At 47.5% G+C, this 130,012-nt stretch overlaps 1 protein-coding gene across 2 annotated transcripts; it reads left to right on the top strand.

Moving 5' to 3' along the window:
• Window positions 1–23,068: 23,068 nt before the first annotated feature.
• Window positions 23,069–82,125, top strand: LOC144729058 (fidgetin-like). Of its 2 annotated transcripts, XM_078608918.1 has the most exons (4): window positions 23,069–23,398; window positions 76,587–77,699; window positions 79,812–79,900; window positions 80,544–80,666. In XM_078608918.1, exons 2-3 carry the CDS (start codon window positions 76,599–76,601, stop codon window positions 79,869–79,871), a joined length of 1,161 nt encoding a protein of 386 aa, XP_078465044.1. In that variant the 5' UTR covers window positions 23,069–23,398; window positions 76,587–76,598; the 3' UTR covers window positions 79,872–79,900; window positions 80,544–80,666. The 2 variants fall into 2 exon arrangements, with proteins under 2 accessions (XP_078465044.1, XP_078465042.1); XM_078608916.1 differs by lacking the exon at window positions 79,812–79,900 and having other exon boundaries at window positions 80,544–82,125.
• Window positions 82,126–130,012: the final 47,887 nt, after the last annotated feature.

Genomic DNA, 130,012 nt, shown 5'->3' with positions numbered 1-130,012 from the left:
CACTGAGCTATACAGCTCTTTTAGAAGCGACCTGGCCACACACAATCGCCCAACGAAGAGGCTTATCACGTGGAAATGTATAGCAGCCGAATACTCTAAACGCGTGTTGATTCCAAATGTGGAGGGGAAACCCAGAGGAACCGGGGGGAAATCCACGTGACCACGGGGAGAGAGACACGCAGACTTCAACCCACGACCTCCTGTAGACCAGGCGAGGTAGTTAACATCTCGTCACCGCGACGCCCTGACACAAACTCAAGGTTGTTGTTTTTTTAGTTTGCCATCTGAAGATAAATGATGATGAAAAAGGGCCATTGCTCAAAACGTTGCCGATGATGTTTTATTCCTTTTAAGGCCCCAGTGTTATTGACCAATGTGAGTTTGTTGTTATAAGAACTGGATTGGTTACTCAGTTGGCTATTGCAGATATTGGACGCCATTTGTTTTGTTATTTCCACATCGATTGGAATTTAGATCTAATCCGATCACGCAAGTCAAGTCAACGCCGCAATTACAGTCGTGTGAACGGTGTTATGATTGCATTGAGTTGCAAGCGCTGTACGTCGCCAGTGATGCATTTCAGCTGCATGTTCCCATAAGATAAATGAAGCTGCTTACGTCGGTGATGTATGAAGTGAATGAACACTTGCATACAATTCTTACCAGATCTCACAGTTTAACATATGTTGTGTGGTGTAGCGTGTGTGTGTGTGAATCTACGTGTGCGTATGTGCGCGCGCGCGCGCGTGTCTTTGTTAGTATATGTGTGCGTGTTTATATATTTTTCAAACTATGCGTGCAGACAAAGTCCCCGACGGATAATTTACGGCGCAATTACCATTCGTCACGCCTGCTGGCTGGTATTTAAGCATGCCAAGATGGCTCGTTAATATTCATGATAATACGCATCGTTAATATTCATTATGGCAGTAATTCGCTCCGCAACACGGACAAATTGATCAGTGGCGTACGGAGTGAGTCTCGCGCGAGCTCGCCTGCGGGCTAAAGGGGCACTGCATGCGTGCCGTGTGGTGGTGTGGCGGCAGCGGTGGTGGCGGTACGAGGCTTCAGTCGTTGAAGTTAAGCAGAGGGCCCCCAGAGCAGCTCGAGGGAAACCCAGAATAATGAAATAGAAATAATTGCGACAAATATCAGCTCGTATTCAGATCCTAAAAAAAACATTAAAAGCCAATTAACATAAGTGCATAATTATGTTTCGATTTAAAGCTTTCGTGACTGCAGGGATTCAGAATTATGCCTTATCTGCCTCTTTCTGTAGCTCTCTAATATCTTGACAACTGTCTTTTGTTCACACTTCTCTCTGCTGGTTACACCTGTTTCTCATCTTTTTCTCTTCTGTCATCTCACGAGAAGTTTACAAATTGAAACAAGTGGAGGTGGGGGAGGGGGATGGTTTTTGGACCCCCCTCCAATTATTTCCGCACCACCATTTGTGGATGCGGAGTCTGCGTTGGCAGAAGCGAAGCTGTGAACATCGGCACACCTGTGACCACATCGCCCGGAGGGAGTGCAGCCCCATCTCGTCAGATCTCGGGAGCTGGGCACGCTCTAGCCTGGGTAGTGCTTGCATGGTTGACTGGACATCTGTGAAGACAAATAACTTCGTATCTAATCGGATTGATCTTGCAGTCTCAATAAAGATTATGATAAAGACTGCCATATGCGATTTGGGGTTTTCGGCTATAAGCCATCATGGCCCCCCAATGAAGTGAAAACGATGATGGGGATATTGATGAAGAGGCTCGTGAGGACGATGTAGCTACTGCTGGTGATTGGCGATGATGGAGTTGAGTTTAACCCCGCCTCAATTGCATAGCAAAAGACAGAAGCCTCGTTGAACTGATCCGCAGGCACAATCTCTGTAGGCAGCATCTACCTGTGCCAATATCCGACGCGATGCGACGAAGGAGTTCCCCGTAACGGAGACATCTTCACCTGACTCGCGGCTCCTCTGGGACAACAAACGTTGATGCCACTTTCTCTGCGGGGTCACGCGACCCGCTTTTTGACCGGCCGGCGAGTGCCCAAGCCGGGGTTTGGCGCGGCCTCAGAGCGGAGCAAACTCGGCCAGCACGCAGAGAGGTCCAGCGGTTCCGCGGGGCGCGCTCAAAGTTGATTATGAACGTGACCTAAGCTAAGCCTCCCCCTGGCAACGCGCTTTATTTTTCACCCGCTGTTCCCGCTCGTCACTTAGGTGATATTGGCAGATGTCCACCGTTTAATGTCAAGTTCCACTCACTCCGCTTCAAATTATAACCACTCGCCACCGGCTGCACACTGCTGCCTCCGTGAAAGGCATTGCCCTTTAAGCCGGCGGAGGATAATCTGTTAACCACTGCGCACGTGCACTAATAATAATTCCTGCGTGCGTGTTGGTTGGTGGACTTTGAGACAAATCAAATGGTGGGGAAATCGGACATCAAAGTGTAGCCAATTATTATTTGGGCGATGCGATAACATTACTCTCTGCCCGACTGAATAACAGTGGATAATAATTAGAGCGGGCATTTTTTAATTTCGACCTCCCGTAAAAATCCATGGGTGTGCACGCGTGTGTCATTACAGGCGCACGTGTGTGTGTGTGCGGCCACCACGGAGAACGGTGGCGTGGCGGTCAGCGCTGCGCTGCGCTACGAACCCAGCGACCCGAGTTCGATTCCCGCTCACGGCCAACACCGATGACAATTATCTGAACCGGTTCTGGGCCTCCCCTAGGTCCACTCAGCCTCAAATGCTACCTGGTGCGATGTGTAAACATCGCCACGAGGGAGACAAATGCGGCCGTGCGTGGTGTTAGCCACCCACCGCTTTGTGTACCGTGCCGGCCTTCATAGGTGCTCACTAACAGCACTTGTCCCAGCAGTCTGTTAAGGCTATACGGGGGGATCTTTGCCTTTGTTTTGTGGCCACCAGGAATGTGTGCGTGCGTCCGTATTTTGAGCAACGGCGTGGGTTCGTTCATCTCGTTCGTACGGGTCACGCTCCGTTTTGTTGACTTAAAAGGCCGTGGTTTTATTTTTTCAATTGTAATTCGTGCGTAATTTTAATTTTCTCGTGAAATATCGACGGTTTCATTTGACCGCCAGCTAATTGGCATTTCGTGCAGTCGGGGGGGGACAATGCGAGCCTCGACGACGAAGACGCGGCCGTGATGCAGATGAAGGGTCTGAGAGTGGGCGGGTGAGGAGCGGCTTGAGACCAGGCAGGCCTCGTTGGACGCGAGGCTGCACTCGCGGTTCAAGCTCGCGCGCTGGTCACAAGCTCGCTCTCAGGCCGCTTGCACACCTGACATTTTCATCTCAAACTAATTTATGCTGCGTACATGCGCGGAGACAGTCCTCGCTTCCAGCGGTTGCGCGGCCTTTCGCTGCACAAGGAGCTTTCAATCCCAAATTGCGGCCATCAACGAAGATAATTTTTTTTCAATTCGGAAATGATTGAACGGTAGCACCCAAGGCCTCGTCTCCCAAAAAAATAATTACTGAGTTTTTAGTGGCGACTTTGTGGTCGATTGCTGGAGCAGTTGGCCTGCAACTCAACCACGGAACACAACAACAACAACAATAGAGCATGTTCGCACCCTCGCAGCCGCGCACATACGCACACGCCAACGTACACGCGTGCGCGTTTTTCAGGGAAGGTGCCGCAAAGACGGCGTCCTGAGAGTCCTTGAGAGTGAAAGAGACATTGTCGACTTCGAGAGGCTACGCCGCGCGCGCTTGTGCAGAAGGACGGTCGCCAATTTGAACAATAAATATGTTTCAACGTCCACCCTGCTGTTTGTGGCAATTGTGATGTCTTGTGGAGCATTGCATCCTGAGTTATTTAATTTCCAAGTGCCGTCTAGGCCTCACAAGGACACCTTGTGTATCCCCACACAATGTTGATGCCCCGGATTTTTACTTCCCAATTGTTTTTCTTTCCGTGCGGAGACCAGGTTTGCAATGTCTCTTTCCAAACGCGAAGGATACAATTTTTTTTTCCTCCTGTTTTTTTTATTTTGACTTCATGTGAAACGGAAACAAACTAAATAATGAAATATACGTACGTGTATTTGAATGCGACAGTTGGAGATTACGTGCAACGCTTTCTAGTGCTCTTGACATTACAGTATTAAATGTGCTTGCTGTCTGTCCCCTTGGGCCAGCCTTTCATCATACCAAGTAGGTGTCCACCTTCATTCGTCTGCTGCAGTTGCCAAGCCATGCAATGTTAACATAATTACCTCTCTCGGTTTACGTAGGAAAATCTGCAGCACCTTGCATTGGGATGTTTCAAGCAATTCCTTAACGGAGATTTTCTTTGCGCTCGGGCGGAACAAAAACACACCTGGGAGCTCTGCAAGGGGGTGCGCATTAACCATGTCCTGCGTGTTGATACATTGATGGATACGGCGGCCCTTGGCCAATCCACTGCTGGATGAAAAGCGAGCCGTACTTTGACAGCCATGTGGGGAATTATTTGACCGTACCTCGCCACCCTGGTCAGCGCAGCTTGGTGGTGAAAGGGGGGCCCAGGAACGAACCGGTTCAGACATCTCACGAGCCACTGATACCATCATTCGTCATGTAAAATCTCTGTATGGATCTTAGTCCATGGGCCAACACAGTAACTGGTAACACCTTCAAGTGGCAACATTGCTGTGGTGTCGATGCTTGGTTGACAGCAGTGTCCGCGCAGTGGTGCATGCCTGCAACCCAGCGCTGTCGACTCGAGGGGGTGGGTGGAGCACGCGAATCTCGTGAAACTACCTTCCTGTGGGTGTCGAGGCGCAATACGCTGGCTTTCCAGGAAGAGGCAGTGCAGCAGATGAGGACTCCCATCTGTTCCACCTGTATGGGTGGTTCGTGTTTCACTCACATGTGTGGATTTTTTCCGGTCCTCCGGTTTCCTTCCCGGAGCATTAATTGGCAAATAACACCTTAATATACAGAGGACTGCAAAGCTTGGGGGTAGGGCTGGTGGGATTTGGCACAGGGTGACCGCGTGGCTGCCTTCCCACGTGCCTGTGGGTTCTCGCACCTCTCAGTCGTTCTGTCTTCGCGAGCGAGCGAATACTGTGCACGTTACAAGTTGAAATTCTATGAATTATGAGATTACTGTACGATTGATATCTAATGACCTCATTGTAGCGTTCATATTTAATTTACAGTGATTAATATTTGCAACAACAACAACAAAAAAGCACATTTATATTTTGATTGATAGATTTTATTCTACCAGGAGAGAACCGAATTAGACGTCAAGTGCCCTATTCAAGCGTGACGTGGGTCAGCAAGAGACGAGGCCTAACGGGCGAAGATAAAACCCCAGGCGTTACCAACAAGTGAAATGTGTGGCCACAACTTGTGCAATTGGGTGTTTCGCATTACTACTCATTTAAAAACAACAGCAGTGCCACCACTGGGCCACCCAGCTCTCGAAGAGGGCTCGAGGTCTGAGGGAGCTGCGTGAGAAAGGCTCTGGACGTGAGGCCTAAGCGTCCGCGGGCCCTGCCCCCGGTACTGGCGTGTTCACAGGCTGGCTGCGTCCGCTCATTTCCCCTCGATTTACAGCGGCCGCCTTCAAGGTGTCTCCTCCCGCCAAAAACTCGGCGGAGTGGAGAGCGAGGCGTGTTCGGGGGGTGGATGGGTGGGTGGGCCTGATGCCCCTCCAAATTAAGTGGCGTCCCTGGGCACCGCCATCGGCCTGCCCCGTCCGCCCGCCCCCCCCCCCCTCCATAACCCCCCCCCCCATCATTTTCAAATCCCCCGGCAGGCCACCGTAAAGCCGGTCGTGACCGTGGATCTTGCCAAACAGCAACGATGCATAGAATTAAATTACGGATGTTTTAAATGCATTCATGCGGCTGGTGAAGTTATTGGTGTTGACATTAGAGTTTTTATTTAACTTGGCCTTTTGCATCAGGGGAGGGCTAGGGGGGGGGGGGGCACTGTGTGCTGTTTGAGGGCCACGCAGGGCTGCGGGTGACAATGGAAAAACACAGCCGGACGTGTTCACGTGCCGCGCCTTGGCCGCCGCGCGTGGCGTTTCAGCCGAGGCACTCACGAACGCCTCCACCCCCCCCTCTCCACCCCCCTCCCCTGCAGTTCCCACAGACGCCTTCGCATTTAAATTTCCTTTAATTTGCCGCGGAGAAAATTAAACTTGCTTAAGGACTTGGAAGTGTCTGCAAATATTGAACTGCGCGTAGTTCAATAACGCTGTGCGCTCTTCTCCCTTTGTGTGTCAGAGTGACTGCGAGCAATGTCGAAGCGAAGCCTTTCATGGAGACGCGGGCGAATTGAATCACGCAGAGCTGATAACACAGAGGGCAGGGGCACATTCAAAAATTAAGTGTAAACCAAGAACTGGCGTTCCTTTATTCATTTACTCTGTGAGCATATCAATAAGTTGGCACTGGGAGCGGAGGCACACGCCTGAACCACAGATCAGGAGATGGTTGGTGGACCATGCAGGGAGGGGTGGCGCTACAACGACAAGGAGACAGAAGAGCAAGTGGGTTCCTGGCACGTTCGTGTTGAATTTGAATATCACCCCCCCCCCCCATACATGTGCGTTTTATTCACGGATACTCAAAGGGGAATTGGTCAAACATTCTAATCAGGGGCCATCCTGAAAATAAATCTTCAGACTCACTGAGGTTCTACTGAGAAAAAAAAAAATCGCAGTCATATGATTTGCATGGATAAATCATCCCTCTGAGTGTTACAGATCTAACGGAGGAATGCCACGTTGTAGCGTCTTCCCTGAACTGTGCGTGAATGTTTAATGCAATTGTTTTTAAATGCTTATTGATTTTTCGCCCTCGAAATCGCTGGGGCACGCGAATGGCACGGCAGCGTTGACGACGACCGTGTGAAACCTCGCAGGGCCATGGCACAACATTATCACACGAGACTAATAAAACACCGCCCCGGAGTGGCACTGCGAATGTTCCTGGGTTACATTTCGATTTAAAGCTTTCGTGACTGCAGGGATTCATCTTCTTGGTTCTTTCGGTAAAGTCAAGTAGAAAGAAATTAATATAGTAATACAAATAAAACATTATAAAATAATTCTCACGACGTTTCGGCCACAAGAAGACGGTTCCACCTGAAGACGGAAGCTTGTGTTGCCTCCGAAACGTCGTGATTTTTTTTATTTCACTTTTATTAATTTTTATTTTTTTACCTACGTGACTTTGCCGAAAAAACCTAAGAATAAGAAGACGGCTACTTGCGTTGTGGCCGAAACGTCGTGAGAATTATTTTATTATGTTTTATTTTTATTATTTTTTATTATTTTATTAATTTCTTTCTACGTGATTTAACCGAAAGAACCGAAAGAACCAAGAAGATGTTCCTGGGTTATTCCGGTTAAGGAGGCAGTCCTGCTATAGGCCCCAGTGCGTAAGTGCACCCTGCGTCACGTCACGCACTACGCTTAGCAAATAGCACACGCGTCAGAGTTAACGCTGATGAATTACACAGATTAGTCCGGCCAATCAAAAACAATGGGCACGGCTATCATAGAACAAGTAAACACACACATATATATGTACAACCAGAGTAACAAACACATCTAAATTGGCAATAGACATTGCTTAAACCAAGTTTGCGCGAGTCTTTAGAATATGTTGTCTCGAAACCTGCAAACAGCTTGTGATATTAGACGAGGGTGGTAGTTATTTTTACCGTGCCTTGGGTGTATATATATAAAAAAAAGTTTAACAGTTTTTGATGAGCGCGTGCAGAATTGTTGTTTTTCTTTCGTCTCCGCTTGCCAGCCACGTCTCTCGGGCGTTACAGGTGTTCGGTGGCATGTTCCTGGCACTTTGTCAACAATATATATACACCATTAAAACAATAATACTTTCCCCACTATTTTGACCTTGAATCTGGTCCAAAAAATAATTGGCTTCGCTCGTCATTAAAGTCACGGATCGTCGAAAGTTTTACCGCAATCCATTTCGGTCGTCTGTGAATTCTTGCCGTTATGACATTGTGCGGCACAGATGGACAGGCATGCCAGCAATGTCATACCTTACTAGTAATAATAAAAACTACGCCGTAAATCTACTGTTGCTTTAAGCATTTCACAATTACTTGTGTTGTGTTTGCGTTCACAAACATATTCAGAGCCATCGCACGGACACCGAGGTGTTTATTTTGGGCAAAACTGTGCAGTGAATCGGCTTGGCGATAGGGGGCAACAAGAGGCTGTTTCCTTGGTCAGCGAGGCAGGAGACCCTCCTGGGTCTTCTTCCATCAGACCCAGCAAACAATGCTAATACAGCAGCCTAATGCAGTGCTTCTCAAACCCCATTCCTCACACCCTCCATCTCGCCCTCGGCTCAGTTTTCCACGCACGCCAATCTTCTCCATTACAGGGCTACTCATCAAGTCGGTGCACCTTGCGTGCACCTGACGGTTGGTAGGAGCGGAAAGCTGCCCCGTGGTGGCCATGGGGGGGGATGGAGTTTGAGAAATCCCTGTCCTGATGTGACCTTATGGCGAATCAAGCAGAGCTCCTGAACGGACGCGAGCCCAATCCCACCGCTGGTGGTGTAATCGCCACTTTTAAGGGGCGAGCGCGTGTCGGAAAAGTTGCGCGTAGGAAAAAAACCCAAATAACTTTTAATAACTATAAAAAACAACTATAAACTTTTTTTTATTGTACCTGGTAAGCCCTCACTAAGCTGTATAGCTCTTTTCCGAAGCGATCTGTCCACGAATGATAGATCAATGAAGTGGCTCATTACGTGGAAATTTATAGAAGCCAAATACTCTAAGTGCATGTTGATTCTAAATGTGGAGGGTAAAACTGGAGGATGCTGAGAAAAATCCACGCGACCACGGGGGGAGAGACATGCAAACTCGAAATACACAGGCGTTAGGAGTTGGGATCAAACCCATGACGTCCTGAATACCAGGCGTGGTGGTTAACATCTCTCTGCAATGATTGAATGTAAAACTGAGATGGTTCTGCATGGCTCTGTCCCACGGGACAGAACTCGGAAATGCCAGGAGAGTCTGAATTCCTCGAGCATGTATGGAAAGCGGATCGGGATCAAAAATAAAAATAAATGGGCAAGAGCAGGGAGAAGTGAAAACCAAATGAGGAGCAGTAATAGCAATGAGCCTGAAGCTTTCAGTCGGTGCATATTACTGTCGATGACATGGGTTATAAGCGTGCTGAATGGAGAAGAAATGGAGCAAAAGCTGAGATGTGCACACAGAAGCAAGGAGAGTGCACGCTTGGAATGGCACAGTGAGTCTGAGAGAGGAACGCGTGGATCGGGGATATGTCATATCGACTGTGAGAGACGGCTTGGGTAGAATACAACCCTATATGGGAGGATTTGCCGATGGACAAGGCCGGTGAACGAATGGCAGTCAAAGGAGATGACGTGCCCAAGAGGATGATGACCGCAGAGATTGATGCGATAAGCTCGCGTGCAGCAGGGAGATTGGTTGTGGCATCGCAAGACTGCGAGATAGCAATGACATGGGGAAGGCCGTCACGTAACGGTGGACACACAGTGGTAGATGATTGTGAATAGATTGCAATGTCAGTGGTTTATTTTGGAGCAAATCAATTGTAAACTTTTGCTATTATCAGGAAATGATTGCGATCGCTGCACGTTCTCCATCCCTTTCATGTTGGCCATCATATCAATGTGCAGACTTTTGCAGTTGACATATCAGTGGTATCTTCATCCCAAAAAAAGAGACGGCTCCAGCCTCAGATTTATTTATTATAATAATTGTAGCCAATGGCTTCTTGTGATCTGTGGGCTCTTAATGTCTGGCTTAATGAGACGTGCGGCTTTTTAACAATTTCCCACTATGGTTAAAAGCGTTAATGGCATTGGCTCTGTCCGCCTGTCTGCAACACGGGGTCAGAATAACATTCGTAAAAGATGACCCAATACAAACCAACATTTATATGAAGGTGTGGTTACTATTTGCGACTTGTGTAGAAAAATTGACAAATCGATACAAAAATTTGGCCCAAAACTTGAAAACGGAAACTCGTGCTCAAATAACTATTTGCCGATCTGCAAATGTGTGTTTGCCTTGAACGCTTCCTTACCGCTAATGATTCCTTTTGGGGACAAACACGTGTCGGAAAGCATTACAGCATCCATGCACGTGCACGATTTGCCTTCCCTCGTTTTCCGTTTGCTTCCTGTGCACAGTGTCTCGAAGCAGGGCGCGTATTTAGGTGTCGTATAAAATCCAAAATTATATTAATGAGACGGCGCTGGGCGGGCTCCGCACCGCTCGTAGCGCGAGGCTAATTGCGCCTCGCATTCGCGGAGCGCGAGGCGTGTGCGTGACGAGCTCCCAAGACGATCCTCACACACCATATTTTCCTGTTTGCGCCCCCACCCTCACCCTCCCAAAAGAAACCGTATCGCATCAACAATCGTTTTTCACACGATGCATACGAAAATTGTCTTATGGTTGTTATTGTTTGACTTGCCATCCCACTGGGATTTTTACACTCAGCGTTGATATTCGGTGCTTGTTTTCTGGCAGACTTTGCTGGTTTTTTCCTGGATTTTTCTGTTGCGCGTCGCCACTTTAAGATGTTCTTTGTTCATGTTTTTGTTTGTTGCGTTTGCACCCGAGACAAAAGCCGCATGGCTCACATGGCTCTACCTAATACATTAAACTGAAATGTGTATATGCTGTAGGCTTTCACGAGCAATATTACGATTTATAATTGGTTTATTTTGGGTGAGGTCGTGTGTAACTAAACAAATGTGTGTCGTAAACCCTCCTCCACCCGACGCGGTCAGTTAATAAAATAGTCACGTGAATCAAAGGAGACGGATGTCTTACTGCTTCGGCAGCGCCACCTGTGTTGTTGTTGTTGTTGGGGAGCGGTCTCACAACATCTACACTGGGTCCTTCTCGAGATGTGAGCTCCCGTTAACAACCTGATGGTGCTGAATGCGGTCTCCAACGAAACGTCTGCAGCCACTTCAACGTCGTTGACATTCCCCTCCAAGGCCAACAACAACAACAAAACATCAACAACGCCGGTGGTGTGCTGCTGAAGCAGTACGACATTTGGCAGCTTTGATTCGCGTGACACTTTTATTTAGTGGCCGTGTCGGGTGGAGGACGGGTTTAACGACACACATTTTTACACGACGACCGAATCCAGAAAAAAAGGCAATTATGTTACAATCTTTCGATGGGAGTGGCGTGCTCACAAGATCATCTCCCGTCGCGCCCTCATCCCATTCCGTGGGCTCTCGACAATTGTTCCCGTAAATTATGTTCCCAATGCAATAATGCTCTTTTATACTTTTTGTTTTTCATAGAATTTTATTTATTTATTTGCGAATCGGGCCCGTGCTATTATGCCACCATTGTGTTCTTCTACGCCACTGTCTTGTTTTTTTGTTAATCGCGAGCGCAATTGTTATTTGTAAAATTGCCTGCGATGTATAGCAAAATCACGCTGTGTAAGAGATGCACTGACTAAACTTTGCTCTGGTCTGCGTCGAGTTAAATTGATCGTTGCTTCCTCATACGTTTGGTGGGAGATTAACGCAGTGTTACGTTAGCTTCACACCCGCGCGGTCGGTTTTGCAGAACCACAACCTCCGATCTGAGCGACGCTTGGAGAGAGCGTCTGTCTCTATCGCGAGCAAACCTCGTCGCGCAACTGCTCACAACCGGTTGCACAGACGTCCACATCCCAGCGATTCAGTTGCATGCAGCCAAAGTTCAACACCTGATGGCTCATTCCAGGGACCTTGCTCCAGACACCCAGAGCTCAGCTCTAAGTCGCATCCAAACGCATGGCTGCATAAAACAACAAACGGAGCATTCTCGACTGCACGGTTAATGTGTCGCTGCGGAAATGTGTTATGAATTTAAATAGAGCTCTTGTGCACCAAAAGACACAATGAGGAGCCTTTCTCATCACAACTGTAAATTAAACACCACACCTTCATGTGAAGTTGTTGCATCCCCAAAAGTATGAATGATTAAACACAACGGCCATACCCTATAGCAACAACAAAATAATCCCATAATGATCAAACTGGAAAATATATTGTTTATTTTTTACGACTCAATGTGACATTACCGAAGCTCTGCAAGTGCACATTTCTGAGTTTGTCCATCGTCACGTGGTAAGAGTTTGTAGATTGTCACGTGGGAGGAGTTTGTAGATTGTCACGTGGTAAGAGTGTGTAGATTGTCACGTGGTAAGAGTTTGTAGATTGTCACGTGGGAGGAGTTTGTAGATTGTCACGTGGTAAGAGTGTGTAGATTGTCACGTGGGAGGAGTTTGTAGATTGTCACGTGGTAAGAGTTTCTGGATTGTCACGTGGGAGGAGTTTGTAGATTGTCACGTGGTAAGAGTTTGTAGATTGTCACGTGGTAAGAGTTTGTAGATTGTCACGTGGGAGGAGTTTGTAGATTGTCACGTGGTAAGAGTTTGTAGATTGTCACGTGGGAGGAGTTTGTAGATTGTCACGTGGTAAGAGTGTGTAGATTGTCACGTGGTAAGAGTTTGTAGATTGTCACGTGGGAGGAGTTTGTAGATTGTCACGTGGTAAGAGTGTGTAGATTGTCACGTGGGAGGAGTTTGTAGATTGTCACGTGGTAAGAGTTTGTAGATTGTCACGTGGGAGGAGTTTGTAGATTGTCACGTGGTAAGAGTTTGTAGATTGTCACGTGGTAAGAGTTTGTAGATTGTCACGTGGTAAGAGTTTGTATATTGTCACGTGGGAGGAGTTTGTAGATTGTCACGTGGTAAGAGTTTGTAGATTGTCACGTGGGAGGAGTTTGTAGATTGTCACGTGGGAGGAGTTTGTAGATTGTCACGTGGTAAGAGTTTGTAGATTGTCACGTGGTAAGAGTTTGTAGATTGTCACGTGGGAGGAGTTTGTAGATTGTCACGTGGTAAGAGTTTGTAGATTGTCACGTGGTAAGAGTGTGTAGATTGTCACGTGGGAGGAGTTTGTAGATTGTCACGTGGTAAGAGTTTGTAGATTGTCACGTGGTAAGAGTTTGTAGATTGTCACGTGGGAGGAGTTTGTAGATTGTCACGTGGTAAGAGTTTGTAGATTGTCACGTGGGAGGAGTTTGCAGATTGTCAGGTGGGAGGAGGTTGTATATTGTCACGTGGTAAGAGTTTGTAGATTGTCACGTGGGAGGAGTTTGTATATTGTCACGTGGTAAGAGTTTGTATATTGTCACGTGGTAAGAGTTTGTATATTGTCACGTGGTAAGAGTTTGTATATTGTCACGTGGTAAGAGTTTGTATATTGTCACGTGGTAAGAGTGTGTAGATTGTCACGTGGGAGGAGTTTGTAGATTGTCACGTGGGAGGAGTTTTAGGGGTTTATTTGGGGGGGAGGAGGGTGCAGGGGTGGGAGGGATAAAGATATTCTGGCAAGGCTACGATGCTGCGAGTGTGATGTAGCTTGATATGTCATGAGCACGCTGCAGTGCAATCCATTTTTCCTGCCCAGACAAGAGTGCATTCCTGGTTGTGATAGATACGTAGCTTCTGAATGGAATCGGTCAAGTCCAGTTTGCATTTCACGATTATTTCTATTATAAATGTTTTTTTACGAATTTACGTCTTTTAGATGTACAAGGCACTCGGTGAGTAGTTACGTGTGTCTGGCGTGCATCAGCGAAATTAAAATGATACCGGGCCAAATAAACGAACAGACATTTTTCAACTGACGAGTTCAAGCCGGTCATAACAACTAACTGCGGGCCAAGCGAGTGGCCCCATTGCATTTAACTTCATCCTGACACTTGTGTTTAAGTGGCACTGACTCAGCAACTATTGACATTAACGTGCGTTGTGTCAGGTCGGATTTCATGCCAGCGAAGGTTTAAGCATTGACAGTTATCAGTCGAGCCACATCCATTCCTGAATAGCCACGAGTCGACTAAACTTGAGACCGTGGCTTAGCGGACGCCTTTTCAATGTTTATCTCATCAAACATTCCTGGGTTCATTTAGCGAGGCACCTCCTCAAATCCCGCATTGAATAATAATAATGAGTACTTATGCAGAATGCAAAGTGGCATATAATTGTATATTAAACAGCTCATTTGTTGAACATTATAATGGTTGCTGTGTCTAGCTAATGTTAAGCATGCTTTTGGAGTACTGGACATTTTATCGTCATATTTGTAAAAAAAATTATTATTTTAACAAACAAAATATTAAAATGAGCCTTACTTTTTAAATAGCCTAACTACGTTCTAATTGATAAGGTGGATAATGTTTCATGAATGTCCCATCGATCATAACCGTATTGCAACCCAGAAAAAATATTTGAACAAGCCCTGTGTTTAGAGAGAACTCCGAGCTATCACGTGCCCTAAAAACAATATTCAAAAATACAAATATTCACAAACTCTTACAATTCTCCACTGGGTTTTCAGATTGACAGGTAGGGGAAACAAAAATAACGGGGTCTCATTGTGACAAAATGCTTTATTTTTCGGCGGTTTCGAGCCACAGAGTTTTAAAAAGGAGCGGGAGATAAGGGTGCAAGCGAATGCTTTGTTCGTCCAAATCCTGGCGTTTATGGAAGATTGACACGGAGGCTGTGATCCAGCTTTGCTCAAGATTGATGCGGTGCAATAATCCGAAATCATTGAGCCGCTGATGTATCGCGGCATGTATTTGTCATCGCCGTGCAGCGTGGAAAAAAGGGCAAAAAAAAAGCAATTACATAATACCCCGGCAAAGCCGCTGGGGGACGGCTGTCACCACTGCATGCCTTGATAAAGACGTGGATAAGGGCTGCGATTCTCCCTGCTGTCATGTTGAAGTGGTATGAGGCAAGCCTCCCCCCCGCCCACCCAGCCAGCAACCCTGTGTTTAATACACACAATTTGCCTGGGCACGCGACAGACACGCGGCATCCCCGACTCGATGGAGAGAGGGGCGCTTCTTGAAAGAACGGCGGAGGAGCGACGGTAGCGGTGCCCGATGCACCCCTGGGGTGCGTCTGCTCGCCGCTGGAGGGATTTCTTCTTTGGAACGGGATGTCGGTTCGTTTAAGTAGAAAACGGCGACGATTGTCACCGGACGAGTGGACGTGACGGCCGGAGACACGCGCAAGATTTGCGGTGGCACGCGGCCCTCCACCACGGCCGATGGTGCGACCTGCAGAGATATTCCACAGCGGCCAAAATGCTCTGACAAGGAATTCGAGCGAAGGTTGCGTGTCACAATTAGTCAACCTCTGCAGTCATTATATTCGTAAAATGTCAGCCGTCATAACTGTACAGAGACCACTTGAAATGGCTGCGGCCGAAGGTCCGTCCGCATCATCGCGGGATGAATCGGCCTGTGTTTGGGAGGATTCTATCTGAAGGCGTGCGCTGTGCATTGCCACGCCAGCCAGAAGCCCCCTTTTAGCTGAAACGTTACATTCCTCAATGCACACCTCCTCCCCCACCCTCCCCACCCTTACTTTTTTTTACAGACATACAATCAATTAATTTTCACGCAACATTATTAAACATCCACAGTGACGGATCGCTCCCCGCTGGAGGTGTGGGAACAAATGAAGGGAGGTGTGACCGTGTCTCGTGCCAACGACACAAAGCACCCCCCCCCCCCGACGTCGCTGTCGCACGCTGACCACACGAGAGTGAACTTCGTCGGAAGGCGAGTGCCGAGCTTGACTGTTTTAAATGGTAAAGAAATTGTTTGACCTTTCGCTCTGCCAAAACAGTAGTTAATTCTCTGGTTATATCTCAGCTTGAATGCTGTGACCTCATTTGGCTTCAAAGGCGCCTTCGCAGTCCCCGGGCTACTGTGTGTGGCACCTTGTATCGCAGCTGCGAGGCTGATTTCGCGTGAGGATATTTCACCCACTGCCGTGTGACTTTAACTCCACAGTTTACTGCCTCTCACCTGCCCGCTAGTCCTCGAGTTCACTCGGTCGTATTCGTAGGCGCGCGTGTGTGCGATGTGTGTGCATGGGATGTGTGCGTGTGTGCGATGTGTGTGCGTGCGTGTGTGTGCGTGTGTGCTTGTGTGTGTGTGTGTGCGATGTGTGTGATGTGTGTGCGTGTGTGTGCGATGTGTGTGCGTGTGTGGGTGTGTGGGATGTGTGTGCGTGCGCGTGTGTGTGCGTGTGTGCTTGTGTGTGTGCGTGTGCGATGTGTGTGCGATGTGTGTGCGTGTGTGTGCTTGTGTGTGTGTGGGATGTGTGCGTGTGTGGGATGTGTGCGTGTGTGGGATGTGTGCGTGTGTGGGTGTGCGTGCTTGTGTGTGTACGATGTGTGTAATGTGTGTGCGTGTGTGTGATCTTTGTCTTTGGCGGGGAGCGGTGGCGTAGCGGTTAGCAGCGCTGCACTACGAACCTGGCGACCCGGGTTCAATTCCCGCTCACGGCCAACACCAGTGACGATTACCTGAACCGGTTCTGGGCCTCCCCTAGGTCGACTCAGTCTCAAAATGAGTACCTGCTGCGATTTGTAAACAATGCCACTGGGGAGACAAAGGCGGCCGGGCGTGGTGCTGGCCACCCACCCCCTCGTGTGCCGTGCCGGCCTTCATAGGTGCTCGCTAACAGCACTTGTCCCAACAATATGTTACAGGCTATACCTTTGTGTAGGGGGCAGCACGGGAACAGGCTCAGCTGCGACGTGCCACTGACGATGTGCACTACTGGTAATTGAATCCAGGTAGCTAGGATCGTTTCAGTCAAGTGAAGAAGAAAGCACCACATTGCTCCGAGTGGATGGGGGTTGAGCCAGAGATCTGTCGTTGGACAAATTATTAAAAGGGAGAAGATGCAATTGTTGCACTGTGTGCTAACCACTTTGGCACTGCTCGTGTCCTGTGGCGTCTCAACGTAAGCTCAGTCTTCAACGAGCACCAGGTGTGGTGTTGAAATAGTAAGGAGACAAAGGTGGCTATGCATGCTGCTTGGTCACACAACCCAGCCGTGTGCCATGCCGGCCTCAATGATTGCTTGCCAACAGTAATTGCTTCTACAAAGTATAAGGATGATCTGTGGGTCTGTGTGTGTGTGTGTGGACTCATATGGCTTGCCTCCATCTACCAGGTCAGCAAAACTGCCAATGCCTTCATATTAATTGCACCATATTGATGATTAAATATTTTCACAGCGTTCAAGTTTTTTTTGCCACATCACTGCTAAAATAATATTTCAGGAATTGAATTGGCAGTCGTGTAGAAACAATCACTGAAACTATTGTTATCAGCACAATCAACATAACAACACTGCCTTCTACTGTAGTGGGATAGTTTCTTATATAAGCGAATATATGTACTGTATCGAGGGTCTTTGTTTATAACCAGGAGAGAACACATTTAGACAACAGGATATATTTCAAGGGCGACCTCGGTAAAAAAAAGATAATATACAGAAGAATAAAAGAATGCAGGTGCAATGTATGGAGTGGTGGCGCAGTGATTAGCACACTACTACGAGCCCAGCAACCTGGGATAGATTCCTGGCTACAGCTAACATCAGTGGTGAGGGATACTTACATTGGTCCTGCCCCCCCCCAGCCTTTCCCATATTTGACCTGCATGGTGTAGTAAAAACAAAAACAACCTCCATGGCTGAGAGGTTTGGGGAGGCCTTCAGCAGTGGATTGACAAAAAGGGCTCATGTTTTTTATTTTTACATGTCAGAGGAAAAAAAATATAAATGATGTGCAATTTAAAATTACAAACGTCAAGGATTAAACAACATGATTCAAATTGACACAACAAAACATTACATTCAAATTAAATCAAAATAGTAGATTGGAGATGACACATTCAAAAGCACAGGCATTCAAAGGTTAATTAAAAAACACTCACGTTCACAACATCTGGGTACTGAATAAAATCGCTTAAGTTTGACTCATGTTTATTCAATGGTGTTTCTTCAGCTCAGAGTGATGACGAGGGAAGCGTACTATTGAAGAGGGATGCAGCATTTTACAATTCGGTCCTTTGATAAGGCTGCTGAATTCTTGGAGAGCGGTTTGTGTACAAGTGGTCTTTGGACAAAGATTCCTGTAACCAAGTCATCTATTGTTGAGTTCAGTTTAAAAGAGCTGTCCTCAAAATCGCTTCGGAGAAAGGCTGAGCACAAATAATGATTCCCCCCCCCGTCCACCCGCCCTAACGAGGTGAAATCCTTCACATCCATAATGCACCATTTATCCTAACGCAAACTATTGACTACGTTATGTCATTTTTATGTAACGCATCTTTGAATATTTACTGTCCGTTCTGTATCTAATGGAACGTAAAACCCTCAACCTCTACTCAATCGCCACCATTCACAAGCATTGCATAGCATGGGATGTTGCTGAATTTTTGGGAAATCTTTATTGCAATCGTTAACGACACACAAGCTAATAGGATTGTCTGACAGCGAAACCCAAACATTGTTCTCAATTAGTTCGCGCATTGCATATCGTTGCGTTTTCTTTTCTGTACATTTTGGCGTTTGTTGTTCAACAAGTTCAAGGCACTGCAGGCGTATATCACGACGGCAAATCCTCAATAATGATGGTTTGAATGAACCAAAATGCTCTAGTAAATGTCAGCCTATTTATTCAGTTAATTTAGAGCACCTTTGCATACTCCCCTCTTGGCCTAATCTTCAAGACTGCTGTAAGCCTATTTTGCGAACATAAAATGTATATATGAATATTGGATTTCCATAAAACATATTAATATATAGCATATATTATTGTAGGTTTCGTGTTGAAGAATATTTTCAACGGTTTTGTAGGAGTAAGACTTTCAAGCGTAATTAATTTCGATAAGGTTGGTTTCGTTGCTTAGTATTTCCAATAAAATCCCTTGTCTTGATATTATCACAGATAATTTATGGAAATAGTACTTTAAAGAATTAGTATATTGACACGATACAAATCTCACTGAGGTGGTTGTCCACATGGTTTTTTGTCAACCGAAACATCCCATTTAAAAAAGAAAATGTATTAAAAATCCGCAGCACTCAAACTCCGAGAAAATAATTATTGTAGAATATTAGGAAATATCGGTAAATGCCAGGAAACAACAGGACATGTTAGGCAGGCCTAGTAAGACGACTCAAGTACATGCAGTCACCCTCGATTTCCCAATTTCTGGCATTCTAATGGACAAATTCCAGATGACACTTCCATGCAGTCACGGTGTGGCTTGCCAAAAAACTTTCAAAAACTTTCCAAACTGCGCGAGCCGTGGCATCGAAATCAATTTCATAGCAAGGTTATAAGCCATTTAGTGTCCCTGTGCAATATTTTAACTTTTATCAATTGGGGATTTAATTTGTAATCGTTTACGCGCTCATTAGGCTCGCAATTTAAAATCGTTGGCAGCGCGAGCACGAACCCGCTTACGTAGCATCGCCCGGCTGAAGGTCCCATCAGGTGTGAGCGAGGCCCTGGCATGGACAACACGTTCCCTCCCGTGTGTGACAGCTCAATCCGTTTAGCGCCGACGCGAGGCGCCGCCTTCAATAAGCGTGGTTTTGTTTACGTTGCTGCGTTGCCGTTCACGCATTGTGAACCCACATTGCAAACAATGAAAACAAAACTGGTTCAAGCAAAGCCCATTACCCAAATTCTGCACCGCGCGTCTTGGATGGCCACACGAGTGCTGACTTAGATGTTTTCTAAACGCAATGTATAATGGTTTCAGTAATAGTAATAATAACAATTTACTGTCCTTTCATCAATGCCCTAGATGAAGAACTTTTCACGCCGAGGCATTAGTTGTGGTTGGTTCACCATACTTCACCGGGTTTATCAGCGCAGACTTGCGAAGGGGTCTCTCCCAGGACTTGTTCAGATATCACTCACTTCTGATGTTAGCCGTGGACAGGAAATGAACACAGGTCGCTAGGTTTATATATTTGTAAATGTAGGGTGTAACATTACTTTCGAAAAATGAACTACATGAATTATAAAGTAGCCTTGCATCTGAACAGTGGCTGGGTTTTCATATAAAATAAGTATTGTCATGGAGGCTTTTTTTGCATCATGATTTGGAAAACCATTTTTTGTGACTTTGGGATGAGACTTTTCTCTGGAGCAAATGTTCTATAAACTTTACAAACATTTTAAATAAACACCAGAAGCTCAAACGACCGAAATAAACACACTGACAAGACATTGATACATTGCACAAAATATAAGACTCTAATACGGTACAGTGCCATTGTCTATCTCTTACCGTGATGTTTGTGTTTGGGCTTTCAACGAGCACTTACACAAAATATATCTGCCACGGCACACGTAGAGGTTTAGTCAACATTGTCAATAGAATGCATGGCTAAGAATCCAAGTTAGATTTTTTTTTAAATATACAGTATGTGGATGGCCGAGCAGTACGCAAACTGCCATGTACGCCAATCATTATCATAATTATTATAGCAGTGGCCTAAACACGGTGGACCTGGTCCCCGGTGCAATGTGGTTTACCTGTTTAATATCCATCCCTCCTCTTGTGTGGGCTCCCTGGCGCAGTTGCACCGTCTGTATACTCGGAGAGATATGCCACTGCATCATCACCGGCGAACGGATGAAACGCAGTATATCTCGAACCACCCTTTTTGCAATGACCTCTCAAAATATTCGACCACAGCTGGGGTGAGGCTGTTAAGGAAACGAAGGTAACAGCATGGACGCACGCAAACCACCGCATACCTGGAAGGGGTACAATTTGTAATTTGGTTGCGGTAATTTAGAATTTAGACCGTGACATTGACACACAAATGGCTTATTCTTGAGCACCACACTCACTCACAAGCCAACCACTCACGCTAACCATATAACCACACATCCATACCGACGCTCACACGCAAACCATCCACACAAGAACACAATCCATCCAGGGAAACCCATACAAACCAATCGTACACCCACCCAGCCATAACCTACTCACCAACAAACCAACCCCAAGCGCTCACTCCCACCCACACACCTCAACATACGCACACCCTGACACACACTCTCTTCAAAGATACACACCCCGACTAAAGATGCACACTTCTTATGAACATCATCACGTATCAATCCAAATGTCACACACAGACCCCTGTCCACACACACACCTCTTCACAACCCAATCCACACGCTCCCTCCACACTCCCCAACACACATATACAAAGCCACACACGCACAAATACATCCTTGCTCCACACACCCGTACACATCCCATATAACATCGACACATACTCTTCCACGCTACCCTCCATCAACGGATACACACACACGACCATCAACACACGCTTCATCCACGCAAAAACACCCCCATTCATACACCCCATTACACACCATTCCACATATCAACACACACGCGCATACATACACAATCCCTCCATCCACACATACCCCTCGAATTCACACGCAACACCACACACGCACAATATGCCTATCAGCACATGTTCCACATCCCTGTACATGTTCCACACGACCAACCCTTGCACACCCTTACACACACACACGGACCCTCCGTATCACTCGCACACTCCAAATGTGCACACGCGTCTTCGCACGCTTGCACACTCTTGCCAACATACACACGTACTACATAGACACGCAACCCAACACATCACGGGTACATCCATCCCGTACACCAACATCCGCATATGCACTCTCGGCACAAACACACCCCTTCACACACACGACGAACAAACGACGGTCCCCATGTAGCCTCGAACAGACTGTTGGGGCAAGTGCTGTTAGTGAGCATCTATGAAAGGGGTGGGTGGCCAGCCCCATGCCCGGCCGCCTTTGTCTCCCTAGTGATTATGTTGACACCCCGCACCAAGCACTTATTCGAGGCTGAATCGACCCAGGACCGGTTCAGATAATCGTCACCGGCGTTGGCCGTGAGCGGGAATTGAACTCGGTTCCCCAGGTTCGCAGCGCAGCGCTAACCACTCCACCACCGCTCCCAACACACTGCCAAACACACACCCCTCGTACACACCGAACCACGCACAGCCCCCTCCACACACACACACACACACCCTCACACACCCGACCCACATACCCCGTTCACACACACACAGCTCTACCCACACGCATAAACATACACACGCCTCGTACACTCCAATCCACAGACACCCCCACACACACACACTACACCCCCTGCACACACACTCACACACACTACACCCCCTGCACACACACTCACGCACACTACACCCTGCACACACGCACACTACACCCCCTGCACACACACACTCACACACATTACACCCTGCACACACTACACCCTGCACACACACTACACCCCTGCACACACACACACACTACACCCTGCACACACACTACACCCTCTGCACACACACTCACACACACTACACCCCCTGCACACACACTCACACACACTACACCCTGCACACACTCATATACACTACACCCTGCACACACACTACACCCCCTGCACACACACTACACCCCCTGCACACACACTCACACACACTACACCCTGCACACACACTACACCCCCTGCACACACACTACACCCTCTGCACACACACTCACACACACTACACCCTGCACACACACATTACACCCCGCACTCACACACACACCCCACACACACTCACGTACACTACACCCCCTGCACACACACACACTACACCCTGCACACACTCACTACACCCTGCACACACACTCACACACACTACACCCTGCACACACACATTGCACCCCGCACTCACACACACACCCCACACACACTCACGCACACTACACCCCCTGCACACACACACACACTACACCCTGCACACACACACACTACACCCTGCACACACACACTACACCCTGCACACACACACACTACACCCTGCACACACACACTACACCCTGCACACACACACACACTACACCCTGCACACACACACTCTACACCCTGCATACACACTCACGCACACCCGTCGCACACCCGCCCACCACGGACCGCGCGCATGCGCCCGGGGCGTGATGAGGAGGAGGTGGAGGGGGGTGCCGGTGGGGGTGGTGGAGGAGGAGGAGGCGGCTCGGTGCGGCGCCGAGTGGGGGTGGTGTGGGTGGGTGGCTGAGCGTGCGGGGAGGCGCTCTCTACCCCCCCCACCACCACCACCTCGCTCCCTCCTCTCGCCGCTCCTCGCTCCCTCCTCCTCCTCGCTCGCTCGTTCGCTCCGCGGACATGGCAGGCCGAGCGGGCGGACAGCTTTGAAAAACTTGGCCCGCGTTCAAGACTCTCTCTCTCTCTGTGTGCGTGTGTTCGTGCGTGTTCGTGGTCGCGTCCCCTCTCGTGCACGAGGAGCCGAGAGCCGTCGTCGTCGTCGTCCTCACGTGGAGCCGCCCGCTCCGGGGCCAGGGGAAGACGGAGGCTGGGACTCGGGAGGCGACGTGAGTTCAACCACTGTACCACCACCACAAACACTGCTGCTACCACCACCACCACCATCATCATCACCGCTCCATTCGTGATGATCACTTCTCTCCTCCTGCTCCATCATCATTATGTGGGTCCAGGAGGTCGACCTGAGTTCACCACTCACTCAACCATCACGCGTTGCCGTCACCACGAGCGGTATACTCTTAACCATCACCGCCTTCTTCCTCCATCGTTACCATCACCAGGAGAGGAGACTGGGACCACAAGCATCGCTTGAGTGCAGGGTTAAAGGAGGCTCGGTAACGACGCGAGTTCCACTATCTTGAGTTAGACTTCGTCATGTCCACCTTCTCCATCGTTATCACGATCTGTGGCGAGGTGAGGAGATACCTGGGGAATTCTGTGGACGCGGGTTCAACCACCTCGAGACTCGATCATTATCGTCACGAGCCGCCTCCAACGCCATCTGAGTCCAGGTGGAGATGCCTGCGTCTTGGAGATGTTGTTGAGTATCACCTCCAAGCTAGCAACCCCAACCTTCCCCCTACCATCACCCACCACCATCACCCACCACCATCACCAGTAACCACCACCAGTAACCACCACCATCACCCACCACCATCACCCACCACCATCACCCACCACCATCACCCACCACCATCACCCACCACCATCACCCACCACCATCACCCACCACCACCACCACCACTAACCACCACCACTAACCACCACCATCACCCACCACCACCATCACCCACCACCATCAAACACCACCATCAACCATCACCCACCACCCACCACCACTAGCCACCACCACTAACCACCACCAGTAACCACCACCATCACCCACCACCACCATCACCCACCACCATCACCAGTAACCACCACCAGTAACCACTACCATCACCCACCACCATCACCCACCACCATCACGCACCACCACTAACCACCATCAAACACCACCATCACCCACCACCCACCACCACTAGCCACCACCACTAACCACCACCATCACCCACCACCATCACCCACCACCATCACCCACTACCATCACCCACCACCACCACTAACCACCACCACTAACCACCACCATCAAACACCACCATCACCCACCACCATCACCCACCACCATCACCCACCACCATCACCCACCAACATTAGCCACCACCACCATCAACCACCACCATTAGCCACCACCACCATCAACCACCACCATTAGCCACCACCACCATCAACCACCACCATCAACCACCACCATCACCCACCACCACCATCACCCACCACCACCATCACCCACCACCATCACCACCCACCACCATCACCCACCACCACTAGCCACCACCACTAACCACCACCATCAACCACCACCCACCACCATCACCCACCACCACCACCATCACCCACCACCACCACCATCACCCACCACCACCATCACCCACCACCATCACCCACCACCACCACCATCACCCACCACCACCCACCTTCACCCACCACCCATCACCACCTACCACCACCCACCACTACCACCATCGTCGCCGTCGTCACGCGCATGAGTTGAAGGCTGCAGGCGACGTTCGTGGCATCACCACCACCCCGAGTGAGACCTCCATCTCCATCCGCCATCCTCATCGTCTTCACTCCTCATCTTCGTCGGCTGAGGTCGCGTCGCGAGTTCCACCTCGACACGGGGCGACAGTCGCCCGTCACCATCACCGCCACCATCACCGCCGTCACCACCGTCACCGTCACCATCACCGCCACCATCACCGTCGTCACCCGGGGGGGAGGCAATGGAGACGGATGCTGACACTCACTAAAGCACGCGAGTTTGAACTCGTGAACTCCTCTCATCGTCCTCGTCAACATCATTACCATCACCCGCATCATCCCGGAGAGACGCGAGTTCCACCATGGAACGAGAGGACAACTTTAACACTCCGTTATCCAAACATTCTCAATCATCATTAACTCTGGTGCCATACGCTACGTAGTCTTCGACTCGATTTGGACGACGACGCACTTCAACACTCCCCACAAAGCACAACTTGCACGATCTCCCTCCTCCAGCACGACATCTCTAGCGCCAGGGGACGATCCATGAGTGACAATTCGATTATCTCCCTTCTCGAAATCATCAATAGCCCCTCAACATCATCGCGAGCGTCGTGACCGTCATCACCGGTGTCACCTGTATCGTCACAATGCATCAAGTCATCAACAGCAGCGTCAGATCTCACCTTTATCATCATCATCAGTGGGTATCAATATCGCCGTCATTTAAAGCCTCTTCACGTTCTTTTCATCATATGTCGCCTTCACTCGTTTCGCATCTCGTCCCAACGAGAAGTTATTTAAATCGTGACCATTTAAAACTAAATACACAAAACTGTTGAGGACGTTTGTGTGCCTCGTTCGCGGTTCTTTTTGCGGTGTTTTGTGGAGCTAAAACGTCCACGGAAAGCGAAAGGAGGAGGGGGGCTTCAGCCTGGCTTCTCGGTGACGGGGGGGGGGGGTCCCCGGCCAGGGTCCTGTACACGGGCGGCGTCGGCCAATGTTGGAAAGGAAAGTCCGTAGGCTTTTAGTTTTGAGTAGGCCGCGGTTCTCAATGCTTTGGGCACCCGCCTGGCAGATGAAAACATTTTTTTATAAATTCTGCAAATGTCAAAAACCATTGTGTGAAACATTGCTTTTGTTTCGTGAAATGTTATCTACGTGTGCTGGTTGTTGTTGTTGTACAGTGTTCGCGTTGTCTGTGGTGTGTATTAATACAATGTTGTAATGTTTGTTGTGGTGTCTAAATTATTGTACTTTCATTTAATTTTCATATTAGCCTTCGCCTAACATTGTCAATGTTGATTTTATACACAGTAGCAATTTACCATCTTCAAAATATCGTCAACAGTCTGTTTAAAATGAATATAAATACCGTATCTTGGCATTGTGACAATCACGGGAATATTTCCTATATTAAGCGCTGTCAGTACAGCCTTGTGAATTGGTTTATAATTATTAGATGTGTATACGTAATTTCAGTATTTTCCTAATGTAAGCGCAGTGTAATATTTAAACCTATTAAGCTGTTTAATATTGTACGATTCGGCGTAGATCGGATAACCATCCGACTCGTATTTTGATGCTGTTGGCTATTTTTGACAAGTTCCATTTCACAAAGCTGCCGTGGACTCGAGACTAAACAGAAACAAGTTGTTGGTGGTACAATAACCACAGACTACTCTTCAGATATTCGTTTCTCTCACGACACACAAAGCCGTGGCACTTGTACATTGTGTACATTGCGATACAAATCGGAAACAACGCGTTCCCAACATAACACGTGGTTGAGGTTTCTGGACACAACAACATCAACAGCAGCATTAGAACATTGATATATCACTGTGCGTATAAAATATTGGGAAATACGATGGTAAGAAGTGTAAGTATACCCTTAAAAGCAAAAGGCGCTTCGAGTAATGCCTGTTAAAAAAAAGTTTGCAAAGTGAAAAGGTGATTAAGGGGGGAGTAAAGGAGTGGAATGTTATTCATCTGAAGGAAAGCAGATGGTTTTTATTGACGGTGAGCCGTCCCTGCGTGCAATCAATGGGGCCAAACAACGAAGGATAAACCCAAGTCCTTCACGTGAACCCGGCCCAGAACAACCTTTGTGGGCACATGGTATATTCAATACCTCATAACGCCGAACCTTTTCCCCCCGGCGTGGGGGCGAAGCAATGCGTGGCCGCTATTGGTATACAATAATAATAACGATGATGGATGGATAGGTAGAGAGCGAGAGTTCCTTTATTTAAACCAGGTGAGAGCACGTTGAGACAGCTCAATCTCCCGTGCAAGGGAGATCTGAGTACATTGGGATGGTGTACGGCAGCGCGCGTTTTCTATTTAGTGTTATCAATCATAAGACGGTTAACTCTGTGATGGCGATAATGATAAAGCTTAAACCAGTCAACCATTCGCATAATTTGCCCACTTTCTCAGATGATGGAGATGGTATTTTGTGTTTTTGCAGGAGACTTGTAATAATATCAAAGTTAAGATTGACCATTGCAATATGAGTGAAACCAATCTATGTAATTTTGAGAGATGGGAAATATGGAAATTTGAATTTTTTTAATGTTTCTATTTGTAAGCATGGACTCCAAGTACATTAGTGAACATTTTAAGCGTTTTAGCCGTTCACAAACATGGTCAGAATTTACATCTGTCTTGATCGTTTTTACGTGTTGGATGTTTCGTGTAAAACTGAGTATTTTCATTGCATTTAAGATCTACTTGTTTTGCGATTTGGTCATACACAAATATTTTCTGCCTTTATTAATGTAGATGTACTGCTATCTTAAGCAAACTTAATGTTTCCACAGTTTTGTGAACGTTTGCACTAGGGGCATTTTCCATTTAAGTTGCTGCAACATTTTTGCGTGATACTGTATTAAATGTCCAATGAAATAATAATGTATACTATCTGCAGTGTTTGTATGCACACTGTATGTCATCATCATAATCACCTTCATAATGAGCAATTCAGAACAGATCTCAATAGGCAATCATCACAAGCACGATTCAATGATATGCTTTTACAAAGGAAAACATGCATTGCATATTAAACCCATGAAAGTAAATATTGTAAAACAAGGTAATGCTACAACGTTTTGATAAAATATTACACACGTGAAATTAAAAGTCAGAATACCCATAAAACAATGATATTACATTAAAGACAATTAATGCCTAAGAAATTGACCATGAATATATATGCTCACTTCCATCATCTGCAACATACATTCTACAATAATTGATATACCAGCAGATAATATATGTTAAGTAGTACACACCTGCACACGTGTAATGCGGTATAATACTGTGTATGATGGAAAGTCTTGGCGTTGGACAGTGTGTATACACTCGTCAATAGAATTGGTTGTGGTTTGTCTAAATGTTTACATTACAATATTTAAAATTATTTGAGATCTTAGTCAAAAGTGCTTTATGTAATTATATCTGTTAAAGTATCAAATGTTTAAGTACTTAAGGATGTGAGAGAAATTATAATTCCCCATGTAAAATTAAATGCAGCATTGATGCCATCAATGTTTCTTTCGTGGACTGCGATGCGTGCAATTTTTCTGTGTATATGATAGAAGACACTGAAATAATAATTGCGTACTATGATCAGTACTTTCACGTGCAGTCGGTGAATATCTGATCTCTGCTCTAAATAAGGGCCGTTGCCCAAAACATCAGCCTTTTTAAATACTTTTACCTTATAACGCAGTTTCAATTATTGTATGTGTGTACTACTGCCGAAGCTGTTTTTTTTATTTGTGTTTTTAAAGTTGCATAAATCCCTCTGCTAATGATGTTGTCAGTGTGTTTTCACATACTTCACTTAATCACTTGTAATGCTATGCTAAACCTACTAAACCAGGACTAGGATATATGAGGCCAGTGTTAATTCACTGCTCATTGCACTACACTTTTGCATTATGTTTGAGATAATGACAATATGTTGATGGTGATTGATGGCGATTCATATCGCTGTTGATGGCGCTATTTTATAATGGTGATGACATTCACGTAAATGTGTTTTGTACAAAATTTTACGCTTCCAGAATAATAATACAAAGCATCTGTTTTGTTGTATTTTGGTTTACATATTTATTTTCGAATTGTATCACCGTGTGCATTTTTTACTGTGTGCATGGTTGGAAGCATCGTGATGCCTTATATTTGGACTTGAAGATAAACTGTTATTTTTGCCATGAGACTAATTTGTAATGTCACTACTTATAGTGTGACATAAATATTTCGAGTTTATAAGTTTGTTTAAATTACTGGCACACGGCACATACACATCTGTATTTTTTCTTATTGCGCTTACCTTATCTGTACACTTCAAAAGACAATCTAATATTTTAAGGCACTGCAGTGTTTCAAATGAATGTTTAATAGCAATAAGAAATATATGCGCTAAATAAATAACTGTGTTTGCCCTTGCACACACATGACTCACTCACACTATTTGTCATTAACATTGCCTTGTGAAGGAAACATATATAATGTAGTTGGTTGACGTTTCGGCCAATGACCCTAATTCAGACAAGAGCCCCAGAGCTATTGACTTGAAACATCATCCCTCTATATATAGTTCAGTTATCGGGCAGTAGTCGTGATGAATGTCGTTTTTTGAGTTATGCCTGCGCACCAGGTCTACCAATGCAGCCCGTGATTTTTTATGTTTTTATTTTGCATCAATGTATGGCTCTGCGCTTGCTGCTGTTAATAACTTCTTATACAGTAACGTTAGGCTGCCTCAACACCCGCTGAAAGGAACCTGTCTTCAGAAGGATAAATCATAGGTGAGCAGCCGTCACCTTTAAAAACGCGTGGGATTTTTGTTCGCACTTTATAAATCGAATCACATGTAGCGCCGTTAAGTGGTAATTTTTTTTTACCAAAAATGCTACCAATAATTGAGAGAGATATTCTTGTGTAAAAGATCAGGGTGTTTTTTTCTCCTCCCCTAATAATTGTTACTGATATATATAGTACACGGAAGAGCACACGCATACCTTCACTCGCAGAATGATGCTTAAACGTTTGCTCTGGCAGCACTTACACGCGTCAATTAAAAGGGTGGGATAGAATACACTCCTTGAGAGGAGGGAGAAGGCCACCACTGTAAGTGCCTGGGATGGGTGCGCGATGTGGTGGTGGTGGGGGGGGGTGCTAGTGGTGGTGTGCTGGTGGGGGGGGTCTCAGTCAAGCCAATCGATGGAACAGACACGTGTAAAATCGACATCCCTATTCAGCCCGCGGTGGGGGGGCGCTTTAATTAATCGTGCACGTGTGCGTTAATTGTCGAATTGATCGCGATGCCGCCGCCGCACGCTGGCACGCCGCTCCACTACTCCGCCGCAGCGGTTGGCAGCGTTTGAGAGCTTCTCGGCCGTTTCTTCTTCGTCTTCGTTTAAAAAAAAATCTACACACACACGTCTCTTCTTCAGTAGTTTCAACCCCACGGCGATATTAGCTCGCATGAGGCGGTGCCGCATTAGCCACCGCCTGCCAAGGAGAGGGGTGGAGGAAGGCTTCCCGCTGTCCTGTCTGTGCGGGTGTGGACGGACGTGTTGATGACAGTTTCTGATTTTAAAAATCTGCAGCGTTGGCTCCAACACTCCGTTCTGGGAAAACCTTGTCCTTTAGGTCAGGTAATATGTGCGCGTGTGCGGTTGTGATCGTATGTTTATGTGGAACGCGCGTTCTATATGTGCCTTTGTTATTGCGCCGAAGTTACATTGTCAACGACTAAGTTGAAATGCTTTCATGTTCTGTGACTATTCTCTTTCGTGAGACAGAGTTTTTTCAGGATATATAAGATAAGTGCTTGATTTGCAATCTCATCCACCCTTATTGCATTGAAGCATTTTATGACCCAGTGCAAAAAACTGCTTTCAAAGCCTTTGAAATACGATGAATGCGTGCGTATCTTAATCATGAGCTCTTCATCACATGCGCGGCACTTGCAAACTATGCATTTTAGAAAGTGGATTCCTCGATTTGCCTTTCGCAAAATTAATTTGACCGTATTTTGCCAACAGATCATTCACAGTTTTTTTTGCTGATTAATATTTCACTTTGCTTGACGGTGCTTTGAGAAGTCTGTTGGGACCACACACACGCGGAATGCGATAAATATGAGCGATTGTTGGCCCTGCCGTCAGGGGCCCCTTACTCGGTTTCCCAGAGACTGATGGATCTTTAATAACAGACTGGCTTCAGTTTAAAAAAAACAATGCATTTTAACCGCTGCCTACTTTACTGTCAATTGCAGTTACGGCTGATAATTCTGATCGCTGAAGTACATCGGTCACGATTGTTGTTGGGTCAGTTTACATTTTACTTTATATCAATTTTGTTTGTGTTATTGCACTTTTGTGCATTGAAATACTTTCAAATTTGATTGGCAAGTGTTCTCCGTTCGTTGATGTTTGTCACAGAATCTGCCTGACTTTAGTTGTTTCCCACTGGCTCTATTATTGAACTAAATGTAAGTTGGCAATATTCAGCACAGTTATTCCCACTATATTTATTTTGTAAGTGCGCTATTGATTTTTTTATTGCTTATAAGATGTCGTTAAGCTGCAGTGAGTCACGGCGAGTTTGCCCCGCTTTGAGTGAGGACGTCGTGCGTATGACGGATGCTGAGAAACGGCTCATTCTTTGAGTGCAAATGAAAATGTAATGTAACCCGTCAGTTTTTTTGGGGGTAGCTGTGTTGGTATTGACCTCTCTGCCTGCGTTGAACTGAATGTTGTTAAAACAGCATTCCCCTATTTATAGGACGCGTGTCGTACCAAGTGTGCTCAAATTCCTTCCACGTGATGGGAGCCATATGCAGCTACAGTGGAGTCAACACGCCGAGCATAACTTAGAAAAGAGAATTCCAAGATCGTGTTGCATTTCGCCTGGTAAATATGCATCTGTAATTTCTTCAACGGATTTTCTACTTTCTTAAATTATTTTGTTGTATTCCTTTGTTGTTCCATGTACTAATGGCAGATGTACGCTTGAAAAGTGCCACAGATTAATACAAAAAGATACAACCCGACTATCTTTAGATGAGCCCAAACTAAAGCGCTCATAATGACATTCAAAATCTGTTAATAAATATTTCTGTCCGGAGCTTTGGGTGACCTTTTTGGTAAAATAAAACCGCCGCACGGCTCTGCCACACGAGACGCACGTATGCCCTGCGTTGCATTCACTGGCGTGGCGTGCGTGCAATCCCACCAGGTGCAGCAGCCACTGGGCAGCTAAGTACATACAGCGCTTGGGATGACACTTTTCAGTTTTCAACTATAAGTGAATCATAAGGTTAAACAACAAAGAAGGAATGTCAATCTAGGCCTAACTTGATGATCAATTCCTCGTGCTGTTGTGCCGCTTGTGCGCCCCGGGCCGCCGCTGAGAGATGTGTTCGCGCCTGGAATTTTGGAGAGCGCGCTCGTGGCAGAAATTCCTTTTCTCCCAACCACTCCGAGTTTAAAGCTGCCATGGGGTTGGGTTCCGATCGGCATGACAGACCATGGCAGCTGAATAATTACGCACGAGCACGCATGAGGTTATTCACCCCCCCCCCCTCTTTATAATTCAACCTTTTTTGTTATTATTTCCCGACTTCCGTGTTGCAGTGGTCGTTGCGAGGGTGATGGAAGAAAAAAAAATCAAATGAGAATTTACATAATTCGCTGATTTGATGCAAGGAGTTGTGCCTGCACTAATGCTGTAAGCGATTCTAATGGCGCAGCGTGCACGCTAACTCGGGATTGCGAATGCAGCGGTGTACGCGTGGGCCAGCGATTTATAGGTGCACAAACCTTGGCCGGTCGGATGCATCAGCATTCCCGCACTGTCCGTGAAGGTTCCTGAAGAACGTCTATGAGTCATTGAATCTGTGTCGCTGCTGCAAGCTGGCCTTTTCAATAACTGGCGCATTTGAAATAGAGGACGGTGGAAGCGAATGTTCACGATCGAACAGAAAATGTTTCTAAAATGTTGCCTTCACATCGGGCAACTAAGTCCACATTTGTGCATTTAGGTGGTATTATTGCTAAAATTTCTGTTATGACATTGGTGAATTAAAAAAACCGTGTCAGGTTTTATAGCATATGTTTGTTGGGTGTGCATTGTATATGGCAATGCGGGTGTGCAATGTGGGGAGCTGTAGTGCAACGGTTAGCGTGTTGCGCTACGTACCCGGCGACTTGAGTTTGATTCCCGTTCATGGCCAACACCAGTAACAATTATCTGAATCGGTCCTGGGCCTCCCTTAGGTCGACTCAGTCTCAAATGAGTACCTGGTGCGATGTGTAAACATCGCCACTGGGGAGACAAAGGCGGCCGAACGTGGTACTGACCACCAACCCTCTCGTGCGCTGTGCCGGCCTTCAGAGGTGCTCGCTAACAGCACTTGCCCCAACAGTCTCCTAAGGCTATACGGGGGATCTTTGTCTTTTTTTATACAGCCAATAGGAACATTTGTAGACGAAACATTTCAGAAATTGTCAAGTGAAGGGTTCTCTTTTTCGTTTGAATCATGTGCATTGCAGTATTTAATAACCACTGATGTTAAACTGTGATGCAATTTGCGAAGGAGCAAATGCATATTTAAGGACATGCGTGCCGACCGTTTATTTAATCACATTACGTCAGCGTGGAGGAAGTGCTAAGAACTTATAATGTAACCGAAATTGCTGAACATACATTGCCTGCTCAGCCGAGATGCATGTTCAGCGTGCAAGGCCAAATGTGACCTGTTTTATATTGCGCTTCATGGGAAGGTGGCTGGGTTATTGTGTGTTTTTGAGGTTCATATGGAGGTTGGTGAGGTTTGTTTAAGGTGTATCCACAGTGCATGAAAAGTGTGTTCACGCGGCCATGCCTTGTGGTGCACCTTTTGCACATTTTTATGCATTCGCCTGTGTGTGCTGGTCACTCAGCTCAAAGATTAACGCAGTATATACACGCGTGTGTGTTTTAAATGTGTGGGGAGCGGTAGTGTAGCGGTTAGCGCGCTGCGCTATGACCCTGGCGACCCAGGTTCGATTCCCGCTCACGGTCAACACCAGTGACGATTATCTGAACCAGTCCTTGGCCTCCCCTAGGTCGACTCAGCCTCAAATGAGTACCTGGTGCAGTGTGTAAACATCTCCACTAGGGAGACAAAGGCGGTCGGGCGTGGTGCTGGCCACCCACCCCCTCGTGTACTGCTCTGGCCTTCATAGGTGCTCGCTAACAGCACTTGCCCCTACAGTGTTTTAAGGCTATAAGGGGGATCTTTGTCTTTTGTTTTAAACGTGCACCGATGCACGCATGCTCCTCGCATTCTTAGTTGGCACGTGTGCGTACCCCTAGTGTGCATGCGCGCTTGTACACATTTGTATTTGGATGGTATTTTGTGTGTGTGTGTATATATATTCGGTCCATTAAATAACATTGTATGGTCGGTCGTGATGTGTGCTTGCATTGGGTATGTGTCTGTGCTCGTGTGCACATGCCTCGTTCTATTTCTGTGCGGACACATGTGTCTGCGTGTGCTGTTACGGCGCGTGCATGCACACGTGTGTCTTCGAGGTGTGCGTACGCATGAGTGCGTGCGCACGCGCGCACAATTTGTCGTCCGTGTGCACGCGCCTGTGTCTGCTCGTGTGCTCATGTTTGCGTGTGTGTGTGTACGCGTAATATCCTTCTTCCCTTCTGACATATGCTGGCCGGTCTCCTGGGAAATCGGTGGGGCGAGTGCCCGCTGGATTTTTTTACGCGGCTTTGTGATTGCGTGCGCACGGCCTGCTATTGGTTTCAGGGCCTGTGCTCTGGTTTCTGTGCTCCCCCACCCCTTCAAATCTAACAAAGCCTCCTGATTCACCACGCTACAGCAATGCAGTCAGTGTGCTCTCTGGCATGTGAAAACACCAATACTTTTGGGAGCCAGATCATAAATACGTTAGGTGCTGCTGCATTCTGTTTAAGGTCTGTGTTGGGGACACTTCCTAAACGTAAAACCATCGCTGCTCAAATAATCGTCCTGATTGCATTAAGAATCGTAGGTTTGTCCATTTTCAATTTGTTGAGGCTCCAGGCTACTCTATAATCAACCACTGATGCAGTTTAATGCAAAGTTACCACAAAATCAATGCTCAAATAAACTGCTTGTGATATCACTCTTTTTATTTTTGCTGCAATTTGTATGAAGAACTTGTCACTGACAAAAGTGTGCGGTGTTTAGAATGCAAATCGCAACTGAGCGTGGCCTCCCATGGCTGTTTTTTAAGTTGCCTCCTATCGCCCGATGATTGGGACTCAGCTTGCTATTGAAGCGTACGGCTATTTCATTGACTTGTTGGTCAGGTTCATTGGACAATTCGGACAATTTAAAACCTGTCTTATTGTGAATGATTGTGTGTGGGGGGGAAAAAGCTGTACACTACTAATATAATAAAATAACTAAACCCATTCTTTTTTGTTATTTAAAATTAGACGTGCTCTCATCATAACTGTTTCGGTTATATTGAATGTTGGTGAAATAAATTGTGTTATTGTAAAATGCAAGTACAGTATTAATTGTTTAACTTAATATATCATTGTTTTTATTATTTTTAATATATAAATGAATGAGGTTAAGTCAAACGGTTTTGGAACATTATGTTAAGTTCAGACATTCACAAGTTTTATTCTATATCTATCAGAGGTGTGGACTCGAGTCATGTGACTTGGACTCGAGTCAGACTCGAGTCATGAATTTGATGACTTGCGACTCGACTTGGACTTGCATAACAATGACTTTGTCCCACCTATGAGATGTGGACTCGAGTCATGTGACTTGGACTCGAGTCAGACTCGAGTCATGAATTTGATGACTTGCGACTCGACTTGGACTTGCATAACAATGACTTTGTCCCACCTCTGATATCTATGGTAGTTTCCCAATGGAATGTACTCTGCCACCATGCCAAAGGTGTGGGGCCTAAATTAAACCTAACCCATGCTTGATATGACACTTAGTTTTGTACGCATAAAGCTTTCTTTAAAATTCCTGACCATACCTCTTATGTATAGTTTAATATGGGTGAGCGCTCGGTCAATTTAAAAGGCTAAAATAATAATTATGAACCAGGAATTTAAAACTTGCCACCCATATCCACATGATGAACTATGGACATTTGGATTGAATCTCAACTGGTGACCAATTAGGGCGTAAAATCCGTTTCCTTTTCATTATTTAAGCACAAGTAACTGCGCAGTCATTAAGGCTTGGCTATCGCACTTTCAGAAGAAAAGCGCACATTGCGTGCGGTAACTTTCGCTGTCTGCACTTGGCAGCGGAGACGCGGCGTAAGAGGAAGGAGAGTGCATCTAATACTCTTGGTTGGCAGCCAAAGGATCTCATGCAAGACGCAACCTCGTAATACCACAAATACCAGCGTCTGCTCAGCTGTGCAGCTCTGCCTTGCCAAAAAGTAATGTAGTCAGGATCTCCAAAAGCTGGAGTGCAGATGCACACTTAAAAAACAAACCAAGACACCCGAACAAAAGAGGGAGATGGCGATGATGCGTGGCAGGCCCCGCGGTGTGCAGCGTGCTGGCCAAAACGTGCGGTACGAGGGAGCGACGTTTTGCGGGCTCCCCGTTATTGTGTAAACATGCCTTGATGGCGATTGGCTAATCCCAACGGAGTCCAGCTATTCCCCTTTGAATCATTAGCCACAGCCATTTGGGGGGCTTGGCCATTAAGGAGCGGACAAAAGATGAATGAGGTAATGTAATACCCAGGGAGGGCGCTGCTGTTGTTTTTTTCTCTTTTTTTAGTCAAAATACTTCTTTGTTTGCTCTTGCTAGCATTCTAATTTTAAATTTTCTTTGTTTTTAAACAGACAGGCTGCCGTTTAAGACATCTGGCGGAACGGTAATGAGCAAAGCAGACTTCTTGCGTGCTCTTGTTTCTGGCGAAGGTTTTCAGAATCTTTTTGACCGCTGCACCGCTTTAACTAAATGGTACACGATATGAGTAAAATATAGCTCGTTATGGACCGGTAATGCATCTCTCCAGGAGTACGATTGGCATGCAGGGAAAATAATGATGTGTCAGTGTTATAAACTAATGCAAGCTTTCATACTGCGAGTGCAATAATGAAATAGGGTTCCATGCCTCTAGCCTTTTATGTTAATAACATATCTTCCCCGCGGAGTGAGCGTTTACTTTGGATTACTAATATTGATGCACATTTGTGCAAGTGTTTATAAATGCATGTGTGCGAGTACACATATATAGTGTTACACTGTGCACTTAGATGGATTTTTATCAAATAATCTATAACGATGGTTCACCGTGACTTCTGGGAAAGTTATTTATTAAATCATTAATACTGTATTGATACATAACCATTAACAGATATGTGCCCGAAGTTCTGTTAACCATTAACCTGCGTCATTTTTCACTCATTGTAAATGTCCATCTTTTTTCACTTTTTCTAAACAAAATCAAATATATGCTGGCAAGCCCTTGAAAGGGATTTGAATAAATCTGTCAACAAACCACCACGGAAACTTCATTTTTGTCACCGCCTTCACTGTCTTTTTTTGACATATAAATTACAGGAATATGAACGATTGTAACCTGCCACTTCTTCCCATAGATTAGATCACAAAAACAACAAAAATGTTCCCAACACCCAAATGGCAACTGATGACACTGTAACACAATGTTTGTTCCTGGGTAGTAGATGTTATTTCGTAATTGCTTATGCCTAAAAAGTATAGAAAATGCCTTCATATTCTGTTATTCCCCACAAACTTTGCTTTTGTGACCAGGACAGTGATATTTTGAAATCTACCTATTTTCAATGATAAAACGGGCGAATTTGTGTCTTTTCGTTCACATAAAGTCAGAAAAAACAACATGAATCAAAATTAACGTGTATTTATACTAAAGTAATACAAAAATGACTAGAAAATATTTAGAAATTAGTAGTTTTTCGAGATTTACGATTATATTGTAAATCACTTTCACGAATCAGCCCCCAAATGTAGTCTCCCATCATGTTCTCGTTGTACTGTCCTTGGTAGCGGCGTTCAAAGTCCAGTATATCCTAGTGGAAGCGCTCGCCTTGCTCCTCCGAGTACGCTCCCATGTTCTCCTTGAATTTATCAAGATGAGCATCAAGTAAATGGACTTTGAGGGACATCCTACAGCCCATTGTGTCGTAGTTCTTCACCAGAGTCTCAACCAGCTCCACATAGTTTCGTGATTGCACAGGAAGCCACGAACCACTGCGACAAAGCTGTCCCAAGCCGCTTTCTCCTTACTAGTCAGCTTTTTGGGGAATTCATTGCACTCCAGGATCTTCTTTATCTGTGGTCCGACGAAGACACCGCCTTTGACCTTTGCCTCAGACAGCTTAGAGAAGAAGTCTTGAAGGTACTTGAAGGCTGCCGACTCCTTATCTACACCTCTGACAAATTGTTTCATAAGGCCCAATTTGATGTGCAGTGGTGGCATCAGCACCTTCCGGGGGTCCACCAGTGGCTCCCACTTGACGTTGTTCCTCTCCACAGAGAACTCGGTCCGCTGTGGCAAGCCCCACCTGTGGTAGTGCGCCTTGGTGTCCCTGCTGTCCCAAAGGCAAATATATCAGGGAAACTTGGTAAAACCGCCTTGGAGACCCATCAGGAATGCCACCATTTTGAAGTCTCCGATGACCTCCCAGCCATACTCATCATACTTCAAGGCGTCCAGCAAGGTCTGGATGCTGTTGTAATCCTCTTTGAGGTGCATCGAGTAAGCCAGGGGAAGAGATGGATCCTTGTTACCATTTTGGAGCAGCACGGCTTTGAGGCTCCTGGAGGAACTGTCAATGAAGAGGCGCCACTCATTCTGGTTACAGGCGATTCCGATTGCCTCGAACAGACTGGTCACATTGTGGCAGAAGCAGAGCCCATCTTGACGGGTGAAGAAGCTGCAAAAAGGTTGGTGACGCTTCCTCTGATCTGCGACTTGCATGCTTTCATCCAACAAGTTCCACTGCTTGAGCCGAGACGTCAAACGCTCGGCATTGGACTTAGTGAGACCAAGATCTCTGATCAAGTCGTTGAGGTCTTTTTGGTTGGGGTAGTATGGGTTTCTCTCCTCAGCTCCACCTCTGAAATTGTCATCTGGATCTACATCTTCCTCGCTCTCTGACTTGCTGCTCTCTTCTAAAGACGGCTGCTCTCTCTCCGGAGGAGTGGGTACGGGGAGCTCATGGCAGTGTGGCACCGGGGCGATGGATGAAGGAAGGTCTAGATAAGTGATAGCTGGTGCATTCTTGCGAGTCCGACGTTTGGAAGGGTCCACCATGCAGAAGTAGCAGTTGCTTGAGTGCTCAGTGGGTTCCCGCCAAATTCTTGGGATAGCGAACTTCATGCCTCTCTTTTCCCGTCTGTACCATCCTACAAAAATACATTCATTTAAGCCATGACTAATGTGTAAGAGATTCTCGCAACATTTTTCATGTATGATATATGTTTTCAATAACATTGAAAACTGTAAATTAAAAGCTTGTACAATTTTACAAATTTTTACAAATTTTTTCACGTAAAATTTCAAGTAATTGTCCATCTTACCTTCCAGAGTTTTTTTGCATTGCTCGCAGGTGAAATGAGGTTCCCAGGGTTTGTCTTGATCCCTGACAGGCATGCCGAAATATGCCTTGTAGGCCTCACACATCTTAGCAGATGCTTCCACAGAGTACTTTTTCGCTCTTGTCTTGATAAATTGGCCGCAGACCTCGCAAAATGCGTCTGCCGCATGCTTGCAGCCTCTTGATGCCATCTCAGGAAAATGCAGATATGTGTCCACTTAGGCAGCTGGAACTAAACTGAACTGGTGGGCTTAAGGCACCTGTATTTATACTACTATTACATTACTGGAAAGTTCTAGAATGTTCTAGAAGTTACTCCTAGTTTACTCAGCACTGAATCTATCTGGAATGTTCTGGAAAATAGGTCAATTTCAAAATATCACTGTCCTGGTCACAAAAGCAAAGTTTGTGGGGAATAATAGCCATTTTCTCTACTTTTGAGGCATAAGCAATTAGGAAATAATACTTACCACCCAGGGAAAAAAAAAGTGTTACACTGTGATCAATCTAGGCTTGCGCGTGGAACGCCTTGTGCGGCCCGTTTCTCGAACTGGGAGCAAAATGGGATTAAAATATTTATGCGGGGATTCGGGGGCGGCGCTGGGTGGTGCACACACTCCCTGCGGTTGATGCAGGAAGGGGGATTTGGTTGGGTACCCAGCTACTTGTGCCAGTGGTTGTGTGTGTGCGTATGTGTTCCTTGCCTACGTGTGTGTGTGCGCGCGTATGTGTCTACGCGGAGCCGGGACCCCGCGGTCTTGTCACGCACAGTGGTTCGGCCACGCACGATGCGTTGCGGACCCGGTGACCTGGGTTCGATTCCAGCTCGTGGATGATAACAGCAGTGGCAAGTGGTGTATTGCAGCCTTTCCTGGGCCTCTCCTTGGTCTACTCGGCCTTAAATGAACGATACCTTGTGCGGTGGATAAACATTGGCACCGATGAGACAAAAGTTGTCAGGTGTGTTGCAAGAGGCATCTCGCTCGCAGCACTTTCACCGACAATCTGGGTGGCTGTACCGGATCTTTGTGTGTGTGAGCGTGTGTGTGCATCTGTGTGTGTTTTACCTATTTGATTATTTCTTAATTTTTTTTGTTTTGCGGAGGAGTGGCACGGGTGGGTTGAGGGGAGGTGGAGTGTGGGAGGCGAGTCGGAGAGTACGAAACGAAACCCAAGTCTTCGTCCTCTCTCCTGGTAGCAATTTATTTGCCCTTTGAAGTGGGCCAGCGGCCGTGCTGTGTGTGGGGAAATTATTTTAGCATGTTGGGTGGGAGGCCCCTCTGTAATTCTGCTTTGGGCGGTTTGGCCTGAAAATAGCTTTTTAACCTGCCGACTGCCTTGATAAGAGGATAAAAAAAATTGCCGCTCACGAAAATGCAATTGCAACTTATAGTTCTATTGCACAATGTTGTTTGGAACTCTCAACAAATAGGCATTCTATAGTATTTTGCAATGTAGATAACACAAAGTGGATTTCTTTTCCAGATGTAGGATTAGGCATTTTGTTACAGTTTTTGTTATTTATATTAAGACACCAAACTAACCCAAGAGAAACCACAACTGTCATTGTTTTGATCTTGTGAATAATGGGAACAAAAAGATATACGTTGGTAATGAAGTGTTACAGTCGAATAATCTCTTATACAATTTATAGACAATTGTGACTGAGTCTCTGTTGTAAATTCTCATGATCTTATAAAATGGCCAGGATGTTGAAAATGCATACAAGTACAGTAGGGACCATCCTTGTAGCAAAAACAATCCCACAACCTGCATCTTCAAATTTGGGCCCCCAAAATTGATCACCAAAAAACTGATTGATTTTATTCATAGGACAGGATAACTACAGTCTTCTGCTAAACACTTACAAATATATGACCCCCATAATCAGCAAACCAAGTAATTCGCCTCCAGTGGAGTGTGACACGAATGCTGATAGAAAGTGGACGAACCCAGCTACCGGTTGCTATTATACTTTCTAGTTAAAGTATAATATATTATTTTTGCTCCCAACCATTTATTATTAATTTGGCAATCAATGTGTCCTGGCTACAGATAACACGCTGTGTCCAGAGCTTGGGCAAGAGTGGTCTTTAGTGGTGCTGCCCTGTCTCGACGGACATTTATTGCTTGACTGCCTCGCAGCCATCATCATCATCATCGTGCTTGCTCGCTTGCCTGGCGGTGGGGAGTTTGCCTCCCGAGTCTCCGCCTGCCTTTGTGTATTTCTGTAAATATTGTTTTGATTCATTTGCTCATCATGCCGTTTTGTGCCTATTAAGATGCCAGCCAGCATCCTGGTTGGCTAGCAGGTTGTGCTGGTGGCTGTTGTTGTGTCGCATGCTTTTATACTGAGAGTACAGAGCAAACCGTGTTCCTGCTAAAATTGATTTTTTTTCTGTCTCCAAAATAACATGTGTACAGCCGGATACATAAAAAAGACTGACATTCCCCCATTTAGTTTTATATACTGTTGAGACAAGTGATGTCCGTGAGCACCTATTGAGGCAGGAGAAGCATGAGGGCATGGTGTGGCTAGAACCACGCCCAGTGCCCTTTGTCTCCTGCGTGCTGATGTGAACGCATCGGTGAAAGTGCTCATCTTAGGCCAAGACTATGGAGAAGATGCTCACTCTGTTCGCGTGCCACTTTTCATTGATGTGCACGGTCAGGAATTGAGCTTAGACTGCCGGGAACACAGCGCAGCATGCGTGAACCTCATTGCTTCTTCGCCATATACACGTATATGCAGTACCAGCACATACGTTCGCACAGTTTTGTCTCCAAGGCAATTGACATTGCAGATCTTCTCAGGACGTTTCAAGTTGTGATGGCAACATCATATTACATGCAGACAGTCTCGTTTTATAATTAACACTTTTTTAAATTGATTCTGAAAGTCCTATCGCCGAGAAAGATCGCTTCCAGATCAGGGTGCCGATGTGTTGGCAGGGGGCCTTTTACGTAAAGATAATTTGCAGCACCAAAATTATTTTTTGAAAGGCAGTAATGTCACTTTTAAAAATACTTGGGTCAGGCTATGGTATTTCAACAATTTTCTCAACAATGTGGTAACGGCTATTACCTGTATTTATCTCAGCAAATTATAAAATAAATGCTACCTGCAATAAGGATAATATAATTTTAGTTGTATGCATGTCAGTTTCAAATGCATTTCTAACTTTAAAAAATTACAATAATTAAAAACAATGACAGCTATGCGAATCTCATTCTTTCCTCATCAAACGTATCGGACAATGTCATTCAGGTAAACCCTTCCCATTTTGTTTTAGAAAATTGATTTACCGCGCCGAACGGCATATTAATGAAGGCAATTATGCAAAGCAAAATGCCAGTTTCAGTATTCTTTTTGTATGCCCGAATGCCACTGGGTAACCCTTGTTGCAAGCGTGCCGATACACCTGTACGGAATGTAAATGCGTCCTGCTGCTGTGTGCGGCTTGCCCCTGCGTACGGGAACGCCGCCGCTCCACCGAGGAAGACGGCCGCACGGAGGACATGTGAAAGCCGGTGCAGCCACGGCGAGTGTACTTGTGGTGGCAAGGGGTGACGTCAATACAGTTTGCGCTCCCCAAGCACTCTTCCGTATGTCGATGGTGAACATTTGTGCCGGAGCATTGTGAAACTTCTCGGCAAAAAAAAAAAATTGTGAAAATAATCCGCTTGGGGATGCAGCGTCGTTGTGTATATATGTTCCCCAAACGTAAACTACGTTGTGGAGTGTGGTGGCTGCCTTGTCCACGGTGCTCGTAATGCCATCGGATTCTGTTCACGATCCACCACTGTGTATTCTACTTGAGTAAACTCCATATGCGGTATTGGTTGGGAGGCACATACTATATGTTGTGGTAGTCTTCTCATTTTGGTTCAATGTGTTTGTGAAATTTGCCGAGTGTTACAACTTTGCATTCAACATGACAGCTTTAACAATTAAAAGTGACATTGTCATTTGATCTTGATGTCTTTGATATGACTAGGCATGTAAAAATTCACTCTCGCAGAAATTCCTTGAATTGTTGTGGTTCAGGGTACGGATTCGACCAATGAATCAAATATTTATTTGGCCATTACGGTGACTGTAGAATGTCTAGTGACTGCATGGTTTACGTGAACAAACCACGTGTAGTGTAGTAAAGTATGTGAATATCAAATAATTCATTCACAATTCAGTGCAGCGTGAGTATAAGAATTGCTTTCAACCGACGAATCATTGCATGCTTGGGAATAACCATCTGTGCAGTAATTCAAAATATACCCTCATGTAGTGGTACACTTAGATATAGCGCTCACAGGTAATCGTGATAGTTTTTCTGCCCTAGAGGGGAGGGTACGCTAAACACCTTGTTTGTCATCGGGGAGGGGTTTTATGTGCACTAATGAGGCTGCAATTGAAGTTATAATTCGTAAGTCATTTTTACAATCAATTAATATCAATAGACACTGTGGTGTGGAGAAGGCTGGTTAATTTTGGCAAACATTTATTGTACCTCTAAATCAATTGCAATGATCATAACCTGCCTCGCGGTTTATAATATAATGTGTAACGTAAATCGGTGCTATTGTACGATTTCGTATGGAAGAATATAAATGGAGGTTTCCTTGTGAGCGTGTCATCAATGCCACAGCGTGCATGTCTGCATGCGTGTTTATTTGGAGACAATTTTGGAAAGGCAGTTTCTCTTAGTTGCGAACGTCCTCATTAAAAGTCTGACTTCGACCAGCCCAAGTGCAAAAGATGAATGATAACATTTTTGGCATGGTTGAGTAAAAAAAAGACTATTTTCTATATATTTTTTTCCCCTTCAAATATTTCAAATGTGGTCCACAACCCTATCTCTTGAATTGCACTTTAGCCGAGCGCTTGCAGTCCCTGCTGGCTTCTGCAATACCACCATGTTGCTGGGCTGATAGCAGATTTGAACGTGCGGTGCTTTTTTTCTGGCCCTATTCCAAAAAAAAGGACCGCCAGACCGCAGTCTCTAGCCAGTTGTATACGCCGCCCATGGGGGAGGTTATCAACCCCACGATTGTGGACATTTAATTGCCGGTGTAAAACTGGTAAGCTTTTGGCGGCCCAATCGGAGAATTGTATCTCCTGTCCAATTCTGGCTTTGATTGGCAGGCTTAATAACAACAATGGCACTCGTAATTGCAGTCGTACTCGTGTTTTATTGAACTATGTAATGTACTATTGCGGTGCATTATACATCGCAATAGTTGGATGGCCATGCATATATCCTGCGACCCAAACCTGCTTTCCACGCTCCTTATACCTGTTGTAAAAAAACGGCATGTGCTGCATCAGGCAGATTTCGAATACCTCTGGTGACGATATACCTATTGCACACTTTAATGGATGTTTTAAAAAAAATGCTGAAAATGCACTGAACGTACTAGACGTGCAACAAGTCAGGACAGGATCAAGCAGCTAATGAGAAACCAGTGAGCTACTGGAGTGTCTTGAGAACACGGTTTGTGTATTTTAGTGCTTTGTCCGTGTGCTTGTGTGCGCGCGCACGTGTGAGTGAGCCCGTGTCATTGTGCCTGCGTGTGTTTCCTGGCCAGATTTCTGGAGATTTTTTTTACTGTTCCTTTTTGGCAGCAAATACGAAGTACAATTTGCAACAAAATGTGTGTGTGTTGTCGCATGTTCTAACTTATATGAAAACAAATTAAGCAGGTGTGCTCCCCCCCACCACGCCTTTCCCAGTTTCAAGGGTATACGTTGTGTTATTAAATTTGCGTTTATTTCTTTACGGTGTCACAGCCACCTTTTGGAGGTCAGTGTGGTTTTACTGCTTTTAACAGAAGACAGGCTCCCAGATGTATATTTGAAGAGAATGGATGGACACATCACGAGCCAATTTAAGCACATTTTCCAGCTGACGTTAAGTACACCTATACCGATGCGTGCATATACTCCGTACGCTCGTGGATTTACACTGGCCTCAGGGATTCTTTTTATGTTTGCGTGGCTGTCTTCAGTGTTTAAAAGGCAGAGGAATTGCATGTGAAATGAGCCGGCTGCTCATCGGAGAGATCCTGCGATGTCCCCAAGGACTGCCTGTGTCTGTGACTGCCCCCTTAAAACCAGATTAGAGGAAGATCCACTGTAATGTGTGTCAGAGTTAGCCCGCATGCTGCTTGGGTTTTATACAAAAGCGGTGCTGGAGCGTTTTGGTTTTTGATGCGTTTGACATTCGTACAGTGATGTTTTTTGGTTAAAGCACAAGTGCAACAAAATGTGATCACTTTACACCGCTGGGTGTAATGCACTGGGAATTACCATGACGGGATAACTCGTATCCGCTATGATATGGGGGGGGGGGGGCTTTTTCGCAGATCCTATTTTTTCCGTGGGGTAATAAGCGATTTTATTATTACCCGCATAGTAAAACATAGCGGATAACCTGTGGTTAATAGGATACACTTTCCCTGTGATTCCTCTTATCCTCAGAAAAATTGCAAGTATTACGAATAATAGGAAAATATGGCCGTGGGTAATAAGAGTTTTCAGGACCCTACAGCTGCCACGGATAATTATAAGAGTCACAGGTAATAGGGCCGCAGATAAGAGGCATTCTCCTGTTCTGTATTATTACTTGCGATAATGCGTTGTTGTGTATTTTGTGTTGTAATGTAAAAATGTTCGTATGAATCCAGGCTGATGGGTTGTACACACAGACTACGGAGGCAAGTGCTGTTAGTGATTGCCTATTAAGATCAGCATAGTACCACGCACAGAGAGGTGGATTGTCCAGCATCACACAGGCAGGCCACGGCGCTGGTGTTCGCACAAGGCACCAGATACTGAATCCAAGATGGGTTGACCTAGGCCAGGCCATGTTCGCATGCTAACACACACACACATCCATATGTACACTGTGCGCACTACACATTTTACACTACAAATTGTGTTTGCAGATACGTGTCACCATATCTAACTTAGTGTAGCCGGCTATGCGTGTGTCCGGGTATATGTGTATATGTAAAATGAAACATTTATTTAACGCGGAACTAATTATATTGAATATTACATAATTTACATTTGGAATTGCAAGTGACATGAAGGCCACTTGGAAGTGGTGTCTAGAATTTATTTTTCAATTTAGTAGAAAATAATCATTATCTTTGATTAAAAACAGATATTGTATATCACCATTTCCACAGAAAACATTGGTCTTATATAGACTCAGCCCTACATATTTTTGTACATAATGGTTAATGCTTGGTATGGGTTTTTCTTCACGTCCCAAAATGTATAACCTTTGCATCGTATAACATTCTCCTTGTAGAAATACTCGACTGAATGCGATGTTCGTCACGACCTGGCAGCAGTTCTTGCAGTGATGCCACAGCTGGTGCTCACGGCACTGTACCATGGACCCTAAATAAATGTGAAACATCAGACCAAGCAGATTCCTTCGCTGTCGTGAGCTGTTGGTTAATTATGGCACGTACAAACAGGAAATAGGAAGTGTGGCACCGATGACTCGCATGTTTATGGGGGAGGGAGGGGGGGGTTGCGAACAGAAAGCCGGGTAATTTCAAGCGAGCATTGTGCAGTTAATGGGGGTTTGCGTACAACAGGAAGTGTTGTCACTGTGACATTGCTGACGAGGTCCATTTTCACCCTCACTGGGTGTATCATTCCCCTTGACGCAGAGACCCAATATAGTAAACATAGGGAGGAGGAGACCGTGTTCCTCAATAGCCTATATTTAGCCGAATAAGCGTGGTACATGGCCATTGCTATATTGCCTATATGCAATTTTTGACTTTCAATAAAATGTAAAAAATGAGCTGATGTACCAATGCGTCACAATGGCAGTTTTAATAATAATAATAATGCTGGCATTAAGATATACCTTGTGGAATTTCCCATTGCCGACTTTGCAAGTTGTTGGAAGAAAATGCTAAATACAATAATTGCTCAAGTAACAAAAGTCCCATCATTGCCCAAGAATGATCTAATAATTTCCGAGTGACTGAAAGGCTATGTAAGAATAGTCTTCCAAACGTAGCCTTTTCACCATAAACACAGTATCGAAATCCCTCACTCGCTCCTTTACCCATTCTAAATTATCACACGTTGGTTGTGCTTCTAATTTGAAAGCAGGAATATACCATATGCGAAACATAAACGTCGATTTGCAGTGCATGGGTTGATATAAATGTCCACCACGTACATGCGTATGAGCTTGCATTGGGTGCGGTAAGCGCAGCCCCCGATGTGGGGAAGCTGGAAAACGCAACCGCGTTAAATGAGCAGAAATTGGCAGAAATGGGTTAATCCCAATGACTGTGCCAGTGAGCACCTTTCCGCAGCGTGGCAGTCACAGGGCGCGAGGGAGTGTAACTAATAGTGTTACAGACTCGCGTAATCAAACCAGTGTCTGCATCGATACTTTTGATGGCTGACTGGAGACTGGACGGCCTTCTCAAGTACGTCCGAACAAACTACGCTCACTTGTAGAGAAGAGGGGTATTGATTTCTCCCCCCCTCGCCACCATTCTTTTCCCCCCTCTCGCCGTATGCTCGGCTTGCCCCGTTTGTAAAGTGTGAACCCCCTGGTGAAAAACAACTCTTCGTTCCCGGTTTTAAGTGAGACGGTAAAAGGTACATTTCTGTTCTGTTGAACGATTGCGAGTGTTTTTTAGTTTATTCATCATTGTGTCGGCGGCCTGCTATGCTCGAGTCGATGGCATCGATTGTCATTTATGGTTATAGGAAAATTGATGTGAAACTCAGCATCATTTAAACAATAGGCATCTTGGTTCGGTTAAGGGAAAAAAATTTTCTCCCTTCCCTGCTCCCTTTTCATGGTTTTCAAAAGCGGCACGGTCGGTAACTGAGATGGTGTTTATGTTAGAGCGGTGTTTGTTTTCTGTGAGACTTACGCTGCCTTGGGTACTAGTAACGTTGGAAGAACTGACAGCCGAACTGAGCACATCTAATCATCCAAACGCAACGAGCAGATGACTTTTACATGAGGTGTACCACACTTCCAGACCGGGCATTTGAATCGCTGCTCACCCCCCCCACACCTCTTTTCCACCCCTGCTATTTTTTTGCGATTTCACGCACCACCCGTGAGCGTTGATCTCGGTCGTAGGTTTGTCAAGAAGCTGACGGGAAGTCTGATTTAACGACTTGTTTGGTCGTCTCCCTATGACGGATACTGTTTCACTTTTAGATATCTTACTACCTAAGGCTGTACGCTGTGTCAAAAATGACTTTTTTTTTATTAAGTCATTTGGGTGCGTGTGCACTTGAACTAAAAAGACAGCTCTGTAGGACAAAGTTTATTTTTGGAGATCTGCCTGCCGCACTGTGTACCTGTTTCTTTATCCCTCACGAAGACTTGTTGTTGTAGCATCGACAGCGCACTGAGGCGGGTGGTTGAGAGACGAGGCTCGGGGTCTGAGACCGCAAGTGGTCACCGCCGATTGACCACATTCTCGTCCTGTGTCTGCGTCAGCCTCAATTGAAAATTAAGATTCATCTTCAGATCGCAGTGCTCAAGTCTCTTTACCATCATTGGTCCATATGAGCACTTCCACTGGCTTATTGGTTTCATTTTGAACCCTTTGTGAATTTACTGCTGGATGAAGGTCTTCCCACCCCCATGTCAGTCGTGCACGTGCTGTTTAGCTGTACTCTACCGCGCTGGTCAATGTCGATGTGTTATCACCATTTCCTACGGATTTTAGCCGTGGCCTGGAATACAACTCAGGCAGTCAGGTTAATAGGGCCTAATAGGGCCATGCACTAACCATTAAGGTGTATTAGCTTAGTGTAATAATTTGTTCATAGTAAACAATAGTGCTTATTTCTTATCCAAGAAAGCCTCACTGAGTCACTCGACGCTCTGCATTGGAATGTTTGTCCAATTTCATCAATTAATGTTTAGCATGTGGGAGAAATCCAGAGTATGCAGAGACAACCAATGCATATGGGGTCGTGGAACTCAGCACTGCCATCTCCTGGCTGTCCTGCAGCCCTGTACCTGCAACACCTGGCAAACCCGAGTGGTCACCCATTCAAATAATACTCAATCTCAACCCTGCTTAGTTTCCAAGATCTGACAAGATTGGACACACTTGTGGTGATTTGGTCGTAAGCTATATTTGTACAAATATTTTGATTTCCTTCTATTTCCACTTCCTTTGGTGGCCCCTTTCCAGAGAAAACAAAATGTAATTCCTTGGACTAAGGAAAACCATTACGTCTTGTCCTAACAGAGTCAGGTGTCAAAATATCTCAAGTAATGAACAGTTGCTGGTGCGGAGTCGTTTTCAATGGGAAGCGTTGCAAATCTCTGCGCAATCTCCTGGGAGGGGCAACTGACCAAGAGGGCTCAAGACGACCATCTCGCGCACATCGATTTTTGTTCCCCCCCCCCCCCCCTTTTTTTTAAACACTTTAACATTCCACCTATGCGAGTGCCGGTTCGTTGGGCCAAGGGGACTTGCGTCTTCTGGGGACGAGGGCACCTTTCGGTCGACATGCGGCATATTTTGTTCTAGCTTTTCGATTGGAACACGGTCAGTACCCAGACGTGGCAGTCGAGATTCTGGCCAATCGGCGGAGCTGTTGTTTCGTGCCTGAAACGCCGCTCCCCCCCACTCCCTGCCTCTTCATCTCTTGCCATTTTTTTCTCATCTCACCTGAAAAGCACTTGTGTACAATATTTCTGCGACGCAGCCATGTGCCAAACCCCGGCGTACGTACATCCACTTTGCGATGAATGCATAGCTATACCTACTTACATATTATACATATTATAACAACAATAATATTGACCAATAGCCGATGCATCAGCACAGCCGTGCCCGTTGAGCGAGTCGAACTGAAAGACAAATTCCCAACACATTGCCGTCAGGAGGACATCCCCATTGATTTCAGTTTTTTATTTTGAGCAGGAAAGTGATATTGCCTTGCCGTGTGGGTTGTACGGTTCGAGATCCCACTTTGACAATCGGCGTATTTTCGTCCACTTGCTCATGCGGCAGTAATGTGGTTTGGCAGAGATTTGTGACAGCTAGTGGTAGCTGTTGCTGCAGATGCTGCACATTAAATTGGCCCTTGCCCAGTCCTGGCGTGTTCTAAACTTAGCGTTTATTTAATTGAACATCACAGTCCGCTTAATTATCTGGCAGCAAGTGGATTTTGAGAGGCAATTAAAAAAAGTTTTTTTAATGTATGTTATTCTTTGCTACGTGAGATGTGAAGCACGTGTGTTAGCGGTGCCGTGTGTTCTTATTAACCTTTAGCCTGTAATTAACATACCTTTGTGTTTTATGTATATAACGTCATATTCAAAATTAAATACAGGTAAATTTCGCATGAAAAACGCTAATTGTGCTAATTTTAGGATAGACTTTTGATGGATCATACTTTGTGTCATTTTTATCATTTACACTTCAATGTTTTCAGAAGTGATTAATAATGGTTACCCCTGGCTATAAAAACAAAACCATCTTTACTTCATATACAGTGACGGCTGGAAATGTGGATCTTTGATTTCGTGGCCACAACTAGGCCGGTACGTTTGCCTAAGTTCACATTTTCAAATGCGTGGCTAAACGAAATGCGCATGCTCATGCAACATTGTTCAGTTTTTTTAGAAACGTGGTATGTTTGTATATAAGCGTGTGGCTTAAAACAGCGTGTAACTTTTGGAAATAAATTGTTTACAGAAACCCGAGCATGGATGAACAAAACCCACGTTATGGTAAAAAGTAAAATAAACATAAAACAACAATTGTAAATGGCAAAACATGCCATTCAACACAATTGACAAATAACCACGGCAGTATCATGTTTCTTCTAGTGTAATGTATATGGGTTGTTATATCAGTGTGATATGCCCATTCGAAGAAAAAAAGTTCTCATTTTCGAATTTTTTGTAAAGTAAAATTGAAATCGTGCAAAATCTAGCACCAGACCTACGTTGTAGCTGAGAATGTTTTGAAATGTAAATGTACTCGGTAAGAATGTGAGGAAATTCTATCCGTAAAAAGTAATAGCTCATTAGGCTTATAATTCAACAAACTATATTTCGTTAAAACATTTCCTTAAATAAAGCTCATCGTGGTTCTTGGCAGAGAATTTAGAAAATTATTTTTTGACATTACTTTCTGACATTTGTGCGATGATTTAAGAAGGATTATAACAAGTACGTCTTTTAATATCCAAGAAAGCAATGGTGCCCAAATCCCCATCCGTATTAAAAGTTTGTTTAAGATTTTTTTAAATCTCATACTTGACAGTTCAGTCAGATTCAGGGAAAAGTCACTTCCATTCTTAGTCTCCAGCCTGCCTCACAAGCCTGCGCTGCCCTCAGAACGCTACCTTTAAACGAGATTCGGCACAAGTGATAACAACGTTACGCAGCCCAGAAGGAGTAATGCGTCCTATTGAGAATCCTATCCATTACGCGTATGTATATTATTACGGCAAATAATCTGCCAGCCGACTCGAATTCAAGCCTGCCACCTTCCCCGTCTCTGTAATGATATCTCGACGGCCCGCTGAAATGTACGCACAGGAAAACCTCTCCCGTGCAGCCAAACAGGCAGATTCTCCCGTAGGCTGTTTTGTCTCCTGCGGATTGGATTAAATTAGAAAACCACCGGTAACAGGACAGTCCATTAGCAGCGGCCACCACAATTTGGATTTTATTCCCCCCCCCAACCACCTCCTAGCCCTGAACCCCCCCACCCTCTTCTCCAAACGAGAGCATATCTTGATGGAGGGCTGTTATTTTCCACAGGCAATTTGCTGCACCCTTCACGTCTGCTGTCCTGGCATATTGCCGTTTCATTACGTTTACACAGTACAGTAATTTTATTATTGCGTGGTAGGGAGATTGCTTCAATTTTCTTCACGCTCGCCTGCCCGTTGTCTAATGCGTGCGCGTCTTTTAAATTGACCTATCAATGCAGCGAATGTCAGCGATAAATTACTGAAACTTCGCCAGGAGAGCGCCTGGCTTAATTATCTCGCCACGGCGATTCAGCACTACTTCATTACTGATCGGCTTCTCGCATTAATTATCCTCTGAGGCGGCTCGGCGCGCTTGCCCCGCACGCATGTGCACGCACGCGCTCTGCCTCTTGATGCGACAGTGTGAGGACACTGCAAAATTGCGCCCGTGCGCGCACACATGCGCGTGTGTATGCGCATGCACACTGACAATTTTTTTTTTTGCCGGACTTCCAGCCGAGCCCGGCTAGATCGCCCACGCACTAAAGGCCAATGACATAGCGAGCCTGGCTTGTGCAAACTTAAGAAAAATCCGAACTTTGTTTCGGCTCGCGTAAGTTGCGCTGGAAAGTCTCTGGGAGTCTTTGCTCGCAGGGGGAAATTCTCAAACGCTCTGTTGTCTGCCTGCATAGAATGGAAGCCGATGCTGTGTTTTTAATGTTCGTGTCTTTATTCGCGATTTTTTTCCAGACAAATGGATAGAAATGGACTTGTACTGTGTTTTATTATCTCCCCCCCCCCCCCCCACGGGCAAAGTAAATAGGTTCAAAAAAATGTTTTGTTAATAAAGTGTTCAAATTTACATCCTAAATTTGGATGTCATTGTTAGCAATACGTATACATTGTCCATACATTACTATACGTGTCCATTTAGTATAGTCTCATTGGATTCTTAGAACATCTGAAAATAATATTTTTAAAAATGTCACGCCACTGCTGGATGAAGGCCTTCTAATGCCATATCGATGATGAGGCTAAGTTGACCTTACTTCATGCAATTCCGTGTGGGTTGCTGAGGGGGGTTCGGAGGGGATATATAGTCATGGTTCAGACATTCTGCTCTCACTTGGCTTCAAATGAAGTCAAAGTTACTGACTTACTTGGCAACCAACAACCAATATTTTTTATTTCCCACCGTTTGCCCATTTTCTCGCCACCCAATCTCGAGTATGAGACAGGACTCGTTAGATATCTTGGTCGTGGCCAGTGGTCTCGCATTTGGTGATGCGCAGGTAGGAGCAAGTGTCCTCCTTTAGCCCTTGCAGGTTAATAGGTTTGGAATGACTAATTACGTCGGTGGGCCTCATCACATGCACTTTCCGCTGGCCGCGGCCCAGAGCAGGTGGCCGGCGCTCACTGCTCCTCGGCGGTGGACGTCATGCGGAGAGAGCTGTTGTTTGTTTACGTGGCCGGGTAGCACCGTAGATATATAGTGTTGCGGGGCTTGTGGGGGTCTTTTTTTGTCTCCTTGGATGTATCGTAAGTAGGTCCTGGCAAGGGCACCTTGTGTTAGCGTGCTAACGTTACAACAGAGAGCTGAAAGAAATTAATATACGCACACCCTCTGTTTTAATGAGGACTGGTCAGAAAGTTCAGTGAATACGATCGTAAAAAGTGTCCATTGACTTACACAGCCAGAATAAAAATTGCAACACTTTTGATAAATGTCTTCTTAACTCATGAGTAAATAAGATTTCAGTGAAAACAGAGTGAACCTACTAAATGTTTTTGTATTGCTCTTGCGTGGTTTAATAGATAGCCTTAGGTAACCTTTATAACCACGGTATGGCCCATTGGGATGGAGTGGTGGCTTAGTGGTTAGCGCAATGCACTATGAAACCTATGATCCGTGTTCCCGGCCATAGCTAACATGCATGGTGAGTGACACCTGAATAGGTCTTGGGCCCACCCTCCCCTTGCAATCCTTCACAATTCCACACTGACCAGAGTGGTGAAGTATGGTCGAACAATCTCCATGACTGAAAGGCATGATGGGTTCTTCATCCAGCAGTGTTTTAACAAAGGGATATGAATTATTAAGAGCACGTTGAAACCAGAAGTCGCTTATTCAGGGCAAGCCTGGGATTAATGTTGTTTTACATGTGGACGGAAATTGGAGTGCCTGGAGAAATCCTACGCCTTCGAGAGAAGATCGCTTAAACTCCGCAAAATAAGTCAGCAACCTACTTTCAGTACTGGGAATTACAGGAGCCTTCCTGCCCCCGTCGGTGTAAGTGTTGATTAAAACCAGGAGCTTTAACATAAACCGAACATTGGGCTGGCATGACAAAGCCACTTTTTCTTCCAAGAATATTATGCTCAAAACATTCCGACTTCCCACATATATACTGTACGTACACACTGCAGCCCAGACCCTTGTCCTACGTGATGATTTTCTGTTCCGAAACCTCACGTCTCACCTCCGTGGTACCCGATTTGTGAAAGACTCTGTAGAGATGTGGTTTGAGGGGCAACCGGGTGAATTTTTCTGGAAGGGTATTGATTTGCTGCAGAAAAAATAGTGATTGCATTGATGCTGTGGGCGACTCCATTGAAGAATGAAATCATAGGCACGAGTATATGTGTGTGGTTTTAATAGTTTGTTTGCAAACACTTTCATCAAATATGTAGTCCGAAAATAAAAAACAATCATTGAAATTTGAAGGCAGAAAAATATTTTTTTGGAAGGTACAGATAGGCTTTTGCGGAGTCCATACAAAGGCTCTTTATTAGAAATGTTGCTTTCTGTTTGTGTAGGTGAAAGGTATATTTCTGGAAAAAAATGTTTTTTTTTACTACATCTGGATCTTACGCGCCACATTTGCTGAACAAGTGACAAATTATTGTGATGAAGCACCACTACCTGAAACATTAGTTCCTTATAAATCGTTCCATTTCATGTGTCAGTGAGGGTATAAAATTTGACCTTTACATATATATACACACACACAGACGCGCACAGTACACACCATATACACCGATAGACGTATAAAAACTCTTGGGTAAAATGTTAGCAGGTTTTTGTTTCAAGAGCCTGAGTTTGGCTACACTGTGACCTGCTTGGCAAGCTGCGCGTTGCTTTTTCATCTTGGTTCGGTGTAGCGTGTTTCAGGCTGGTGGGGCTGTTCACTTGCTACTGCTGCCCCAATCCCTATTTGACGACGACCTGCTTTCTTTCCCTTGTCTTCACATCCCGCTGTCTCTGTCTGTGCACCTCCTCCATGCGTGCTTCTCCCGCCCACCCGCCCACCCGCTCGCTCGCATTCTCACCTCTTTGTCGCGCTCGTCCTGTCTGCCTGGCGCGGAGGAATCCGCACGCCGTGCTGATGCCGCTAAATGCATGAGCATTGCGCTCTGTTTGGGTGGGGGGGGCGGTGGCGGTGGTTCGTATCAAATTAGTTTCCCGATGTTTTTCAAAATTGTGTGTTACCCTAAACGCGCACTGTTATTCTCTCACTTTATTACTTATTTTTGTTTAAGACAACTTGGATACTGACAGGATGCGACCCTTTATTTGGCTGTTTTCACATGTAAATTAATAAATAACCGGCGGGTGGAAAAAAAAACCCAGAAATAATTGCTTAGTGCTCGTATGTGCTGCCAGATGGGCGAGGTCAGAAGGCCCACCGCGAGACAAGCCGAGCGGTCTATATCTTAGCTCGGCGAGTTAGCTCAGCACACTCTTGAACCTACCATGCAGCGCTACACGCTTGCAGATGCTCGCCTCGCATGCTGTTCAGTGCCCAGCTTCTCAAAACACTACGTCCTGGCAAAACCTTTGCGTCCTAACAACGTCGGGATGATTAGGGTGGTATAGACCGCTGTGATTTTTCGGGTATTTTTCACACAAAGACATCAGGGCTGTGTGCTCGAATATGCTACGGCTGCTGCCTTGTCATTTGGACACCTGAATGAATGGATTTGTCTGAATTTTACTTTCTCCTTTCCGACCTTAAAGGACCGTGCCCATGGCGACGTGGCCGTTTGTAAACAAGAGAGTGCCTTGTTCCTGAGGGTCAGTCCCCATTTGCTGAGAATTGCGTTGGGTGGTGCTCCACTCCTTTGGCAGTGCTGAACCAGTGCTGGAATTTCCCTTTGGCAGAAACCAGTCTATCCATAGGACAACAACTTCCATTTACTCTGCCATTCATGAGCCGCATTTGTGTGTAGTTGATCCTTCCATGCTTAACCAGGATCACAGCTCCAAACCGATGCATGACAGTGAATGGGTTTGTGAATGGTCCCCAGAATGGGCTGTTTGAACACCAGTACCCAAGCTACTCCTGCCCCTCTCTGTAAGATGAATTTTCATACTATAGAGAAGCGTTTACACAGGTATGGCCCCAGATTGCTTGTAATTTTCAAGATTGCCATAGTTTTCTAACCGTCAATTGATTTATTGATCGTGTAAAGTCTGGTGCCCAATTTACAAGGGTTATGCCCATTTGTGCCCTGCTTTTTCTGCAATTGTAGCTATGCATAGATAGCTGTATGACGTCGGGGGCGGGTGAATACGGTGTATAAAATATAAAATACGCAGTGCGCATGCACTGTGGCTGCTCTGACCTCCCTTCCTATGAGCTAGAACTGTTGAGGTTTCAATGGAGTACAGCCACCGTTTACAATTCACTGGCTTGTGTTTTTTTACAGTGTCAAGATAATCAACACACTTGGCGCAGCCTGGTGGTAGCATTTTTATTTTATTTTTAGGCAAGTCATCCGGGACTGCCGAGGAGGTAAAACTGCCCGTCCTAAATAATGCAGATGCCAAGGCGGGTGATCGGGATTGATGGGGCCCAGGAAGAGAGAGAAAAAAATCCACGGCTTGTCATAACTGGAGGCCAACGTACCGTTTAATACGCCTTTAATTTCCAGTGTGTCCGTGGGGGCTTTTGAAGTGCACCGGCCGTGGGGATGTTGTTTGACAACATTTTTTTGAGATTAATACATCTCATAGTCTGTTGTTTTTAAAAGAACCATTAAACAGATGCATATTAAGCACTCATTTAACATGCTTTTGCATTAAAATGCAGCGGTATAACTTAGCCTGAGAAGCAGAAAAGCTGTTTAGTAAACATTGGCACATGGGTGGAATAAATATTGACCACTATCTTGTTCACCAAACATTCTCGCAGCAGTGATTGGTCTATTTATCCCAGTTCAGGGAATAGGCATTCAGAGCAGGAATTAATGAGCAACATCACGTAATCGAAAATAATTAACATTCCTTTTTCAGTCCACTGCTAGATGAAGGCCTCTGCACGCCGTATCAGTCATGGGGTTCCCCCCCCCCATACTTTACAACGCTTCGCAGTGCGGGCTACTGAAGGGGGAGGGGGAGCCGGATTGAATGAGATATCACTCACCACTGATGTAATTTGTGGCCAGGAATCAAACTTAGGTCACCAGGATCATATCAGAGTGCGCTAACCCACTGCAACGAAACACACGTCGGTGGAAATGCTCGTGGCCAATCGTGAGCCCTCTGACTCAAAAGCAAACCTCACCCCTTTGGGCCAATCACAATGTGCCGTTGTCTCCTTCGGCGTATCGAGTGCCGCCCCAAAGAGCATTTTTTTCTGGTCCAGCTGTCATCTTGGTGGTGTTTCATTTCCTGCTCCAAATTTGTGGCAACCAAAGAAGTCAATTTCACCATCGGCTTTTTCAGCTGTGGTGGTTTCTGAGCTAAAATTGTGCATCTGATGTTCATTTACGAAAGAAGCGCCTCGACGGGTGATGTGAAATGTCAAGGCTTAATTTTGACATCATTGGTTAACCGCCCGTGTATTTTATAAACATGTGACCACATATTTGTCTTTAGCGTTGTACGTTGTTAGAAAGATATTGACATAACACCATACTCTCTGGTAAATGTAATCTGGGAAAATAATTTAGTTGTTTCCTTTCACTGTGGATAGAGAGGTAATGAAGATGTACTGTTAAAACATGATATTTTGTGTTTACATATTTCATCACCATCAGCCATACCACGTGCAAATATTAATATATACGGCTCGTGTCGGGGCGAGAGTAAGGTGCGTTTTATTAAATCAAAATAAATGCATAAAATATAAAGTATCTCTGTATGACGGTTAATACTTAATACGTGCGTGTTAATTTAGTGAAGAGCAGGCCCCCACGTATGTCATGGAGCAAGCCTCAACGTCCACACAGCATTTGTGCGCAGCACGCAATGAACGGTAAACGGTGGCTTGCCGGTACAGCACCGTCGTGGTTGGCGGCGCATGCCGATGGCCAGCCGGCTTATTTAAACGTTTTGATGCATCCCGTGCCTTGGCAGGGCAGCAGGGAGACAATCGGTGTGGGGCACCGCGCGTGCCACAAAGCTGCGCCTGCGTCCCCTACGCGCTTCTCCCGTGTCGCGTGTTTAGTCTCGAGCAGCAGATGGTTCCATTCAACGGCGTGTCAGCCCCGCGCTCCGAATGGTACGCTCCAACGTAAACACTGCACGTCGCACGTCTCGTGTAATTCCGTAATTCCACAAGGTTTCGGTGTGGCCTGACCGAACTGGTTTGGGTTTTTAACTCGGAATGTGCCACGTTGATGAGGGGTCACATGGGGTAAATAAAATTTCGAAATAAAAACACACGAAGGGGACAAAACTTTTTGTACATCGGATTCTAATACCCCCCTGCGGAGTTTTGAAGAATGTTTGGGGTCGTTATTGTGCTGGTGGCTATAAGCATGGCCAATAAGATGCGTGCCAAAAGGCAACGCTTCTCGCACAATGCAGTGGCTGTGTTTGTGTGCGCACGCTTGTCGCTGGCTTCACATGTCTACGGGTTTCTCTGCTGTTGTGCCCACAGGAGAAGCTCACAGTTGTCATTCAGTATTTGTAAGTGGTTGGTCGTCCCCGTGTCCGTAGATGCACGCTCTAGTGTCTGTAGGTGCGCACGTTACGGCCGTGCAGTGAAAACGTGTAGAAAGGCAACGTTACGGATAATGACCCTTTTTTAATGCTTCGCAAGAAGCAGTGTCGTTACGCGAAATGCTCGTGCTTATAAGTGCTACCGACGCGCCAGTGACAGCTCGCGCTCGTATGCACGCACACATGGGGACTGTTACTGCCGAAAGTGACGGCGTTAACGATGGCCCCTGTAAAGTATTTTCAGCCCGTGCCCGACACACTTGTTAAGACTGTTCATTGTGCTTGTAGTTGTGTGCGAGCGTAAAAGAATGAATGTGAAAACCGTAGCCCCACGGTGCATTGGCGAGCGCCGCCGGTGTGTCACGGCGATTCGCACGCTGTCGCCCACGCGAGGGGTGGTCAAATAATACTTTACATATATTGTGCTGCGGTCGTGGAGGAAGGGTCACCACCACCACCACCATCCCCCACCCTCCCCGACCCTCCCCGACCCTCCCCACACCACACCAACCGATTCCCCCACCACGACACGAGTACTCGCCTGTCAGCGCCCCGAAAACAGCGGCATGTGTTTAAAATTTGTACTGTTCAGTCCAAAGTCCATTTTTGCAGCTCTGCGTAGCCCAGTGTGTACATAGTCTAACCCGCTGAAACCCACATGAAATTTTGTCACAAAATCACCATCAATGCGCCTGATCTTATCAGAATCTCAGAAGCTAAGCAAGGGTAGAGACCAGTTAATACTTTACGAGGGTTATGGGAGACTTTGTGACTACTCAGGTGTAGACTTTGGCTGAGAGGTGTCCTGGAGATGAGATCTATAGCAATGGATTATATTATCGAATCAAACTGTGTGGAGCTTTGATGTTACCCCTCATTAATGTGGGTTTATTCAGGGGGTTGTGGTTTCCTCCCACTTGCTGTTCATGGGACCCTCCTTAGAATTAGTTTTTGATTTTGTTGGGTAAGTAAAAGGCATTTTAGTGTCGGGTTGATCACTCTGTTTCCCCGATTGTCTACAACTCGCTTCCTCAACCATCCGTGCTGTCGATTCTCTTCCCCTGTCCAGGCTCGAGATGATCCTGTTTTGCTTTGGCCTGTGTACACCATCTTTAGGATATTGTTACATTTAGGTAATACCGTGTGTATGTATACATCCAAATTGTAGTGTATATACACGTACATTGGTTAGTGTGCTGCACTACGAACCCGGTGACCCGATTCCCGCTCACGGCCAACATCGGTGACAAATATTCGAACCTGTCCTGGGCCTCCCCTAAGGTCGACTCAGCCTCAAATGAGTACCTGGTGCGGTGTGTAAACATTGCCACTCGGGAGATAAAGGCAGCCGGGCGTGGTGCTCTCACCACCCACCGCCTCGTGTGCCGTGCCGGCCTTCAACAAGTCTGTTAAGGCTATAGGCGGGGTCTTTGCCTTGTTAAGTGTATATGTTTATACAACAGAATTATATTTGATTGTCCTACAAGCTTCAGAATGCTTGAGGAAATGCCTCCAAATGATCTGCGCATACCTGAAGGTCTCTTTTACATTCACCTCCAAAAAAAGGCACACGGATAACGCTTTCCAAGTCGGGTACCATTGACATTAGTCAACAATTGAAAAGAAGTAGCAGTGCCTTCTAGGGTGGCACGCGGTGACAACAACGAGGACGGTGAAATAAAACCGCCCACGAGGTCGCTCTACTTTTCAATTTGCGCCTTGGCTTTAGCTGCCATCTGTCAGGTGAGAGCCCATTGATACAAACGTCTGTTGCAAGAAAGACCTGCTTGTATTCTAAAGGGGTTAACAAGTTTTACTTTTAAAGTATAAACAACCATTTGTTGTACGTTTCTATATTTGAATGATGTAATGGCTGAATATTTAACGGCACGTTGCATTTAGTTGTGCTTGAGTTGAAGGGAGGTTTTGCAAAGCCAACTTGCGCTTATTTAGGAGGCATATAATCCATGGCACGTGCCTTGGTGCACCGAATAAAATGGGGGTACCCTGTCCCAATTTTTCCCCTTTTTTTGTAGCCTTGGCACGTGGGCCTGTCTGCCCATGGGCCTGAGTGCAGTTTCCACACTTGCACACTTGATAGCTATGATATGCCACATAATGAGTCACGCCCCTTGAAATTTAATGATCCGTTATAATTCAGGGCTCACAATTTGATTCAACAATTGCACGAACCACTGGATCACCTCTCAAAGAGTACAAACATGCCCTGTATGGCCAACATGCTGTCAGGGCAAGTGCTGGCACTGCCCACGAAGGGCCTAATGTGACTCTCCCCACGCCCGGCCACCTTTGTCTCCCAATATCTGACATTTAAACATCTCAGCAGGCACTTATTTTCAGGCCAAGTCGACCTAGGAGTGTCCCAGGACCGGTTCAGATAACCATGTTATCCGGAGCACGATGCGCTTACCACTATACCACCGCCATACTCTCTCCTAACACACACACACACACAGGATTTTTTTTTCTATTTTCTATTTCTTGTGCTGCCTCGCAACCGTTAACGCTTGTGAAAGGTCAAACTGAGACAGCCAGCCTGGTCACGAGGCCCTGCGTGTGCAGAGCACGTGTTGGCATAGCTCTTTCTAAATTGGCCAGAATTAAAATTTTCAATTGCCGGCTGGGAAAGAGAGCGTTTTCCTGTGTTTAAATGTGGTCTCTGTTAGCACATTTGAAGGCGAAGGTAAGCCTTGCCGTAGCTAAACAATTTTTTTTATAAATATAAAGGAGAGCTGTGCTTTCCAAAGTAGAGTTTATGAATAAACCTTGACTTAAAGCTTTCGTGACTGCAGGAATTCATACTCTTTGGGTCTTTCGGTAAAGTCACTTAGAAGAAAAATAATTTAAAAAATCACGACGTTTCGATCGCAACACAAGCAATCGTCTTCGGGTGAAAAAATACAGCAGGCGGAATGCTGAGGTTGTATTTTTTCACCTGAAGACGATTGCATGTGTTGCGATCGAAACGTCGTGATTTTTTATTATTTCATTATTTTTCTGTCTACGTGACTTTACCGAAAGACCCAAAGAGTGTTTATAAATCTACTTTTCTCTCCCCATTTTTTGCATGTTAATTGTGTGTTTTTCTTTCATGCCCTAAATTATTATTCTGTGAATATTGGCTCCTTGTAAGTGTTTACTTGTCGTTGCTGATCGACCAGTGATCTACTCGAGTTCGAATGTTGTCGTGACCGAGCTTAGTAAATACTACCTCGTTATATAACCAACCACTCGTGGACCTGGAAGAAAGTTCACCACTCTTATCAGGGGTGTTCACTCGAACAGGTTGAATGGCAATTTGAACTGCACCTTCGAAGATATGCACAAGAGCACTAACGCATCACTGCGGACGTGTACATTTGCAGTTGTACAGGTCTCCTCGACAAATGCGAAATTAAAACATTACACACACCCAAGTACATGTGCACACTACAGTTCATTGTAGAGCACAGTAATGTATAATACATTGTTGAGTGTCCTGTATATTACACAGTGTACTGTATAGTATATTGGCAAAAGCAAAGGAAGATTTTTTTTTTACCAGCGAGTGCGAATGTTTTACGCGGGGTTGCTAACAACGCAATCGATGTGCATAGGTCGACATCAACACAGGAGGGTGCTTTCGTGCAGGTGCGTTCTTGGTAAAGAGGAGGCACCGTCGTTAACGGCGTTCTTCATTCGAACGAGATGTTGCTGTATCCACGTTAAATTTTTGTAGGTCGTGAATCGCAACGAAAGGAGTTTTTAGTTTTCCCAATAAATGTCCGTCTTGCACCAAAAAAAATAAGCAGCAGACATTTGTCTTGTGCGGATCTTACCTGCGTCTAAGTAGATGGCGGCGTGGCTGCCTTTAGCCAAGAAGGCAACCCACTACGCTGCCTGGCCTTAACCAGAAACCCAGTCACCATTGTTCTCATGAGCGACGTCATGGACAGGTGATTGAATTTACGGAGCAGGGCTTCCACTGCAAGGTTAACGTGTCCTCAATATAGTTGCGTGTAATGTTACAGTGTTGCATATTTCAGAAAACATTTCCCCTCTGCCTCGTTTACGAGCGTTGTTTTACCCTCTGTAAAGCAGACTTCTTACTGCCAGTTTAACCTGTGCGGAAGTGTAAGCCTGTGGATGTCATGTGTCTGCTCTTGTATTTTTTGTGATGTCTTAACTTGGTCTCTTTATGGGTACATCATTCCTGCTGGTGTACATTTGTTGCCTTTAAACGTACGGCGGTGTTTTCTTCCCAACGAGAAAATGTCGCTGCTTAAATATGTATTTTCAGGACTAACATAGATGGAACATTTCGGCAGCAATATATTTTTAATCGTAGGGGATAGATTGAACGGTGTTCACAGATGGATATACTTACAGTGAATTATTGATGCTGCACCGTCATTTTGGCTCTCGTAAAATTCTACTTCTCCTCGGGACTCGGTGGCAAGACGAAGCCGTATAATTAGAGAAGCCACTGCTAATAATGTGACTTCACCGCGTATATTAATTTGCACGGTTTGTTACGGCGGTGTTAGTGGTCTCGTTCTCGGACCTGTGAACCAATCATGTTGTAACGTCCTATGAGCGTGTTCATCAAATGTTAATAGCTTCCATACAAGACCATGCGATCGTTGCTAATGGAGGTTTTTTTGTATTTAATTGGGAACAAGGTTTAATATACTATGGAAATTAAATGTACCCAAATTAACTTTGCTGAAGCGGCTCACGGTGAATAAATACACTTTTTTTTCTGACTATATATGAACAAAAACGGCACGTAAGCAATTAATTTCCCGCTGCGATGTCAAATAGTGCTTCCAGTATTTAGTAGAAGTTGTTGCGGCTATACGCACAAAACAGTACACAAGGACATCTTCAACAGACAGATGTGGCTGCCGTCCTCGTGTAACACAAATAGGGATTATAGTTTAGGCTTGTATTGATCTGTCGAGAAGCCTGGGATGCCAATTGGGATTTGCAGCAGTAAGCGCTAACCGCGCCAGTGGTGAGTGCACGGCCGCGGGAAAAGTTCCGTCCGAGCGTTTGCATGAGGAAGAGGAGCAGAGCTGGTTGAGCCGCAGCTGTTACTTTATTTTATTTACACTCGTTTACCCTGGGAAGCCTCACCGAGTCTCAAGGCTTTTTTTCAGGAGGGTCCATCGCAGAATGGGGCGATGTTGCTACGTGTCAATCCCACTTCGGTCATTTGCAGGTACGTTTTCAGCATTGGGGTGTTTGGCCAATACCAGCTACATTGTACGGTTCTTTTAGCTATGAAAGGAAACCTGAGAACTGAGAAGAATTCGACGCCGAACAGAGGGACAACATGCAAACCCCAAACAGAAAGGTGCCCGAGTTTGGAATCAAACTGGTACTGTTTGCTGAGAGGCACATGTGTTGTCATTTTAGCCATCCTGCCATGTATATATGTTGGGTTACGTTAAATGAATATGTTAAGTATGTGCCCTTGCAAGACTGGCAATTTCTGTACAAATGTCTGTCGCAATGAATATTTTCCCTCGATCTATGCTTGTGCAATCTCGCTGCGATGTTTTTTCTTTTTAAACGAGAGACCTGGGTACCATCGTGATGTAAATAGTTAAGCGTTGTTTTGCTCGGTGTTTATATATGCAAACCAGATGTTCCTTGTGGCCTCCAAGAGGTCATGGCACTGTCAATTGGGTTCATTATATGAAATCTGTTTTGGTTTGTCCATGTAGGGAGTTTTTCTTATGGTACTTTAAATGTATGTTTTAACACCGTAATCTGAGGAGGTAGGCTGTCATAAGTGGGCAGTTTTCAGAATGATAAATAAAATACAATAAGCCACACATCCCTCGTGCACCTACGATGAGAACTAACAACAGGATTTCCATCTACCAGGCTTGTGCCACCCACCTTTTGCAAATGACAAATAAAATCAACTGCTTGCGCTCCGTGTAGCAAGGACTATCCTGTTATACCTTCAAGAGACAGCTTCTTTGGAGGGCTTCGGAAACACATTTTTCATCCTATGGGGAGAGCAATACAAGGGAAGACTGGCCTTCACGATCCAGTTAGGGAGCTGGATAAAAGACTCTCTCGATCACTCTTACACCCTTGCAGCAAAAACCCTGCCGGGACCAATAAAGACTCATTCGACAAAGGCGTTGGGAGCGTCGTGCGCTAATGTGTGTAAAGTGCCAATAACGGACATTTGTAAAGCAGCCGCATCGACGCCTGCAAACACATTCATCAGGCATTACCGCCTAGACCCCCTCTGGCTTCGGCCCAAGCGGCGTTTGCAAGAATAGTGGTGCCGTTGGCTATATTGTAAGTAGGGCTGGGACAATTATAGTCGATTAAGTCAATTAATTAAGAATTGTAAATGGGACTGCTTTTTTGTGGTCGATTACTCGGGGCCCCTTTAAAAATGGCATCCGCGCCCACATCCTGCGGGTAACCCCCTACCCAGCAGGCAGTGCAGCGCCGCTGATGACGCCGATGACGCTATCTAGGCCTGCCCATAGCCTCCCGTCCAGTGGCACATGTGGGAACAGAGGTGACGACTTGTTTCACAATTTCGTGTTGTTATCCAATTTAGTCGAGTGAGAAACCGTTAATCGATTCCATAAATCCTCGAACATATTGTTTGGTGGCAGTGGTGCCCAACTCAAGTGCTTATATGCCAATAGGTAACTATGTATGTGCCAATAACAAAAATGTTCATGAGGAAACTTTTTATTTCTTTAATTTATATCAGGGCTCGCATGGTCTAAAGTGCAGTCTCCAACTCTAATCCACTCCATGTCGCTCTTCTCTCTATTTGTATGCTATGAAGAAAGGGAGTTGCTTGAAATATCGTAGATCATATGCTTTTCCTTTCAATGAATACGAGTTTTTTTTTACTTAAATCATTGGATAGTCCAGCTGTAATTATCCAATATTTCAATTGAGTCATCCCTGTCTTGAGTCTATGCCACTGGCACATGGCATGGAGTGCTTACAGATGTCGTGGGTGTCAACAGCTAAAGCGTGAAAAATTATTGTCTCTGCTGCCACGTTGAACCCTGACCGCTTATCGTGCATTGGCCCACTCATAGGTTTGACACGATCAATCAAGCTAGTACGTAAGGTCTTTCAAATTGTTTACTGAGGTTCCAGACAATTTCTCATTAAGAAGTGGCTTTACACTATTGAAGGAAATTTCCATTCGGTTTCATGTCATCTTTCAATTGTTCAGTGTGTTATTGTTACAATGTGAGCCACATTTGTTGAGTTATCATAAACGCCTACGAATTTGTTCTTGGAGGTCCAAGTCTTTTTAAAATAAATTCACAGATTCAAGGGGCTAGTGCACACTCTGCAAGGAGTAATGGAGTGTTGTTGGGACGTGTATTGTGTTCCAGTGACTTCCTCCTGCAGTGCCAGCTCCTGCAAAGAGAGACAGTGCTCCTCCCGTCACTCGCTCACCAGCGATCAGTCGCCTCACTATATCACGCTTTTATCGCAATTACCATGGCTAGTGTCTTCGAGAACTTGACTCGTTGATTTCTTGACCCGTATTGAGGACTCTGTCTAGCAGATGGACTGTGTTCAACCACAGCCCACCACACTGCAGGTCACACCACTTCTTCCGCTTCATCCCTCGCACCGTTCCGTTTTGAAATTCGTTCCCAAACTCGTATAACGTTGATCAATTCAAGAAACGTGTGAGCTCTGATCTATTACAGCTTGAACAGCGCTGATTGTTGCTGGCCACTGATGCTTTAGGCCTGTGCTTAGCCAACGACTACAAGGGGGTGGTGACTGCTCCGACACTTTCTGAGCCTCCCTCAGTGGACCATCTTCTGACGGGGTCTGCACCTATGGAGAGGCCTCTTTCAATAGTTCAAGATTCTTTACAAATCAGCAGTCCGTGCCAAGGAAGAGAGCTGTCATTACTGTGGATGTGAATGCAGACATTTTATTTTTGTTAAAAAATCTTTACGCAAGACCAATATCTTATTGGATGATTGTTTCTAATTGCCTTACATTTGATGACACACTTTCCTTCTTGACAACAGTTAAATGTGTAACCAAGATTGAAATGGATGAAAGGTGCTGAAGGCTATTCGTGCAATAACGAATGGTGTTGTGGCTCATTGAAGGAGCAACATGAATGCACAAATGGCAACAATGTGACTATTGGTGACAAATATCTTCGTGGCAAACTAAGCACAAATTGTACGGCAATGTATGTTGTGCGGTTTTATTTAGTAGATAAATAAATAAAGCCATTATTGTAAACATTTTTCTCAGACCTTGGATGTATACTTTTGAGGGCCACAGCTTAGTGGAATATGGAATCCATTGGAATTGCATTTGTCATCGTATTCAAAGCAATGTGTTGTAATCAATGCATGCTGTATGTCTGCAGGGAGCATTGTGGGTTTTTAGCAAGTATTCAAACCCAAGGCTGTGACAATGTATTTGGAAATCTAGCCCTCAAAACAGGAATGACGGGCTATGAAAGGGGACGGTATTCATGATTTGCTTGGCTTATGTGGTATATGTTTTCCACTTACTGCAATATTAAACCTGTTCAAGGTTTAAAGACGCGTCCTTGAAGACACACACATATACGAAACTGTCTGGCCAACTGCAAAACAGTGCCAACGCTCTGATGGCTTGCGCACTCATAACTGTATCCGTTTTTCGATATTTGAAAAACGTGTCGATTTATTGCGGCATAGAGCTTGCAAACCTGCGTTTGTTATTTCTACAGCAGGATGAGTGCTTCACGGACCATTGCGGTTCGAGCGATTGGACTCTTGTGCTGTATTTACAGAATATTTGTGAGTACATTATAGCACTTTAATTTACTGTAATTTGGCATTTGTGAATTTCTGTGCTTTGCCGCTGACGCTGATGAGCCCCAAATGGATGTATTGCCGTTATTGTATTTACATTAGCCACCTGATTGCTTTGTAACCTTCTCGTGATACTTTGTAGCAGTTCATTGTAGCGTTTTCTGTGTGCGCGTTTTAATTATGGCCACACATTTGCCGCTCATCATATTTGTCTATTTTACGTCAGTCGATTATTATCGTTGTCCATGCCAATCTCAGAGTGCTGAGGAATGTTTATGTGCTGGAGTGTTTTTGTCTGGTTCAAGGCTGATTGAGTTGAAATTTTCACCAATTTAATTTTCAACGGATTGACTACCACCACATCTTGTACCTGTAATTAATTGATCTGCAGGACAACATCAACGAGTGTCGGCCATCACCGCTCCCAAAAGAAGCACGGCTCGGAATGTGCGGCCATCTGCGGCGCGCTCCATCTTCTACGCGAACTTTCTGCGTTACCCAGCTCGCGCGCTGAAGCAAATCCCGATGCGCTGATTTGAAGGTCAGCTAAGTCCCTTTCGCAGATCCTCAAAGCGTGTTTTTTTTTCATCATGCGTCGAGCAATTTGAGTAGCCTTAATCACCCTTCGGCATCCCACGCAGTCCAAAAAAAATTATTATCTCTCAGTGTTGACATTCAGGTGCTGTCTGTGCACCGTCATGCATCCCCATGTGCACTTTCTCGGTTCAGCCCTTCACGCCGTACTATTGATTTTAACAGGCCTCAGGTTTAGCTGACTTTGTACTAATGGCTTGTTTCCCTGCCCGAGATCCATTACGGCAGTCGTTAATGACTTTTCCCCCATTGTGCCCGCCCCCTCGCGTGTGCCGTGCCCGGGCTATTGTTGCGCCAAGGCGCAGGTTTGGCCCTTGCTTTTTGTGCGAAAGGAGGAAACGTTCCATTGATCACGTTAAACATTAATACTTGTTCGCGTGTGACTATGGATCATGGGATCATGTAAAATGAAACTATCTCCACGCCGCGGCATCTTAGGTCATTCAAGACTTGTTAGGAATAAGGCGTAATTTTAAATGTAGTCGTGAATATTATCAACCGTTCGCTCCGTGCACATTGATAACCTTTAAGTTAATGTAAATTCGAATGAGTTTTAATATCGTGCACAGCTACTTAATTGCATGCACTTTTAGCTTAACATGGAGACCTTTTTACGTGTAGGTTGAGTTTAAGTAGACAAATACAAATGTGGTAAATAACTTAGTTTTATAGCAAATGCATTTGGCGTTTTTTTATATGTAAAATTTATTCAATAAAGTCATATGCGTGATTCATAAAGCAAGTAAATTTAAAACTATTTTGGTAAATGTGCAAAGTGATTTGAGAAAGTGTCCCATTTCTCACAATTGCAATCCTAATAGCGGTTTTTAAAATCATAAATCACCAGCATTTGTCGCATCATTATCATTATTTCACCTCGACGTTGAGCTCCGTGGAGGAGCAAATAAACGCCACGGAATAATTTTAGCCCACAGCCTCGCCGTGGAACATATAGATCTGAAAACAATTCCTGTCGCTAATGACTGCAATTGGTGACATTGAGGAGGGCCTTGGTGGCTTCATTGCGTTTTGTGCGACGAGCGATACTGGGGGTGCGGGAATGCTGTTGGGGGGGAGCTTTGGGTTTTTTTTCCCCTCCTCCCTCGGTCTTGTCCCCCCCCACTCCTCCTCCTCTACCCCTCCCCCGCGGCTCCCCAGGTCCACGTCGACGTCCGTGTTTGCCCATTGATACGAGCTCGCCCGCGGCGCGCTAATGGCGCGCCAATTAGCTGTGCGCGTCCTCCCAGGCCCTAATTGCCAGCTCGGGCCGCCGCCGCCAAGCCCAAAGATTGCTACCCACGGCCGCGGCGCGACACACGCACGCGCGTAATAAATGACTGCACCCCACGAAGACGGCTGGTTCAAACTGTAATTACCGCATTGACAGATAATGCAGCGACACAGATCTTTTGTTCTGCGTTTAGCCCAAGAAAAACAGTTTACCTTGAGGTGCGCGCCTCCTGAAGAGGCTTGGCTTGCGCGTCAACCAGCCGGTGCGAATTTCTACTGCCCCCCCCTCCCTTCCTCCCCCCCATCATCGCCCACCGTGTATTTAATTCCGAGACTGTAAAAATTGATTTTTGTCGTGATAAATTAATTAAATGCATCGTTACGGTTACTTGCTGGCAATAAAAGCCATTGTGCTTGATGAAATACCTTAATTACAAAGTGTAGATTGGCATTTTTAATTTATTGCTGTTAAGTGGTTGCTGGAATGGTGCTTGGCGCAGGGCGGGGGGGAGCAAAGTCTGCGCGGTTTCTGAAAATAAGCAGGTGGTTTTGCAAGCAGCCAGCAGCAGCAGCAGAAGCCACTGCCATTAGTACATTACATCGCAGCACTGTGACATTGAGAGGTCAGCCCTTAATGATGGCGTCAAAACAAAATGTCCAGTGTCCATCACATTTGTAAAGTGTCACCCCGAGGTGTATGGTAAAGTCAACGCTTTAAGACGTTTATGCTGCACATATACACACACACACTCGCGGGCATGCGCTCCTAATGTGTGTGTGCATGCTCAGTTGAACACGTAGGCTTTCGCCGACCAATATTATTCGTAATGAAGGTTTTTTGGTGATGACGTCGTCCTGCTGCTGCTCTATTTAAGACGGGGGATGCAGGTGGATTGCTTCACTATTCTGGCAAATCGCCCGATGATTCTCGATGATGTAATTACCAGCGAAACGTCACGGCACTACTCAAATTGTAAATGTTGTGGGTTTATTCTCCAACACACCGGTGGGCTGAAGTGGTAACTATATGGCGTTTTGTTTACGCGACAATCCCTCTTACTAATTGGCTGTGTCGGGTGGTGGAGGGTCACGACACATTTATACTTACACGACCTAACCCAAAAACCTGTATTACGTGTGTTTGCAGTTCATTTTTAGCAGCTACGAAATATAATCTTGCCTGTGGCCCCTTTGAGTAGAATTACTGTACTTGTATCTACCCTACAACATATTAGCCACGCGAATTTCTATTAATGTGTTGCCCTGTATGTGTGTGCGAGCGGTGTGTCATGAAAAACCAACTCCCGTCTCAGTGGATCAGTCTCGGATATGTTAAGGCAGTTGTGTTGCTTTGCAGGTGAGGGTTGTACCGTTTGAAAGTGATGCAGGAGGGCTCGTGTTTACCCAACGTAACTGCTCAAACAAACTCATCGTGTCTGGCAGAGAGGCCCGTGAGGCTTTCTTCCCTTGTCGTGCGTTTGCGTTGTTTGAAGTTGGAGCGCTTTAAACAAATGAATGTTAGCTGGCCACGAGTTCCTGCCAGTCTTGACCCGTGTTATTGCCTGTTAAGCTGCCTGTACAGTTGTTATGGGCTGGTCTGATCAGATCCAGCCGATAAATGTTAAAGTGACATTTGAAGCTAATGGGGGGTCCGTCACTCTTGCCGACACGTTATAGCGGAAGCCATCCCTGTGCTTAATAGTCCGTAAGAGGCCAAAAGCGGCGGTATGATGTACGGAGCGTATTATGCGTGGCCCTGTGGGATCTGCCGCTTTTGAAATAGGTCATATAAAGAGACCTCCTCAAATAGTGTCTCAATGCCGGAGCCGTGTTTGTATTCTTTAGAGTTTAGGCAGTGAAGTTCCGACTTGTGTTTGATGTGCTCTGCCGCTCTAAAGGCTGCTGCTGCGCGTTGTGGAGGAGCGGCCCTGCGCTGGAAAGGGCTGAAAGGAGCCCAACAGAGAGGCGAGACCAACAAAGGGGGGGGGGAAGGCTTTATTAATTGTGAAATCTCCATCCGGCATCCGTCCAATTTGCTGGATTGCCGACCCAACAGGCTTTTAAATGCGTAACCCAAGTGCATTAACGTGCCACATGACAACCTTTCTTAAAACAAATGGGTTTTTTACATTTTTGATTGTTTCACTTTTGCACACTTTCCCAGTATGGCAAGTGCTTTAATGTGTACATGTCTATAATGAGTACTGTGTTGCTTGATATTCCGTACATATTAGAGCGTGTGTGTGCGCCCTGTCACCGTCTCTTATATACCACATGTCTGGTGTGTCAACTGGGTCTTACCCTACATAATGCACTTGTACTAATGTTTGCGTATTTACGCGATTTTTAGGTTGAACATACTTGAGTGTAAAAATATATTTAATGTAAATAGCTTAAAAAGCTAATTTTTATTTTTATCGTGTGCAAAGTGTGAACAATATGTTTTGAAATGTGACACATTTTATTAATCCTGAAAAAAAACATTGATAGTGTGTTACTAAAATATTGCATAATTTAATAATAGACCGTATTAATGCTTGCTTTACAACAACAATCTACACTCCCCTGCGGTCATCCAGCATATAAACGGCAGTGTTCTTGCCATTGCAAGTTCTTCGCGGCGAGGGGTATTTGCAATGTATCTATCTTAACCGCTGTAAGCCCAAAGTAATTTTGTTTAATTTTTAAACGTAATCATGTAAACATTCAAATAGAACCGGTTTTCATTGTCTTAAATGAGGATTCTAAAGCACTTCGTCCCAATTAGTGAATGAATTGTCCTGTAGTTCTACCGCTGTTATCCAGTATTTCATTTGAGACGTAAATGTGTAACAACAACACACGTTTGCCCGGCACTGATTAGCGTCCCTTCATACCACTGCTAGGCTGATTTAGCTCTATCAGCTGGGCCAACTCTACAAACTTTTACATTGCAGTACTCGCGACCGCTTTGCCTTCGCGCAAATTAAAATTCCGCTGAAACAAAAGAGACCGCCAAACGTTATTGTTAACCGCAAGAACAATATACACTTTCGGCGAAACAAAAGCCAGCGGCCAAGTTGCGCGTGTAAAACAAAACCAAAAAACCGGGACAGAATTTTAAAGAGGCGAGCGCGTTAATTTATTTCTCGGCTCCTGCTGCGGGAGGCCTCAATCAGGCGACCCGGCACCGCTGCTAGTGCGACCGTCATTTGCATGTCAAAGCGCTCGGCCCATTGTTTGTGAGACAGTATTCAAATCGCATTAATTGGAGGGCCTGGTTTATTCTGTCGAGAATAATTAAAGCCGTTGAGATAATTCTGCAGTTTTTTTTTATTGTATACATCTTATATAGAATCGTCATTAGAATGTTTAATTGCTGTGGATTTTTCCCCCCCATCCATAGACATTGCAAAGATAACCATTTAAGTTTGCCGCCAGTTAGTTTTACTGGATATTGATACGTTAATAGGATAACGCATGTGTCCTTGTTAATTTAAATTACGTTTTTAACAATTAGCACGTATCTATTTTTAGGTATATGGCCTACCTCAATTGTCCTTGAACTGACCTAGATTGCTGTGGTAATCTGCACACACGTACTATGAACAACTGTTGGTTTCAACAGAATATAATCACTCGTCTCGTTCCCTCGCAGTAAAGTGAATATATTTACATTCCCATAAAAAAGGCTTTTAAGTAAATAACAGAAGCGACTTTTTTTTCCTTCGCGTTTTCCTGACAATGTAACGCGATGGGTAAATGGGTGATTGAAATGTTCGCCAGTCCTGAACGTTGGCAGCGTTGGATACGTCCACCGGCTCGTGGCTGTGGATATTTGAAGACAATATCTGCTGTCAGGACTCTTAAGACGCACTGACTTATTAAAAGGTTACATCGAGTTTCGTGAAACGCTGAAGTTTGAAAAAGCTGACATTTCGGCCAACGGACCTTTTATATTTACCGTGCCAGGTGTCATCTTTGAAATCGCATGCCTTTGTTTCCCCCCCCCCCCGCACCTATTTCCCAGAGCTCTCGTGTATATCCAATATAAAATGCTAACACTCGCAGTACGTGACAGCGGCTCATTACGAATCAAAAGGGGCCGTCGGTGTGAATGGAGAGTTCAACCTGCTCTTCCGGTTGCGGCCCTCGGATGTCCACGCGTGGCTACCCTTTCCCGCGAGTGGCCCGTTTGATCTACAAAGGGGGGAGGCGTTCACTTTCAGCGGCCGTGCCTCGCGCATTCAAGGCAATTTGTAGCACGAGCGGGTTCCGTTACGCTGACGTACGTCGCCGGCTTTGAGAATGAAACGGAATCGATTGTGTAACTGGGGGGGGGGGGCATAAGTGGGCATTATTTACGCATGCCTTATGCAAAGTGGCGGAATTGATGGAGCTGATCAAAAGACGCACGCGTGTGTCCCACTGTTTCCCGCTGCTGTCCGACGACTTGGAAACGAATGGCTTAACGAAAGAGTGTGGATTCCCGCTACACGAGCGTGTTTCGGGTGAGCTTTTCAGCTTTTCATAGAGCTGCTGTGTTTAAGAACCAAACGTAGAGTACAGCGCCAGCGCACTGATGCGTGAATGCATAACGTACGGCTTTGATTTTAGTTTTTCTTACGTATTCACATACATATGTGAAATACAGTGTCTACAAGGACCACATGTACATGTTAAATATTTACATTTATTCGGGGCAGTGAAAATATTTGAGATTCAGGTTTCGATGAAAATATTGCACCAACAAAATGTTATGCTTATGTTGATTAAAGCTACATATTGAAGACTTGAAATTACAAGATTAATTGTTTTTACTTTTATAGCCATATTCTCAGAATGTTTTGACAACGGCTTATATATACATAGTTATCACTTGGACAATGCGTTGTCCTTACCCATGAAGCTCAATAATCATCGCCGGCGTTGATTGCGCTTTTGATAAAGTCGGCAATCAGCGCGGTATTTTTGTGGAAGCTGCTTCATTAATGAGCGATATCTGAACTGATTCTTACCTCGCACCTTCAACCCACAGTGACCAGCGTGGCAAAGTATGGTCAAACAACCCCCATGACCGACATGGCTTGGGGGGGGGGGGCTTCATCCAGCAGCGGATGGACAAAGGGCCGTAAATTATTATTTATTGTACCTTAAAATGTAACGCCAAATCATCGTGGACTATTTCTGCTGCATTGATTAAAAAGCCCTTGTCATCATTAGCACATTGCTGGAAAACGGTGAAGCACGCATGCTCTGTGCCGCCAGATGCTGTGACATATGTAAGTGTCTCCGAGAGATGCCAGCCTCTCGGTGGCTGAGTTGGATGGACACTTCGGTCACATCCTAATGAGATGCTTGTCTGATCAGAGCATGCAAAGTTTCCAGCGCACACAGCTTGCATGTTTACGCGTGACATTAAATACCATATTAACTATTCCCGAGGGTCTCTCGTAAACATGCGGCGAAGAGTGCACGCTGAGCGTTGGCGACGCCAGGACATTGGCGAATGAAGAAGATGTAAATGTTCCTAGCATTAAGGCTTTTTTGGTATTTTCCCCGCCGAAGGAAGGCATTGTGTCGGCGCGCGTGCGTGTGTGCCAAGTAAAAAAAACGGGAGCGTGATTTAAATGCAAAGCCTGGCCGCAGGGCTCGTCATTGTGTTCAAATTGTGTCAAATACACCGGAGACCCGCGTAATGTATAATTTGGCATGCCGGCGTCTGTTTCGTATCGAGCCTGCCGCGTTGATAGCAATATCAGGCGAAGCGCACAAACGCACGCCCGCCGTGGCTGCAAGACGACAAGGAGAGAGAAATCCACCCGATAGGTTTCGTGAGGACCTTTTAAGCCAGTTCGTTCACTCAACTGTAAATCCTTCCTCTGTCATTTTAATTCCCTTGATAGTAGGTTTTTACCCTTTTAACTGGTACATGTTTTTGGTTCGTATGAATTGTTTGCAGTGGTTCACGTTTGTATTTTCTTCCGTTGTTGGTCTTTGTTGCTTCGTGTCTAAATATACACGTGCACTTACGTGTGCAGCATTGCATTGCTTCGGGGCTCTTCACTAAACAACGTGAGTTAGCTCTGCATATAAGTTCACAAAATATACATCTGTGTTGCAAGCTTCTGGCTGTGAAACTCCTACAGAGGTGACAGAATATTGACAAATGTGCTCTCGTTGGAGCTGGAATGACAGTCCGAAGGTCATAGGACAATTAGATTTGTTGGTTGACCTTTTATGACTTCAATGAGTAAAAATGTTTGTATGAGAAATGCATAGGGTTGTTAAACTTCTTGTATTAAAACAACACATCTTCATAAACAACTTGGTTCTCATTACAGCAATATTTTACCATTGTGGAATCGACTCGTTATCAATATAATCAATATCGTACTAATCGTCGACAGCAATGGTCAGAAAACGGTGGAGTGGTGGTGCAATGGTTAGCGTACTGCGCTATGAACGCGGTGATCAGAATTAGATTCCCAGCCACGGCTAACGTCAGCAGTGAGTGCTATCCAAACCGGTCCTGGTCCATCCCCTTCACCATTCTACGCTGACTAGTGCGGTAAAGTATGGCCACACAACCCAAGGCATCCTTGTTAATGTTTACGTGAATAAGGGTGACGACCATTAATGAATACAACCTCAAGAGCCGTGTGTTGCTGTGCGCGCCAGGTTCCTTAGAAGATGCAGTGGACACCCGAGCATCCGCACCAGCACCTGAGCCCCTGGCAGGCGGCGGCCGTGCCCCCTCCGGTGCAGATGCCCGTGGCGGTGCCGCCGCACCCGCCGCCCATACAGCGGTTGGACCTGTCGGGCGTGCCGCTCCCTGGCCACAAGAGCGCCGCGGCGGCCGCGGCGGCCGCTGCGGCCGCGGCGGCCGAAGCGTACCAGGTGCACCTGCAGCGCGGTCACTCGACGTACTCGTGGGCCAACGACGACATCTCGGAACTCACCGCCTCCAACCTGCTGAAGCGCTATGCCGAGAAGTACTCCGTGGGCGGCATGGACGGCTACCCGGACGGCGCCGCCAACAACGGGCAGAAGCCCGAGCCCGGCGAGCAGCCCTGGTCGGGCATCTACGCCATCAACCCGGCCGTGCCGGACCTCATCCGGAGCACGTCCAGCACGCCGCTGCCCTCCGGCGGGGACGCTCCGCCGGGCTCGCTGGCGGAGCAGCCGGGCTACGCCTCGCAGTCGGGCGGCGTGTCGCGGCTGAGCCCGGCGCCTCCGCCCTCCGCCGGCAGCGCCGTGCCGGTGAGCAGCGCCGCCGTGGCGGCTGCGGCGGCGGCGGCGGCGCGCGACTACGCGCCGGCCTACGGCTCGAACGGTGGTGGCGGCAGCAGCAACGGCGGCTACCTCTCCGCGCCGGCAGGCTACCCGCAGTGCGGGCCCGTGCCGGCGTACGCCGCGATGCCCAGCCCCGTGTACGGCTACTCGCCGTCGCCGTACCTGGCGCAGCAGGCGGCGGCGGGGGTCGCCTACCCGCACCCGCACCACCACCACCATCACCACCACCACCAGTCCGGCTCGGGGGCCTTCGTCCCGCCGCCGCCACCGCCGCCGCCGCCTCCTGGGATTTTTTCGCACGCGGCCGGGCCCGGCTACGCGGGGTACCCTGGCCACACGGCTAGCTTCGCGTCGGAGCCCGGCACGAGGAAAGCCTTCTACCCGGGCCGCGACGGGGACCTGGATTACGGAGGCTACCGGTCTCAGCAGCCGCAGCAACAGCAGAGGGACACGCCCAGCCCGCTGTACCACTCGTCCGACGGCCCCACGTCCATGCAGGTGTGTACGCGGTGCCGGCGCACGGAGCGCCTTCTCTGCCGCTGGTCTGAATGCAACAGCGTCTTGGGCTGTTCCGTGCATGCGATTTAAAGGCGCGTTATTCACAAGAGAGTATTCACAATTGTTATTTACAATGTAATCAAGGCAATGTATTTCTGTAATACTCGACTTATAACCAGATAAGACTTTTGGGGTGGAACAGGGATGAAGTGGTCAGCACATTACACAAGGATCTCGGTGACCTGGGTTTGATTCCCTGCTATGGCTAACACGAGTGGCGAGAGATATATGAAGCGGTCCAGGGCCCCATCCTCATTCATGAAACCCCACTGACCAGTATGGTGAAGTATCGTGAAACAACCCCCATGATCAACTTCACATGGGGAGGCCTTTATCTAGCAGTGGATTTCCTTCGGGCTGAGCATTATAATTCGATCATTAATTATGAAGGGCCCATTGAGATGAAGGATCTCTTTTTAGGAAGAGTATGACCTGAGAATTTATGATTCAGAATCAACATTCTCGTGTCCCACAACGATTCTTGGCAGCTTATTGTGACCTCTGGCAAATGTGTATGTTCACAAATGTTTGTTTAAACATGAGCCTCATGTCACAATCTGATTTTAATGATAATTTTAATTTGTTCAGATCCAACAAGGACATCTTTGCCACCCGTCACAGTTGGGAGTTAAACTTTCGTCATTGAAATGAGATGATCTTTACCATTGCGTCATCGTCATTGGTGACATTGGTGGTGGCTCTGATATGGATGATGACGTAACCATTGGTTGCCCCAAGCCCTGTGCATTAATACCCCATGTGTGTTTTTCTCTCCGTAATTCCGCCCCATTTCTGTTTGTGTATTTAAATAAAAATTCTATTTCATTGAAATTTGACGTCGTATTGTTTGGGGGGTGTGCGTCTTTGACTTTGCGCTAAATATAACGAGAGGGCCATATTGCATTGTGGAGGCCCATGATTTTTGAACAGGGAATGGTACTTAACCCATTCACCTGTCGCTCTCCGAGATGACATTAAGCAGTGTAATGGGAGATTTACATTTGTCCTTTCCGGAGCATGTCTGTGGTGTGGATGTTGATCACCACAAAATGTGTGGGGTTTTGGACACTTGTAGTGACTAAAATCTTCACCCCTAAAACGTGACAGACATCCTGTTTATAATATCAGAATCTTTGTTTAGATTGGAGGAATCTGATGAGCTATGAAGCTCTTCTTCACAGATGTACAGTCGGTTCAAAGATGTCTCGTAGATCAAGGGATGTCCCGTAGGGAACCCAAACAACCAAAACACGCTTATGTGTTTGAATCTACTCCTGAAAATTTACATATATTTTTTTATTACAGTGCTATGAGTTTGGCATTCTCACTTTGAATCCCAGCCATGGCTAAGATCAGTAGTGAGTGTTATCTGAACTTTTTCTGACCGCTCATTGTACTATCCCGATCTGACCAGCATGGTGAAGTATCGTTAAACAGCTCCTATAACTTTTACACAGCATGATTGAATTGGCCAAGGGCTGAAAATGTATTGTTTTATATTCCTTGAAATACAATACATATTCTATTCAAAATGAACACTCTTTACTCTAGCAGCTGCACATATGTGTTTGTGTGTATATATGTATAGTATACGTATCTTTCACTAATTAAAAAGGCATGATGATACTTAAATAGGTGATTGAATAATTGCCAAGTGTAAAGAGCTCATGGCAGGTTCAGCCTGGCTAAGAGTTGCCCACTTTGTTCTGCGTTGAAACCTAAAACTCACGACTGCCCAAACCCACCCAGTGCGCCGAGCCTTGACTAGAAAGTACATTCAGTAAATTAGTGACACCTTGTTTTGCTATATTAAACTAAATGAGATTAAGTTGTGGGATTATTGCCACCCAATGTTACACGGGGGGGGGGAGTGTGTGTCACCGAGATGGCTTTTGATGTAAAGTTTCTCTTGTGTTTCTTGTTTAACCCTACCTCGCCCCTTCCCCCAATCCGGCTAATTGATGCCACTCAGTGAGTGATGCCTTGACAGTGGAAAGCATTCTTGAAAGCTGCCAATCCCAGCGTTTGTTCCTGACTCTTGCCCAATTGTAGCACAGCAGACGACATCAAAGGAATTGTCCTGCTGCCCAGTCAGCACGTTCATTCTGGTGATCCCTCACATGGGCAGTCCGGACCGCTTGGTAAGACCCCCATCAGAGTTTGAATTGCTCATATGTCAATCAAATAATTTCCTCTATTTAATCACAGGTTAGCATTCATTATTATACAAACCTTTTATATATGTGTATGGTGGCCTTGGCAGCTCGTACAAAATAAATAAGAGTTAATATTTATTGTCCGTAGTTTAGTTGAAAGTAATTTTACAAATTGGGTCATGACATTAGGCACCGTATGACTTCAGCTTGTGAATCGGCTTCTTCGTTAAGCTCCACTTAACAAAAAAACACGCTGCATTTTGCCACAGTAATACGTGGCAGCATTTCTTGTGCAGCGACTACGACGGTAATAAATCCTTCCATGCCTGCGGGAATTAACTCGTAGTTTTCTAGTCAAGTTCCACTTTACAAAACCACGCCGACATTTTTCCCATCGTAATATGTGGTGGCACTATCACGGTGGCAGCTATGACAGTAGTAAAACTGCCTAATGTGTGTACCAGCTGGCTTGGTGCAGGCTCACCTGCTTGATGAACACCTTGGTGTCCCAGCCCAGCCACGCATTGCTTGCAGCAAAACCAGGGCGTTGGATCGGTTTCATTGTTTGCGCAGTGACATGAAACACAAGTTTTTTCCCCGCCTGGCGTGTTTGTGGGCATTCATTCAGATGCGTGGCACGGACTACGGTGAGGCTGCATCAGGAGTGCCGAGCCTGGGCTTCCAGCCGGTGAAGCCGCACGACAGCTTAGAGCAGCACCACAAGTACGGCGGCAGCTCTGTCACCGGAGGTGGCGGCACCAACGGCGGGCGTGGCCCCACCGCGCCCACGCCGACGTATCGTTCCGCAGAGCAGACTGTCGGGGTGGTGGGGCCTGGCATCTCCTTGGAAAATTGACAGTCTTGAAGAAAAATATTTCATCCCCGGTGCGATCTCGCCCAGTGCGGTGGCAACAGGAATTTAAAGAAAAATTTGTCCCGGGTGGGTGTGGGAAGTTATTGTTGTGCTGTTGCTCGAATGACCGTCCGTCTAAAAAAAGATTTTAAAGAGAACAACGTGGACGTGGGAAGAATTGGATCGACTAGCGCTGGGTGCATGTTTCATCTGAGAGTTTAGAAAAGGATGCATCGCAATCGCATTTCCAGTTCCTGCGAAAAGTTCTTCTGAGCGTGCAACCAGGCGCTCGATTGAAATGCTACATCACGGGCATTTTTGTTTCATTATCAGAGTTTACCCGTAAATTGTCTCACATTCTTTGACGCAAGGCGTGTGACATTCATGCGGCTTGGCGAGTGTATGAAGCAGGATTTTGCATTTACACCATTCATCTGTGGATGTCTCGCACACTGCCAATTTATCATTCGCACAGTGGCGGTAAGTTTGCAAGTGACTCTGCCCCCACGCAAGATGAAAAGACTCCAAGAAATACGAGCGATTCTCTTTGTGGTCTCTACTGCAGCCAATTCCCGTCAAAGCTTGAGCTTGTGACTACCTCACAATGATTGCTGTACATTAGATGCATCCTTTCGTGCATTGTCACGAAAGATCGTTATGCTATATTTATTGGCAGCAGATGGAATACATTGTGGTCATTCTTTTCGATAGAAAAAGTGTTCACCCAAAAGAGAGCAAATGTTAAATATACTTTGCCAAAGTCTTAACAAGGAACGAATTGCGATATTTCTCCAGTGATGGGCCCAGCAAATGTAGCCCATGGAAGCTCCGCTCTGCCCGATGCAGGGTTTAACGGGAAAACACTTTATGTTTTACCACTTACCTCCTCTCGTTACCTGCCAGATTTATTACTGTCGAGCAAAAAAACGTCGCTACGTTTAATTCTGAAGTACAGCCTTAGAAGAATAATGCACATTGTCTTACCGTTAAGAAGCTGCTTTGTGTGTTTTGCGTGCTATGTTTTGCATCGAGTGCTGATGACTCTCATATCTTTTGAAGGATCTTGGTCATTTTTTATAATTTTATTTTTCAGTCGTGCAGAAATTTACAAATGCTGCACCCCCTATTACGATAATAAACAATAAGAAACATACCCCACGATGAAATAAAAGCAACAACTGTGTCTACCTAAATGCTCGTCGGACTGAAACCAAGAACCTGAAGTCTCAACAGCAGCAAAAGCGAAAGGAAAAAGACAAAAATCAATTTTAGAAAAATGTAAAAATAATGGAAATTGTGCACCATTTTACTGTAACTTGGGACGTGCCCAAATGAAGCACTGCCGTTGCTGCCCGTGCCCTTGAATGTGGTTCGTTTTTTGTGGCGACGTGAGGCCGACTGCTGCGTGCAAACCGGGACTGAGAGCAGCAGCCATTTGCTTGTGTATGTGAGGTGTGTCCCTGTTCTGCGGGGGAGGGGTGGGTGGGTGGTCGATCGCAGAGGCTTGGGCACGAGTGTGGTTGGCTGGGGTCGTGGGGGCGGAATGGGGTTGCCTCGGCAAAGTGTGGCAGATAAAAGGCGATAAAACGAGAAGAAAATGGGGGGGGGGGGGGGGGGGGAATAGCAAAACGAAAGAGGTTGCAACTTTTAAAATATTACAAGACAAAAAAAGTGTTTTGGCGAAGCTAAAAATTTTGGAGAAAAAAAACACTTTGAAATTGAACCAAAAAAATTTTGCGAATATAGCTTTCTTGGCCGTAGAGGCAATGTGCGTGCGCTACATGCCACTTTGCGTGCGGTGGTGTTCAGTGTTGTAGTGTTTTGGTTTTGCTGTGTTATTTTTTGGCTCAAAGTGGCAAGTTGCGAGCTCAGACTGACCTATCCGTATACCACATGCCAAAAATATCGTGTGACCTATACACAAATTTACAGTGAAGATTAACACCAGTGGGGATTGAATTTCAAAGGCAAGACCAGGATTCGGGTTTAAATGTTTAATTGCACAACACTGCACATTTCGGCATGAAGTGAATGGGAAGCATGCAAAAGTTTTTTTTATTGTGTTTGAAACACGATTGCAGCAATGTTGTACCATCTGTAAGCTGTGCTTTCTGTCTTTGGTATGACCTAACAGTATTTAAAAATACCTTTTTTTAAATCGGGTACTTAATTGTACATTTTAGTACGAACCTTGTTCCTTTTGGGCATATAATTGTGGACCCCACAAAAAAGGAAATAACAGAATCGGATCAAAATACGACCGAACAAAAATAACGTGGGCAACTGTATGAAAATTAGCAGAGCGAAGTGGTATGCAGGATGCATGCATATTTATCTGTGCTAAAATTGTGCTTCTGGGAAATCATTCCCAAGAACCATTCCCTAAAACCATGATGAATTTTACATTTGTCCATCGGGCTGCGGTGTCGGCGACGAAAGGCAATGGGGCGCGATGCTCGGCCGAGAGAGGTGTAGCCTATGCTGATGAGAGGAGCACACACACCAACAACTGGACCGCGGGAGTCCGCGGGAGGCATTTCTCATAGAGCGGCTGTGAATGAATGCATCGGGCCTGCCGCCACTCAAACTGCGGCCTCCGCCGCCGCCGCCACCACAAAAGAATTCCACCTGGACATATTTCTGTGCACTGGCAATTACACAGACACCAGGCAGGGAGCTCAGCTCTTTTGTAATGGACCAACATATTTCTGAAACGCACTTGAACCCACTTAATATACTTATTTGGCTTTTTCTCACGAACAAAGAAAAGTATGGTGTCTTGGCTTGCGATGGCTTGTGTTGGGGTGCTCGGAATGCCAACATTTGTTTTTATGCTACACATACGTTTTGATATATTCCAGCATTCATTTCCTTTAAATTCCACCTTTGGCTTTTTTCATTTAGTTATAAGTTTTCATTAATCCTTTATGCATGGCCGAGCGATAGTGTTTGCATAAAGTTAACATATTAAACAGAAAAAAATAGCTTTATGTATTCATTGGTCATCCCATAAACCTAGCCTGAATTCACTCATTTTTTTAATATTTGCAAGCCAAGGCTGAATTTATGAATAACGTTCGAGCATAAAATGTGCAGTATCAAAATGATTCTCAGCATTGTGTCTGCTGGAATTATTATTTTTTCATTCTTGCAAATGCAGTATGGATATTTAGTCGTGAATATTTAATAATGCTCAGCTCTAAATATGTTGTCCCCATGGCGGTTTTATTAACAATTTATTGACTATGAACAGCAGGAATGCATAATGTATTTGCTTCTCAATTAGCACTGGTTTAGGCAGTGGAGGCGTGCACCCGAATGTTCGCGTCTCGTTGGCAATTCCCAACAAAAATTTTTTTGCAAAGATAATCCATCTCTAATTAAATTGCTTCCACTTTGTAGACGAATGGTACTCGCTGATATTATTTTTACATTTTTCAAGCCATTTAAAATAATATAGTGTCCACAACATGCCCCAGCAAACTCTGGGGGTCCATCCCTTGGCATCCCGCATCCCACACAGCTTGCAAGAGCGACGCCTCACAGACAACTGCCACCGTTGAACGTGTTGGACATTTCGGTCTCTCTACACATTTGCATGATCGTCATTTTGCCTCTGCAAATATGGTTAATTTCCTTAAACGTGGAGTCCACTTGGTTTGGGTCGACTACTACGCCTTGTGTGTGTCTGCCGAATTTGGCGCATGCCCTTGCTGCAGATGGTATACCGTTGCTGCTTTTACCATCCATCCACCCGTTGCTGGTTAGCAACAAACTGCTTTTTTATTTGCGCTGGGAGGGGGTTAGCGGTCATTGGTCATTTGGTCTTTTGCCGCATCTTGAGAGTACAACCGTGTGAGATATTAACGATATTAAGTGTTAAAACTATTGCTCATGCGCCGGTCACGAAAAAAAGAAATCAACAACAAACGACAAATTGTTCTCAAATATCACTCAGGAAAGCAATTTTTAAACACTTAATATACCTCAAGTCGAATGTTTAATTTCGTTATTTGTTTTTCTCTCATCATTGCTCCGGGCACTGTGTAGTAGTCCTGTAGGTGTTTCGCGGTTCTGTGTTTCTCCCTCGTGGGTCTGCTCTGCACATCCAGCGCCCACTCGTCGCTTTCGACCACGGACGGAAAAGAAGACAAAAATGAAACGGTGTTAAATGTCAGAGAGAGAAAAACGACGAACAAAAATTGCAAAAACTGAGAACGGGCGCAGAGGGACACTGATTGTGTTTGCTGGTGGAGGAAGCGACCGTGCGGCGTGGACGGGGCTCCGTGAGTGCGCAGTGCTGCGTGCACGGCGAGGTAGTGGTGCTGGTGCAGTGGTGGTGCGGTCACATTCCATTGCGCTAATCCGTCTGCAGCACGCCAGCTCAAGCAGAAAGTTGCGCGCCCACAACAACGGACCTTCCGCATCACAAATTTTCACGACCGTTGAGGTTTTTGTCTTTTAACTAATTTATTATTTTTTTAAGGTTTTTTTTTTCTCTCTCTCTTGTTTGGCCGCAGAACAAAGGCAACGAACAAAAAAAAACTTCCCACCAATGCATTCTCAATAAATAATAAGCAGTGCTTTCCCATTACCTACCAGCATTTTTTAGGGAAAACATACAATATCGCTGTCAAACTTGAGTTCATGCACGTGAATACTATCTAATGCCAACCTTTTAAGCGTCGCTCAATGCAAGGTACAAATGCATATCCCGCGGATTGCGAGCTGTTTACGCTGAACATTCATTCTTGGGCTCTTCTGAACAACAAGGCAGCAGTATGGTCAGCAGACCAGGCAAGCACAGGGTCACACCGCCATGATGCCCACATTACGATAATTGTTTGTGTTTTAGGAAAATCGAATTGAAGCTTTTTTTTTGGCCCACAGAACGGTCTTCACCTTTGGCTTTAGACCTCTGACCCTGCCCCCTCTTCCCCCATTTTACCCTTTCCATCCTTCACCGAGCTGGCTTGCGGGCAAGTTGAGAATATGGAACACTTAAGTAGACGTCTAGATTCCAAAAAATGAAGTCCAGTTTGTTTTTTTTGGGAAGGGGGAGGGGTTTCTTTCCTCGCTCTTTGATTGGTAAACTCAACTCATTCTGGGAGGAATTTTGACATCCACGAGCTATACATGTTCATCTTTCAACTTAAAAATACTGACACACGTTTAAATCCAATTAGATCACGTTTTAATTCACTCACAATAATGTCAATGCTCCACAACGTTACTTTCATGATATTCTTACGAAACATTTTCCCTTTCTTGTTTGTGTTACTTTGTTTTGCATATGTCTCTGCAGAGAGGCCGTCCTGGGTTTCGCCTGCTGCAGTCAGAACAAATTGGATACAGTTTATAGCACTTGCGTGAATCGAAACTGACCAAACGTAGCCCTTGGCAGGCTTACGTGAAACACGCGTAGTCGCTTGGCTTCGGCGTGCCTTTCCCTCGCAGGAGTTGGACGACCACTCCGACCAAACCAGACCCTTCACCGAGGCCCCCCCCCATTCGCGTGGTGCGCGGTGCGCCGCTGATGCGTGGTGCGCGGTGCGCCGCTGATCCGCGGTGCGCGTGACCGCCCCGTCGGCCTTCACCCGAGCTCACTCCGCAGAGGTGACGCTTCTAACGCGAGAATCTCGGCGGCGCTGCCTCCACGGGAATCCGATTCCAGGTTTGCGGGGATGGCGGGCCGGGGCTGGCGGCGTTAGCGGGGACGCTCGCAAGGGGTTGAGCTCAGCCGTACCTCGCAACGTAGCGAATTTGGCGTAACAGAAAGCTGGGAAATTGTGGAGACGTGTTGGCTGTCTGAGGATGTGACCTTTGTGCAGCTGACCACCAACACTCGGCTTGCAAAACTTTGTAACCATAGCTCGACTTCACAACTCCCAAAACGCTTTACAAGCGGATTCCGTCAAATTGTACGTGGGCATCGTACGTACTCCCTGAGTGTGCCCCCATATGCATTGCACAGAGTTCTACATGTGGAAATTAAAATAGCGGCTCTGTGAAATAGTTAACTGCTGAAACATCGTCTTGTGTTTTGTTAGCATAATTTGAATTCCCACATGCATCCTTTGTTTTGTCTTCAAACCTAGAGGGGAATAAAAGACGAATAAGGCAACAATAGTAGCGACGCGCACATTAATTATGAAGTAGAAAAACTGCGGCGCCTCCGCAGTTAAGTGTTGCCCACATTCATCTGGCCCCGAGCACCCGCACGCAGCTCGAGATGAGATCGCCAGCAGCAGCTTGTGCAGCAGCTGCAGCTTGTGCAGCTTGTGCAGCTTGTGCAGCTTGTGCAGCTGGTGCAGCTGGTGCAGTAACCCGCAGCCAAGGCCCTCTGTGCCGCACGGCTCCCTCCCATTGCCCGCGCTTTCTCGCCTTGCTCCACAAGCTCCGTCTCGTTCACTCTCCCCAATCGCCCCCATCCACCCCCTACACCACCACCCACCACCCCACCCGCTCATTGTATGACCTCCTTAAAAGCGCTGAATGCACAGACAGTTGATTGACGTCTGGTAAGGAGTACCGGGTGGTGAAAGCGAGGACGTGAGGTCTGCAGAGCGAGACGCGCAGTTCCCGCACAGACCTCAACTCTTTTTTTCCATTTTCCTCCGACCGCTTAAGTTGCTATTTTAATGCAATTGAATTGAATTCTATTTTCTTCCCCCCCCCCCCCCCCAATTTGTCCTGTTATATATACGCACATATACAGATCTGCGCCCACTGGGAGAACACTTGTCATTTTGTGAATTTCTTAAAGCAAGAGCCTCAATCCGAATTGCTGGTTCGAATGGGTTATTAAAAGGTTCGTCTTCGGAAGACTTTCTAAGCCGAGTCGGGAGCTTTGGAAAGCTGCTGTCAGGCTAAAATGTGTGTTTCTGAATCGGCTTGTGGTCACTGTCGCTGAACAACATTACGGCATGAACATCACAAATGAAAGCTCAAATATTGTTCAAAAGAACTCCATGGATTCCTCGTAGAGTCGTTTTTGTTCGTCTCCCAAACACCTAATGGGTGCCTTTGATTGATGGTCACGGGGGAGAAAGCTTTAGAGCTCGGATAATTAGTAATGGAAACACATTGCTGGCTGCAGCAATGTCTGGCTAATGCACCTTACCCTATCTTCTGAAGCTCGCTTGGCACTGAATAAGAACACAGAAAGTCGCGTAGAATATAGTTCAGCACTCCTTTTACATTTCAGAAGTTGAATTAGAAACCCTTGTCACCGTGTGTGTCGGTGCAATTTGAGCAAGTCACAGTTTCTTGTTTGTATCGTGGCAACTGAAATAGATGGATGGCATTCATATTACGTTCATTCTCCCCAATCACCCCCATCCATAGCTAATTCTTTTTCCATTAGAGTCCCGTCCCTTACAACGTTTCTTGGTCGTAATCAAAACAACATTTGGTGCGCAGAGTCACTTCTGCGTGTGCATGAGGACCCAAGTATCTGATTGGATTTGTCAGCTTATTAATTGCATGCCCCTTATCAAAATGCTGTTAGAAAACAAAGCCATGTTTAATTGGACAACTCGCTGATGGGTGAGCTTTTAAATTGTACTGTGCCGACTTTCGTATCGCCGGACGCACTCGGCACTTAAAACCATCATCTCTCGCCATCCGCAAGCGCTGCGTTACTTTTTGCCGAACGTTTTTCTTCTCGGCACGAGAGAGGTTGTTTTTCTTTCTCCCCCGTAAATCGTACTAATGGTAAATTAATCAAATATCGCTTCGTCTTCAGGAACGAGCGCGCGTGTTTGTTTGAGGATCCAAATGAAAAGAGGGAATTTTGAGGGGTTTTTTTTGCCCCCTTCCTGATTTTTTTTCTTCTTCCATCCGTCCGACTGAGCGATGTTTTTTTTTAGTTGCGAGCGGTGCGTTGACAAATGCAACGGTTTGGGGGGGGGTGCAAGAGAAGCGAGGTGTCGTCCCGACTTAACCAGGCCCTGCCTCACTGCCGTACCGCGTTATGCGTCATGTTTTGTGGTGGTGTTGTATTTATTTTACAGCTTTCCTTTTATCGTTTGTTGTATGTATAGCCGTTACAAAAAAAAAACTACGTGAAAATCATCACACAAAAAAAAGAAAACCTGTACATTTGAAGAACAAAAAAAAAGAGAAAATTTAAGTCTACCTCAAAAAGACTGGTACAGTAGTAATACTGTCTCAGCAGTGTTAATAAAGTTTTCAAAATGTGCATTCTTTAGTATGTGTAGTGCGCGTAGGTCATAGCTAAGACGTAGGGCGCTAGAGTTATTCCTCAATATGATAAGCGTGTCCTTTTTTGTGGGTCAACCAAATTTTGTTGGTAAAAGCTTTAAAATGTTGTCACCTCACTAGCAAATCACTTTTCGGCTGTGTCTGTGTTGGAAACAGGACCGCGGCGCAAGCAATGTTCCTTTTGTTTTGTTATTTCGGAAAGTTTCTTTTGTTGTTGCTTTTGAACGTTTCGTAAATAAATAACCGTTGAGCTTGTTTTTGTACAAATCGCAGATAATTAATTAATGTTGACGTACGCCGCGATCGAGTGTGTTCGGGATGACGAGCGGCGCACCGTGCCACACGGGGTGGGGGAGGACGTGTTCGCTTGAACTGCTGTACAGAGTATCCAAATCTTGCGATTCTCATATTTTGACGTCTGTAAAAGATCGTAGTCGTGAGACCAATGGGGGTGGGGGGGGGTATCCGTGTTCTCTTTGCGGGGGTGTGTGGCGGGGGGGGGGTCCTACCTCGATTCAAAATAAAACGCCCGATCAGTGTTTTAACAGAGAATAGTAGACCACAAAGCAAGACAGATATCAATTGAACAAGGTCATTTCCAGTCGTGTTTAGATTGTTTGTTTCCAGAATGTAGTTAATTCGCTTCCACATCTCATTGGGTTTTCATGTGATGGCACTTATTGACATGGCCACTGCATTGCACGTGAAGTAAAAAAAAAGTAAAGTACAATTAATGACTGAATTACAAAATTAAACCACTAATCCAAACTGAAATCGGGAAACACTTCCAACACAGTTACTAGCCAAAAATGAGACGCTGTCTGCTGAAATGTTTAATTTGAATCATAATTGCGCATTGCTTCATGGTGATGGGTTTCGTTGGAGTTTGCCGCCTTGGCAGTCTGTCTCTCTCTCTATATGATGCCATGGAATAGCTGTGAAGTCGAATGTGGTCATAGGCTCTGTTCTTAAACGATGTCTGCTTTATAGGCCGTGAATCTCCGATTCTGTTCTAATGTCGTTTCTGTGCTTATGGCGTGACATTTAAACTGTTGGGTAACTTTAAGTCGCGCGAGTTGCCAACTTTTGTTTGGCTTTACATCAGAGACTAAATTATTTAGTATTTTCAAAATCTCTAACCCCCCCCCATCCCTCTTTATCTTCTCCTTTTACGATCGGTGACATTTTACAGTTAAGATTACTTTTTTTCTTTGTTTCGAATCCTCCCACCTCCGCCCCCCTCCCTCCCCTTTCTTCCCCGTAGATGAAAACTAGTTTCCTTAGAACCCCGTGTATCAAATGACACAAGATTTGTGGCTTGAGAGATTTTTATGAGATACAAAATAACTTTATTGTATTTTTTGTTGTATATTTCCATGTTTTTTGAACATGGAAAAGGAGGCAAAAAACATACCTCAAATAAAACGGTCAGAATTTGTCCGTACGCTAATCTCGTCTCTCCTTTGCTGTGTAAACGTCTGCCCCCCCCCCCGCTGCTTGCATCGCCAAGACGATGAGAGTTCGATTGCTACGCTCACACAAGCCGCCCAAAGGCATTCACCATTCATCACAAACTATATTCTATGTTTAAAAACATTGTTACTCTGGTAACGCGCAAATGGCTTTGAGTCTGCAGGTAAAAAAAAACTTGGCAACCTTTTGGTATAAAAGTAAACTGTATCCATGACCTTCATTAATCTCCAGTTTACGAAGGGGCAGGGTAAGTGGAATTGTGCTCCACTCCACTCTTGCGCCTGGTGGCTCTGCTTTGCCTTGAGCGTGCTTGCACGTCTTTGTGCTGCCATTTCTCTGCTAAAATTACTCGCATATTTATTTCCTTTTGTCATTTTTCCCGATTGGGGTTCTCCACACAGCTGGCATTGGGACTTTGTGAGCGAGTTTTGCCCTGTCGCGCTTGCTGAGGATGTGCTGTGTTTTCAAGTGAACTGTTTGTCCTGAATGTATGCAAGCACACTCTCTTGCGTATTCCAAGGTTCCCCCTTGCCCAACCTCCGCCCTCTACACAATCCGTCAGCCCTCCTAGCTGTCGAATGGCAAATATTGTGCATTTGTCGCTATGTTGCTCTTACACACGTTCATCTCTTTAGAATTAAAATTTGGATTTTTTTTTAGTTGTTTTGTTTTTGTCCAGCTTATTTTTGCAACACGGGCTTCCAAGTTTGACGATCGACATCTGCGTTTGGTATTGGCGGAGCTGCCGCTTTGGCACACTGCACTTGCAATCTCGAGGTCCCAGGGCGGCAGCTGGAACAATTGTCAAGGTTATTACATCTCCCCGCCTCTGTCCATCCAGCATTGTGGTCGGGTACAGCACAGTTAGTCAATTGGCAGCGCGTGTGTGGCGGAGTGAAGGGTGGGCATCTCCTGCAAGAATTCCTGCCAGCATGGAAGAGAAGGCCAAACACCCACTAGAGGGGCATTGCAAAGCTCCCTCTGCTGGAGGCCCAATGTTGGCATGAGCAGGCCAGGCGGCTGCCCATTTGCCATGATTCTTTGAGGGTCATATGCACAACACAGCACCCCCCCCCCCCCCAATTGGCCTGGGATTGTAAAAGAGAAATTTAAAGGATGGAATGAATTGTTCCTCTTTCATGTTCACGATCTTATTTGGAGTAGTACTTGCTTTAACTTGTGGCGTGCAGGCCAAGCCAAATTTCCCACTGTATTCAGAGATTTGGATTCCTCCTCCTAGCTGAATAAATTGTAACATTGCACATCATTAAAGCTCTGTGTTTGGAAGGTCATTTGGACCTAAGAGTAAATAAACAAATGAACATTTTCTAAAGCTTTGCTTACAAGTCACTGGGTGGCTCAAAAGAGCCATTACCGGAGCAAGACGACCAAGCCTGCACCTCTGAGACATCTCGGCCTCCAGCCCCAGGGGCAGAAAAATGAGAAAATAAACATCAGTCCACAAGGGCCCTCGTATGCAACAAAAGAACTAATAAGCATTTTTTTTCCTCTCCTAATGTGGTCACACTCGCCACTCACGAGTCCAGGCAACCACAGGTGCAGAGCAGAGCGTGGACCGGCGGTCCCTGTGGATGAGGATCTGCAAGAAGGGGTATTGTTCTTATTGGGCCAACAAAAAAAGTCGGAAGTGTCTTGATGAAGCGAGACGTATTCTCGGCAGTTCGAGCGTCCACTCCCTTCATTAACTTAAAGCAATGCAAATTCGTTTCGTTTGTTTTTTTTACAAATTGCGTGGCCTGTGTTTTGTTGGTGGCGCAGTTAAGATCGGGGAATGTCACTTGCCACCTTTAAAAATAAAAAATAAACACGTCTGCTGCCGTTGCCATACGAAACCTGTGGGACTTGCTTGGCACCACTCCTGCAAAGGAACAAAGAGGCAGGTTCACGTGTACAGAACTTCACTTTCGCTGCCAACTTGAGGTGGAGCGGTGGCGCAGCGATTACAGCGCTGTGCTATGAACCAAGTGACCCGAGTTCGATGCCGAGCCACGGCTCGCAGATCAGCGGGCGGGTGACAACTGAACTGGTCCTGCGCCCATTCACCCCACCCCCATTCGCAAACCCGCAATGACCAGCGCGGTGAAGTATGGTCAAACAGCCCCCATGACTGACGTGGTGTGGAGAGGCCTTCATCCAGCAGATTCACTATGGGCTAAACATGTATATACAATTTACTGTTAAAAATATGAAGGCTAAAGGGAGGACATAATAACCAAACGTAACAAAATCATAATCTAACAACAATCCATTGCTAGATGAAGGCCTCCAGAAGCCACCATCTCGCCTTGTGGTCCTGCAACGCGATCACCGTGAAGACACTGCCGCCCTACACGATCAACGTCACCGCATTTCATCAGGAGATCATTTTGCCGTTCCACATGAGATTTTAACAAAATGCCCGGTATTTTTTGTTGTTGTTGGGCTGTTAGCTTGGGGCTGGCAGAAGTGGGGGGAGGTGGTGTGGGTGATGGTTGCAAGGTGGGACGGGGGTGTGGGTGTGACCTGCGCGAGGCCGCGGTGCGGTGGCGTTGGCTTGGGGGGTCTTGTGTGCACCAGGCCCCCTCAAGGCACCGGGGCCTAAGCTGGGTCAGGGGGTGCTGGGGCAGTGTGGAGGCGGGGGTAGGGTTCGGTGTTGGGAGGACAGAGATAATCACAACCATCTGTGGCCCGGCTCACGTAACACAAGCCACATTTCATCGGCTCTCTGGATTGACCACTCATCACAGGAGAGAGAAAATGAGAATTTTCATGCGTACTTGGGAGTCCAAAACCACAGCACCCCACCCCACCGACATCACCAACACAGAAACCGCTTCTATTTTACAGCTCACGTGAAGAAACAAAGAACTCCAAGCACATTTCATTGCCGCTCCGGATTTGCCACGTGAAGAGAGTGAACGAGCAATATATATAAAAAAAAATATTGTTTTAAACTTATGTCAATTTCTCGCTCTCAGAAAATACAATGTGGGCTTTATGTTTACTGAAAAGAGATGTGACTTCAAAGTTAACATTTGATGCTTGATATATGGCATGTGTAGTATGTCACGAAAATTAATTCCTAAAACTTACAGTGTCCTAATGGGAAATCTGGACTGGTTAGTTTCACGTTGTTCATGAGGAGCCCTTTGTCAATTCACTGTAGGTTGGGGGCCCTCCCCACACCGCGGGGGCTGTTTGACCATACTTCACCATGCTCGTGCCGCCTCACTCGCGTGATTCTTGCGGTAAACTTTACACTGAATGTGTATTTCGCCTGACTGGCCTTGCGCCGTGTTTTACGACCATGGCCCCTGGCGGCTCCGTTTCCCTGGGCTCGGTGTTCTTCGCGTAGCGTGGGACACCGCCACACACACCACACACCATACACACACACCATACATCATACAACATACACACACCACACACACACCATACACACACACCATACACACACCACACACACACACTACACACACACACACCAAACACACACCATACACACACACCACACACCACACACACAACACACCGCACACACACACACCACACACACCATACATACACACAATACACACACACCACACACCACACACACACCATACACACACACCACACACACAACACACACACCATACACACACCACACACCACACACACAACACACCACACACCATACACAAAATACACACCATACACTCACACACACAACACACACCACACCACACACCATACACACACACCACACACACACACCACACACCATACATCATACACACACCACACACACAACACACACACCATACACACACCACACACACAACACACACCACACACACCATACACACACCACACACACAACACACCACACACACAATACACACACACCACACACACACCATACACACACACCACACACACACTACACACACACACCACACACCATACATCATACACACACCACACACACACCATACACACACACACCACACACACAACACACACCATACACACACCACACACACACCACACACACCATACACACACCACACACACACCATACACACACACACCACACACAACACACACACCATACACACACCGCACACCACACACACAACACACCACACACACACAACACACACCACACACACACCACACCATACACCATACACATACATACACACCACACACAACACACACAACACACACCACACACACCACACACACACCACACACACACACCACACACACACTCCATACACACCACACACTCACCACACACACCACACACTCACACCATACACACCATACACTCACACCACACACACACCACACCACACACACCACACACCATACACACTCACCACACACACCACACACACAACACACACACCATACACACACCACACACACAACACACCACACACACACAACACACACCACACACACACACCACACCATACACCATACACATACACACCACACACTCACCACACACTCACACCATACACACCACACACACCATACACTCACACCACACACACACCACACCACACACACACCATACACACTCACCACACACACCACACACACTCCATACACACCACACACCATACACACACCACACACCCCACACACACACCACACACACACAGCAAACACACACCATACACACCACACCATACACACACCACACACACACCACACTCGCCACACACACCATACACCACACCATACACACCACACACACACACCACACTCACCAAACACACCACACACCATACACATCACACACACACCACACTCACCACACACACCATACACCACACCATACACACCACACATACTACACACACCATACACCACACACCCACCATACACCACACACACTCCATACACCACACACACACCATACACACAACACACACACCACACACACACCACACACACCGCACACACCACACACACCACACACACACACCACACACACCACACACACACCACACACACACCACACACACCACACACACACCACACACACACCACACACACACCACACACACCACATACACACCACACACACACACCACACACACCATACACACCACACACCCATACACACCACACACACACCACATACACACCACACACACACACCACACACACCATACACCCCACACACCCATACACACCACACACACCATACACCACACACACACACTACACACACACCATACACACACTCACACCACACACACAGCACACACACACCACACACACCACATACACACCACACACACACCACACACACACCACATACACGCCACACACACGCCACACACACACCACATACACACCACACACCACACACACCATACACACCACACACCCATACACACCACACACACCCCACACACACCACACACACGCCACACACACCACACACACCATACACACCACACACACACCACACACACACCATACACCACACACACCACACACACACCATACACCACACACACACACCACACACACCATACACACACCACACACACACCATACACACCACACACACACCACACACACCATACACACACCACACCACGCACACCATACACCACACCACACACACAGACGCGAACTCCGCTCATCAGACTCCTATTGCCGCCGTCCCCCGCAAATCATTCTCTCGCCGTTTTTAAAGTCGCCCGTAGCGTCGTCCTCCTACCCCCGCCCGCCCGCCCGCGTCTCTCCCCATCCCCACGCGGCTCTAGCTCGAGCGAGAGAAGGCGACGAGCAGCAGCAGCAGCAGAGAGAGGAGGAGGAGGGGGGGGGGACCTCGGGGCTCGGTGAGTGCGCGCGCGCCCCTTTGTGCGCTCGCGGCACTTTAGGCTCACGGTCACTGAGGCTCTTGAATGCGCCGCGGATTTTTTTTCTTCTTTTATTTTCTCTCTGTCCGTTAACTTGGCTCGGCCGCCCGGAACGCGTTATCACCTGGTCATCGCCACGCACACGTGGGGGGTGGGGGGGGGTCTCCGGGTCTCTCGCCCCGCGTGGCTCTTTTCTCGTGGGGGTGCGGAGGGCGTGGAGGTGAATCGGTGGCAGAGATCTGCTGGGACACGACGAGTGGACGGGGTGGGGGGGGGGCTGCGTCTGTGACATCTCTCCGGATTTGTGCCGATGTCCGATGCTGGGCGGTCAGCAACACCTTGAGACAAATTGTCTCATTTTAATTATTTAAAGTCGTCCCTTGTTTTTCGGCTGGCGTTTTGATCACCGTGCTGTTGATGCCCTCCGATTTCTGTTCTTGTAGTTTTCGATGTGTTCCATGTTTCGTTTGCAACTTTCGTACTAAATTTTGGCTTACAACTTTCGTGACTGCTGGAATTCATATTCTTTGGTTCTTTCGGTAAAGTCGCGTAGATAGAAAATAATAATTAAGTAAATAAAAAGAGAACATTTAAAAAATAAGTTTCGATCGAAACACAAGCGGTCGTCATCAGGAAAAGGCAAACTGTTTATAAAGTTTAAAAATGGGCATAGCCCAAGTGTCAGCAGCATGGGCGGGGCAGCTGATGTTGATGTGAGTGTTGGTGGTGGTGGTGGGCAGCGATGGTGGTGAGTTTACACCGATTAAATGGATGGTGGTGGGAGTCAGGTTTTAGGTAGGCATCAGTATGGGTGGCTTTCCTGTAGACAGAGTGGCTCATTGAGCCATCTGGTCTCTTTTTGATTAGGACACCCAAGAAAGGTAGCATGCCATCCATCCTTTTCTACTTCTATGGTGAATTTGATGGCTGGGTGTATGGAATTGATGTGGTTGAGCAATTGGGTATAGAGCTGGTCGGCCATGTGGCCATATGACAAACGTGTCATCCACGTACCTCTTCCACAAGGACGGGCGTAGAGTGGATATCTGGATGGCGTCTGTCTCAAAATATTCCATGAAAACATTGGCTACAACCAGAGATAAGGAGAACCCATTTGGGTGCCTTCCGTTTGTAGAATGTTCCATTCCAGGTGAAGTATGTTTTGGTGAGGCAGTGTCTCACCAGGGCCCGGTACATCAGCATTCAATCCTTGTTGGACCAAATCTTCAATTATTGTAATGCTATTGGGCACAGGAACTTTGTGAACAAAGAAACTACATCGAAACTAACGAGCAAACCGTTTGTTCTGTTCAATTAATTAGGCTGAATCAGTAATGATGCTGTTCGTTTTTGTAACGAGGCTGTTGGTGGGAACTCTATTATTTTTTGTGTAGCTACCATCATTAAGTAGGTCCTGAATTTTGTTATGGTATGTGGTTTTGTCCATGATGACTGTGGCATTGCCCTCGTCGGCTGAGAGGATGACGATATCATCCCTCTTTTTCAATTGAGATAACTCAAAACGCTCCTCCTTACTGATGTTGCTGACTGGTATCTTAGCGCTTTTGAGGGTTGCAGCGATTTGAGATCTTGCCACGTCTGCAGCGGTGTGTCCCAACACCTTAAGGGCGACATCGACCTGGGCAATGATGTCATCCACTGGTATGTGTTTGGGGGTGACTGCGAGGTTCAACCCTTTAGCCAGAACCGATTTTAGACCATCGGAAATTTAACTATTACTCATTTATAACAACCTTGTCAACGTCTAACTTTTTAATGTGTGGATCTGGTTTCTTCTTGGAAAGGAGGTTGAACTTGGAAATATGTTTATCTTCACATTTAGCTGACATTGTCGCGGCTGATGAAGCAGTCATGTTATCTACATGTTCCCAAGCAGATGTAGTAATTTTTTATGTCAATGTTAAGTGTGATTTTAAGAGTGTCTTGTCCACATGATTTAGTTCAGTATGGAGCAGTCTAATTCTCTCTGAGATCAGGGCCAAGCCAGCCCTGCACAACATTCGTTTGGCATTGGGAGACGTAACAGCAGCAGTGTCTCTGTGTCTCTCTGTCATGTTTTATCGTGGTTTCAGGTTGCTTGTTTGATCTTCGCTTTTTTGTTATACTTTACCTCCCAACTAGGCATACGTATTAGTACATCACCGGATCGTGAGAACTGGCAGCTTGGGGAAGCCTTCATCCAGCAGTGGACTGGCCACGTTTGGTGATAATGATGAGAATGTGTACCTGTTGCTCAAGCCGCTTCACCACAAAGCAAACACGGTGTGCACGGGGAAAATAAACACGCGGACGAAATGCTGAAAATGTGCAGGCTGCAGGAGATCAAATGCACACGGGGTCAGATGGCGACAAAATATCTCATTATTCATAGGAATATATTTGTAATATATACAAGCACAATTAGCCAAAACTCACCGCATTCCTCAGCAGCACTGCCCGAAAGAGGGGAATATACACACAATAGGCGACGCTTCTCTGCTCTGAAACCAGGGCCGTTACCCAAATCGTCTCCGTGCTACGACGAAGAAGAAGAGGAGCCATTCCCCGCACAGAGCCACCTGTCATGTCTCACAGTATTCCTCCTATTCATATCCCTGGTTCTTTCGGTAAAGTCACGCAGAAGGGAAATTATAAAATAATACAAATATTAAACAAGAATAATTAAAAATTGTTTTATATAAAAAGTGTTTTATACTTTTTATTATTTTATATTTTTTTTATTTTATTATTTCCCTTTTACGTGACTTTACCGAAAGAACCAAGAATGTGAATCCCTGCAGTCACGAAAGCTTTCAATCTAATAGTATTCCTCCTGCTTATGGCAATGTTATTGAGGAGCGGCGTTGAGTCTTCCTTACTCAGCCCCGTGAGTTACCCGGGTACCAGGTTGCGGTGGTTACCATCTGTCTCGCAGCATGCCTTCCCCAATCGCAACAACAGCAACAACAAAATCACAGGGGCTGCGGGCATCCGAGTAACAAAGTCACCATCCATTTCTCCGCCAAGAGGGGGGTGTTCCTTGTTATTGTTTTAGGTGTGGGAGGTGGGGGTGGCGATGTCTGCAGTGTTGCTTCCTCTGCGAGCTGGAATGCCGCTTTGATTTTGGTGTGGAATGATGACCACACGCTGTCTTCGTGCCGCCCGAAGAATTCCACGAAACCCTCTGCGGGCAGCGGAGAAGTTCTTCGACGATGATGATCCAAGTGGAAACAAACGCGCGGCTCGGAGCGAGCGAGCGGCTCGGAGCGGAGTTACGCTGGTGGCACCCACGAACTTGTATCCCGCTGGAATGTTAAGTGTGCACGTGTGTGTGTGTGCGCGTGTGCGTGTGTGTATGTGTGCGTGCGTGTGTGCACGTGTGTGTGTGTGTGCCCGTGTGTGCGTGTGTGTGTGCGCGTGTACGTGTGTGTGCACGTGTGTGTGTGTGTGCACGTGTGTGTGTGTGCGTGTGTACGTGTGTGTGCACGTGTGTGTGCGTGTGTGTACGTGTGTGTGTGTGTGTGCGCGTGTGCGCGTGTATGTGTGTGTGCGCGTGTGTGTGCGCGTGTATCTGTGTGCGCGTGTGTGTGTGCACGTGTGTGTGTGCACGTGTGTGTGTGTGCGCGCGTGTGTGTGTGCGTGTGTGTGCGCGCGTGTGTGTGTGCGTGTGTGTGCGCGTGTGTGTACGTGCGCGTGTGTGTGTGTGCACGTGTGTGTGTGCGCGTGTATGTGTGTGCGCGTGTGTGTGTGTGCACGTGTGTGTGTGTGCACGTGTGTGTGTACGTGTGTGCGCAGAGACGGAGAGCGATGGGCCCAGTGGCTATCGCACTGCACCATGAACCTGGCACAATGCGTCCGAATCTCTGACACGGCTGTCATCATCGGTAGCGGGTGATATCACAAATGTGTCGGGGCCCTCTCCCCCTAGGTTGATTCAGCCCTAAATGAGTGTCCCTGTTGCAGTGTGCTCAGCGTTGTTACTGGAAGGACAACGGCGTCTTGGGGCGTGGTGCAGACCACCACCTCCACCTCGTGTGTCATGCAGACATTGATACTGGTAGGAACCCACTGGTTCCACCAGCCCACAGGGGATTATTGTGTCCGTCCGTCGTGCAGGGAGGGGCTGGGTGGGGAGGGTGGGGAGGGGCTGGGTGGAAAAGGTGGGGAGGGACTGGGTGGGGAGGGGTGGGAGGGGAGGGGCTGGGTGGGGAGGGGCTGGGTGGGGAAGGGCTGGGTGGGGGGTGGGAGGGGTGGGGCTGGGTGCTGAGGGGCTGGTCACCCCGTGGTGCCCTTATAAAACTCAACGTTTAACCTACTCACGCCGGCTTGTGCCCGCCCTCACAGTCGGGCATATTTGCGGAATACCCCACGCCGCCGTTGACCCTGGCCATTGACTGAGCAACCCAACAACGTTCCTACCAGCTCCCTCCAGCCAGAGGAACGTGTTTTGTGCTCGCTGACTGCACTTGCTCCAACAGTGTTGAAGGCTGCATGGCTTGCTGTGTGTGCACGTGTGTGTTGAGATATCGCAGAGGTGGGATGGGGTGGCCTGGCTCTGACCATGACAATCCTTTCGTCAGATTTCTTGTTACCGAATGGGTCCCCATTCTGCAGGTCTCTGTGAGTGACGTGAACATTTTTACGTGAAAACTAGTCTCCCTGAAGCAAACCACTTGACACAAATGCTTTAGAAAAATAAGTTCTCGCCAATTTGTATTGCGATCGTCTTCAGTGGTTTTCGTGAAATTGGTTGTGATGTCGCGTGTGGAAATTGAGTCTCATACATCAACGAAACGTTGATAATAACTTTAAATACCACTACAATGTCACCATGTCGTCATACGGCCACCCAATCGACGGAATTTCCCTATAACTAGACTTAGAAATGCGATGTAGGTGACGTTAAATTGTACATTTATGTTGGGGAGGAATCGAACAATGCACGGTCTGCGGTTCGAACGTCCATTCCATGCTGCTGATTAAGGTGGTGTGCACGGATCGTCGTCCACACTGTACTGTTTTACTGTACTGTTCACACTGTAGTGTACTGTTTTACTGTACTGTTCACACTGTAGTCTACTGTTTTAGTGTGCTGTTCACACTGTAGTCTACTGTTTTACTGTACTGTTCACACTGTAGTGCACTGTTTTACTGTACTGTTCACACTGTAGTGCACTGTTTTACTGTACTGTTCACACTGTAGTGCACTGTTTTACTGTGAAAGTAAAAGTAAGTCATGATGGCCGAGGCCATGAAATAATGTATACAGGTAGGAGGAACAACAGTTCCACACTGCCCACCAGGGATTATTTGTCTGTCGTGCATAGCCCCTCCCAAACATGTAGCACGCTCCCGGATTGGTTGAAGTGCGTCACGTGACCGCGAGCTTTCTGTTGTGCACGAATGCGCTGTCCAACCAAGTTCCTACCTGCCCACTCCGAAGGAACGTGTGTTGGCACGTGGGGTGAGAGGAACTGCAAGATCCAGCTCGTTGTCGCTGAGCTGCGTTGGCTTCTTGGTCGCTGAACGAATGCGTTGTCAGGTCGCACGGATTGCACACAAAGTGCTCGCCACACAGGAACGACAATACCTGGCTGAGCTCCTCAAGGGGCATAAATCTTCTTCCCGACATCCTTGCAGCGGCAGCAGCAGCGGATTTTGGCTAACCATGGAACAAAGGCGGTCACTGCATCGCGTGCTTTCAGATGCGCGTTTGCGGCCGTCTGGAACGCTCTTCCTTTCGATATTAGGAAGCCACTGGAGCTGTGCACTTTTAAATCCTCATCTAGATTGACACACTCATCGCTTTACAACTGATGTTTGTGTTTAGTTTGATTGGCTACTTTAACTCCTCTTCGCTCCACGGTTGGCTTCGTACAATGCGCACGAAGTTCAACATTCATGGTGCAAGTGATAGCAGAAGTGTCATGAGAAACTAAAGCAATTACAATGCCTCCTAACGCATCAATAATCACAGTGTCATGTAGTATTTTTTTATTTCGTGATTTATTGAGCATTGTTTTCTCAAAGTCATCGATTTGACCATTAAGTATGCGCTTAAACAAAGGTTTGCTGCATTAATAAGTGAGATGTTTGCACGTAGTACGCGATCCCGTAACTGCAGCAAAATAATTTACCTCTGGTATTTGTTTCTGTTTTTAGGGCATAGGGATTAATCTGGTTTCACTATTCATTTGTGCGCGTAGTCAGTGCTGCTCCAACAGGCTTACACAATAACATGCTAATGGTAGTATATGAGACGTGAGTTTGTGATTGTCGCAGAGAGGAAAGAAAGATATCGACATTTTTGCCGGCAGTCAATCTGATTTTCCCACTCAGTGACCGTGAAACACCCGGTTATAGTAACGAAGCTGTTATTTATTGTGCGAATTACACACTGCCTGCCTCTCATCGGCCGTGGTCTATCCACTGCTAGACCACGGCATGTGGTGTATCATGACCGAGGAGCAGCATCCAAGCCGTCTCGTCTTTGAGGCGGCGGGCACTGGTCAGGATGTGACACCGTGGAAGGGCGCCTTGCACGGAGGTAATGAATCACGTGCGTCGCCCGGAGACGTCTTACTTTATGACACGTGCAGGACACGCCGGCTCATTGTGGCATAATCACGCGATCACGAACACAGGCATGCAACATTGCCGAATCATTTTTGGTTGTGATGCCGCGGTCGTTGTGAACGTGAGCAGGTTTGCTGCGTTTCGTTGTTTTTCCCAGACCGCTTTTTTTGCGTTTGAATGTCTTTTTGTGATTATTGAGAATTACAGAGCCACGCATTATCTGTGAGCGTTCCACGATTGATCTCAATATCGGCATTCGGCTTTTGTGAGTGAGCACCACGTGACAGCGTGCGTGTGCATCTGTGTGGGGACGCCCTGCGTACGTACGGGTTGTCTTTCCTTGAGAGACGCGAAGCTCCATCAGGACAACATCTTCTCTGGCTCACAACAACAAAAACAACATTGAGACTCACCTGCCTCGGCTCCAGGCTGCACGGTCTCAGATTCGACTGCACAGGGAGTTCGCGGAGACACGGGAGGTTTCTGAAAGGCACCTCTGAGTTCGGCACCGCAGATAGAGCACAGCTGAGACTGTGAGATCGTGCACACTGCTGTAGCCAGAACAAACTCACGCCCCCCCCCCCTTCCCGTTTCCCACTGCTGAAAGCTTAGCACCCTTCCAAATCCCTACAGTCCAGCCAAACGAATGTTGGAACAATATTGAGCGCAAGTGGTGGCTTTTTCTTGAAAGTTTGCACCAACCCCTGTATGCCCACACAGCTCCCGTGTGGCTGGATAAAGGAGGCTTCATTGTGACGTGGGCTAGAGAAGTGGGCACAGGAAGAGACCGGGAGGCGAGCGAGCGTGATGACGGCTGCCGCTGCCTGCGGTCGTGTCCGCCCTGGGCGGGTGCACGAAGACCGACGAATGAAACCGCCCGAGCAGCTGCTGCGGGTCGTGCCACGACTGTGCTGATGCCAGCCAAACACATCTGGGTCCGTCCCGTGGCCTCTCATCAGCAGGCCCTCGGTGGAGGAGGACATCGAGCCTGCAAGCTGGCTCCGGGGAGACGTCACTGGCATGTCACGGTGGATGGCAAATTTGTTGCCGTGATTTTTCATCGATGTCGGTTGACGTGGAGGCGCTGTGCGGATTGTTACACCTCACAACGCTGCACATTTACACATTTGCGTTGTCGTATTCTTGGTTCTTTCGGTAAAGTCACGTAGAAGGGAAATAATAAAATAAATAAATATAAAACAATAAAAATTCTCACGACGTTTCGACTGCAACACAAGCAATCATCATCAGGTGTGAGAATTTTTTTTGTTTTATATTTATATTATTTTATTATTTCCCTTCTACGTGACTTTACCGAAAGAACCAAGAACATGAATCCCTGCAGTCGCGAAAGCTTTAAATCAAAATTTGCGTTGTCGTTGACGAAGTGTCGGGACTGCGGTGCTTGAGCCGCCGAGCGCTGGGCCTCTGCCAGTCTCGATCCGCATCGCGCCGATCATTGATCCGCCACGGCCTTCCCACGCATTTGGGACGAGGGGCAATCAACGATCGGCCCGCGGACTCGGATAACCGCGATTAAAAATACCGCAGCCAGCACTCTCGCGCCGCACATCAACTTTCATTTCGCAAGTTTTCCCGTGCATGGAAATTGGGCGCGATATTGACACCGCCTTGCGTATCGATGTGCGGCCCTTCGATGTATTACACAGCGCCGGGATCTGCTGAATATTAAGGATGAGCGCTGTGGTCAATACGGTCCCGGTGACTTTGACAGCTTGTTACTGGTATTGACATGGGCGATAGAATTACAGAATTACATTATTTGTTTATATTCCATGCCCCCCCCCCTCCGTCTATCTCACTGTACCGATAACGCCGCCACATCAACGTAAGTGAACGTTGTGCCGTACGCGATGCAGTTGTTTAACCCCCCAGAAATGTAATTTACACAAAATATTCATTTCCAAGCGAATAGTTCCGTGGTTATTTCATGGTGCAATGTTTGAGCACACCCTCATTTTCACATGTACTGTATATACTCTACCATTTTATTGTGGATATTTACGATACATCGACAATGATGTATCGTAAATAGCGATTAGCGCACTGCACCGTGAGCCCAGCGACCTGAGTTTGAATCCCAACCCCATGCAGTGTCAATAGCGATCGACATCTGAACCGGTCCTGTGACCTTCACCGTCCGCCAACCTGCACCGAGCGACGTGGTGAGGTTGTGGTCAAATAAGCCTCGTGACCGACACACTTAGGGCGGCCTTCATCCACCAGTGACTTGAGAAAGAGCTCTAAATTATAATCATTGTTATCGCCACCATCAAGTATAATAACATAAATGACCACACGATGCAGCAGTGTACACCGTCACGATACATCTGATTTGCTACGTCAATAGAATTGGCCAAACATCCCATGTGGCAGGACCTTTGTTGAAAAGGTCTTGAGACTCGGTGAGACTTTGCTGGATAAATAATTGGTGTTCTTATTTCGCCTCGATAGAGATAACAGACATTTAAGGTCGCTGTGATGCTATTTTTTGGACACTGTCCTTTATTTAACCTTATGGGCTTGAAGGAGTCCCAGGCACTCGTATTTGTAGTAAATTTTCATCTGTAAGCTATTTAGACAGAAAAAAAACACAACAGCCCACTCATTTGGAATATTTTATAACAGCAGGGTTGTAATGTTTTTGTATACAGCGAAGCATTTCATTCAAAATCGCGAACGTCCTTAACATCATCATCATCATCATTGTCATCAGCATTAATCAGGAACAGTATTGTGCCTCTGTCATGAATATCCCTACATAATTGGCAAGGTAATCGTCAATCAATTATATCAATCACCATTCATCATCATTACAGTTAACACTTAATTATCATAATCATCGGCATGCATTATCCTAATCATACCCATCCAATGTGTTACACATTGGATTGCTCTACGCACCCCCCCCCACCACCACCATAGATTAATTTGTGAAATTCGTCCACCGGATGAATTGTAAAGTATGAGCGCGGTAGAAGCCTTAATAGCAAAACAAACAAGCCGCAGGAGAAAAAAAAAACCCTGCGGTTGATTTCTCTAAAATGCATGCAAATTGCCCGGCTTGTTGTCTTAAATCACAGCAGGAGCCCCATCTCGAGGATTAATTTACAGACAAGAACTCGGCCAAATTGAACCACACCTTGTGTGTGTTTCTTTCGCAGGGTAATCAACGCCACGCAGAGGCATATAGATACAATTTGCGTACCTAACTCATTTATCACACGTAATGATACTCGAGTCCACCCTTTACGTATGGTTTGATATATTGAGTCCTCAAAATGTAATTGCGCATAGCGTCGCTTGAATAATTGAAGAGTAACCTCCAACGCAGTAATTACTTGCAGTGGCGATCCACGTCAGTCGACATTAGCGAGGTAAGTGCCGGGCCACTCGCTATTGAATGTATATCGCATGCAAGCGGTGCACATTGAGGACCCCCCCCCCCCCCACTTCTCAACCCCCCCCCCCCCCACGCAAAGACAAAGATCCCCCGTGTAGCCTACGCAGGCTGTTGGGGCAAGTGCTGTTAGCGAGCACCAACGAAGGTCGGCACGGTACACGAGGGGGTGGGTGGCCAGCACCATGTCCGACCGCCTTTGTCTCCCCGGTGGCGATGTTTACACACCGCACCAGGTGCTCGTTTGAGGCTGTCGACATAGGGGAGGATCGTTAAGATGGATGTGTGTTGAACTTCTTTCGCGCCGTACGTAGCCAACCGTACTCGTCGGAGGTCCGGGAGTAAGGGACAACAACCGAAACACAACGAGCGGTTCTCAATAAATGAGTTTTCAGTCAAGAGAATCGTCACCGGTGTTGGCCGTGAGCGGGAATCAAACTGGGGGGGGGGGGGGGGGGGCCGGGTTCGCAGCGCGGCGCTGACGGCACCGAGGGACACCCCCCACACAGACGCGCCAGCAGCGCACGTCGACGAGACGCGCTCGCAGAGACTCGCGGAGACTCGATCGCGCGCGCGGAGAGTTCGCGCGCGCGAGCGGCGCGAACGGCACGGAGACACTCCCACTGGGCCGCACAGACGGCGTATCGGCGAGGTTAATGAAATGAAGGTGGCGTCGACCGCTGGATCCTTCGATGACAGCCGCTCTCACGCCTCCCCCGATTGATTGGCATTGGCAGTTGCCAATACAGATCGAGGTTTCGCCATCTCATCAAATAATCATCAACATCGTCGCGGCACTCCTCCTCCTCCTGCGGCCACCTCGTTCACCCCAGCGTCCTGGGCGCGCTCGCCATTGTCATCGTCGTCATTTTGAGAAGAGGTGGTGGTGGTCACAAGGCACCCCCATTCGACGTGACCTCCAGCTCCTCTTGGCTTGTGGGGGAGGGGCGGGGGCTCTAGTAGAGGTGTTTTGTGGGGGGCCAACGTAGCGCTCATTCACAGCGCTAAGCAGCAGCGTGAACGTTTTGCGGTGCAGGGTCCGCCGCGCCTACCCTGGGTCATCGGTATGTGTGTGTGGTCGTCGTCGTTGTGGCACAGGGTGATGGCTTCTGCATCTCACGTCGTCATATTCGCACTCGTCGTTAAATTGGTCGCCACGAGGAAGAGACAGCGAAGCTGTTTTGTGAACTTTCGTAATAAAAAAAAATGGTTCGAAAAATATTTATTGGATTGTGGAGACAAGCTGCCTCTTTGTTGTGCTGAGTGGCCAATAGCGCGATGCTTTGTTGGCTGCTGCTGCTGCTGCTGCTGAATTTGCCATCTCGTTTTCCACCGTCACTCTCTTTCCCGCCGCGCATGCACTCACCGAATCAAGAACTCCATTATTAAAATAAGCGGCACAAGACCACACTTGAGAACACATTCTTTTAAAATAAAATCCCCTCCTCTTTATCCCTTCCGCAAGATGTCTCAGGAACGTGCGTCCTGGAATTCCATGCTCATCAGCTTGCCGAGTTGATCAGCATCATTTCTGGTGGGGGCGTTTGACGAAGTGGGTTCAGTTTAGTTTTGCTCGCTCCCTTGTTAATGTATAATTCATTGGCAAAGGTTAGTTTTGGAAAGTGGTGGGAGTAGTGAACAGCGTCCAATTTGCAATCATAAACTTTTTGGCCGTCAATTCCGTTGTAATGTTGAACGACGTCTCGTGGCTGCTTCGAGGGGCTTCGCGAGGCGCTTGGAGAGGCGCCCGGGCTCCGCCTTTAGAAATCTTGTGCGGAAACTCTCTTCCGCGCAAAGAATAACTCGTGCGGCAGCCACAGCTAATGGGGAACCGTGTACCTCGTCACGCGCGCCGGTCCCGCGAGCGACATCACAGTACAAACGTCTCGACAACGCAGCTCGGCCACGGACGTGTGCTCGGCGGTAGGCAGCGGCAGGAATATATTTAATTCAGAGCGCATTAGCTGGCCGGCCGACGCAGCGTTGTGAATTTTTCATACACTAAATAGATGCTAAGCCATTCCAAAAAAAACAGCGGATTGCGAAAACTCGATCTCTCCACTTTCATCGCAACCGCCCACTTGATGGTTTTTAGCCGTGGGGGGGGGGGGGGGTGTAGCGTGTGATGAGCATGCTCGCTGGTCTAGCGACGAGCCCCAACTCGTTTGTGGGATGCGGGCAGCATTTAGAGCCATCGAGGGCAGCGCCGGTTGTGAGTTTTGAGGCTGATCAAGGCCATCACGTGGGGGCTGTTCCGCTTGTGAGACGCGGCCTCGTTGTGCGCGGGACGCCCTTGCCTCGGTCCATCGGTCCGTTCGGCGCTCGGATTCACACGGATCGGAAACCCCAATTGAGAAATGCAACCACTTTCTTCAAAATTTTAATTTGGCATTGCTGAATCGCTATATAAGAAGAGTAAATCAGTTTGTAAGCGAATTCAAGTGCTGCAATAGTTCAGGCACTGATGTCAAGTATTTTTCTCCAGATAATTAAGATGTGGGTATAAGTGCGGAGATAAGTTTTTGCCGGTTTTGAAAGGCATTTGAAACAAATTGGGAACCAACACTCAAAGCAAGAAGGCGAAAGTGATCTGCTAATGTCAACTCTATTACTGTGGTTCCAGCAACTCTTTTCTTGCCACAGAAATATAGATAATTCGACTCGAAGATTTACAAACTGTAATAAAGGTATTTGGTTTTTCCCACATGGATTCGTCTGCCTGTGCAGCAGGTAGGATTTTAGGCGGCTTTTTAAAAAAAATAGAACCTGAGTTCAATTCCAAACCACGGTTGATATCTGTGGTGAGTGATATCTGACCCGTTCTCAGGCCTTTCCTTCTAAACTAAACTACAAACTCAACTTTGATTTATTATTTTACCAGACAAGGCCCACTGAGCTACATAGCTCTTTTTAAGAAGCGACCTGGCCACAAATTATATCCCAACGAAGTGGCTTATCACGTGGGAATTTATTACAACCAAATTCTCTGTACCAAATACCTCACCAACTGGCACTGACCCGCATGGCAGAGAATACTCAAACAACCCCCGTGACCAGCACAGTGTGGGGAGGCCTTCATCCAGCGGTGGATGGACAAAGGAAGGGCTCTCTGCTAATATTAGAATGTATACGTGTACCCTCAAGCACAGGTGGTGGTAACATTCACAGCGAGGATTGAGGTGCCTGCGATGCGGTGCTCGCGATGATTATTTTCAAGTAAAAATGTACGTTTGAATTTGAATGAAAAATTAGAGGCAAGAATGTAAAGACTTGTTTCCATCAGGTGATGTTTTTTTTTGCTCTAAAACACAGGCATTCCTTCAGAAGCAGGAAGGCTGCATATATGAATACTAAACACGTTGCCTTTTTAATGTGTGCTGGGGCGACGCACGGTGAATCGAGAATGCTTGACACTAATAACGGGTGTGATTTGAATGATAAATAATAATTTCCCAGATAGAACATTATATGTATATAAAACACACACGCACGCGCGCACGCGCGCGCACGAGCGGGAAAGTGACTAAGTTATCGTGGACAGCCCCGACTCCTCGCCGCGCGCGCTGAGTCGCTCCGTCTCCTCCCGAGCGCCCCGCGCGTTCTTGCAATTAGAAAATTGTGGCGACGCTCTCAAGGAGTGGCAACAACAAGGAGAGAAGCCACGGGCGAGGTGGGTGCCCGCCTGGCACCGGGAGCTTGCTGCCGGCACCGTCTCTCGCGGTGCGCGTGGCACCGCTCGCGAGTGTTGGCGAGTGTCTGCCGGGTGGCCAGCGTGCGTGTGGATTGCGGTTGTGTGGCTGTTCTTTTTCTTTTTCGTCAAATTGAAATCCAATGCTTATGCCCGACCACTTTCCGCAGCATGCGCTTTTAGTTTTGCAGACGGCGTGGTTTGATTAACGGGCAAAAGAGAAAGAAAGCACATTTGCCTTGCAAATTAGCGACCTCCAGCCTGGGCCGTGTCATGCACGGGACGGTGCATGCTGATGCGAGTGAGCGGCGAGCGAGCCGCGAGGCTGGGCGCGGGTTGTTTTAGGCGGAGGGAGGTGGGGGCTGTGGGGGGCTGGGGAGTGTTTTACAAAAACCAACAACCCAACCGGCCATCCCACCGCCAGCACCACCACCAACCACCTCGACTGCAGGTTCTGGTCTGTGTGCTGCTGGCCCCGTCTCGAATGTCAAGCAGTTGCCAAGTCACGACGTCTTCGCCGTGTAATGTAAAGACGTGTGACGTCTAATAACGCGTGCTGTGAGTGGGTGGTTGGCCTCGCGGTGTGTGCGAGGTGGTGTGCGGTGGGATGGTGGTGTGTGTATGTGCGGTGGTGGTGTGTGTGTGTGTAGTGTTGTGTGTGTGTAGTGGGGTGGTGGTGTGTGTGTGTAGTGTTGTGTGTGTGCGGTGGGATGGTGGTGTGTGTGTGTGGGATGGTGGTGTGTGTGGGATGGTGGTGTGTGTGCGGTGGTGTGTGTGTAGTGGGGTGGTGGTGTGTGTGTGTAGTGTTGTGTGTGTGTAGTGAGATGGTGGTGTGTGTAGTGAGGAGCGGTAGTGCAGCGGTTAGCGCGCTGCGCTATGAACCCGGCGACACAGGTTCGATTCCCGCTCACGGCCAACACCAGTGACGATTATCTGAACCGGTCCTGGGCCTCCCCTAGGTCGACTCAGCCTCAAATGAGTAGATGGAGCGGTGTGTATAAACATCGCCACTGGAGAGACAAAGGCGGTCGGGCGTGGTGCTGGCCACTCACCCCCTCGTGTACCGTTCCGGCCTTCATAGGTGCTCGCTAACAGCACTTGCCCCTACAGTCTGTTAAGGCTATACGGGGCATCTTTGATCTTTGAGTAGGACGGTGGTGTGTGTGAGACGATGCGTCTGCGTGTGGGTTTGGTGGTTTGCGAACAGCGTGTTGTCTTTAGTTTGTTGTCCTTCCCCCGCATCTCCGATTAGCGGGTTGGCTACGTACGGTGCGAAAGAAGTTCAACATACTTACTTACTGCTCTATGATACCCGACAACCTGTGTTTGATTCCCAAACACTGCCAATGTCAGTGGCGGGAGATATTAAAACTAAAACTTTACCTTTTCAAGGTCGACTCAAATCCCAAGGTCAACTAAACGAATACCTGGTGCGGTGTGTAAACGTCGCCACTAGGGAGACAAAGGCGGCCCGGTGTGGTGCAACACCATCATGGTCACCCCCCCCCCCCCCCCACACTGACCCTGCTCGGGTTGCAGAGCCTCAACGCTTGTAAGAAGTAGCAGCAGCAGCAGCAGCCGCAGCAGCGAGGGGCTGATGTGCCATCTGCCGAGGAGGTGCAAACCGAGATCCAGAGCCCGAGATAGCGCCGGGCTAGGATGACCTCCCAAGCGAACTGCTGCTGCTGCTGAGGGAGGGTGGCAATCTGCCTCCACGTGACATCATTACAACTTCATGGGCCCAAGGACAGCTTCTGCGGAATTGGAGTGATGCCTTGTTGATCCTCCTTTTTAAGAAGGGGGGTGGGTGGGGGGCGCGCACTGATTGTAACAACTACCAGGGCATCTCCCTCCTCGGCATGCTGGAAAAGGTCCTGGCAAGGATTATTGAAAATCGTCTTTCCAGACAAGACGTGGTTTGCATCCTGGGCGGTCCTGCGCAGATGTTGCATTCTCTGTCCGTCTGTTGCAGCAGCAGCAGCAGCAGCAGAGAATAGGGGATTTGAAGGGACCTACACCTCTGCTTTATTGACTTGGTCAAGGCCTATGATATCAACAAGAGGCCAGGGATTTGGATGGTCCTTCATGCCATCAGTTGTCCTGACCCTCTGCTCATAATCATTTAAGACCTGCATGATGGTGGGCACGCCCGGGTATAAAGCTGCGTGTTTGGTGATTAGACCCATTTCCTCTTCACCTCAAGGTGAGGCAGCGATGTCCTCTTGCTCCGACACTATTTAACACAACATTTTACCGTCCATGTTTTCAGCAGTGGAGATTCCACCCGGTACAAATAGTTTGGTGGGCTTATCTTGTGATCACAGATCCTTGAAGGATCTGGACAGGAGTGACAGAGGCCCCGTCAGTGAGCTCCTCCGGCAGGTGAAGATGCTTTGGTTGAGTCGTGTAGCCGGCATGCCCAATCCCCTGCATACCCAAGCAAGTTCTGTTTGATCAGATAAGGGGGGGGGGGTGAAATTGGGGCAGCGTGGGTGAAAGAAGATGGGCTGATGTGACACAGGAGGACTTGGAGATAAGTCGACTTTACAAGAACATGTAGCAGCGGTGTCAAGAACAGCCTCTGTGGAGAAGACTCGTGGAGGGGCACTCCTGGGAAGTTGGAGGCAGCCGTCAATCAAGAAAGATAAAAGTGGTGGAGTGACGCAACAACGAGCGGAGCGCCTAAAGCCCAGCGTGATGGCACAGCGAGGAGCGCAGGTGGTGCATCTTGCAGCCATCTCAGACAGTCAAACCATAACACCCGAGTCTCCCCCTGACCTGCCAGTCAACCTGCAACGCTTCACGTTGCCTGCAAGTGTATCTAGTCTGGCACAAGCGTTGCGGTGACGTCACCGCCACTGTTGCTGCTACTGTTGTGTCGACAATGTGGCAACCCATTCCATGATTTATGGGAGCAACGCAAACGGTCAGGGGCGACTTTCCTATGTCGTCTGGCCAAGAAGAACCCACAAACTCCACTTTTGAATGAATATTGGAAACCAGCAGACAGCATTTAATTGCTAACAAAGTAGCCAATTCGTAACGCTCTGTGTTTGTTGACAGAGATGTGTGTATGTGTGTATGTGAGTGTGTGAGTGTGTGTGTGTATGCTCACAGGGCCAAGTCGTCGCAAAGCACTGACGACTTCCCTGTAAAACTAATTCAATTAACAATTACCATTCATCTCGGCATTCCTCCGCGCAAAAGTAATAATAATAATATTCCAGCAGTAATTTTTCACAACGTTCTACGCTCTTCTTCGTCTTCTTCCCATGTATAATGGATAGAGCGGTTACGCGTTTAGCAGATTATATATTTATTTGTGTGTTAATTAATAAATGAGCGTTGTGCGTTTATTTATTAATTTAAGGCAGGCTCCCGTGAAAACAAGGCACGCAGGGCGTGATGTCGGCGCGTGACGCTAATTGGTGGAGACAAGGAACGGGCAGCGTTGGCCGCCTTAGTCTGAGCCGCCTTTTAGCAGCAGCTTTCTCTCATTAGAGGCGCTGGGGCGCGTGTGTGCGTCAGTGCGTGTGTGAGAGAGTGTGAGTGTGTGAGAGAGTGTGAGTGTGTGTGTGAGAGTGTGTGAGTGTGTGTGTGAGAGTGTGTGAGAGAGTGTGTGTGTGCGTGTGTGAGAGAGTGTGAGTGTGTGAGAGAGTGTGAGTGTGTGTGTGAGAGTGTGTGAGTGTGTGTGTGAGAGTGTGTGAGAGAGTGTGTGTGTGCGTGTGTGAGAGAGTGTGAGTGTGTGTGAGAGAGTGTGAGTGTGTGTGTGAGAGTGTGTGAGTGTGTGTGTGAGTGTGAGAGAGTGTATGTGAGAGAGTGTGAGTGTGTGTGAGAGAGTGTGAGAGAGTGTGAGTGTGTAAGAGAGTGTGAGTGTGTGTGAGAGAGTGTGTGTGTATGGGAGTGTGTTAGAGAGTGATAAAGTGTGTGAGAGAGTGTGAGTGTGTGTGAGAGAGTGTGAGTGTTTGTGAGAGAGTGTGTGTGAGTGTGTGTGAGAGAGTGTGAGTGAGTTTGTGTGAGAGAGTGTGTGAGAGTGTGTGAGTGTGTGTGAGAGAATGTGAGTGTGTGAGAGTGTGTGTGAGAGAGTGTGAGTGTTTGTGAGAGAGTGTGTGAGTGTGTGTGAGTGAGTGAGTGTGTGAGTGTGTGAATTTGTGTGTGAGAGTGTGTGTGTGTGAGAGTGTGTGAGTGTGTGTTTAAGAGAGTGTGAGTGTGTGTGTGAGAGAGTGATAAAGTGTGTGTGAGAGTGTGTGTGTGTGAGTGTGTGTGAGAGAGTGTGTGTGAGTGTGTGTGAGTGTGTGTGAGTGAGTGAGTGTGTGTGAGTGTGAGTGAGCGTAAGTGTGTGTGAGAGAGTGTGAGTGAGTGTGAGAGAGTGTGAGAGAGAGTGTGAGTGTGTGTGAGAGAGAGTGAGTGTGTGTGAGAGAGTGTGAGTGAGTGAGATCTGGACAAAGTCCAATCGGTGAGCTCCTCCGGCAGGCAAGGCTGCGTTGGCTGCGTCATGTAGCCCACATGCCCAGCCACCGCATGCCTAAACAGCTTTTGTTCGGCCGGATCGAGGGGGCTAAACGGGCGCGGCACGGGCTCGGGAAGAGATGGAGTGATGTGGTACAGGAGGACGTGGAGCTGAGTGGACTTGCCGATGACTGGTACCAGCGGTGTCAAGATCGGCCTCTGTGGAGGAGGCTCGTGAAGGACGCTACTGGGCAGTTGGTGGTGCATCAGCCAGTCGTCTCAGTCAGTCGACCTGTGGCATCTGGATCAACCCGTGACCTCCTGCCAGTGGGCGTTCGACACTTCACGTGCCCTCAAAGTGCACCCAGCCTGGCACAAGCGTCGTCGTGACGTCACCACCACTTAGTGGCGAATGGCGGTTGTTGTTGTTGTGAGTGTGTGAAAGTGTAACGCGCTAACTGTTACGCTACGAACCCGGCCACCCGAGATCGATTCCCGCTCACGGCCAACACCGGTAACAATTATCTGAACCGGTCTTGGGCCTTCCCTAGGTCGACTCAGCATGGTGCAATGTGTAAACATCTCCACTAGGGAGACAAAGGCAGCCGGGCGTTGTGCTGGCCGCCCTACCCCCTCGTGTGCAGTCGCGGCCTTCATAGATTCTCGCTTACAGCACTTGCCCCAAGAGTCTGTTAAGGCCATAGGGAGGATCTTTGTATTTGTGTGGGCAAACCCACCCCCATCTGGTCAGTGATTGCGAGTCAGCGCGCCGTGGTGGCTGTGCGCAATGTCACCGGGAAGGCCGAGCCTCATCATCAGCCGTGTCGCCCTCATGGCTTGCTGGCAGCCACCACAGCGACTAACGGGGGGGCTCTGGACGAGTGCGGGGGACTGGTGACCCCTCCACCTTCAATTCAGTTCCCACGAAACCACGCAGAGACAATACACCAGCCAAGCTTGTGGCGGAGGAAGCGGGCGGACAGGCCTCGACTCGTAGCAGAACTCCATTTGGTGGTATCTATTGGACCTTTTTGCCAGGATCACAATAATGAAAGAATAAGAATCGGCTTCACCCTTTCTGGCAATAAAACAGGAGGTGTTGGGATGTCTAAACACCAAACAGATCCCTCCTGTTGCAAGGCATCAAGTCTGCATTAGCCACACGTACTTGTGGCACAACATGCCAACAGACGTGCTCTGACAATATCATATCAGCATTGTCTTTGAAACGCCAGCGACTGCTTTCTCCGTGGCCCTGTCGCACTCGCCAGCGTTAGAGCAGAGAACGCCAAAAGGCGAATAGCGCAGAATGAAGTAGACAGACTCACAGGCGGTCGGGCCTGATGCTGGCCATGCCACCTCCTCGTGTGCCGTGCTGGCCTTCATAGGTGCTCGCTAACAGCACGTGCCCAACAGTCTGTTCAGGCTATAGGGGAGAATCTTGATCTTTTGTTGATTTGTCAGTTAATATCGATTCGCCAGATCTCCCAAAAGCTTAAGCAGGGTGGAACCTGGATCGTGCTTGGATGGGTGACCACACGCACAACAGCAGGTGCATCGCACTCGCGTCAGAGATGGCAACGAAGTGGGGTGGATAGATCAGGGTTGTTGATGATGACTACGTTTATTTAGTTTTTTTCGTGTGGATTGCTAATGTCATGTCCCAACAACAGACTCGTTTTAGAAGCTTTGTTGCTTCACAGGACCTTGACCATGATGGTGATGTTTTGAGGGAGACATTCATCCAGCAGTGGAGAGGTCATGGCCGATTACGAGAAATGGGTTTCATAGATTTCACATTTTCCAAAATAAAATGTAGTCCACGTGGAATTGAAAAGCAAAAGCACTAAACACTCTGCCAACATCTTTTTCGAGGCATCTGACACTGAAGATAAAACATGTCATACATTTTAGTTGGTCCCCATTAAACCCGTAACAATGCCCGCGGTGAGAGCAGGCTCGCGAAGTTTAATTAATTATATCATAAAATCCAATAAAACGCTGGCGGAGACTCCAATCCACCGGGGCTGCTCGTTACGCGACTGCACCCTCGCCCTGCCGCCTCGCCCACCCAGCCTCAATGCTCACGAGAGTCTTGCTTGGCACGTTTGATCAATTCCTGAGAAAAAAAAACACTTTTAAAAAGATGAATTGCCATCTTTGTTCACACGCGGCAGATAACCTGGAGTGCCTGGAGAAAAGCCGCACGCGTGGGAGAGGAAAGCACTCGATTTTGCACAGACCAGACGTAAACCTACTTGCTGTGCTGCTTCTTACAGATACCACTACCTCCTTGACCTTGCCGATGGGATTCGCGAATGAGAATGTAGGACATCGATTGCCTCTGACCATAAAGTCAAAACATTATGGTCGTTCCCTACAGTTCTGCTTTGAATTGGGGCCATAGCCTGGAATGTTATCCCAAACTGAGTATTTATCTTATGAGGCAGCATGGACGATGGCAGTCGTGGGGCATTCTTCGTCTGTGCTTTTGTGGATCCATCGCAGTCCCAAAGGCCGGGCCGCAGTGGCTATGCCGCACGTGGCCTGTAGTCCAGCACTGAGGAGGAGGACAGGGCTGATGGTGGTGGTAGATCATCGACAAAACGTTGAGAAATTCTCTTCCCATGGGTGTCAAGGTGCCCTACCCTGGTTTGCCAGAAGGAGGTACAGCAACATGTGGACTTGGTCTGTTCCTTCTGTACGGTGTAGCGCGTCGCCACTTCGCACGCGTGCGTCTTGTGATGCTGCTCTAGTTTCCATTGGCTGATAACTTCCTCATCGAACAGAGACGGTCACTTCATCGCGCGCTTTCAGATGCGCTTTTAGCGGCCGTCTGGAACGCTCTTCCTTCCGATATTAGGACGCAACTGGAGCTATGTGCTTTTAAATCATCTGCAGTGAAAATTCATTTCTTTATAGCTTCTTTTGGTGTTTAGTTTGTTGTCATTCCCCCGCACCTCTAATTAGCACGGTTTGCTACGTGCGGTGCAAAAGAAGTTCAACACACGCACATACAAGTGTCGTGCAGCACAGAGCTTTGGTGTGGGGGGTCGTGGAATGTGTCTCCAGCCCACCGCGTGGCTGCTGCCTTTCCCACTCTCCCTGTGGCTCCTCCTCATGCCTCTTGAGTCGTTCTCTCTTCTCTCTCGAGAGAGAGAGAGAGTGAACAGGGGACGGCGAACGGTAACAGCTCGAAGTTACAACATTATTTATCATAAGTTGTAATTTCTCACCGCAAGTAACAATTTCAATTCCGCCACCGCAGGCATCGAGCGGCCAGACATCCGTGGAAGGCGGGGAGGAGAGACATTGCGGGGGGGGACGGAGATGCCCAAGATTTCTAATTAATCGTGGCGGTAATGTTGGCGCGATGCGTACTTGCTAAATCCCCACTCGTCTCCCCGTCAGTGTTTTATAAATTATTTCTAAGGCGCTGTTGCTGCTCATCCACCGCGCGCGGTAATTTGCCCTCGTGGGAGGAAAAAGCTGGGAGCTGAAACTTGTTTAAAGTCTTAATGCGGCTTGTCACGCGCCGAGTCTTCAGCAACGGGGAGGTTTAAGAATGCAGCGGGCATTGTCGGGGGGTTTTTTGTCGTGAGAGAGCGTAATGAGCGCTGAAAAATGAACAAAAAAAATAACTCGATCGAGTCTGGCCGTGACAGCTTGTGCAATGGCCTAACAGGACACGGACGTTTTGATAATGAAACAAAAAGGGGGAAAAGTGTAAAAATTAAGGAGCGCCGCCGCTCCTCGTGGAGTGAAATAGCCGGGGGGGGGGGGGTGGGAAACGGCGCTCCACCATCATCGCCCCCCATACCGCGTACCCACGCACGCGCGCGTGTATGTGCGCGTGCATGTGCGCGTGCATGTGCGCGTGCATGTGCGCGTGCATGTGCGCGTGCATGTGCGCGTGCATGTGCGCGTGCATGTGCGCGTGCATGTGCGCGTGCATGTGCGCGTGCATGTGCGCGTGCGCGTGTAAGCTGTGTCCCAGGGTCAATTGGAAACACAAGGTGACCCGCACGGAGTGTCAGTGTATACGGGCAGACAATCGTGCACTTCAGGTGCGGAATACCTTCGCGTTTTAGCAAACCCGACAAATCTACGCGGAGCGCGTGGCTTCGCGGGATCTAAATGTCCGTTGCTTCTTTCACCTCCGAATTGTGAAATTAAAGTGGCACGTTAATTATTTGCACGTGCCGTTTGCCAGTTTCTCACATTTGTTTAACATGTTGTCTTGCAACGTTAACAGCATGCAAGCTACGAGGTGGTAGAAAGCCAAAGGGCCACGTGTAGCCTTGAGCAGGCTGCTGGGGCAAGTGTTGTTAGTGAGCACCTGTTAAGGACAAAGCGCACGAGGAAGTGGTGTGGTGAACAGCCACGCCCGGTCGCATTCGTCTCCGCATGGCTGGTGATGTCTCCACACCGCAGCGAGTACTTGTTTAATTGGAGGCTGCATTGACCTCTGGCCCAGGACCAGTTGTGGAATCACTCGCCACCGATGTCAGCCTTGGCTGCGACTCGACCTCAGGTGGCCAGTTTTGTAGATCATTGCGCGAGCCCCACACGTGCACACACGCACCATTGGAGCTGTGCACAAACTCGCCCATAAATTCCTTCGCATCGACAACGACGATGTATCCACTTGAAGTAAGCGATGTATTCCCGCTGTGTTGGCCAGTGTGTCGTGGTAATGATGTGAATTGAACATCGGAGAGCCGCGACTAAAGGAACACTTGAAAATTACCACGGGTTCTCGTCAAAGCGTGGAAAATCAATCAGTCAATATCCTTTATTTAAACCCACATGCAAGTCCATTCAGCATAAAAAAATCTATTTTTTCAAGGGGGAGACCTGGGTTACAAAAGCAATACAGTTCACGTGCGATAAAAGGTCAAAACAATCGTACATGGTCAGAATATTAAGCGATACAGAGACAACCTTAGAATTATATGAAACATTAACTATTTAGCAGGATTCAGTTAAAAAATGTGACCAAATCAGCCGGATTGTACCCGAACTCATCAGACCTCAGAAGCTAAGCAGGCGCTGAGCCTGGCCGGTGCTGCTGCTGCAGGAGATCGCCGTGGGCCAACGAGGGGCGCTGTCCGGGGCAGTGCAGCCAAGTCCACTGTGGTCCCGCACTCTTAACACCTTCACAGGCCCGCAGTGACCAGCATGGTGAAGTGTGTTCAAGTGTCTCTCGCGGCGCGCGAGGCGTACCGAGGCCGTCATCATACAGTGGAATCAAATCACAAGGGGTCGTGGGTTCGATCCCGACCCTGACGCCTGCTGTATAGTCGGAGTTTGTGTGTGTCTCTCTCTCTCTCTCTCTCCCGTGGTTGCGTGGATTTTTCTCCGCGTCCTCCCGTGTTTCCCCTCAATATTTAGAATCAACATCACGCGTTCTGACTATTCGGCTGCGATACACTTCCACACGATAAGCCACTTCGTTGCGCTATCATTTGTGGCCAGGTCGCTTCTGGAAAATAACTATACAGCTCAGTGGGCCTTGCCTGGTAAAATAAAAAATAGTTTAGTTGGTGGTACAGGTGGTCCAGATGACCGTGGCGATGATCAAGGTGGTTGTGGCGAGGTGGTCATGGTTGTACATCATTACATGCCCATAACTCAGAGAGCCACACACAATATACCTGCCGGTGCAAACACACCACTGCCGCACTCTGTATTATTACGATGATTATGTATTTACCCAGGAATGCCTCGTTAAGTCTCCTTGCCTCCGTTTTTCAAGAGGGTCCTGCTCAAAGATGTTTGGCGAGTGGGAGAACTTCGGATATGTCCAGACACGTCGCTCGCACGGAAACATCCACGCGCAGGTCCGGAAACATTCTCGCTCAAGTGCCCCACACTGCGCCCCATCGCATTGTGGCTGGCGTCTCGTGCGCGTGGCTGGTGCCATCATCTCATGATCCACCAACCCCCAAACAAAATCTCCGGAGCCGTCATTGTGTATCATGGCCATAACACGCAAGAGGGGTTTATTGAGCAGTTTGCGGTTGCGATTTAATTTAAAATGAGCATTTCCATTCCTTAGCTTCGATCACTCGGTTTAATTTTTCTCGACATTTTAGCCGAGGGCTCAAATCATCGCTTTAAAGTTGGTTATTTCTGTCTTGTTTAATCTTAACATTGCCCCCCCCCCCCTCTCGTCTCCTGCCGTCGCGGCTCGCGCAACGACTGCATACAAATTCTCCGAACTAGAAATGTAGCTGTGCAGAAAATAAAATAATATTATTTTGGCTAAAACAGAAGAAAGCAAATGTAGTGGTTACCGGATCACAGAAGCAGCTGATTAACTGGGGGGGGGGGGGGGGCTGAGAGCAATGAAGCGCATTGCATTAGCGGCATAAGTCGGATGCGAGAACGCGTCTTTCAAACGCGCGCGAACTGTCGCGGAAAACTTTTGCGATACCGATGCCGAGTAGTTCGGTGTCCGGGCCTGGCGGGTGGGAAGCTCGCGAGCTGTGGAGGAATGGAGCTGTGGGAGAGGCTGCCGGCGGTGGTCATCTGCTTGGCAGTGGCCTCGTGGGGGAGTGGGGGGGGGGCACTCGGGTGGTTGCTGGATTGGCTTACCCCCCCCCCCCCGATCTGAGAGCAGCTGGAGACAGACGCTGGGAGGGGTAACAATGCCGTATCCTCTGGAGTATAAGACGCACACTCGTTTTCCTGCAACAAAAGTTGGGGGTGAGTCTCAATCCGGTTGCTGTGTGCACGGGCGTGGTGCTGGCCACCCAACCCCTCGTCTGCCGTGGCGGCCTTCGTAGCTGCTGCTCGCTAACAGCACTTGTCTCAACAGTCTGTTCGGGCTATACGGGGAATCTTTGTCTTTGTGACCACGTTTGTGTAACTCTATTGACACCGGGCACACATCTTACTTTCCGGGGTGTCTTATAATCCGAATGTTACGGTAACAATCGCAATGATTTGTTTATCCTTTGTAAGCCTCACTGAGTTTCAAGACTCTTTTTCAGGAGGGTCTTTCACTGGCATGTTTGGCCGATTCCATCAATTTATTGTGCGTTTGGCTTCATGTGATAAGAAACTGGAGTAGACAAATGAGACGCATACCAAGCCTACAATACCTGCTGTTCCCAGGTTGTCTCGCATTTCAGTTCCAACCAAGCTGAACCTTACCTAGCTTCCAATATCTCACGAGATCGGGCGCATTTATCATGGTGAATTGGTCACAGCTCAGGATTCACTGCTGGGAGATTCTTCAGTTACTGAGCTCAGGATTCACTGCTGGGAGATTATTCAGTTACCGAGCTCAGGATTCACTGCTGGGAGATTATTCGGTTCCTGAAAAAGTTCTCAGCGCGTGGAGGAAATTTTCGAGCATCTAGAACTGAAGAAGTTCTGAGTGCGTAGAGCGAAACGTCGGACATCATGCTGAAGGATGGGCGGAAAAACTCCCAAAACCCATCAGAGAGCTCGACATTGCTGCTGCTGATGATGATGATGATGTTGTTGTTGTTGTTCCCAAGTGGCTGCGAGGCAGCCGCCAGTCCGCGAGAGTCGTCTCGGCGTCTCGCTCTGTGCCCTGTGGCGAGAGGTAGCCGAGTGTCGTGGACTTAGGAGCCGCTCCCGGCCGCCCCGAGTACCTCAAGTTCAAGTTCATTCATTAGGTATAACCCTGTGAGCCATTCGGCTCTTGAACGGGTGCAACCGCAACAAACAAAAAACAAAAACATGAACAAAAAACATCTTAAAGTGACTATGTGCAAACAGAAAATCCAAGAAAAGACAGCAAAATATGAGCACATCAGCGGCAGACATTCAAAAGGATGAGACAGACGTGATGGGCGATTGAGCATACAAAGCAAGGGGGTGTTTGAGCCAATGGGCCTTCATCTCTTCTTCATGCCTCCCCGGGACGTCATCAATGTTTGAGGGCCTCTCAACCGCAGCGTTTACAAGCGTGAGATTTTCTGCCAACAAAGTTATTCTCATCAGCTCGCACACTTTGACTCGTTGTTGTTGTTGCGGCTTGCCTATCGCGCTATCCTCGCATTAGTCTAAGTGCCGGGTGATCAGACTCACCAGGAGTTGAGACCCCCTCTCCCCGCATCCCCAGTGCCAAGGTTGTATGAAGATGGTCGTACAAAAGACACAAGATCCCCCCCCCTATAGCCTACACAGGCAGTTGGGGCAAGTGCATGTCAACGTGCACCACAACTGTTTTGTCTTCAAATCCGAAAAATATAGGACACGTTGTGTTATATTTGTTCAAATGGTCTCTACGTTGCCTCCAGTATAGGATGCTGTTGCATCCATTTGACGTAATAAATGATACACGATGTGCGACCTGTCTCTTCATTGTCATTCCAAGCTGCGTCTCTCCGCGCCTGTCTGTGCACCAAGTCAACGCGTGTTCCACTTGTCTTTGTCGGTGTCCAAGATTCTGATCCACGCGCCATGGCTGAGACCTTGCACTGGTCGACAACTTTATTATTCGGGGACGTCGAACTACGCCGATGTTTCATTGCTAAGCTCTAAATCGCGTCAACCTGCTCACGGCCACTTCTTGAGTTCGTTACTTTATTACTTCGTTACGTTTTTAATTCGTAACTTTTTAACTTTATTTCTTCGTTACTTTGATGACGTTCAACTTCGAGCAATTGCCCTGGGTAATTATCCAATCGGTATGCAGACGAATTAAATGTTGTTGTTGTTAATACCACCCCGACGACTCGGGCAGAGTTAACTCTGGACGGACGGTGGTGACACGCAAGCATAGCCAGGAATCGATGGTGCTCGGTTGAATAATTCAGCCTAAAACCTCGGGCTACATTTGTCACTTTAATATTTGAGTGTCTGGGCAGTGTAGCAGTCTCCGTTCACATCGCTTGTGAGCATCGCTGTGAGATACAATTTTACTTGCACTCAAATTGTTCCAAACCAAAACATCCTTATTCAGATCTCCGCTGCAAAAACAAAAATATGTGAAGCGCCTTGTTGTGGAGGTCTCTGCGGTCGTGTTGAACAGCTCTCTGATGAGTCATCTGGTCGCACCGCGTGTTGGTCAGCATTGTGTCCGACGTTTCGTTCCACACGCTGACACCTTATTCGGTTCCTGAAGGTTCAACCAGGAAGAACGTCGTAGAGCAATATAAAGCATCTGAGGAGGCTCTCGCACTTAAAATTAAATATCCCCGCACCTCTGAATAGCACGGTTGGCTATGTACGGCGCGAAAGAAGTTCAACAGGTAAGTCAAAACGTAACGCAGAATACATGTGATCGTTTACAATCCACGCCTCTGGGTTTACAATCCACGCCTCCCTCCCCAGCGACCCAGGCTCGCTCCAGCTCGTGCTGTGAGCGAGCGCCGTCTCTTGGCACGCTCAGCCTGAAGCCACCGCACGGAGTTGAGTCACGGGGACCTCTCCCTGGAACTTCTCACTGGGACCTCTCTATGGTTCCTCTCACTGGGACATCTCACTGGTTCCTCTCTCTGGTTCCTCTCTCTGGGACCTGGTCTCTGGTTCCTCTCTCTGGTTCCTCTCTCTGGGACCTGTTTCTGAGACCTCTCTCTGGGACCTCTCACTGGTTCCTCTCTCTGGAACTTCTCTCTGGGTACTCGTCTCTTGCGCTCCGCCGCTCTCCGCGCCGCTTGCTCCTGTGAGCCCCGAAGACTCGCCACGAATATTCTCGTCCCCTTGTCAGGGGCTCCACGTTGTGTCCCCGCGTCGCGAACTGCCCTCACGTGTTGATCACGTGACACACCTGGAATCTCTTACTTTCACAATCAAGGCGGCGTTTGTTGCATACCAAGCAGGTTGTAATTCCAGCCCGGTTTGTCCGGGTCGGAGACCTGGGAAATGTTTCCGCAAGCGGCTCACCGCGTCCACTCGACCTCTCGCTGTGCCTGTGGCTACTCGTCAGCCAACAACCCGGAAAATATTCAGTGTAGAAATTCAGGGCTGCGCGCCGGTGTTTGTGGCCTGCGTCCTGGTCGCGCGAGTGACGTTGCATCTCCGAGCCACGCAAACAGCTGTGAGCCCTACAAGCGGCTCAACGAGCCACCCACACACACAACCTGCTCTGGACACATTTTGCTGGATTGACCATTCTGGCTTCACGATGCATTTCGCCATGAAATTAATTCACCCGGGCACTGCGTATTGTTGTGGCTCTCTCTCTCTCGCCACCGTGGGGTGCGGTCGCACGAACGAGCTGCTCCCGCTCCAACGTTGGTGTGGATGGAGGCCTGGGCTCAGGTGTGAGCCTGAGCCTGGCCTAGAGAGAGGTGAACTAGGGAGAAAACGCTAGTTTATTCTGCGTTTTTCTCCCCGTACATCAGCCTGCTATAGTAACAGTTTTTATTACTACTGTTGTTGTTGTGTGTTTGTCTGGTTTGTGTGTTTGTCTGTGTGTTTGTTCTGCTTGTTTGTCTGCTTGGTTGGTCGCGTTGTGTGTTGGCCTGGTGCTTTTCACCTGGTTTAACACCGCGTGTGTTTGGCCTGTTTGTCTGTTTGGTGAGTGTTTTGTCTGTGTGTTTGCGTGTTCGTGTGTTTGCTTGTGCGTGTGTTTGTTCGTTTATCTGTCGTTTTGTTTATTTGTATGTTTGTTTTGATTGTTCGTTTTCGTTTGTTTGCTTGTTGGTTCGGTCGTGTGTGAGTTCGTCTGTGTGTTTGTCCTGCGCGTGTGTGTGCTTCTCTGTGCGTGTGTGTGTTTGTCTGTCTGTCTGGTGGTTGGTTTCGGGTGTGTGTTGTGTGTTTGTTTGGTGTATTATTTTTTTTGGTGATTATTTTTTTTGTTGCTGCTGGTGCTGCCATGCGGGCGACATGTTTCAGCCCAGCAGCACGGAGGCTCTCACGGATAACCACGGCTTCCGATGTTTTCCATCGCCGGGGACAGCACCCGAGGAAGTCGCCACTGCAGTAGCAACGCACACCGGGCTGCCTGCTGTCCGGGTGGTGCAAAGAGAGAACCGTGGCTATGTTGTGTACGTAGCCACGGTGGAGGCGGCGGCGCGTGTGGTGGAGAAAGGACTCGTAGTCGGAGGTGAGGGGGGGCAGCTGGTACAGTGCACCCCTCTCACAGCACCGACGGCGCGACTCACCATCACGGGCGCTCCACCATACATGACCGACGCGGAGCTGATGGGAGAGCTGCAACGCTTCGGCACGGTGGCCTCGAACATCAGCCTGCTGCCTATGAGAACGCGGAACCCTGCCATGCGACACATCTTGTCTGGGCAATGGCAGGTGCTCCTCATCTTGAAAGGTGGACGCACCGTGTTGGACGTGGCCATCAAGCACACCGTTGGTAGCCGCGTCCACACGGTGTACCTGGCTACGAACGAACCACGCTGCTACGGATGTGGCAGCGTGAGACATGTGAAGAAAAATTGCTCCACCAAGGCAGGGTTGGGTGGAGCTGTGACAGGGACGACGCCGACGCTGCAGCCGCAACAGCAGCAGCAGCGGGAGCATCGCGAGCGGCAGCAGCAGCAGCTGCAGGACCAGCAGCAGCAACAGCCGCAGGACCAGCAGCAGCAACAGCCGCAGCAGCAGCAGCAGCGGGTGAGGGAGCACCCCCCGCCGCCGCCGCCGCAGCATGACGTGCAGCAGCAGCCGCCGCAGCAGCATCGGCAGCAACAACAGCCGCAGCAAGATGGTGCCGTTTCCGTGCCGGAGCGCAGGGAGCCAGCACCAGAGAAGGAACCCGCTGACGAGGACGGTGGAGAGTTCACCATCGTCGGAGGGGCGCGGAAGAGGAGGAAGATGGGCAGGCGCGGGAGCGCCCAGCCCATGGTAACAGCCAAAACAGCTGGCGACGGTACCCAGCCAGCTGACCGCCCTGTGGAGGAGGGGAGGGCGTGGGTGACGCACCCCTGGTGGAGACGACCGAGCCGGGAGCGCGACCTCCGGGCCCGACCTCACCCCCTCCAACGCAGGGAGAGGAACAACTGATGATCGCCACCGGCGCCGTGGCTGTGCCGGGTGGCGCCGAGGCTCCGGGAAGCACCTCTTCGCCTGTCCTGGGGGAGGGGGAGGAGATGGAAATGGACCCGGGGGAGAGTGGGCTGCCTGCGAGCGGGATTGTGCCCAGCGAGGGCCCGGCCCCAGATGGGGCGGCGGGGACGGAAGAGGAGGCCTGCGCCGACGTGGGAGGTGGCGTTACCCTCACCGACATCGGGGGGTGGCCCGACACCGAGGATAACGGCGTGCCGGGGGGTTTCTTGCCGGTGAAGGGCGACCCTCCGCCCACCCCAAGGTGGCACGATGAAGGAGCGAAAGAGAGAATGAAGAGGAAAAAAATGCCCAAAATTGGTTTCGAGCCCGGGGAGGCCCCCGTTCCGGGAACGTCGGTGGGCACCGGAGGGTGGGCTCGCGCCGTCCGGAAAGCTGCAGCTGTAGCTAATAGTGATGACTTGGAGGACGATCTGGACAAGGAGGAGTACCCCCAGAAGATTGGAGGTTGGAGGAATGAGGCTAGGCCGGGGGAGTGCACGCCCAAAGCCCTCCTCTTGTGGTTGAAGAAGACGGAAAGGAAGAAAAAGGGGAATATGATGAGGGAGCTGACGAAGGTTTTCCCCGATAAGTGCTCCCTTGCGGAGGTGGTAGTGGACGTGCAATGGGAGCCACACAGTTACGGTTTCAGCGTTCGGGAGGCCCACCGGGTGTTGGATTTGCTGGCCGAAACGGGGCCTCCCCCGCCCCCCACCAGCTCGGAGGACGAGCAGCCAGACCCAGCCTCGCCCAGCCCGTCGTCGCAAGGGAGCAGGGTGAGCGTCGTCAGCGGCGGCGCCCCAAAGAGACAGGCGGAAAGGCCGATGAGCTGGCCTCCGATGCCCGAGATGGAGTGCTCCCCCGAATACCTCCTTGGTTTCCTGAAATGGTCGTATGGGAAACGAAACATCCGCGTGCAGGACAGTTTCCCCAACAGGGGGAACTTTATGAACACGGCCCGGCGTGTGGTCCAGGACCCGGGCACGTTCGGATATAGTCGCCAGGAAATCTTCCGGGTAAAGGCCTTGATGAACAAGGTCAGAAAACAGCCACCATCCCCCCCCACCACCCCCTTCTCCCCCGAGGCGTTGAAGAGGACACCACTACCGCCGCAGCCAGCCGGGGAGGAGGGTGAGGAGGTGGGAGCGGAAGAGCAACTCTGCTAGGCAAAGGGGTGTGAGAGCCCGGATGACGAGCACACCGGACACTGGCTGTGAGCGGTGACGACGTGGTATGTGATGACGATGAGTGTTTATTGCCATAAAGGCAGGTACACTGAATGCTTTGAAAAGCAAAACACACCGGACACTGGCTGTGGGGCGGTGGCGATGTGGTGCGGGATGATGTTGTACAATTATTGTTGCCATAAAGGCAGATATACTGAATTAACTGGAATATTCCAGCGCAATTTGCGCTGGTGAAATAAAATTATAAAAGTCAAAGTCTCTCGCTCTCTCTCTCGCTGTCTCTCTCGCTCTCTCTCTCGCTCTCGCTCTCTCTCTCGCTGTCTCTCTCGCTGTCTCTCTCTCTCGCTGTCTCTCTCGCTGTCTCTCTCTCTCTCGCTGTCTCTTTGAACGCGAGAGCTTGGCAAGGGACGGAACCGTGGTCAGTTCGTGGATACAAATGGACGGCCTCGTGATGACCTGAAATTCGCCCGCGTTGCTAACGAGTCCTCTGCTCGCGCACAATGTCGCCTTCCGTTGTTGCGATGTCTGCGTGGCCATTGTGACACGCGCGTCTTCAATGGCCCGTGACCTCTGGGACGCACAAGAGGTTCTCCTCGCGGAAGGCTCCAAATGCGCGCGAACGTCACGACCAATGAGTGAGTTTGTGGCCAAAGCAGATTGTTGAAATGTCGCCATTACTTCAACAATCGTTTCCGAGTGGTTTTTTTTCTCCTTTTGTCACTGGGAGAGGGGAGCTCTTGACGTTCCAGCCGACTGACCTCCACTGGTTAGATGTGATTTTATTTGTGCCTCACCCATTAGTTGGTGTGCGACATCACCGATGCAGCAGCCAATGTAATGCCAGTTAAACAAATGATCTCGTGTAGTCGCGGTTGTCGTGGCTGTTGATTGGCGGCATCGGCTCCCATTTCCATTTGCTGAGATCCTTCCGAGCCTCAAACAGCACGTGACAAGCACGTGGGAGAGAGCACGCGGTTCCTGGCGAAGTGCATTGTGGTCGTCTCGTGTTTCGTCACGAGCAGGGGGACCTGTGCGCCCTGGACGTGACAGGATTGTTTCGAGCGCATTTTGTGTTTCTTTCGTTCTGTGCCCATCGGGGGTTTCTCGTAAATGTTCTTATTTTGAAGATCGACGTTCCGAGCCGCGATCATCTCTCGTCGTACCGGTGTGCCCCCCACAATGAGCTGTGTGCCCCCCCCCTCACCCCTGTCGAGCAAGTGGCTCTTCACATTCACTTCAGTCTTGCGCCCCCTTTGGCTCTCCATCGTTAACAAAAGTAGAATGTTAATGAATACACAGGCTGATGACACAAAGTAGTTGCACTGAACGTGGCCCGGACTTAATTTGTGTTATTTGATGATTTGCCTTCTAGAAGAATCTGGCCCACGTCTGGCACCCCCAGGTGAAGAAGAACGACCACCGCTGTAGAGAGAGCGCGCGTGTGTGTGATGGTGGTGGTGGTGGGGATGGTGGTATCGGCAAGTCAGACGATCCGGAATGAAGGCGGCAAGCAAGCGCTGCTGCTGCCGCTGCTGCCGCTGCGTCGTCGTCGTCGTTGTTGTTGAACCGTCGGGAAGAGTCTCGGGTCTCTGCTGCCGCGGAGGGAGCTGGGGGGGTCCTCGTCAAAGAGGCCAAGTAGAGCGGTGTCGCTCATGATGCCGCGATGATGGCCGTCAACGCCTCGCCTGCTCACCTGCGTGCACATATCATCGCGGTGCCCGACAAACGACGACAACGACGACAACAACGAGAGTTCCGCGACGGCGAGAGATGTCACTCTGTGTGTGATGTGTCACTCTGATGTGTCACTCTGTGTGTGATGTGTCACTGTGTCTGATGTGGGGGGGGGGGGTAGGTGGGGTGGGTGAGTGTGGGCAGGTATGTGGGTGGGATGGAGTAGATGGGGGTGGGAGGTAGGTGGTTTGGGGAGGGAGAGAGGTGAGTGGGATGTCGGTGGGGGGTGGTGGATATGGGGAGGTGGACGAGTCGGGCGAGGTAGGTGAGTGGTTGGGGTGTCTCCCTGTTCGCCCCTATCGAGGTGCACTTCTGTGGTGTACTTTGTGTTGTGGTGTACTTTGTGTTGTGGTGTACTTTGTGTTGTGGTGTACTTTGTATTGTGGTGTACTTTGTGTTGTAGTGTACTTTGTATTGTGGTGTACTTTGTGTTGTGGTGTACTTTGTGTTGTAGTGTACTTTGTATTGTGGTGTACTTTGTGTTGTGGTGTACTTTGTGTTGTGGTGTACTTTGTGTTGTGGTGTACTTTGTGTTGTGGTGTATTTTGTGTTGTGGTGTACTTTGTGTTGTGGTGTACTTTGTGTTGTGGTGTACTTTGTGTTGTGGTGTATTTTGTGTTGTGGTGTACTTTGTG

The sequence above is a fragment of the Lampetra planeri genome, chromosome 31 (assembly GCF_965212315.1).
Source record: "Lampetra planeri chromosome 31, kcLamPlan1.2.h2, whole genome shotgun sequence".
In the NCBI taxonomy this organism is placed as follows: domain Eukaryota; kingdom Metazoa; phylum Chordata; class Hyperoartia; order Petromyzontiformes; family Petromyzontidae; genus Lampetra; species Lampetra planeri.
Note: the sequence above shows the minus strand (reverse complement) of the source record. Positions and strands in the feature narration are given on the sequence as shown.

Excerpts from the sequence above, each read along its gene's own strand:
- LOC144729058 (XM_078608916.1), top strand. The coding sequence starts at position 76,599 with ATGCAGTGGACACCCGAGCATCCGCACCAGCACCTGAGCCCCTGGCAG. Across the intron at positions 77,700-80,543 it reads ACGGCCCCACGTCCATGCAG|ATGCGTGGCACGGACTACGG; the intron begins GTGTGTACGCGG and ends GCATTCATTCAG.